The sequence below is a fragment of the Camelus dromedarius genome, chromosome 2, assembly GCF_036321535.1.
Source record: "Camelus dromedarius isolate mCamDro1 chromosome 2, mCamDro1.pat, whole genome shotgun sequence".
NCBI lineage: Eukaryota > Metazoa > Chordata > Mammalia > Artiodactyla > Camelidae > Camelus > Camelus dromedarius.
The window spans coordinates 14,808,982-14,928,436 of NC_087437.1; the positions used below are offsets into that span (position 1 = coordinate 14,808,982).

The 119,455-nt window shown below is 40.1% G+C and overlaps 2 protein-coding genes, 1 long non-coding RNA gene and 1 other non-coding gene across 5 annotated transcripts; 3 read left to right on the forward strand and 1 right to left on the reverse strand.

Moving 5' to 3' along the window:
- Nucleotides 1–1,973: 1,973 nt before the first annotated feature.
- On the reverse strand, nt 1,974–55,982 carry TOPBP1 (DNA topoisomerase II binding protein 1). 2 transcript variants are annotated; one of them, XM_010998573.3, is made up of 28 exons: nt 55,840–55,982; nt 55,117–55,207; nt 53,076–53,210; nt 51,430–51,573; nt 50,579–50,760; nt 49,169–49,365; nt 47,537–47,716; nt 46,629–46,798; nt 44,630–44,793; nt 44,230–44,480; nt 38,827–39,167; nt 37,992–38,164; nt 33,875–34,086; nt 32,336–32,622; nt 25,907–26,080; nt 25,707–25,816; nt 22,262–22,385; nt 21,515–21,661; nt 21,298–21,400; nt 19,806–19,998; nt 17,767–17,987; nt 16,748–16,917; nt 16,403–16,514; nt 13,878–14,041; nt 12,970–13,107; nt 7,130–7,219; nt 6,792–6,953; nt 1,974–2,720 (listed from the first exon to the last, which is right to left on the reverse strand). In XM_010998573.3, the coding sequence occupies exons 2-28, from the start codon at nt 55,198–55,200 to the stop codon at nt 2,577–2,579; spliced, it is 4,572 nt and encodes a 1,523-aa protein (XP_010996875.1). In that variant the 5' UTR covers nt 55,201–55,207; nt 55,840–55,982; the 3' UTR covers nt 1,974–2,576. The 2 variants fall into 2 exon arrangements, with proteins under 2 accessions (XP_010996875.1, XP_031292897.1); XM_031437037.2 differs by lacking the exon at nt 6,792–6,953.
- Nucleotides 35,080–35,152, forward strand: TRNAV-AAC (transfer RNA valine (anticodon AAC)). Its single transcript has one exon. It is a non-coding gene; the product is annotated as a tRNA-Val (tRNA).
- Nucleotides 55,983–56,102: 120 nt separating the features above from the next.
- Nucleotides 56,103–60,946, forward strand: LOC105104807 (uncharacterized). The gene is made up of 3 exons (XR_010383060.1): nt 56,103–56,836; nt 57,070–57,126; nt 60,668–60,946. It is a non-coding gene; the product is annotated as an uncharacterized LOC105104807 (long non-coding RNA).
- A 13,928-nt stretch (nt 60,947–74,874) lies between these two features.
- On the forward strand, nt 74,875–111,218 carry LOC105104810 (inhibitor of carbonic anhydrase). Its single transcript, XM_031437459.2, has 17 exons — nt 74,875–75,009; nt 80,550–80,722; nt 84,051–84,159; nt 84,994–85,152; nt 86,423–86,570; nt 87,556–87,611; nt 89,593–89,771; nt 91,103–91,274; nt 92,186–92,328; nt 94,560–94,650; nt 95,828–95,884; nt 97,012–97,167; nt 99,923–100,064; nt 107,871–107,935; nt 108,600–108,784; nt 110,055–110,241; nt 111,029–111,218. The coding sequence occupies exons 1-17, from the start codon at nt 74,967–74,969 to the stop codon at nt 111,061–111,063; spliced, it is 2,100 nt and encodes a 699-aa protein (XP_031293319.1). The 5' UTR covers nt 74,875–74,966; the 3' UTR covers nt 111,064–111,218.
- Nucleotides 111,219–119,455: the final 8,237 nt, after the last annotated feature.

A 119,455-nucleotide genomic window follows, 5' to 3' on the forward strand; every position in this document is an offset into this window, starting at 1 on the left:
CCTGAGTTTCTTTGACAAGCTGGTTATATGGGGTGTAAAAATGAATGGGCAGAGTATTTATTGGGGATGGAGGAGTTTGGGGTCATATTTCCTGATTTTCATCCCAGCTCCACCTTCCGGAAGGGAAGAGGGATTTTTTTGTTGTTGTTCTTATTTAGTCTTGTTTGGAAGTGTCATGGCATTGGTGCTTAATCTTATCTTATCTCCCAGGCTACTTTTATTGTAATAAGGGCATAACGAGCCAAAGGTTACATTCAGATACTGGAGATTCCCACCTTTTCTCACCTTTGTCTGCCTCTAGGACCCTGTCATCTCAAGATATATGGCTTCCTGTCAGTCTCAAAGTTGCTGCTTCTCTTTGTCTGCCCAAGGGCCTCTGTTGTTCACAAGATACATGGTTTCTTGCCACCTGGCCCATGCCCCCCTTCTCTGCTCGTGTCTAGCTGCCTGCCTGCTCTAACAAGAGCACTTCATACTGTCTTCTGCTTCTCATTGCATCACACCAGGAGGCATGTCTGGTGGTCTTGCGTGGTCAGTGAGGTCAGGCATCATCCGCTTGATCCATCAGTAGAACATTCCCCATTTGCTTAGACCTGTAATTTCATTCAGTTGTAAGATGGCTTGCTTCTGTCCTGTCCTCTGCACTTATTGCCTGGAATTATTCTAAAGCATTTTTCCTCAGCTGACAGGTCATCCTGAAATGCAGTTCATACTGACAGGAGAATTGCTTAATTCTCTCTTTTCGTTTATTAGTTTCCATTGCTTTAAAAGTTTTCTTCAACATTCTTTAATGGTTTGAAAAAGCCTCAACAAACATCTGTACCGTGGCTTTTCTTCCCATGAGTACCTCACACATTTAAAACACGTGATACTTTTAATCACAGAATCCCCAATGCTACACAAGCATGAGATGGCGCTGCCAAAAGGCTGCTCCTCCTCTTAGTAGAAAAACAGAGCTGAGGGTGTTGCTTGTTGACAGACCGAGATGGAAAAGTGGGGGTCAGCTCACTATGGCCCACTGCCTATTTTTGCACGGCTTTGAGCTAAGAATATTTTTACATTTTAAAGAATTGGAGGAAAAATGCCGCAGACCAGCCAATGAAGCTCAACACATTTACTCTCTGCGCTTCTACAGAGCGAGTTTGCCAACCCCTGACGTAAAGCAACATGTACGAAAGCACCTCCGAGTGAGAGGCTTCTCTGTGAAAAGGTAGGTTTGGGTTAGAGTGGTGGCTTGTGTCTTTCTGGGTGAGAAGTCACAGATCTGAGCTCTTTCTCACAGTTCTGGGGGCTAGAAGTCTAAGGTCGAAGTGCTGGCCGGGGCTTCTGGAAAGGCTCCCGACGCGCCGACAGCTGCTCGTGTCCTCACGCGGTGCTTCCTTCCCTGTGCCAGGAACTCCTGGTCTCTCCTTGTGACGTCACCTGTTCTGCCAAATTAGGACCCCACCCATAGGACCTCCTCTAACCGCAACCACCTCCTTGTGAGGTCCGCAGCTGTGAACTAGCTCAAAGCAGGACAGTCTGCAGGACAGGGGTACCCCTTCCTCTGTTTAGAGGAAAACATGATGACAACGTCAGCGGTTTGGTGTCCAGGTTAATCCATCACCATTTGAGTTTGCCTTTCAAAAACTCACTAGGAATTGAACAGTCTGCATCAAAATTACAGTCCTACCTTATCTGTCCCTTAAACAAAATGAGGTAGCTTTATATTTGGAAAATTATGGCAATGCACACAGTATTTGGTGGTTAGGTTTAGATTAATAAAGGCTAATGCAATTATGTAGTTCCTTATTTTTTTTTAACCCCCTAGAAACAATATTGCACATAAACAGCAAACACCAGAAACGTAACTAGAAATGTGCTTTTTAGGCTACGTTTTACAAATCTTTTATTGCTTCAATAAGAGAATAGATACCAGAATGTTTTATTTCTTTTTAAAAACTTATTTGAACTTATCTACTTTGAGTCACTACTTTATTCTTCATTGTTTTTATTTTCCAAGTTTTAGTGCCCAAACTTGGCAGACATCATAGAGAAGTTTGTACAAACATGCATATACATATATACACACACATTTAAGTTTAAAGCCTCAGTTCCTCATTAAACCTTGTGCTCAGGTTCCTGTTAAAAAGAGGTAAAATGGTGATGAGAAGATAGAAATCAGGGGAAAAAAAACGAATAAATCCCAATTGACAACTTCCTTGCTATGAATTAAAGCAGACATTGTAAGGCAAAATCCATCACCTTGCTAAAACGTCCACTAAGCTACAGACCCAGATACGTACAAGAAAATAAATAAACAAAGAGCCCCTTACACACGGCAAAGTGGTTTAACGGCACGCTAGCTGAGGGGCTGTGTTTTGTTGTTATTTCAGGTAACTTTCCATTCAGGGACAGTTAGTATTTCAGTGATTAAAGTTTCAGGTGTTAAAAACACACTTCAAGCAGGGCCACTGTTGTTACACTGAAGCCGAATCCTTCAGGTTCTTGCCTTTAAAGCACTGTACAAACCCATCACAGTAACATCCAGGGTACTAAATTAAAAACATTTAATGCTGGTAACTGAGTAAATGCGATCACTGCACTCTAGGTCGTTTGATTTTATTTTTCTCTGTGGGAGCTTTCCTCTTTTGTGAGGATCCAGGCCCAGGTTCCTTATTGTTCTGAAGAAGTGAGACAGCTTCTGGTAGACAATAATTTTCTACTTGAGGAGGGGATTCCTGTAAAAGGGAGAAAAGTTTTTTCAGATTTCAAACTGTTCATCAGGTTATAGATTCCTTTACTCTGCTTTATGACCAGAAAAACTTAAACATTTTTCTTTCAAGGTAGCAATTTAACACTTGTCACCTTTGGTGAACAGATCCTGTGTGACAAAATTTCAGCTTTTATAAAAAAAATAAGTTTTAAGCTCAGGCAGAGTGGGGCCAGCTCAGGTCTTAATGGTTTAATCTGTATAGATTAAATACTGAATATGGAAACTACAGTAAAATACAGTTAATAGTTATCATTTAAGTGTGAGAAGTTATGCTTAGTATAAATTTTTGAAAATTTTTACTTAATTTTTACAATAAACATGTGAGATAGGTTTTTTATTCTCCATTTCATTGATAAAAAAGGTTAAATAACACAATGTTACCTACCTAACAGGTGGCAAAGCCAGAATTCATACACTTCTCCACTTAAGTCTGAAACCTTTGCATTTTTCTTCCTTATAACCTTATTACCAACGTTGAAATAAGGACCTTTTCTCTTATTAAAAGTATAATAAAACTTAATCTTCTGGCAACATGGCAGACTACATAACATGAAAATGAATCACCACAAAATAATGGGTAGTTGCCTTTTGATTTAACTCTTCTACAGATAACAAGTATAAAGTCCAACCAAAATATATTAAAAGCAACTACTATAAGGTTTTGTAGAAGAAACAAAATCAGGCAAATACTTGAGGGGAGTTGACAGCTGGAAAGAGAGGAATGGAAGAGGGTGAATTCCTCTTTTCATTTTTTATGTCTTTCAGCCTGAGGAGAAGCCCCGCTGGGTCATGCTGACTGGCTAAAACTCTAATAGGAAACCTTGAAGAACCACAGGACAGAATGGCAACCAGAGCACTAGAGAATGACGTGGGAGATCCCAGAAAGTGGGAGGGCAGAACCCCAAACTCTGTGTTATAAATGCTGATCAAATCCTCGCTTGACGCTGAGTCATGTATGTGCAAAGCAACTCAGAGCAAAGCTCCAGGAACCAAGCGGAGGTTTGAGCTGCCACTCACGGCAGGAGCTCAGCCAAGTAAACTGCCAGCTAAACAGATGGCGTGGTACTCTTCAGAGGAACACCACAGAATCTAGTTTCTACAGCTGATTCCCAATGTGCAGGATACATCCAAAATTATTACACACATGAAGAAGCAGACTATGATCTACTCTCAGTAAAACAATCACCTCCAAAATGGAAATACTGAAAATTACAAACTGTTCATGAAAGGAATCAAAGACAACCCAAACAGAGATGAGCTGTGTTCAAGGACTGAAAGACTTAACACAGTAAAGATGTAAATCACTCAAACTGATTAATGCAATCCTATCGAAATCACAGCAAGGTGTTTTTTTAGACAAACAAGCTTATCTAAAAATTTACAAATAAAGGTACAGGCAAAAAAAAAAAATATATATAGAGAGAGAGGCCCTAGAATAGCAACAATATTGACAAAGAGGAATAAATAGGAAGGGATCACTACCCAGTATTAGGGCTTATTATATACATAGTGATTAAGACAGTCTTGCAGAAGGAAAGACACACACAGATCAGTGGAACATAACAGAGAATTCAGAAACAGACCCACACAAAATGCCCAACTGAATTTTGACAAACGTGCAAATGCAACTAAATGGAGGATACTTCTTTTAAGAAATGGTGCTGGAGCAACTGGACACGCCATAGCAATCAAACAAACAAACAAACAAAAAACCCTAACACCCACAACCCCAAATTTTGACCTAAACCTTACACTTTTTGTGAAAATTAGCTCAAAATGGATCATAGACATACAATGTAAAAACTATAAAACATTTTTAAAAACTGTTCTGCAAAAAGCCCTGATAAGAGGATAAAGGTAAATGGATAAATAGATAAGCCACAGACTGAGAGAAAATACGCACAAATACACATCCAACAGAGGACTGGCATCTGAAACACCTGTCAAGGCTCAATGGTAAAAAAAAAAAAACAATTAAATTAGAAAATGGGGCAAAAGACATGAACATTTATTTCAGTGAAGAGCGGATATAAACATGGCAAAGAAGCACACAAAAAGATGTTCACTTTGATTAGCCGTGAGGGAAATGCAAGTCAAAACCACAAGAGAGATCATTATACACCAACTGAAATGGCTAAAATGAAAAACAACTAAATGCTGATGAGGACAGAGAAACTGGATCCACTCATGGTAGGAATGTAGAAATATGACCACTCTGGAAACACGCACTTGGGCATTCATCCCGGTGCAGTGAAATCTTAACATTCACATATAAACTGTACACAAATGTTCACAGCAGCTTTAATCATAGCTCCAAGCTGGAAACAACCCAAATGTCCTTCAATAGGTTAACGATTAAACTAACTGTGGTACATCTGTACTGCTCAGCAATATATACACAGACCTTCATGACAGTGTATCGTTTTAAATTTCAGAAAACTGGGGACAAAAAGAACTTCCTACTAGTTTACAGTTACATATAAAGGATTATGAATCAAAATGGCTTTGGACTACTTAACAGCAATACTAGAAGCAAGGAGACAAGCAATCAAAAAGTCTAACAGAAAGCAGATTTCAACCTAGAATTTGATGCCAGGCCAAACTTCAGTCAAATGTGAGCACAGAAAAAAGAATTTTCACACATAGAAAGTCGTAAGCAATTTACCTCCCATGTGTTCTTTCTCAAGTTACTAGACAAGACCTCCATCAACATGAGAGAGTGTATCAGGATGACACGGGACTCAGAAACAGGAGACCCAACAGAGAAAAGAGACAAAGGATGATGAATGGAGCTCCTGGGATGACGGCAGTGCACAGAAGTAGACAAAGGGTGATCAACCAGATTGCACCAATGTGACCGAAGACACGCTGAAGGCCATCATCACCAAGATCCCTGCAGCCACCGCATCTAGTTTTTAACCTGAAGTGAGAACACGAGGGTGAGCCTATCTCAGAGTCTTACCTATGCCTGGTTTATCTTGGCCATGAATTTGACATGAAGCTGCTGCTCTCCCCTCCTGAGCCTACTGCCTCACCCTACAGGACTGTTCTGTTTTGACCTATTCACAGGAGCAAGGGACAGGCAATCATGAACTCAGATGCAGAAATACAGAGCAGCTCACTCCCCCTATACGTTTCTCCAGACATTTAGTACCTGACGCACTTTACAACCCTGAGAAAGGCAAGGACACGAATAACCAAAAGTCAGCCAGTGATTGCTTCTGGTGGGGAAGGAGGGAGACGCAAGCGGGGAGGAGCAGCGGGGGGCTCCTATGGGACTCTCAATCTTCTATTTCTTACCCTGGGCACTGGGATGACATTTTGCTGTTCTTTAACCAGGATGTATGTTCTACACACTCTTTTATATGTACAGGAAAAAATGACAGCACTTGTACAAACACTTAGCACTGCACAGTTTAGGTGACTATTCTGTAGTGGTTCTCATCTTAGATGCACCCGATCAGGAACTTCAGGAGGGATGAGGTACATACAGGAGGGTCCTCCACACTCCCCCAACCCCTGCCCTTTCCAAATGGGTAGAATTTTAAAACCTCACATGTCTTAACAAATTGAGATTTTTTAAGAAGTTATGTAGGTGTTCAAGGAGAGCTAGTACTGGCTAACTAATTCCTGGTCGGTATGAATCCCACTGCTTTAGGACAGAGGCTTCCTGTTGATGTTTCAGGCATTCCTTCTGTTAAACCCTGACCTGCTTCCAAACCCAAGCAGCAATGATCACAAAACAGGTGGGTTGTGGCTTCCCCCTATTTCTACACTATTCTGCTTCAAATCCTTTGTGGTAAGACATTTACAACCACATGCCATACTTTGCTGATTCCTGCTGGCATTTAGGCACTCTTGTGTCAGGAAGATTTTTCTTTGCCCACACAAATCACCCAACACAGGCCAATTCTGAACCGGAGTGTAGTGAGCCCTCCAGGGAGCAAACGCTTGAGGGTTTTGTTGTGTAGTTCTGTCTCTACGCAGAGAAGCACATCTTTGGTCATGAGGAGGTCAAGGATAGGATCCTACAAACCTGCATAAGATAATCAGCAATGTACTCTGTTTTCAAGCAATGCACGTTCTGGGCAGCAGCTTCTGCTATATTTACTCCTGAGTCACCTTGTTTCAGTTTATTAAAGTCAGAAAAGAGATGTGTAGCTTCTTTAAATAAAGATACAGAATGACCAGGTAGCACCTAAGGGAAAAACAAGAAGCATCACAATCTATCAGTTCCTGAAGTCGTCCAACTGTATAATCTATACGTGAGGATTACCATCTCACAAAACGCAGAAGAGAATCAAAAACTGATCACAGTAACCCTGGTTAGAAATAATCCTTATAAAAAATTCAGTAAGTTGATTTAATACAAACCTTTGCTCCTCCTGACTGAAGAAGGCGTTTGAATCCTGCTTCTCGGGACTGATCAACATGTAAAATAACCTTCCATCCACTAAATGCCCCCTACAAATAAACATAATCAGTGTTGAAATTATTTGGAAAATAAATGACAAAATAATACAAATAATACATTTCATCTGCAGACTTAGTTTTATGTCAATGAATAATCTTATAACCTTTACTTCTGAGGAACACAGTAACTGTTTTGATCAGAATACTTTGAAACACACAGCCATGGTGCACAGCACATAGTAGGTCATCAATAAATACTTGAAGAATGAAGGAAAATGATTTTATGGTTAGGTAACATTAAAGCAACTTGACATTTGTGTAGCCTTTTTTAGTATTTTTTTCTTACAATTAATCAAGAGTAGAGCCTAAATAACAGTAGATTAGATAGAATCTCCATTGTATTTCTCTTGAAAGTGCAAACTGGAAACATGAAAGAGAATCAAGGCTAAAAAGGACCTGGAGACAGCAGAGAACTCAGAATACAACACAAAAGACAATATAACTTGGGTTCTTAACCTTTTTGTGAGCCATGGACCCCTTCAGCAGTCTAGTGAAACCTATGGCTCTGTCCTCTAAGTAATTTTTTAAAAATAACAGTTTTATTGAGATGGAATTTCCATACCACATGAATTTTTTTAATGTTCAAAATGACGTATAAAGTATTACGAAGGAAACCATTTATTGAAAATTATCAAAATGTTTAAAAAATTATGACATAACAGATGTGCTTCTATATTAAACCCATCATAAGTCGAAAATATCATTTAGTCAAAAATGCATTTAATATACCTAACCTATCAAATACCATTGCTTAGAGCAGCCCAGCTTAAACCCGCTCAGAACACTTACATTAACCTATGGCTGGGCAAAATCATCGAACACAAAGCCTATTTTATAACAAAGGGCTGACTAGCTCATGTAATTTACTGAACGCCTTACTGAAAGGGAAAGCCAGAATGACTGTGAGTGTCCTGCGGCTCACTGCCGCTGCCCAGCGTCACGAGAGAGGGCTGTGCTGCGTGTCGCTAGCCTGGGAAAAGTTCAAAATCAAAATACAAGATTCAAAGTACGGTTTCTACTGAATGTGTACCACTTTTGCACCATCGTCAAGTTGAACCATCACAAGCTGGGGACATCTGTGTGTACTATAATTTTAAAGTAGTGATGAACAATGTTTCAAGATACTTACAACTGTTAACACAAGCAAAAATATCTGATTTCCATGGGGCAGAGTCACAGATCTTGTTAATAGTGTTGTGGTTTGTTGCCTCGACTTATAATGAAAGAAATGTGAACTTTCAATTAGAAGTTAGTAAAAATAAGGATGTATTTTTTTCTTTCTTGAATTTGATCTATAAACTTTGGGAGAGTCGGTGGACCTCAAGCTGAGAACCCCTGGAGATAGATGCTAAAGAGATTCTTTGGAAGAAATATAGTATGGGTCACATTTTACAGATATAAATGATTTTTAAAAGAACGACCAACATTATATATATATACCTTACTGTCGACCACAATTAGAAGAATTAGGAATTAACACTAAGCTGAATTTCGGATGCCCAAACTAAGTATATCAACCAAGGGATAAAAAATAGAATTATTATTTTGTCAAGCATATTTTCTTAAAAAAGTTTACAATTTGGAGAAGACTGCCAGTCAAGATGGCAGGACCATGAGCTCACCTCTCCTCACAACCACAACAAAACCACAACTGACTGCTAAACAACCATCAAAAAAAAAAAAAAAAAAAAAAAAAAAAAGACTGGAACCTAGCAAAAATGATCTTTTTCAACTGGAAACATAAAGGGAACCACAGTGGGACGGTAGGAGGTGTGTGCATGTGATATAATTGGGCCCCATACCCGCCAGGTGAGTGACCCACAAGCTGAAGAACAAGTTGCAAGGCCCTCCCACAGGAGTAAGAGTTGTGAGCCCCATCTCAGGCTCCCCAGGCCATGGTTCCACCATTGGGAGGAGGAGGAGACCCCAGGACATCTGGTTTTGAAGGCCAGTGGGGCTTAACTACAGGAGCCCCATGGGACTGGGGGAAACAGAGACTTCACTCTCTTGGGAAGCGTACACAGAATCTTGTGTGTGCCAGGTCCAAGGGCAGAGGCAGTAATTTCACAGGAACCTGGGCCAGGCCTGCCTGCTGGTTTTGGAGGGTCTCCTGGGGAGGTAGGAGATGGCTGTGCCTCACTCAGGGGACATAAAAACTGGTGGTGGACACTTCAGGAGTGTTCATATACACAAGCTTTCCTGGAGGCTGACATCTTGATTAGATCATCAGCAGGAAGGCCTAGCTCCATCCAACAGCCTGTAGGCTTAAGGGCTGGGAAGCCTCAGGCCAAACAACATACTGGGTGGGAACACAGCCCAACCTGTCAGCAGACTTCCTGAGCCACAAACACCTCTAGATATGGCCCTACCCACCAGAGGTTCAGGACCAAACTCTACCCAGCAGTGGGCAGTCACCAACTCCTCCTGCCAGAAAACCTGAATAAGCCTCTAGTCCAGCCTCACCCACAAGGGGCAGATACCAGAAATAAGAAAGCAACAATCCCAAAGCCTGTGGAAGGAATCCACAAACACAGGCCAGACTCTACACTGGGACCAGCTGGACCCTGGCCCTTGGGTGACAAGAGAGGAGTGTACTGATGGGACGCATAGGACCCCTCCCACAGAGAGCCACCTCTCCAAGGTCAAGAAACGTAACTAACCAACCTAAAAATACAAATAGAAAGACAGACAATATGAGGCCTCAGAGGAGTATCTCCCAGGCCAAGGCACAAGATAAAATCCAGAAGAAATAAATGATGAGGAGATAGGCAATTTATCTGAGAAAGAGTTTAAAGTAATGATGGCAAAGATGTTCAGAGAACTCAAGAGAAATACAGACGCACAGAGTGAAGTTTTTAGCAAAGAGCTGGAAAATATAAAGAATACCCAAACAGTGTTGAAGAATAAAACTGAAATGAAAAATACACTAGAAGGAACCAAGAATAGATTAAATGAGGCATAAGAATGGATCAGTGAGCTAGATTAGAGGAAATACTATTGCAGAACAGAAAAAAAGAAAAAAGGTTAAAGAAATGAGGATAGTTTAAGAGAACTCTGGGACAACATGAAGCAGTAATATTTGCATTATAGGGGTCCCAGAAAGAGGAAAGAGAAAGGACCTGAGAAAATTTTTGAAAAGATAACTGAAAACGTCTCCAACCTGGGAAAGGAAATGGTTACCCAAGTCCAGGAAGCACAGAGAGTTCTACACAGGATCAACTAAACAGGGGAACACACCAAGGCTCACAGTAATCAAACTGACAAAAATTAAGGATAAGGAGAAAATATTAAAATCAGCAAGAGAAAAGCAACAAATAACATACAAGGGAACTCCCATTAGGTTATCAGCTGATTTTTCAGTAGAAACTCTAGAGGCTGGAAGGGAGTGGCAAGATATATTTAAAGTGATAAAAGGGCAAAACTTACAACCAAGAATATTCTAGCCAGGAAGGCTCTCATTCAGATTTGATGGAAAAATCTAACGCTTCACAGATAAACAAAAGCTAAAAGAATTCAGTACCACCAAACCTGCTTTATAACAAATGTTAAAGGAACTTCTCTAGTCATCAAACCACAAGAAAAGAGAACATAAAGAAAAAAGAAAAAAGAAAAAAAAAAACCCACAAAAGATTGTTTTGGCAACTTGATGTCTTCTATGGTTCCATATAAATTTTGGAATTGCTTGTTCTAGCTCCGTGAAAATTGTCATGAGTATTTTGACTGGGGTTGCACTGGATCTGTGGATTGCTTTGGGTAGTACGGCCATTTTGATACTGTTGATTCTTCCAATCCAAAAGCACAAGAAATCTTTCCATTTCTTTGTATCATCTTCAATTTCCTTCATCAATGTTTTACAGTTTTCAGAGTATAGGTAACCTCCTTGGTTAAGTTTATTTCTAGGTATTTTGTTGTTTTTAATGCAATGGAAATGTTTATGCCAATGATAAAATTCTGATTTTTGGAGTGAAGGGCCACAAATATCCTTCTTTTCTATGGGGTAACAACTACAGGAATCCTGGGAATTGCTGCTAATATTGGGGCAGTCCTATCTCCCATCATCATGATCCTAATGATGTATTCTCCCCACCTGCCCTGGATCATCTATGGAGCCTTCCCCATCGTCAATGGTCTTGTTGGCCCACTCTTTCCTGAAACCAGGAATCAACCTCTGCTTGACTCCATCCAAGATGTGGAAAAGGAGAGAAGAGGTTCAAGAAAAGCAAAGCAGGAAGATACCTTCATAAAACTGAGAGTTTTAAGGAATTCCAGTAACTAACTGCTGATTCAAGAGCAAAATAAAAGAAAAAATGAGATAATGCCTAGAAACTGGGGAATTTTATAAAATAAATGCATGAACATATAGTGGAAAAACAGGAAAAAAAAAAAAAAAAAGGCCCAGCAGATTCAAGAAAAACTTTTACCTCTCCCTTGACTACCTATAAGAATTCAGATAGGGGACCTGGCCTAGAAAGAGCACGGCTACCAGAGACAGCTTTTTATGTGAAAGACCCATCTGTATGGCAGGGCAAACATCTAATTACCAAACATCTGCTCTTATCATCCTGTGAATCAGCCTTCTGCCCTCTGAAGCCTCAAGCTCCTATCCCATTCCTAGCTCAGGATGAGATGTAAGCCTCATCTGCCCAACTTACCCTTGGATCTCATTTTTTTTTTATGGTGCTCCCTTTAACAAAATTAAGTTTTGTTTTTCTCCTGTTAATCTGTCATATGTCAATTTGATTCTTAGACCGGCCAAAGAACCTAGAAGGGAATGAGGGAAAATTTTCACCCCTACAGCCTACTCTCCTGGGGTAAGTGAGAAGGGTTTAATGAAGAATGCTCCAAGACAAGGTTAAGGTAAACCAACAAGGAATGGCGCAGTATCATGGGGTGAGCTGAGAACTGAGTTCTGGGAGGGGTGCCCACACACAAAAGCCATCATCAATACAAGAATGCAGCTAATGAAAATCCACAAGGAGGGAGGGTGGCAGTCAGAATACATCATCCATCTCCCTCTACTGCCCCACTCCAACGTCCTGCTAGTGCTTCCCATCACCAGAAGGTAAGTGAGCCCAGTGATGTGGGCCACAGAGCAAGGCCAAGAAGGATGTGGAATAAACCCAGAGGGACAAACAGAGTAACCAATGCGATCATTCAAAAATTATGAGTGTATACAAAGATTTAACTACAAGGAGATCCATCACATCATTGTTTGTAAAAGCAAAAATATGGAAATGACCTAAATGTTACAAAGGGAAAAAAATTGTTATCCACATGAGGGCAGAGATGATCTTGCCCATTTTCGTATATAAACTGCAGCACCTGGAATAATGTCTTGCTTAGAAAATATTCCTTAAACATTAAAAATGCTAGTGTGGGGGTATGCTTATGGACATGGAAAGATGTTCGTAATTTAGTTTAAAAAAACAGGTTACAAAATAATGTGGTAATGATCCCATTTTGTTTGATAGCTAGCTACACAGATAGACGATGCAGGTTTGGAAAAACATACATGGAGATGGTCACAGTAATTAATGATGCTCTAAGGGAGGCTGTTTTGTTCTGTTTGATTTGTTTTTATGTTTCATTTTCTGATTTTGCTGTAATGAAAACAAATTGCCTTTAAAATAAGAAAATATAGCTTTTTTTCAGTTTTATTTATAAAAAAAAAATTTACAACCTGGAATAGTCATGACACTGAATACCATTCACACTACCTACATAATTATATGCATTAATACCTCGACAATGCCTGACTCGTGTCTTTGCTGGATTTTCTTCCTCCATCTCATTGCCGCAAGTGCTAGTTTTCGTTGCTGTGCGCTGATTCCAGTCAAAACATCAAGTATGGAACTACTTCCCCATTCATAGTCTTCTTCCTACAGAAGTAGCCCAACAAACTTTTGAGTTCCTACAATATATCCTGAAGGAGGCCACAATCTATGAGAGTTATAAAAGCTACACATTCAATTCCTATAAATAAAAAGACTACTGAGTAAGCATCAGTTTATGAGCATGGAGGAAATGTAGATTAATTTGGCTTCATGTAAGAGTCAAGTACATTGGTTTTAATTAGAAATCAGAAAATTATTGCATACTTTTCTAAGAAACACATTTAACTACATCTTAGCAACTGGTAATATTTAAGATCATTAGGCTTCACCTACTGCAAGATGAACTTCACAGAAGGACCTGGTGTCAGAGGAGATCTATATTAACAGCTTGATTACCTGTCTATAGAAGAGATCCCTAAGGGATCTTGATTGAAAACTTCAAAAACTACATGATAGATATTACTGTGAAAGTTAGTTAGGAACCAAAATATTTCAAGTCACTAGTTAGTATTTTATGGATTGGCAATAAAGATAAAAGCTTATGAGATAATCCTGAAATTTTCTAATGTTATTTCAATTAAAAAAAATCCATTCAAATTATAGTAAATAAAACTGATATAACTAAGAATCTGCATCTATGATCCTCAAATTTTTCTGCTTTAACTATTAACAGGAACCTTATAAAATTAGTATAATTTAATTGGTCATATCTGGTTATTTCAATTACATGAACAGTCACTATATGTACTGGAACCAATTATTAAGATGTTTACTTTTAAAGAAAAATCACCCTTCACATTAATTTGAATACACACCGGCACGAAGCGCCCAGCAGTCCTGCATGCTTCAAGGTAGGAGCGATGAAGCACCCATTTCCCAGCTGCCACTGAGCCTAAATACTTCTCGTTTCGAAGCGGATGTCCCACAACAATGTGTGTACAGCTGGGATCAAAGCACTGCTTCTCAATCACTAATCCACCTTAATTAGAGAAAAATTGGTACTTTATTGATTCTTAAATTTTTCCTCAGAAAAATGTATCTCAACTATTCATAGAAATTACTTATAAACAAAATGCCCCCAAAAACCCCAAAACCCTTGACTGACAATTATTTTCTTTACAAATTTTTTTAATAACATAATGTTTATTATGAAAATTTAAAACACAAAAGTAGATAAAACAGTAAAATGAATCTCCATACACTGGCTACCTAGGTTCTAAAATTATCAAAGTTTTGCCATCTTTACTTGAATCTAACCCCCTTTCCTGCTTAACCATTTTAAAGCAAATATAAGACATCATCTGACTCTACTCCTATGTATTCAGTATGCATCTCTAAAATATATGGAAATTTTCTTATACAGCTATAATGCCATTATCAGATCTATTATAGGTAACAAAAATTCCTTCCTATCTCAATAGTAAATCTTCACTTTCCTGCTTCTCTGCAATTGGTTTGTTACAATTAAGATATAAAAAGAAATAGACTACAAAGGCCACAAACTGCAGTTGGTCATTACACCTGTTAAGTCTCTCTCAACTACCTTAGCAAATTTCAAGCACTGAATATATATAACCAGGGAGATGGAGGTCAAAAGGAAGTATCTACAGCTAAAAGCAAAAGAGATTTTTTGTGAGTGGAAATAAGGTCAGTAGATCAACACAGACACTCGGGAGCAAAACACACACTAGGTAAACAGAGATGAAGGAGCAGGTGGGAGCTGAACCCTCCTCTCAGATATGTATGTATGAAGTCTGACTTTGAGGAAAGAAGGCATAAGGAAATATAAGCTTATGTAAAGCATGGCTTTTGGTTTATACTTTAGAGGTTAACCTGATTACTGGTTAGACAGAGCTGTATTAAGGACTTCCTAAGATTTCAACAAAACATTGGATCTCATGCTTTACAGAGGTCTCTGATGATAATAGCAGCCAAGACTTTCTGAGCACTTACTGCAAATATGCCAGGGACTAAAGAAAGTGCTCCAGATTATTAACTCATTTAATCCTCACAACTCTATGAAGGTATGTTACTGTTATTATCTGCAATTTACACATGAGGACGTAGGTAGAGTAACTCACCCAGGATCACAGTGACGAAAGGACAAGAAGGTAAAAATTCCATTATTAATATCAATATCTAATTCTATGTAACAAATTTATACTGTGATCCAGACAACATAATGGATTTATTTATGTACAGCAGTTGGGCAGCTGGCGATAGTTGCTTCATTTATACAATGAAGGGTTTCTTTGCATTCTAGTATCAAAAACCCTCTAGTCACAGACTCCCAGTTCCAGCAGTCTGTACCCATCTGCCTCTGCACTCTGTCCTCCTCTAGATAAGTCTCCGTTAGTTGCTACTACTCTTGCCAACAGTTTACAGAGATGGAACAAACTGTAGGAGACAGACATGCGAAAGCATTCCATTTTGGTGAGCTCTAGGTAAAGCTTAGCAATTCTAACTTATAGCTCCAACATAAAGTGTTCTATGTGAGTAAAGTTTCCATGAAACATAGCTTATCAAGAGTACAACTGTATCTAATAGAAACCTAAAAAAAAAAAGTATATCATGGTTCTCCACATACTTAAAAGGGTAGCACTAAATGATACTAAATCTTTCTTGATGACTCAGGGCCACTATTATAAAAAACCATTATTTCTTAATGTTTTCTATGTATAAAGCTATCACATTAAGTTCTCTTCCTATGATGTTCTTAACTCTATAGGGCTGCTCTGTCCAATACAGTAGCCTTTAGCCACGTATGGCTACCTAACACCTGAAGCACAGCCAGTCCAAACTGAGATATGCTAGAAGGGTAAAATAGATCCCAGATTTCAAAGACTCAGCAGGAAAAAAAGGTAAAATATCTCACTCTCTCACATATTTTATGCAAATTACATGCTGAATATATTTTGCATATACTAGGTTACATAAAATATGTTTAAAATTAATTTCACTTGTTTCTTTTTACTTTTAAACAGGTAGCTACTAGAAAGCTTCCAGTGACATATGTGGCTCATATTCCATTTCTACTGGACAGTGCTGCTCGGAGTGGCTTCCAGAATGGTGTCTGACGGAGCAGCACAAGAGATTCTCAAATCATAATAGTTGGTTTCAATCTAAAGCTTTAAATCCCATGACCCAGTGACTTTAGATTTAGATTAGAGCTTTATAAAATCAAAGTTCCAGTGCTGACTCAATGTACAGCCTTAGACAAGTTACCTGTCTTTTTAATCTCAATTTCTACAGCTTACAAATGATATCAATATCAGCCACATCTGACTTCCAAATAAGGTTAATATATGGGACATTTTTGACCTAAGGAAAATACTTGTACCTAGTTTTTCAATCAGATGACAATAATCGATACGTTCTTGAGGATTCAGAGATGACAGCTGAAATGTGTACTGTTTTTTTAAGTCTTCATTGGTCTCCTCTATCGTTATAATCTGGAATGGAAGAGTTTATTTTAGAAAAAATTAACGTAAAAAAAGTTATCAGGTATACAATTCTTTTATATTGACATTTTAGTCTTCTGAGTTATCAAATACAGAAATAACAAGAGAGTACAAAGAAATGTAGCTTTCAACATTTGATGAATCCTTGATATCATCAACAAATTCTGAACACAGCAAAACAGCAATATCCAAAAGCCTTATCACCATACTGAGGATAAACAAACCTCTTCTCTAGGGTGTGGAGCCACAGGCGGGTTGGCCAGAGGGAAGGCAATGCTGGGAGCCTGCGGTGTAGGGATCAAGTGGCTGTCTTTCATGGGAGTTTCCACTTCTTCAGCGATCGGGCGTTTTGCGGCTTCTTCAGTCACACACGCGTTTCCAGGATCACAGACAGCTGAGGGCAAAAAAAAAAAAAAAAATGCTGCTGTGTGATGTTACCCAAATATGACTAGGAACAAATTCTGGGAAATATTCTCATCTGTCTTAGCCAAGATACAGTTAAACATAAATTCTGGAATGTAAAAAGAACATGCAAAAGAAGTAGCCTATTTCTAGAGCTTATAAATAAGTGCAATTGATTAGCTTTAAAAGGGAAAATGGTGTTACCCATGGGCTTCTCTAGCCGTTTCTTTAAATACCACGCTTTCACTGGTAAAATGTAACCTAAATTTTAAAAATGAGAGCAATTCCACACTTGGAGAAAGCCAAAAGCAGAGATAAATCCATATATCTAGTGTAGAGGAAAAATCATGGGATGTGAAAGAGAAGGGAGGTAGGGGAGAGATGACCAAAAAGATGAAAGATAGGGAGCATTCTGCTTTCAAGGTAAAGCCCAAGGAAAGAAAAAACAGGGAATTCAGAGAAACTCATACAAATTCAATGAACAAATGTAGGTATGTGTTGGGTGAAATTTAGAAGAAGACTTAAAATGAAAACAAGGTGACTGGGAGAAAAACTAAGCATTAACTACACAAATGCAAAAAAGACTGGAAAAGGTCTGGGAAAAAAAATTCCTAATCTCGATCTCCAAATTTAAGAATGAAATACCTTTTTTCAATTTACTGATAAATTACCTCAATTTATAATTATTTTTCTGACTTTTAAAAGTTTAAATTAAATCAGAAACATCTGATTTTGAAGTTTTTCGTTTGTATGTACAATTCAGAGATCACAAGATGCTTATCTGTTTAAGAGGTCAACATGTACTTAATACAAACAAGTAAGTAGATTTCTTTCTCATTACCCTGTTCAGCAATTTTTGAATCATGTAAAGGCTCCTGGAAAGGAGAATCCTCCAACTGTTTGACGTCAACCTGAAGCTCAGAGTACTGTGTGGGACAACTAGGCCACTGCAAATTGCTGGCGAGCCTTGCTCTCTCCTCCCTGGCTGTAGGGTCGTCCCAAATGATCTGTTCATTTTGGGAGGGCTCTGTGTTGACATCAGGTACTGTCTGACGAGACTGCCTAAGAAATGAAAGTGACAGTTTTAACAAACAGCCATAGTAAAATCCACACTTGTAAATTCCCTAAGCTCGACTGTAAATTAGTGGTGCACTTTTACATGCCTCCCATCTAGCACACAATAAACACTTGAAAACATTTATTGAATAAATAAAGCTTGGGAAGTTTTTTCTTTTTAAAAATGTTTCTCCCAGAAACTTACCTGTTTTACTTAGAAAATAAAACACGTATTTTGACTAAATGTCCAAATATTTAAAATTTCAAAGGGGAAAGTTTACTGTCAAGAAAAATTTTTAAAAATTGTGGAATGACTGCTGAGTTTAAAAAGAGGATTGCTCTTAAACTTACAGTCACCAAAGGTGAAAAGTGGGGGAGGGATAAATTAGGAGCTTGGGATTAACAGATTTACACACTATTATATATAATAGTGATGTATATAAAATAGATGAACAACAATGTCCTAGTGTACAGAACAGGGAACTACATTCAGTACCCTGCAATAACCTATAATGATAAAGAGTAGGAAAAAGAATATACATATGTATAACTGAATCACTTTGCTGTACACCAGAAACTATCACAATACTGTAACTCAACTACATTTGAATTTAAAAAAAGGGGGGGATTTCTCTTAACCATATAGGGTTAGGGAAACATAGTAATGTTCGGAAACCTAGTGACTTTGTTTACCAGTCAGTAGTTGTATACTTACCACTTGAAATAACCATAAGTACACAGGAAGCACAATGTTTACAGGCTGCCTTAAAAGAAGGTCCTTGTGGCTACTGGTAATCAAACCTCCCAGAGTCCAATAGTGAGCTAGAGTGAAGTGTGTTTTATGGTGTAACTTTAACAACTCCACTGGGAAGTAAAGATAACCCCAAGTACTTTCCTTCAATGTATGTACTGAGTATTTCCATGTATATACACAATGGATTCTTAGTAAAAATAATCTGCCAAATCTGATGATATTCCCGGAGTTCATTTGCCTCAAATACAAGGAAGACAGCCTAAATACTCTCAGAGAATATTTACTTACTCTGACTTTGTACAAGATTTAGGCTCTCTCTAATGATAAAACATGATCTGAAGAATATTAAACAAAAAGCCGTTTTTGCTCAGTATTCAGATAAAGAACTGGCCTCATGAAAGATAGAGTTAAAGTAAGATAAATGCATAGTTCAATTAATCAGTTCAAGATATAAGTAGTATAACACTCATCACACAATCAGAGATTTTTCTATGAAATAAAAGATGAAGTTGATCGCCCCTCTCTCTCCCTCTTCGGAGACGGCCCACATTCTGTCTATGGAGGGTGTACTTACTTTTAATCTGAGCACCCAACCCACACCTCATGGCCTTTCTCTTGCCTTTCAATGTATCTCTCTGAATAAATCTACCTTCACTCAAAAAAAAAAAAAAAAAAAAATGAAGTTATGCTACTGAACTTAGTTAAGTCACAGCACACCAAGATCTGTAATCACTTTTCCTAGAAGATAGGAAAGAGAATACAAAATGCATGTAGTTCCAATAAGAAAGAACTGCTTGAATTTTTATATATTATGTATTTATTATTAATATTATTTAATACTAAGAACACAGGACTGTCCACGGAATCCACTTCAAACAAGGCAAACTGGATCTTAAAATCATTTCTTTCTCAGGGGAGGTAGTAAAATGTATTAATCATGCCTCACTGGAAGCAGGTGTTTCATATGGAACAAACCTCTGCTCCCTGTCCCCAAGTAAGAATTCTACAACTGCCTGGAACAAAGGAGGGAAGGAGGAAAAACTGTTCCGCCACCAGTGACCGGCGCATACCTCAGTGCCTCCAGGACTCGGCTTCGTCCGCTGCGGGCAGAGCGCGTGCTGTCAGGGGTTGAAGAGGCACTGTTACAACCACTTCTTGAAAGCGAAGCCCTCTGCCCTTGGGGTTTCACTATTGACGTTGCAGACATTATCTCCTGCAGCTGCTTTTGGAAGTTCTCTCTCATCTCCAAGGTCTGTGTCAGAGCTTGCAAACAAAAACACACCAATCAAGGTATGTTCTTCCTTTTTGTTACACTCATTCACATTAACTACTTTGTGTAGATTTGGCTGAACACAGATTTATTAACTTGACATTCACTGAATACTTGCTGTAGGCTACAGTAACGTACTAAGACTACAAAAACTGCAGAACGTGAAGGCAGCCCTCCCTATGAGGACTGCACAGCTTCGAAGACGCTCGGCTAAGACCTGCAGTTATCAAACTTTTGTAGAGTTCCCTGCCTGCTTTTCACCTTATCATGTTCTGTCTTACACCGTGAGGTACATTACAGTCGTTTTATGTATGTGATTTCCCCCTACGGTCCTCAAAACTACAGACCACAACATATTTATCTTTGGTTTCCCTATAGACTAAAAACTGAAGAAGGTACTAAATGAACATTTTTGGAATGAACAGAGTGGGACTAACTAAATAGGTAAGTCAAGATAGGGAGAGCTCTGCTAGGGCAGGAAAAATAAGGAAATTAGAAAATATTAATCCATTAAAAAGAGGACACTGATAGGTATAAGATTACACATTGCAGCACTCTTCATAACAGTAAAAAATTAGAAATAACCCACACGCCCATCAACAAGGGACTGGGTAAATGAAGGGGACCATTCATACTGTGAGTACCACACAGTGGCCAAAAAAGGGGAGAAGACTGAAGAAGCTCCTTATATACTAATATGACACTCCACGAGTTGAACTGTTAAATAAAAAGATCAAGATCAAGTATAAAACAGCATATATAGTAATCCACCACCTATGTATTTTTTAAAAAGTGGAGAAGGAGAAAACATATATGTTGATGACTGTGTATGCGTGAAACAGCTCTAGAAGGACCCATAGGAAAATAATATCAGAAGGGTGGGAGAAACTCTTCACACCTCCTTCCATATCTTTAAAACCATGTGAACTTATGTTAAAATATACTGTACATGCAATAAAACTTTCTGAAAACTATTGGAAAGAACTGAACCAAAGAACAAATTTTTGAAAAGAACTGCCAACCCCGCCTACTTTAACAGACTAGGGCTGTATCACACTAACTCTGCAAAACACCTGGTTCCACAAATTTCAAGTTTCACACTTAAATCACTTAAAGCTTTGCCAAGTATTACTTAAATAACTGGAACCTTAATTCAACCCTTAAATATATGCTTTAATTGTATTTAGCAACATAAAAAATAAGTTTACTCTTCCATCTGATACAAAGGAAGCATTCTATATGAAAGACAGGTATTTATAAAAAATTTGGGGGGGTAATTCAAAATATTTTACCTCCTTTACATTCATTCCTTCCATATCCATTTGATGTTGCTGATTCTTTATTATTGGTGGTCATACTGTCTACATCATTTTCTTCTAAAGGCAAATCATCTGGCTATTGAAGGAGAAAAATGAGAATTTCTCAAACCAAGCCTGGTATAAGGTTTCACAGCAATATATAATACATTCAGCTTAAAGCAGGGGTGAACGTGCCATCCACAGTATCTACCTCATCGTCCTTTGTTGTTGAGTCAGCTGAGAGCAGTCGATTATTACAGACTCTGCCATCTTGCACTGCACTGATATCCAAGCTCATTTTGGGGTTATAAGTATGTGGATAAAGAGATTCAGGAAGATGTTTATACTCTTGGGCACACTGCAATACAATGGTGTGCTTTAAAACAGGACTGAAAAAAAATCTTAGTGAACAAACGATGTTAAGTAGGATAAAGAAAACCAATACGTTATGTTCTAAGGTGGCAAAAGTTCACAAAATTAAAGCTTTGAAAAGCACCTGCCACTTAAAAAGTCCATCATACAAATAACAATTAAACTGTCTTCATTTTTCAGTGTCCTGGCCACTAAAGTATAAAATCTAATTCTATTTCTATGCTTTTGCCAACATATCAATCACACTCCAGGGAATATTCAGAAAGAAAAGAAAAGGAAAGAAGAAAAACATTTCTAAACTGCATTGGCATGCTAAACTAATTCTCCCCAAATTATTATAAAGTATTCTTTCATATCATTTTTAATTAGTGAAAAGAACTGGAGAATCAGAAAGAGCACCCGTTAAAGACTCTTTATGCATTTAAGGATTAAAGATCTTACATTTTGGATGCCAAAGAAATGAAATGTGCAATTTAACTAAGGTTATCAAACTTGTTTACATATAGAGAAATGGGTTTGTGACTTGAAATACTGTTTGTATACATTTTCAGTTAACATGGACAGGAGGGAAAAAAGTACTGCTTACTTCTAAAAGCCAGTGCTCTGAAACAACATGTATCCCTCTTTCTTTTACAGATTTATATTCTCGATTGGTGTCATTTGGTCGCCCTTGATAAATGAAATGAGTCACTGTCTCATCAAAACTCCACCTGAAACAACCAAATACAAAAAATTGAATAACTGAAGTATCTACGTTAGTTTAAGATCACTATTACTGTCTACTGTGACCTTCACAAAACTTTTAAGAACCAGAGTAAGCAAAAACATTACATGACAGGCTCCAATTTCACTGTCAAATTTTATACATATATCTCTAGGTATATAAACACTAGGAGATGTTTAGAAGGATATTCTTTAAAATATTACTTTCTTCTGTATTCTATTCTGAACTGTTTCAGTTTTCTCTTTTGTCGTATCACTTTATGGTAACAATAAATGTATTTCAAATTAATGAAATGGCAACGCACCCACTCTGCCTACCAGCTGTCGGCTGTCACTGTTCACTGTACATTTGCTCTGTGCCCCATAATAGACTATGTACTTTACACATGATTATTTCATCCATTCCTCACAACAATCCTAAAGCACTGGTATTATTTTATCCATTTAACAGATAAGAAAACTGAAGGACATGGTTAAAGCAACATGTTCGAGGATATTCAGTGAGTTAAGCGGTAGTGAAGTCAGTTTTGACTTCAAGACCCACACTCTTAGCTATTATATTGTGCTCCTGATTTCTTCCCATTTAATATTCCCTTGACCTAGGAAAATAATCTAAAAAAAGCAAGATGTGTCATCCTTCAAAAGATCAAGTAAAAACAAAGGAGAAAATAAAAATTGTATTTCTAAATATAATCAAAATAAATAGACATTTCTCTTTATGGATACAACATACTTTCCATTTCCTAAATAAGAAACATCTCTGAACTTTTTAAATAGCCAAGTTAAACAAATAAGGAGGAATATTTAAGAGGACTTTTCCTCCTAAATTATAAACATCTCTCTTTCCTATTGCCTGTGTACCCTTAAAAGCAGTAGTGAAAAATCCCTTGCTAACTGAATTGTTAGTCTTTCTAATAATTGTTTCTATTTCTCCTGTGAGGTAAAACAATAAAACTTAAATAAAGTATCAAGGTAATTCAGAAAAATAGAGGAATATTTTTTGCCTGAATCATTGTAGTTTACTACTATTCAACTCCACTATGAATACAGGAACTACGCGATTTAGTCCTCAGAGGTCTTTCAAGGACAGACTATGAATGGTTGTCAATATTAGATGTAGACAGATCAGGAGTTGGCAAATTTTTTCTTAAAAGGCTTTGCAGCACTATTCCTTTCACAACTATTCCACTCTCGTCCTGCTGTATGCAAGCAGCCATAGACAATATGAAAACAGGCATGACTGTGTTCTAATAAAACTTATCTGCGCAATCCTTGGTACAGATCAGTGCTTTCAGGAACTACTTTGGAAATCTGTGGTGTGATTGTGTTTGTATTTTGGGGGTGCTATTAGCATTCTGTAATGTCTAGGGCTGCTAGAAATTCTGGGCAACAGTCATACATACAAATATCCCTACATGATTTTCCTATGTTCCAAAAGAAATTCTCACAGGTTAAAAAAAAAGTTGTTTATAATTAGATGAGTCTAGAACCTGTTTTACATATAAAGACAGTTTATAAGTTTTGCAGTTTTAATATACACTAATATACCAGACATTCAAGTACTGAGTAATCGATGTAAGACTACTCTGCTTACTTTGAAACTTTGCCAAATGTGAAGAACTCTTGGTAAAATCATATTACAAACAGAAATGCTGCTCGTGGTATCTGAGTCTCCATATCTGTTTCAGCCTCATAGTTGTAGCATTTGAAGTGATCTTACATATGAATGCAAAAATATAAATACTCTGTTTTCCTCTACTGTTGTCAGGCACACACATTTACATACTAAATATACATTCTATTATTATGTGCCTTCTACTTTTATTTTTTTAATGATAAAAGTAGGTAAGTTATATTTATGAAATCCGTTTTAATAGAAAAAATGTCATATAAATATTTGCAATAGAAATGGAATGCTGCTTTGATATGTTGAGAAGATCTTGTCTAGATGTTGAAGGCAGAAGACAGCATCAGATGATCTCTTTAAAAGGACGTTCTGGTCCTAGCTTATGGAAGAGAACACCTGGGACATCCTCACTTGAGAACTGACTACCCCATGAGTGCAGAAATACTGAAACCTTTACATATTAAAAGAGTTCTTCTCTCTCGTTCATTACCAAGTCTCAGAAATCCACTTCAGGAATACATTTAATACAAACTCTAATGCAATTGGCCAGTTAAACCCTACTTAGGAATTTCAGCAACGTATTTTATTTTTATCCTGAGAGGACTGGCATTTTAAATCTTATAAAAACACAAGTCTTATATTTTTCTTTTAAGTCTCACATCAAATCCACATAGAAAAACAATATCCAAGGAAGCATTCAACTTTGACAAATATGTGTACCCTCATATGGCTATTGTGAGAATGAAATGAGATAATGCTTGGCTAATACTAATTGCTTAGCAACTGGTAATAAGTAATATAAATATAACATTAGGTAATTATGTAATATAATTATAGATAATGTTATAGAATAATACATAAATACAGATCATAGTTTAAAGTAAGAAAGCTTCACTCTTCTACAACAGATGAATTAAATACTAAGATGCTTATAATTGTCACAGATATATTTTATTTTTATATTCTCCTAATCTAATTTCTTTAGCATACAGAAAGATAACTGAATTATGATGAAGCTAATCATATTGCTCCAACTGTTTCTTATAAGACCAATCACTATGCTATGTATGAATGGCTGAAAACAAGTGATCAAGAAGGCTAGCACCACAGACAATGGAAAAGTACAGTCAGCTCAGGATTGGCTGGAATAGGCAAGCGTCTCTCAATGCCTGATACTGACGCCATTTGTGCTAGAGACCCAGCTCTGGCTTGGCTGTCAGAATGACAGCGGCTCTGAGAATATATGCTTCCAATGTAGTAAAAATGACAGAATTTAAAACATCCTCAAAAAAGACCATTTAAATTCAGGAGTGCTGCAGGACTTAGTACTATTCACAGAAGGGCTCTAATTTGAAAATCACTAAGGTTAAAAACATGCTTACTCTCAGACCCAAATGTATTACTAGACTGTAAACTCGCTAAAGACAAGGATTTTTAGTGGCACAAAATAGGGTCTCATATATTTGTTAAATATACCCTAAAAACACACATATAAGAGTGAATTGACATGGGAGAGAGTATTTTAAAAGGACGTAGTCAATTAAAAGTCAATTGGAGAGATTCTGTAGATAATATGACATAGTGAAAGCCAAAATAGTTTCTTTGTAGATCCTCACAACAGCTTAAGGTTTCCCTATAAATTTAGGCCATATCACCACCAAAGAGGAAAATGTGCAAATACCTGTAGTCAGCTCCTAGAGAGGCTGCAATCGCATTTAGTTCACTCTGCTTCTTACTGAGTTTCTTACTCACACACACAATCACCTTGTGAAGGGGCTTCGGAGCTTCTTCCTGCCCGTGGAAAAGAAAAGAAACAGATCAACCATTATAGGTTTAAATGTTTTATCTAAAACTCCCTTTTAATAAGAGATCTAATTCTACCTTCTCTGATTGGGCATCCTTTAGCTGAGGGCTGGCAGAAAGAGCGACAGCATTTCGAGAACTATTTGCCAAAGCAAGTTTCAGGTTTCTGACAATGACTTCTGAGAGCGGTGTACTCAGTTTCCTCTTCTGCTGGCTGGCACCTCCTGGAGTTTCCAAGGCTGCAAGTGCATCCTGTGTGTTTGGAGGGGGAGAGGGAGAGAGAGAGAGAGATAAGAAGGTGAAAGGAGAGAAAGAAGAAGAGGGGAGAGAAGGGAAGAGAGAGAGGTAAATAGATAAGGAAAGACAAAAAGGAGAGGTGAAGGGAGACGGGGGATAATCCTCAGTTAACTGGATTATAGCTTTATCCTCCTCTGGCCTTCCCCCAAACAACAAAAGGAATGAAATATTATCTGTACCTATACACAAAGAAGAAAAAAAATTTCATACTGTCCAGCAAACTGGTTCAGAGACTACCAAGCTTACATATTCAGCAGTGCTTACATTTGTCTCATCTTAAGAGTTGAAGTTGCAGTTAAAATAAATAACAACAACAACAACAAAAAAAACAAATAAGCAAACGAAAAACACAGAAGGAAAAAAGTAAGCAAGGCTGGATATAAGCAAGACATCAACTATAAGGAAGGTTCAATAGTCAGACTGAGCTGCGAATTGTGACAAATCTTCAAAGGCACAAAATATATTCCTGTTTCCAAGCCACCCAGAACCCCCTAAGAGTGGGGGCCACTGCTGTCCAGGGACCTGTGCTCATTCTCTTTCCGTCTGCATAGTATCCCATGTATTCTGTGCAGCAGAAGGTATTTAACCAGTGCTCAACTGATGAATATTCAAATTAACAGTCTTTTGCCAGTATAATGATGCTCTGCACAGGCAACAGCAAAAGTAACTATTTAAGCAAAACGTATACCAACATTGATATTCTCATGAGTAAGGCATCAGTGTTCCCCAACATGCTTGACAGAACAGTGAGTAACCAGATTTTTTTTTTGCCAACTTGATGGGTTAAAAAAATTATCTCCTTGCTTTAATTTTCCATCCTCTTAAACTGAATGAAATTAAACATCTTTACGTATGTATATTTCTATTTAACTTTTTTGTGACAGCTATCTCTTCCTATCCTTTCACCCATTTTCACAATGGGTTATTAGTCTTTTTTTAATATCCACTTTCATAAATACATTTGTATAAATTTTTATGTATCTATCACCACTGTGATATATACACATTTGTTCCCATTTTGTCAAATTTTTGCCATGGAGAAGTTTTTTTAAACAAATACTTTCACTGCACATTTATAAAATCTGCATAGTCAAATGTAAAGACTTTTTTTATGCTGTCAAATTCATATGGATCTTTTATTTCTTTTGGTATTATGTTATAGTTAGAAAGGCTTTCCTCTCACTGGAATTTTTCAAAAACAAATTCACTTTCTCATGGCCTGTTCTAGAATTTTTATGCCTTCATTTCTTGTATTTAAATACCTGATCCTCTGAAACTCATTCTGAGTAAGGTGTGAGGTTGCATCCTAACTTTTCTCAGATGGCTACCCAGCTGTCTGATTTGAATGCCATCTTTATCATATGACACTTCTTCTATATAGATAGAAGAATGGGGTGTAATCTTGTGCACTGATTTGATTATTCATGTGATAACAACACACTGCTTCAATTACTGCAGCTTTAGGAGATGTTTCAATAATTAGCAGGGCTAGTGCCTACCCTCAATTATTCTTCTCAGATTTCATATACCATTTCTGCTTGCATTGTTAACAGAATCTATACTACCTTTCTAGATCTTTATGATATTTAATCTTTTTTTGGCAAGAACATGGTAATTAAGGAATTTGCTAAAGTTTTTTTTAATTTCTCTGTAGCATTTAAAAGGATTCTTCATGTACTCCTAAACCACGTCTACCCACCTTCAGCATCTGTGCCGTGAACACTGCTTCCCTCCTGCTTCTTTCCTCCATTGAAACACTAGCTCCCAACCCCTCTCACCAATTCTTCCCCCTCATCTGCATCATCAAGTGGATCTCTACTGGATTAGTCCCATCGGCATACAGTTACTTCTTCCACCTTAAAAATGAAACAGCCTCCTTTGACTCTACTTTGCCCTACAGCTACCATCCCATTTCTTGGTTCCCCTTTATAGTAAGACTCCTCAAAGGCATTGTTTATATTCAATGTCTGGAACTCTTCTTACATTCCCATATGAACCCACACTGGCTTCCACCTCAACAATGTCATCATAATCCTTATAGTTAAGATCAACAGTCACCTCCACAATGCAAACTCCAGTGGTCAATTCTCTGTTTTCACCTTTCTTGATCTTTCAGCAGCATATGACACAGTTAACCACTCCTTCCTCGAATACTTTCTTAACTTGGCTTTTAAGGCTCCAAATGTGAGCCCCTCAGGGTGTTCCTTGGACCACTTCTGTCTTCTTCTCCTGCTCTCTTGGCATCTCTTTTCATATGGCTTTAAATATTATCAACAAACTCAGATCTCCAAATTTCTTTCTCTTGCCCAGACCATTCCTCAAACTTCAGGGTTTATGTGTAACTGCCTAAATGACAAAAGAACCTGGATGTCTAGCAGACATCTCAAACTTCATGTGTCCAAAATATGAATTCTTGAACTTTAGGCCCCAACGCATTCTGTTCAGTTCAGTTGACTGGCAGCTCCATTCCTCTAATCTCTCAGATCAAAAATTTTGAAGAAGGATCCAAATTCTTAAACATTTAAGAATTCACCAAATACTAGGGAAAACCGATGGAGAATGATCAATAACTAGACATACCCTTGTAAAACAATTAAACTTCAAAGATTAAAAAAAAAAATCCAGATAGCCTTCAAGCAAGAAAGATGAAATAACTTACAGATAACATAACTAGACTAGCCTGAGAATTTTCAAAAATAATACACATGAAAGCAAGGCAGCAGCAGAGAAGCATTTTCAGGAGACTCAAGGGAAAAAACACAAACCAAGAAAAGTACATTCAAACAATCTGCTGAAGAATCAAGGCCTTAGTAAAAGTCTTAAATGAGCAGAACTCATAAACCCCTGTACACATAAGCCCTTCCTGAGGAAACTACTAGAGGATAAATTTCATCCTACCAGAAGATGACAGGGAAGCTCCACAAAGGACAGACAGCGAGCATTTCGTACCTTTAAATGCAGAGTTAAGATTAAAATAAGGGTGAGGTCCAGGGGTTGAAGAATATATAAACATTTTATTTTCTGACAAAGTAGAAAAATGCAATTAAAAATAGTGGAAGAGAGAAAAGGGGGACACAGAGTAAGATTACTGACCATGATAGAAACAGTAAGTAGGGGTCAAGACATAATTTAAACTGACAAATAAAAGGTTAAAAGAGGAAGGGGGATTAAGGACACTATAAGAAATATTAATACAAAGGTAACCATGAGACTAAAATAAACAAACAAACCCTTTCCTAAATACTAAAAGGAAAAACAAAACCCAAAACAAAGAAAACACAATAAATGAAGAAACATAATAAACATATATAAAACATAATCACATAGCAATTACAACATAACATGTGCCAGAACTGAGACCAAATATAAGTCATATTAAATGTGAATGGGTTAAACTTGCCTAATTTAAAGAAAAAATTTCAAAATGGCTCAGAAAGCAAAACCCATCTCTACACTGTATAAAGGAGACCCACTTAAAACACAGCAATCTGAAAAGGCTAAAAATAAAGAAATGCACAGATAACTGAAAACAATGAGAGAGTAGGGACTTAAATCCTGATACAAAGTAGACTTCAAGCCAAAAAGCATTAAATGAGACAAAAGATACATTCCAATTTACATAACAGTTACGAATATCTGTGCCCTAAGTAACACAGTAAGTATCTTTTGAAAACAAAAACCACAGGAGATTCAAGGAGAAATAAAACATAGCAATATTAGGAAACTTGAAAATACCTGTTAGTATAAGAAGGGTTAAATGAACAAAAAGCAGGAAGAGAATATAAAAGATCTAACTAACATAATCAGCCAGATCTTTTGTTTAGATAGAGAAAAGCCTGATAGAGAATATACCTTCTTCTCCAGGAATCTCAAAAATCAAGGAATGTTCTCAAAAATTGATCATATATCAGGGTATGAAGACAAGATCAGTAAGTTCTGTGAAGTAGAATTATTACAAACACTGATCACAATGCAATAAAACTAGAAATTAAAATGAAACAAAGTCCTTCCACCTGGAAATTAATGAAAACTCTACATAGCTGAGTAAAGGGTATATGAGTATTCGTTGTACTATTTTTATTTTGCAACTTTTTCTAAGTCAGAAATTATTTCCAAGTAAAATATTTTTTTAAAAGTTATAATACCTCTTTGGCAAGGATGAGGCAACTGGGGGCTCAATACACTGCTGGTGGGAGTATAACCTGGTACAACCATTTGGACAGCTCGTCAGTCTCTACTGACCCAGCAATTTCACTTCTAGGTATATACCAAAAAGAAAGGCATGCACACATATTCCAAGAGACATGCACAAGAATGTTCACAGTTGCACAGCATGGATCTTATGCTTGTAAGAGCAAAATAGCAACCACCTAAGCGCCCGCCAATGGTAAACCAGATATGTAAACTGCATTATATCCACACAATGGATTATTATATAGTAATAGAATCAGTGAACTATAGTTACAGGCAGCAACACGGACAACTCTTCCAAATGAAGGTCGAACAAAAATAGACTCAAAAGAATATATGATTCTAGCTATTTGAAAAACAAGCATAATAAAGCTAGTGTTAGAAGTCAGGAGTGTCACCTTTGGGGAGGAAGGGGTGACAGGTAAGGGCATGAGGAAGGTTCTACAACATTGGCAATGATCCCTTTCCAAACATGTACTGTGGCTTCCCAACTGTTAACACTAATGTTTTATTTAGCAGCACATTTGTTGTACTTTTCTGATGTGAGTCAATTAAAAGTTAAGTTTAAATAAAGGGTGTTTTTTTTATTGTGAGGCCCAATATACATTCAATTTTGTGACCGATATGGACTCATGGCCCTTTTGTTTTCAGAAGAAAAATTCAATATACCATATTACATCAATTTGAATACTCACTGATTATAATAAGATGAAGTATTATTTTATATATCATCCTCCCAAGAAAAGAGAAAGAGAGAGAAACACTGCTAATTAAACTGTGACTCTAAACAATGATACATTTAAACATGTTTTATATCTTCACTGAGACCACTTCAGAACCATGAGCTTTCCACTGCAAGGTCTCTAAAGAATGGTCTCAATCACTGAAAATATTCCCACCACCTTCTTGCCTCCTAATGTTATTTCATTTACTTTTCAAAGAGTCTGTGAGCTATGAGACCTCAGACACCATCTAGATATGCGCCATGATTTTACAGATGGGGTAATGAAACCCAAACAGGTGGACTTGCCTTAAAAGCCTGCAAGAGGCAAAGCAGAGGCCTGATTCTAGATCCCAGTTCCCACCAGTGGTTTCCTCTATCTCTTAAGGCATAATGAACAGTGTTAGTCACACAAAATGTTACTTCAGTAGAAATTTCTTCAAAGATTAGCTTGGAGAAAATTGTCCCAAGTATCAATTTATATTTATTTTCTGAAGATGAACAGCCTGTAAACTTTTTAAAGTCTGCTCCAAAACATACTAGTAAAAATCATTAAGCTCTATGAGCAAAAGACCTCAACAGATGAATGTTACAATAATTTTGCAAAGGTTCATGGATAAAAAATCATAGATAATGGTTTGAACAGCCACTTGAAAGGCCAAAAGCTACTAAAGGAACAATGAAGAAAATTATTTTGGGGGAATAAAAGGAAACCATCTGAAAAGGCTGAATTAGTCCTGGATTTGTTAAAGAATTTTTCAGAAAGGGAGCCATACTCCAGGGCTCAGGAGATCAAAGAAAGCTGCACACTTAACTCATCTTTTTAAGGGAAATGATAGAAAAGTAAAGTGATAATAGGACATTTTCAGAAAGAGAGCACTGGGTGTACTCCTAGAATCAAAGCATAAGTAGCAATGTATTTATATTATTTTGTAGTTTATGAATTATTTCATCACACCATTTCATTGGATTCTTATGATAAGCCTGTAAGTTTTCAGAGTAAGTGATATTATCCTCATACAAAAGGAACTGATGTTCAGATATGTTAAATGATCTGTGAGTCATACTGTTAATGAGAGATCTAGGATTTGAACCCAGATGTACTGATTTCACACCATATACCTCTCTAGCTATTACCTCAAACCTGGGTATACACTGGGACCCAACACTACGAATCTACTCACTAACACCTCTGGAAAAGTTACTACTACAAACTTTAGAGACGATGGAGAATTCGCTGCTTTAACTGTATAAACTATAAAATTGTTAACTCCAGGACCATTCTCTATAAACCTTACCTTCACATCAAAGGAAGGCTTAAAGAGTTTGTCCTTGGACAGAAATTTTGATGGTGTATCCAGATGTAATGAGGGCTCCTTCTGAAGTGGCTGTCCCACTGCAGGGGAGACTGAAGCCTGTCCAGAGTGCTGTGAAATCACAGCATGGAAAGCTTTACTCTGAAAGCGGTTCATATCTAAAGGTGTAACAGCTGTTTTTCTGTGAGTTTCCAGGTGGGTGACAGGATGCTCTGGAGTATCTGGATTTAGATTCACCCCTTTTGTTGTTTCAGTTTCCAAACCTTGCTCTAGAGATTTAAAAGGAAAAGAAACAAATGTGAGCCACTAATGCCATCTTTCTGTCTCTAAAGAGGCACATGAGAAGTAATATTTTTATATCTTATTGTTAATTTTCATGTGACTTCTCAAGTACACTTTAAATCGACTTTCCAAGAAACAAACTGGATGATACATTAAAATATACGTTGAGTTAGACAAGCATATAACTGAACTGATTAATGAAATTAGATTTCCTGTTTCAACTTATTTCAACTTGAAATATTCTCAATAAACCTCAAAATTTGCCCCAAATTATATAAATAAATGTCATGTTAGTCAACAGCAGAGTAAAAAGAAAATTCCAATTACATACTCAGAGTTAACAACTACAGTCAAGCTTCTGGAGATTCCTTAATGAATTTTTAATATGACCTATAAACATTACTTTGCCTCAGTTGTAAAATTTCCAGTTTGTCTAGGTAAAAGTAATGATAGCTCTGATAGCTGTTCCCAAGCTATTGACTTGTCCCTGAAGTGTGCCCAGGGATGCCATCATCTTACAAGAGGGGCTACTGTGTCCTCCCACCCTGACTCCCACCTTTTTTTCAACACTTAACAGAAACACTTATTAGACAGGTGCCCCATGACAAGCCCAATGCCAGGCAATGGAAATCTATAACGCACAAGACACTCACACTCTTCACCTTTTCAGAGCATGTGGCTGAACATGGAAACATGAACGTAAACTAGATTGATAACATTAGGATAAGAGCTATAAAAGGGACAGGGTGTCATGGCAAGACAAAAGCCATACTTGGTGAGTCAAGACAATCTTTCCAGGGAAAGTGACATCAAAGCTGAGAATTGAAAGATAAGGAGGAACAGGCAAGCTTGAGGTGGACAAGAGAAAACATACAAAAGTCCAAAGATGAGGACTAGAGAGCACTTTAATTACACAGTGTGTCAGTGGGAGCCACAGAAGGAACAGTTAATGGGATCTAAGCTCACATCTTTAGACGTCAAACACTGAGACCCTAGGATGCTCCTATATTATTTTGTATCCTCTAGCTTTCAGGTAGTGCCTACACTCAAGAGTATGGATACAAATTAAACATTTGTGCTATGAACGCACATTTATTCCCTTCCCGTCATAATGAATGCCCAACATGGCTCACGTGAAAGGGGGAAATCAATGACTTTTCCTAATAACAAGCTTTAGTACATTCATATCCCAGAAATCGTCAAATTGAACAAAATAAAGAACAAAATGAAAATATTAACCTTCTTTATGTGAATTTTCAATCAGAAAATGGCTTTCATTTGCTCTCTTCCCCATTCTAGCAGTCTCCAATAGCCAAGCTATAGTGACTGCTGGCAATTTCCACTTCTTGGCAGCTTCATATTTAGAACCACCTGGTTCTTTCAATATAAGATGTGTACTGGCAAACATGCCTTTCTTTGCATTGGATTTGCGAACGAAGAATTCTTGAACCCTGGAAGTTATATTTAAAGAAAGCAAATGGTCATGTGCACAATTAGCCAGCAAAGTAAGAATGAAGTTTCTAATACAACAGTGTTGTTAGACTTCTAAGTATAAAAAAAAATCCTCACAGATTGAAAGTTGGTTCTAGTTCTTAAATCAATCCCCCTACAAATGCTTACTCTAGGATAAAAATGTACTGCTACAATTTATAAAAACATAAGCAAATTAAACTAGACTTTTAAGAAATAACCAGAAAAATTACCCACTCACCCTGCCTTTCCTTCCACAATGGGGCATCAAACAACCAGCAGAACAAGGGAAGTATATGAATAATATGTTATACCTTTCAGCCAACTACAATTTCTCTAAGCATTTTCACACATAATCTCATTCGATCCTGTCAATATTTGTGAGTTATCAATATTTTACAAATTATTGTAAAGATACAACCTGGGGAAATATACAGAAAAATTAAGTGACTATCTAAAGATCACAGAATATTAAAGAGAATATGGGGGCAGAAACAGAAGTCCATCACTTGAAATATAAATGTAATTTTCTTTTCTTCTATGATCTCTAGGCTTTAGGTTCTAGTTCCTCATTTTTAAGATTTGTTTAATCTCCCATGTTTTTCCTAGTACTTTTCATGGTTTCATTCTTCACATTTCACCCACTGAACAATTTGGTATTTATTTTGCTGGCTCTTAAGTATGGCTCCAACTTTACTGAATCCTATTTATTAAATAAACCATCTCTTCCTCAAGTTGATATATCACTTTTATCATATAGCAAATTCTTATTTGTATTTGGGTCTATTTCTAGACTTTTTAACTTGTTTATTGAACTTTCCGCTACTTATAGACACACTATTATTTAGTGAAATTTACAAAATATATTTAAATAACTACTCTATTTCAGAATTTTCATGACTTTCCTGCTTGCTAATATTTTCCCATGAATTTAAGAATGAGTTTGCTTATTGCCCTCTCTAAAAAATCTCTGGGGAGGGTGTAGCTCAGTGGTAGAGTGCATGCCTAACATGCATGAAGTCCTGGGTTCAATCCCCAGTACCTCCATCAAAAGTAAATAAATAAACCTAATTACCTCCCACCCCCCAAAAAAGGTGGGGGGGGTCTTAAAAATTTGCTGAGTAAATGAAAAACAAAGTACAATTTTTAAAAAGTACTTACTGATAGCAAGAGCACTGATGCATAACACAAAACAAAACAAACAAAAAAATTTCTTCAGCATTTTTATTGAGATCAAGTAAAATTTATACATTAATGCTAGGGATAACAGAAACTTCTTTATAATGTTTAGTCTTCCTATCCAAGAACATGTACATCTTTCTTACCATTCAAGTCTTATTTTGTTTCCCTCAATAGCATTTTACAAGTTTCAGTAGCTCTTCTAAGTTTCACTTTAAACTTATTCTTTTAATATTGAAGTATAGTTAGCATACATATTAGCTTCAGGTGTACAACACAGTGATTTGATATTTAAATACATTACAAAAATGATCAACACCATAAGCCAAGTGACCATCTGTCACTATACAAAGCTATTACAGCATTACTATTTTACTTATGCTGTATATTACACCCCCACGACTATTTTATAGCGGAAAGTTTATACCTCTTAATTCCCTTCACCTATTTTGCCCAACCCCCCATTCTGTTCCCCTCTGGTGACCAGCAGTTTGTTCTCTGCATCTATAAATCTATTTTTTAAAAATATTTATTTATTTATTTATTTATTTATTTATTTATTTATTTATTTATTTATTTATTTATTTATTTATTTATTTATTTTCGGGGGGGGGACCTACGTATACTTATTTTAATGGAGGTACCAGGGATTGAACCAGGACCTCGTTCATACTAGGCATGCATTCTACCACTGAGCTATACCCTCCCCCATTTCAGATCTGTTTTGTTTATTAATTTGTTTAGTTTTGTTTTAAGATTCCACATCATGTTGTTAGGTATTTTATTTTACCACAGATGTGGTAAAAGATTTTTGTTTTCCTTAGCTCTTCTAGCTGGCTGTGTATATGAAGGTCAGTGACTTCTGTATATTAATTTTCTGCATAAGCACTTTACTGAATTTTTCTGAGCACTGCGTTAGTTACACCCCTTAGAGTCTGCTGCCATATTTTTGTTATTTTCTACAATTCATTTTTTCTAAAAGCTTTTTATTAATTCAGTATAATTCAAATACAGAACACAGCAGAAAAGGAAATAATTTACTGAATTATCATAAGGGGAATATCCTTATATCCCCACCCATGTCAGAAGACAGAATCTTACCAGTCACTCCAGAACCTCTCCAACATGCCTCTTCTCAATAATAGCTCCTCTTCCCTCCCTTCCTAATAGTAGCCATTATTTGGATATTTATGGTAATCACTTCCTTACTTTTCTTTAGTTTTATCACAGTGCATACTTGAACATTTCATTTAACTTTTTGTGTCTTTTAGCTTGTAGGCTTCCTCTCCTCTTCCTGTTCCCTGTTATCTCTAGTAATACTTAACTTTCCTGCCTTTGGCCAGTGGAGGTCCTTTGGACGCAACGCTCCCTTAGTAGTTTTTGGTTAATATACTTGCTATCTGGTCTGACAAAATGTTCCAAATTCACTGGCACTCAGATCTAGACTTGACCATTTTTTTAAGCTTCAGTTTTTTTTAGTGGGAAATGGTATTTTGAGGTCACAATATGGGCACTGCAGTTGCTTGTTACTATTATATTGATAATGATTTCTAGGCTATGGTCTGTACTTTCTACTTTCATTTATTGAGGTTTTCTTTGTGGCCAATTTCTTTACAGGCCACAGGCATCTGAAAAGGTATGGTCACTGTTTCAGGAATAGATAGCTAACTGTGCTGTTTAAATACAAATCTGTTTTTCCTTCCTTGTTTCCTCTTTGACCTGTCATGAAGTAAAAGACGGGAATTAAAGTCTCCTACAAGTAATGTGTTTCTGCTGATTCCTCCTCGTATATCCTGTTGTTTTTGTTTCATGACAGTCATGCTCTACTGAGTGTGTGTGTGTGTGTGTGTGTGTGTGTGTATGTTGTGTATGTATACATAGTGTATATATAGAGAGAGTGTATATATATGTATTTTAACAATATATATATTACCTTTGGTACGACCAGCACTGTTTACTTATAGCGCTCTTCTTTTTCTCATTTAATGCCTTTTGATTTGACTCCAAACTTGTCTGGCATCTAACATTAAAATTGCAACCCCCTTCTTTCTTTTTATTTGCATTTACTTGACATACCTTTGCCCATCTTTTTTTCCCCCAAATATTCTGAATCACTTTGGCCTAGGTGTGTCTTTTGTTTAAAACCATTTTAAGTGTTGCTTCAAGATCTAATCTAAAAGAACCTTTCCTTTAATGTAAAAGTTTAGTTCATTTACATTTATTGATACAACAGTTTTCTACTTCCTTTAGCCACTATCTAATGTTCACTTAGGGGTTGGGCTAATTTGGATTTTGGAATTAACTTTAAAATTTATTTTCCTTCTCCCAAAGTATTCATTATTCCCACTTAACATCTGCATTGCAGAGAAACAATGAATGTATACTGAGAAAGAATAAATCATCCATATGGCACATGAAAGGGAGTAATGCTTATTTAGACAAGTAATATTCAATAACGGCCCGTGTATCAGCTTTAAATCTTCCTTTTCCTGGTAGGTAAGCATTAATGCCTACAGTCTTAACATTTGCCAGGCATCCGTCTAACAGCACTTTCCCCTCTCCCACTTTGAGCCATCATAGATAAATAATGAACTTCCCATAAATATTATGAAGACACCCAGCCAAATTCTAATCTGAATGCTCTTCTACAAGTCAAAGCAGATAGAAAGTACACCAAGACAGCAGGTGCACTAAAAATACTACATACCTTGCTCCAAGGCGATTTGCTAAGAATGTCAATGAATCTTTTTCTGCTCCTACACATTGGCTGAATGAAACAACACACTTCTCTAAAGGAGTCATTCCTGCCATTACTGGGACTGGCGTGAAGAGAGGATTTGACTTTGGATCAGTTAAAGTCTGATATTCTATACAAGTTACCTTTTAAAAACAAGAGAAACATTAACATCAACCTGAAATAAGCAACCAATGGTTAACACCGTTTCAGTTACAGTAGCAGTAACTTCAGTTTGGGTGAAAAGCAATTTTACTTTAATATAAACTTGTGTATGCTCATTCTCAACACATTTAAAATTATAATATTTAAAGATATATTTAAATCAATTCATTATACAGGATACTAAATATCATTGAATTTACTGAATATTGCTTTAAATTTAATTTCTTCCAATGTATTAGTTTATAATTTTTTTCTCTTAATTCTTGGAAAGTTAAAAAAAAAAACCAATGGTGAAATTATCCGTGATAAGCCAATAACATGGAATAGTACAAAAGTGAATGTTATGTTTTGGTTGTGAGAAAACAAGGAAAACTGAAATAGTGTGAGATGATGTGGAGTAACTTCCTGAGAAGGAACGTTGCTGGTATGGCCCTCCAATACAATAACCTTCATTTTACCAGGATTAGGACCAAGAAACTTGGGTATTTCACTATTTATAATTTTCTCTGCTAAAAGCAAAATCCAGACAGTGCTCAAATCCAAATACCAATTTACTGAAACTGAACTAAGAAATAAACATTAGCACTCTTAGCATTCAGATATTCTTCAATACTACATTTCAGGGGCTAGAGTGTTTTCTTACCAGCCAAGTATTGGTAACAACTTCTCCCACAGTCGCCTGTACTTCACACCCCAGCAGAGGAACCACAGCATAATCAGCAACAGTTCTGCTCTGAAGAGATACAACTTTTCCAGCATTTTCTCTTATGATAGTTGCAATACTAGTTTCATTTTCATTACTAAAACCCAAAACAAGGAAACTCCTTTGCCTAAATAAACCTTCAGTAATTGTAGAAGCATCAGGGAGGCAATGACTGACAGAAGACTGATTTTCTTCTTGCAGAGAAACATGAGTAGAATCATTACAGGGCTCAACATGAGTAGAATCATTAAAGGGCTCAGCTTCAGACTTCACAGCTTCAACTGGAATAGAAAAAGAAATGTTTTCTAACAGATAATTTATTCTATAAAGTTTATTCCCTAGTAAAGATATTAAGGTAACATGGAGCCTAAGAATTATGACCACACTTAAAAAACTAAAGCTTTATAAATATACAGTGAGGAAAGAATACAAACCCACCCCAACTTCTGGGTTACCAACAGTGTTGCCAATATTACCATCTTCCATTAGGAAGGATACAGCAATCATGTTTCTATTCTAAGTATACTGAGAGTATTAGAAACTCTAATTAGTTGAAAATTATGAAGCTCCAGTAACTCCAAGGGCCTGTCTTAGTTCCAAAACTGGTTTAAATAATTCACAGTAGAATTGAGAAAATATCATTAAGGAACAAAAAGAGGTAACAGGCATAAGCGGTCAAGCCCTTCACATGGAAATAACTGAATAAATGCAATAATAAGGGAATTATGGTTACTTCTCTTTCAAAAATTTCTAAAGTGTTTCATACCAAAATTGGAGCTATTTAGCTTCTATACAGATTTCTTATGAGAACAACTGATCAAGGATCCAATAAATAGTCTCTACTATTTCATTTTAGGATAAAGTTGGCTGACAAATGGGTAGAAGAAAAAAAAATTGCTGTTTTAAAACATAAATGTCAATAACAAAAGTGTAGTCCCTAATACACAATAAATATTGTGAAATCAATCCTAGAAGTTTAAGAGGTAAAAACTCAGTATTTTTTGAAAGCTTTAGTGCTGTCTTGTTGGAAGGTAACACCTTAATTGGCAGAGATTGGCAAACTACAGCCTAGGAGCCAAAGTGGGCTCCGTGTGTTAATGGCTTTTACATTTTTAAAAGGTTGCAAAAACAGAACAAAACAAAATAGAATATGTGACAGAGACAGAATATGGCTAGAAAAGCCTAAAATATTTACTGTCTAGCCTTTTATAAAAAAAAAAAGTTTGCCAAGCCCTACTTCATGGGATTCCAACCAGCCCGGAAGCTATTCAAGGATTCTTCACTTATTTATTTATACAAGCACTGTGGCTAAGTGCTTTACATGCATGTAATCAATGCTCCAGAAACTATGAGGCTATGTAAAACTGAAAAATTGTGCTCTACACTGGAATCTGACACAACATTGTAAAATGATTATAAATCAATAAAAAATGTCAACAAAAAAAAAAGAAAGAAAGAAAGAAAGAAAGAAACTATGAGGCTGATACTACTGGTGTATCTATACCCTTTCTTCCAAGAAGAAAGTCAGGCTTAAAGAGGTTATGTAACTAATCTAAGGTCATACAGTTATCAGGTGGCAGAAATGAAATAAAAACCAAAGTCTATCTGCCTCTAGGATCCACAGCATTATGTTACAGTGCCATCTTTTAATCTCTATCCTCATCTTCAACAGACATTAACATTTTAAACTAATTACTGCCATATATGTATTTAGACACATATACATACACACATATTTTAATTCCTACTTAATACAAGTATTTAAATTAATGTTACTGACACTGAAGAAGCAGTTTTGTCTAGAGCATTTACTGATCAGTAGGTCAGGAGACTCTTTGACCCTCAAGTTTCATACTATAAGAAATAAAGGATAATAGTATATTTAAAATTTATAGATATATTTGAGGATGAATAAGCTTAGATGGAAATAAAGGTGATATATTATACAACATTATGGAAAAAGTAGTTTTTAAAACAGCTATTTCTAGTATAAAATGTAAAAGCAAATTTCTTTTGCAATTACAAGGATTCACAATCACATCTAAGAGGGAAAAAAACCCACTTTGATGTCTGTATATTGGTGGTAAGATGGGAAGAAATCCAGTGAAATTTCAGACTACTACTAAAACCCTAAAGTTATTAAAGACTCAGACTAAATTAACATGTCTACAGAAGTTCTTTCCATTTATTTTAGCAATAAACCTCTTTTCAAATAGATGTCATTTGGACGCCTGACATTTTTTACAAGCCTATTATTAAAAAAGCTCTCTCAAATCAAAAGTAATTTTGCTTTAAGAAGTAACTGTAAAATACTTGATTACATTCTTTTAAGGTGCTTGCGAATTCACTGAGATTTACTGCCACTAAATCCTTTCAAAGTCAGTAGACCAGTAGCTGCTTTAGAAAGGAAGGTTTGAGAAACTAACTGCCTGCCTCCACCAAGTGCCCTTGCTGAAGGATAGTGCACAGAACTGCTTCCAGTCAACCTGTGGCTCCTTCATACCACAAAACCCTAAAAAATTAGGATGATCTCCTGATACGATACACTACTGAAGCATAAGCAAATGGTCTGACAAAAATCAGATTTTCAATACACGATGAACAGAAATAGTGTGGATTAAAAAAGGAATACTGACAGTTTCCTTCTAGGAATATGGTAGGTTAGACATTCAAAACCTTATCACTATAAAACACTTGAAAACAGAGGATGAAATATTAAAGACATCCTTACAAACGCATAGCTGAGTTTGCAAGAAAGCAAGGGAAATTCTCAAGGGCTAAAAATGAAGTAGTAGCATGAATCCAGAGCATTAAGTGACTACTGAAGCTAATGGTTACCCTGAATTTATTTTGGTAGTGATCCAGACCCTTGGAATTTAAGGATATCACACAAGGGGACAGGAGTCAAGTCAAGGTTTCAAACAAATTAGAGATGAGGTACAGGATACCCTGAGGAAACAAACTCAGAAACCCTAAAGGGAAGTGCCAATAGTAAAAATGTAGATCAAAACCAACCAATCACCACCACCACCACCAACAACAACAACAAATCCACCCTGCAAAAGGAGATGACAGGCACACTTGATTTTGGCTTTGAGTCAAAGGGGAAAACATCTCTTCTGGGAAAATTTATCATCATAGGTTGGTCCTCAAAGTAAGTTAGGGTACAGATTTACACAGGTATGATGGTCCAAGAAACATCCAGGCAATAAAGTAACTTAGAGGTCTCAAAAAAAGGAATGAAATTCTGACACATGCTAAAACATGGATGAACCTTAAAGGCATTATGCTAAGTGAAATAAGCCAGACACAAAAGAACAGATATTGTATGACTCCCACTTATATGAACTACCTAGAATAGCCAAATTCACAGGAACAGAAAACAAAATGGTAGTTGCCAGCGACTGGGTGAAGGGAGGAATAGGGAGTTATTGTTTAATGGCTGTAAAGTTTGATTTTGGGAAGACAAAAAAGTTCTGGGATGAATGGTAATGACGGTGGCACAACACTGTGACTATAATTAATACCACTGAATTGCACACCTAAAAATGGTTAAAATGATATATTGTTATGTATATTTTACCTTAATTAAAAAAATTCAATACCCAAAATGTTCTACAGAAAAGTTTAAAAATAAGACTTGAGATCAATATTGAAAATATTTCATTCTTATACACCGGCAAACAGATCAAAAATGTAATTTCAAGACATGACTACATAATATAGATAAAAAATAAGTTAAGAATAGTTGTTGTAACAAAGCATGTTTAGGATCTTATACAGTCATTACATTGTAATGGATAGGAAGATCTTTTCATTGTAAAGATGTCAATTTTGCTTCAAACTATAAATTCTATACAATTTCAACCAAATTCCCATGTTGATTTTGTTCAAATTGACAAACTAATTTTAAAAATTTGTATAGAATAGGTAAGCCACTTTTGTAAAGAAAATTAGAGTCTTTTTATCTCAGGTATCAAACCATATCACAAGGCATAATAACAAGATGGTTTATCAGTGTGGTATCTCAGTGCAACAGAATAAAAAGCCTCAACAGATTCCCACATAACATATTCTTAATAAATGACAGAGGCAGCAGTGCAAATTAGTGAAGAAAGGATAGCTTATTCAATAAAAAGTTTGAAAAAAAGTGATTATCCACATGGATAAGGTACAATTTGAACACTTATCATATACAAAAATTAACTCCATATGGATTAAAGATGTACATGTGATAAAATAAAATTTTAAGACTTCTGAAAAGTATATATACTTTATGACCTTAGGATAGGAAAACTTCTTACATAAGATAGAAAAGCACAAACCACAAAATAATAGATTGAAAAATTCAACTATCTTAAAATATTATGGCCAAATAACACTCAAAAAGATTCTCTACTTTACTAGCAATCAGTTATGAAATTAAAATCACAATGAGATCCTACTTTACATCCATCAAATTAACAAAAATTTCAAGCCTTACAAGAAATACTAAATGCTGAAAGAATGTGCAACAACAGGAATCCTTACTATTATTCTAGTATATAGTGGCAAACTATAACGAACACTTCAGAAAGCAGGGGTAGGGTATAGCTCAAGTGGTAGAACGTGTGCTTAGCATGCACGAGGTCCTGGGTTCAATCCCCAGTACCTCCTCAAAAAATAAATAAACCTAACTGCCTCCCCAACCCCACCAAAATTAAAATTAAAATTAAACAATACAATAATAAATAATTTTTTAAAGGCTCTCAGAAAGCAACATGAATTATATAAGAAAGTTGAAGATGCACATATCCTATCAATCAGCCATGTCCACACAATAAAAATGTCCCAGGTGGGAAAATAAATTATGTATGGTATATTTATAACTAGTTACTTGTATTGGATGAATCTCTCATGTTCCGGGCAATGCAGCAAAAGAGTACACGCTATATATCATTTATGTAAGTTAAAATATACACAAAATGGAACAGTGTATATATTACTTACAGCAATATACACATGCATTATATGCATTAAAGACCACAATAACCAAGTAAGACGCATTTGTTATAAGGTTAAAATAAAAGCTCAGGCTGTTATAAACTCACACAAACCAACTGATGCCTGTATATAAAACAGATCAAAGTTGAACAGGTGAGCTGGGGAGAGAAGAGGGGGTCAGAGGGTCCAGAACCCCTTAGTCTTGCCTGCTTAGAGAAAAAGTAACAAACATAAAACTTTAAGGGAAGCAAAAGGTTAGTTCAACTCAAGTTCTAGAACATCTGGCAGAAATCACTTACGTATGCATTCTGCTACTGAAATACTTCTTAAAGACTGTAAGCACTAATCACTCTTTCTTACCTACTGTTGGGTTATCATCCATGTATTGAGAGAGCAGATCTTCATCAGCTTGTTCATGCTTTTCATTAGGAGCAAAGTCTTTCTTAGAGAAGGTGCTGTTCTTTCTTTTTAAAAGGGCTGCTTTACTTTCAGGTTGATCTGAAACTGGAATTTCCACTGGCCGGTAGTTAGCATGGATATATGGCTCTTCAGGAAGCATATAACCTTTACTAAAACACTCTAGCAACCACTGTGCTCCCACCACATGAGGCCTACAAAAATAGTACATTGTTATATATTAGTTTAAACGATAAAGGCCATCATCCCACTTGCCACGCAGCTTCCATAATTGCAGGGACATGTAATTTTAAGAAAAATCATTACATAGTAAAAATTGCTTTGAATTAAAAACTGACAAAACCTGTGGGTTGATTTATCCCAAAACTGCTTCAATTCGTCATCATAATCTCCCACAATAACATGAGTTACATCTTCATTGAGCTGATTAAAACGAACTCCACCTCCACTGTTAATAAGCCTTCTTAGTTTATCTAGCTTTCGGCCACTAAAACCGCAAAGATATATCTGCAAAGAAAGAAAATACTTACTTTAGATTAATGCATTTAAAATGGTTTATTTCTCTACATAGAAACCAATTTATTAAAAATATACATCTAAACCCATTGTATGTAAATAAGACAATTCATGTACATTTTACCATATGTTAGGAGTTGGAGTACTTGCTGAAACTGATTTTTTAAGGATTCTTAATTTTTATTTTATCACTTCCTCACAATCTCAGAGCATTTTATCCTTTACAGTAGACACTTGATAGGTATTTTGAGGCTTTAAATAAAATAGAAGCCAGAATCAATTATCTTCTGAATATTAGTGCACAGAAATTTCTAAAATGCAGATAGCCTCTTAAATTGTAAAGATCTTTCTACCTATAAATTTTACAGTAATTATAGAAATAAACTGGAGTTAAATGTCTGAATTCAAAAAATCTAGGTTTAAATTTTGGTTTAGCTGCAAATGATTAACCATATGACCATGCCAAGATACTTAAGACACTTTAAACCAATTTTCTAATTTATAAATTGAGATATCTTTTCCAGAGTTGACTAAATAAGAAAATTTAAGTCAAAGAGCTGAGCATAATGCTTTGAGGATAATATGTATGCAGTAAGTTGTTTTTTACTATCAATATGTATATATTTAAGCCAATTTAATCAATAACAATCTTCTTTATTTTAATAACGTGTCTTTAAAAAATTTCTTAAGAATGACCATTCTGTTCCTAACTGCATTTATATCCCAAACTAAATAACCTTTATTACTAGAATATATTTTGGGGGGAGGGTATAGCTCAGTGGTAGAGCACAAGCTTAGCATGCATGACGTGGTGGGTTCAATCCCCAGAACCTCCCTTACAAATAAGTAAGTACCTAATTACTTCCCCCATCCCCCAAAAAACTAAAAGCTTAAAAAAATTCTATTAAAAAATTCAAAAAAAAATTTTAAAAAGGAAACAAAGACTATTTTTTAACAAAAATTAGAAATCATACACTTCCTATAAGTAAAGAATAATTAAGTCATATCCAGAATTAGTACTGTCTAGGATAAAAGATTATGCAACAGAATTTCTGTTCTGCCAGTAAACTAAGTTTTAAAAGTATAGAAAGAAGGTAATTTGTCCAGTTTCCTTAGGAATAAAAGAGGGTTAAATCTTTGCTACTCTTTGAGAATTAATGCATAGCCTATTGATTCTACAAGCAGGAATATATTAAGTATTCCGTTCTAGAAGACACATGTGATGTTTCCATCAAGGCACTATAAGATAGTTACTCAGACACACAAAAAATTAAATAGCCCAAGAGTTATTAAACAAAGCAGTGTGCCTAATACAGGCTAGGAATACAGGGTTTGGAGTAGATGGCTGGCTACTTAGTGTGAGACTCTGAACAAGAACTTTAATCCTCGAAGTCTTAGACTCAAGATGGTATCTGTTTTAGAGTTATTCATGGGAATTAAGTGGGATTATATACAACATATTAACAATATATATGAAATAATTAACAGTGTCTAGCATATTATAAACACCTAATAAATGATGGTATAAATAAAAATCCATTAAGTGGTTCAGAAACTAAATGCTCTCAAAACACAGTAGATGGAAAAATTATGAGCAGAGTTGAAAAGTGCTATGAACTTCAAAGGATGACAGATGGAGGTACATCCCAGGCAGAGAGACCCTAACAGCTAAAAGATGGACATGGCCTAATGAGAGCATCTGCTTAGCTAGAGTGGAGGGTTTACACAGCTAAGGCCAAGTCCAACTCTGAAGGGTCTTCAAAGTGAAACCAGAAGTACTAATGTATATTATCACTTACTGCATTTACTACATGTTAAAGACATACCCGACAACCATCCAATAAATCTTCAGGTGCTTGAAATGCACTGACATCCAGATTTTCCAGATTTTCAAAAGTAGGCTCCACTTTGCTATTAAGAACTGAATTATATATAGATTCATTTATGCAACTCGCATTGATGTTGGAAATATGGCTGACATCTGAAAGAGTACGACCTACATATTAAACAAGAGATGTATAAATTTATGAAGATAAAATAATTCTGATTACACATTTTCCTATAGATTAACTTTCCTTATACAAAAAGAGCTATAAACAGTTTCCAAATTAAGATTCAAATGCTTTTACTGAAAATGTTGGTGGCAAAGTATGAAAAGGGAAAATGAAATTAAGGTTCATATCTTATTTAAATGAAAATGTATTTAATACATTTCCCTAGTAGTGACTTGATTCCAATAAAAATCTGACGTTGCTGACTTTAAGGTCCAGGAAGCTTATATTTGAAAAAGATTTTATAACATTTACTAAATTGCTAACATGGTACCTCCAAGACAGAAAAGGTTTCAAATTTTATATGAATATAGATGATCTATAACAGTTGCAGTAAACTAACAAAGAAAACTTACTAATATTTGTATGCCAGTCAAGTTTTAAAAAATGAATTCCCTTATTTTTAGTCTTTACCTACTAGTATTCTTAATTTCTTTAATCATCTTCTACACTACATCAGGGTATAAAAGAAAGCATGCATTCATTATAAAAAGAAATATCAGGAGCTCTGGACTAATTTTTTAATACAATTTGGTTATTTTATTATACAATTATACCTGGAAGCACGGCAAGAAAAGATGAAATTCATTACTGTACCTCACTGATCCCCTTAACAAATAAATTCTTACATAGAAAACTGATTGTCTTAAAATGATTGTTTATTTAATCCTAAAGAGACTTACTATCAATTGTGTTGATCTGGCCAGTAGGAGTTGAAGTATCAGGCATACTCTTTGTTTCTGGTCTAGGCTCGGTCTTGTACATAGATTCATCCTGACAAAAACCTTTCTCAACACTGTCAAAAAACCACTGTGTGGTCACACAGTGTACATTCCATCTTTTGGCACATTCATATTTTTGACCTATTATGTTCATTGAGAGAGAGAGATACAAACCATTAAAATCTGTTTTTGCAGAAATACTCAAATTATGACAGGTTATGGAAAAAAACCCCACCTGAGACAAAATTAAAGTTACCAGCAATTATTCTTACTTTTAACCAATAGGCTATATAGTGTATGAGAAAGTAATATTTTAGGTTATTACCCAATTATATTTTCTATGTGTTGTGTAAACGCATATGCTATGTGAGGGAGTTTATCTTTTACTAAACTGCAGAGACAGAGGCAACTGTGGGGCAACTGAAATAATGTCAGACTTGACTGAGTATAGCCTCTATCACTTAAATTTTTTAAACCAGCTTCTTAGTCTGTAACGTGGGATAACTCACAGAATTATGTGGTTTTAGTAAGACTACATGAAACAACTGTGAAAAGTGTAAATGTCTGCAATATAAAAAATACCAACTTTCAATAGACTACTCCTACGTCAATACGATTCTATTTGAAGTCTAGGGTAGACAGGTGAATAGATAAATAAATCATATTTAAAAATGTATTTTCTTATTGCCTTAAAAAAACTTTTAATACAATGCATTCTGAAATAGTACGATAGAGAAATTGAGGTCAAATGTAGTAAACAATAACATGAAAAGGTTTTCCTTTTTTACATTCTTCAGAGCTAAGAGATGAACTGTCTTCAGATTCAGAAAACCAACAGCAGTTATCAACTTTACACACAATCATAATTGGCCATACCTGAAGTTCTGACTTAAGGACAATTATCAATTAACTTTAACTTTTTTTTTTCTAATTTTCTTACTTAGGTAGTTTTGTAAAACACAGTATAGATAAAAATAGAGATAAAAATATTAACAAAATTCTCATCTCATCAATTTTTACATATTTTAAGAGTACTGATAAAAAATATTTTCCAGAATAGGTATAAAGGTTATAGAACACCAAAATTAGTAACAATTTTAATTGCTGCTTCTTGGTAATGTAATTTTCTTCTTTTAATTGTCTCATGTTCTGCAAGGTGTTATCTTCAAGTTAAAACTTCTAGTTCGTTCAGCAAAGCTGATTCATTCAATTAAAAACTATGCCAAGACTTTAAAATTTATCATTAGAAAAAACCACAATTTAGCTACATTTACTAGCTTTTTTGTTATTCACCCAAATTTTTCATCTCTTAAGTATTTGGTAACATGTGGGGACTTAAAGCTCTGATAATAAATTTAGATAAAACATCACTGGAAATTTTTGTTTAATATTTATTCAATGACCTTGTAAACACTAGGATAGTCATGTAATTTTCCTACAGATTGTAAACCAAACTATCTTTGTAAGACTTTAGAGGAAAAAATATCATAGCAGATTTATGACATGTCACAAGTAAAAGCTATGCTATAAAGATTTTAAAATGTTCAATACTAGAGACAATCTTGCGTTCATCCATTTGGGAAACAATTTTACCTTTTGGTTCTTGCACAATGAGGTGTGTACATTCATTCATTTTTAATTGTCCCATGTATTGACCTCCATGCTTAACTGTGAGTCGCTGTACTGCTTTCCTGTCTAAGCCACATAAGCCAGTCACACAGATTATGCAACCAAGAAAAACAGGACACTTGAAGTCTTCCATGTTTATATCGGTATACCTAGCTATTTTTCTGGGGAAAACAAATGATAAAAAGGAAAAAAATCAACATATTTTATATACCAGATAGCTTAAAAATTTACTAGGAGAATAATGACAAACAATAGGAATATCATGAATGATTTCCTCATTTTTTAGCATTTTAATCATTTTTAAGAAAAGGAGAACTGACAAACACGCTTAGAATTATACTAATTGCTCATCTAGCTCAAATCATGTCTCTAATAAAAATTAATGTTTCAGATAGAGCCTCTCAAATAAAACTGTATTAAGGGAAAATATATATTTCATTAACTCTAAGTCCATGCTGGTCAAAGCAGTGCATTTTCCAAAATTTCTAAATTTCTAACACCCAAAGGTTCTTTGGTTGTCTACTAGAAAACAGATTTTTAATTCGTCCACTATACTATATAAATAATAAGCAATGATTTTTGTCAGAATACCAACAAAAATATAATTCTTTGCCATACTAGGCAGATGTGCTGATGAGACAGGCTAGGAATGAGGGTGCCAATGAGGAGACGTGTTTAGGATGTGCTGGGTGGTGTTGAAAGGAAGACTGGAAAAATGCCTATTTAATTCAAACAGTGGTACCTGGACTTTTTGGTTGTTAGTCTAATTTTAAAGGAAACTCAATTCTATCCTTTGAAATAGGCTCTAAGCTCCACAAAGGCACAGACGCTGTCCTGTTTTGCTCTCTACTTATACCTAATGCCTAGCTCACGCCAGGTACATAAAATAGGCTCAGTTAACATTTACTGAATGATCACATTTCAGTTAATGGCTTATGTATGTTTATATTCAACCTTACATATGCCCCTTTTGGGAGGGAACACAAATGCCAAAGCAGCTAAAATTTAAATTAACATACAGGCACAGCCTTGGAGGATAAGGCAACGTAACAGCTACACTTGCCACAATGATTTTCTCAACTATTTAATGAATGTTTACCACTGAAAACAATTTTATTATCAAAGCATTTCTTACCTTATAGCTAATGCTAAGCCCACAGCTCATTCTACCTATCAACTTGTACCATGATAATGACAGCTTGCAGATTATCTTTTTTTTCCATTGGAGGAAAGAATAATAATCTTATTTTTGCACCAAAATGGCAAATCCGAAGAGGATATCATGAAACCTCCCCTATGAAAACCAACAATATGTCAAAATGACTGAATGTATCATTTTTTCAAATCTAGAAAATGTCAAAATATCTTTCTTACTTCTCCTGTGACTTCTCCCAAAGTGTTTTTATCCAAGAAGGAAGCAAAATAGGTTTCTTTAGGTTCGCAGCGACTAGGTATTTTTTGCTACCAACTTCTCCTGCAATAAGGTGAGTTACTGATATGTTAAGGTCTCTGTATACACGTCCACCCATCATTTGTACATATTTATGAACTTCTTCCTGTAGCCCCAAAAGAAAATATATTATTAACACTGAAGCAAACAATCTCTTCCAGTTTTTTATACAATATCCCATAAAAATCTTTTGCTGTTGTTAGCTTGAATGCACAAACATTTCTCACCACTATAAAGTTAAATAATAAACAAAATTACTTTTTGGAAGATAAATGTAAAGTATAAATGTTAGATTACCTTTATACACATTATTTTCCTATATTTATCTTTTTCAACTCCATGAATTTATTTAACTATGTTGCTTCTATAGTAAACAATATATTTTAATATACACATAATTAAAAAATATAAATTATATATATAATATATAAAAACATGTATGTTATATATAACTCTCAGAATCCTTTTTTAAAAGATTAACCAATGGTGGAAAAAATGTGACTGAAAAACAAACTCATCAATTATGCAGAAAAAAATGAGTTTCCTTTTTTAAATCAAAACAAAAAACTTCTATTAGCCAGTTTTCAATGAAAGATTTCACTGTATTTAATTTATTTAAAAATTTAAAAAAATACACTGTCATCCTGACTTTGTTGTTAAGTCATGAATACCAAGTGCAAGGTCTTTCCAAGTAGCCCCTGCACAGAGAAAAATTAAGTGTGGGAAAATATATATGAAGAGAGAGAGAGATCATGACATTCCTCTCAACACCTACCCTTCTGTCTTTTTCCAAGCTTGTACAAGATATGGTTACATCAGACATAACCATATTATAAACTGGATGCTCAGCTCTTGGGACACATCGCTGGTGGTGCATACAAAACATGACTACTTGAGGACCAACAATTCTGCAGCCAAGCTACAAAAAAAAAAAAGTTTAAATAAGTAGGAAAAGCCCTCCAGTCTTATAAAATTACATTTTGTAATATTTACCAATTCTTTATAGAAGTTAATGACCATGGGGAAAAAACCACCAAATTGTAACAAGAAAAACAAAAATGAAGACCATTATATAATTCCTCACACATAACACATGTTAACATACACACCCAAGCAAACCAAACAATGTAGGCTATCAAAAGAAATAAGCTCCAAAAGCCACACTTACTTAAAACTGGCATTAAGCTGCCATTAAATCTCTGAAACAAACACAATTTTAATGACAGGTGATATGAATAATAAATTTATGCTGTAATAATTAGGAAATCTCTACATTTACTTTTCAAATGAAGCACCCAGCCAATGAAGCAGTTTAAAATTATAACAGCCCAAATAATCCTCCTCTAAAATACCTATTGTATTACCAAAAAAAGTATAATCCTAGGCATTTTCTACATTAAAAAAAGAATATTTTGTCCACAACTTAATGTCTTCCCAAGGAAGACCCACAATGACTTCTCCTAAGATACTGCAGGTTACTCAAAAAATGACCTTTCATTTTCATTGATAATTGAGAAAGGTGACAGTCTTGCTTGACATCAGCACATCCAAGCCAGACTAAAAGCCTACAGTTGCCAAAGTCACCAAAGCATGACTAATTTAAAAATCTACAGGGGAAGTGACTGTTGCTATCTTTTTGGTCAGTCATAAGAAAAGTGAGATTTTGATGCTATTGATTCTATCTGACAAGCCAGTGTTATTTGCAAAAGGAGGGTGAGACCAGCAATGCTTCTGGCAAAGGTGGGCACAGACCTTCCGTATACTGCACAGACAGTACTGCATCTACCTACTCTTCTATGTTTTCTTCTCCTTCAAACAAGAATCACTTCTTTGTAATCTGAATGGAATTACAGCCAGTTTACTTTTATTTCAATGCTTCTCTCTTGTCCAGACACCAAAAAAGTAATGAGTCAGTAGACTCTAGAATCAACAGAAAGAAATAAGATGGCTCATTGGTATATTAGCAATGCTCATCCCCGAAATGATTCCTTTCAGCATATAATTTTTCAGACCCTATACAAGGTACACGTACTAAAATTCAAGTGCACATAGGTAAGACAGTAAGTAACCAAGCATTATGTTGAAGTCTTTTCCTATTCTTTATTATTTTTCCTTGATATTTCTTGTAATCAAACTGAATGTAAGTATAGTAGAACTTCATCAATAAAATGCTTCATTACTATTGGGTTAACTTACACTCAATGAAGCTAAATTCCCTGAAATATAAAAATTGCATATTAACCAAAGACTACTGTAACATGATTAACCTTTAAAAATACTATTCTGGGCTTCCAAAACCAAAAGATTTCCTGTATTCATAATTTGCAAAATATTTCATGATCAGTAAAGAACTTATGTTCACTGAAACAAAAACAAACCAAAATAACAGGCCACTGAAGGAATACACTAAAGTGAGCAAACCTTTCTGAGATGATCAAAGACAATGCCACTAAAAGGGTCACAGATATAAAGTGATCTATCATTCTCCTTTATCTTCAATGCCTCTTCTTCTGTAATAATCTGAAGATATTCTTCTGACTGGAACTCTTTTATTGACTGAAAGAAAAAATGAAATAATGCATCTAAAATTATTTACCTGTATTTATGTCCTATGAACTCCATCTTCAAAGTCCATCTCAAATCCAGCCCTTATCCTATTGAAAGCAACTGTCATCTCTCACTAGACCTCTGCAGAAATCTCCAAAGTGGTTCCTTCTCCATCCCTTGTCCTAACTCTGTTCTCTACACAGAGTTAATCTTTTCAACAATACAAATCAGGCCATGTCACTCTGCTCAAAACCTCCCATAGCTTTTGACCACTCAGAATAAAATCCAAATTTCTTACAGTGGCCTACAAGACCACAGGGTCTGGCCCCTGCCTGTCTCCAGCACTTACCTTCTACCTCTCATCCCTTTGGCTCACTCTCCTCTAGCCACTCCTGTTTTCTTGCTAGGCCTGAACAAGCTAAACATGATCTCAATTAGATGCTTTGTCTTGTTCCTGCTGCCTGGAACACTCTTCTCCCAGGACTTCCCCTGACTTGATCTCTCACTTCAATCAGATCTGCTCAATGTCACCTCCTCAGAGATGCCTTTCCTGATCATACTTTCTAAAATACTTTTTCTCTATCCCTCTAATGTATTTTATGAAGAAAAATAACATTGATATCACATATAGCTATAGTTTTTGTCTCTCTCCCTTATAAGAATGAAAGTTTCATGATCTATCTTGTTTGCCAACATATCCTGGCTCCCAGTAAGCACTCAAATATTTTCTGAGCAAATGTTGGAAGTCCTATGTTAAATACTTAGTGATCCTTTCAAAACCATTAACTCAGATCACGTTACTCCTCTGATTAAAACCCTCCACTGGCTCATCATCTCACTGGAAGAAAAAGCTGAAGTCCTTACAATGGCCCACAAGGCCCACATGACCTCTCTACTCTCCTCTCTGAAGCACACCTTAACCTTCTTCCTCCATCCCTTGCTCACTACACCACAGCCACACTCGTGTTGGATAGACAATGTAAGCACTTTCCCAGGGGCCTGTGTATGATTGTCCCCTCTGTCTTGAAAACTTCCCTAGATATCTGCATTGCTCATTATCTCATCTGCTCCAAGAGTACTCAAATATTGTCTTCTCCGTAAAGTCTACCCTGATCACATTCTACTTAAAATAAATTGTAATTTTCCCTTCTCTATCTAAAATACTCTCCTTTAACCTGTTTTGCTTTTCTCTTCCCACAGCACTTAGCACTTTTAACATACTATACAGTTTACTCATTTACATGTCTGATTAATGCCTATTTCCTCCTGCTAGAACTTAGAATGTAAGTTCTAAGAAAGTATAGATCTTTGCCTGCTCTGATCACTGATGTATCCCAAGTACTAGAATACCGCTTATCAGACGATTTACTGAAGGAGTGAACCTTCAAAGAAAAACCTGCTACAACAGTGTTTCTTAAACTTTAATGTGCAAAGGATCTTGTTAAAAAGCAGATTCTAATTGGTAATTCTGAGCTGGGACCCAACTTTCAGGCCATGGTGATGCTGCTGGGGTCTGTGAGTAGCAAGGCTCTACGCTACCCCTATATTCTCCCATAATACACTGTACATAATGAAACTTTAAACAATTAACAAAAGTAATGAAGGGTAACAAATACAGGACCAACTCAAATTTTTCAACACACAAAGGTCTATGAGTAATAGACAAAACAACTTAATTTCCAAGAACAGCTGGTCCACCACTTTCAATAGAAATGTTATTAAGATTGCAAGCCTCTGCCAATACATAATATGTCAATTTAAAAATGTGTAACAATGATATCTCTCCTAATGTAGACTACAGTAAAACTATTAAGAAAATTAAATAACTGCGTAAGACATATAAGGCCAAATAAATCAAGAGCACCAAAACAAGAAAATTCACAGCATCAAACAAGACGTTTTCAAGAATTCTTACCTCAAGAGCTTTAAAAAAACATTCGGAATTGTCTGACGACTTTAAAAACTTCACAAAAAACGGTTCTTTGTCATTTTTGGACATTTTTGAACTGGCAAAATAAAGGAACCATTAATAAGAGCAAAAACGCATTACATATGAAGTTAAATGTTTAAAGCAACTATTTTTCTGCACAGGTAAGAACGCCTATGAACAAACATTCTGGTCTTGCCCGTGAATTCGTCCATTACAGTTTGTAAACACCAGAAGGTGGGCAAAGTCAAGGAAAAAGATGACAACACCAATCTTTGCAAATCAGAGGACGAAATTAAGGTCGCTAAATTGAATACATCGAGGGCCTATGCTCTGAGGCTCTAAGTCCCCTAGGCCTATGGACATTCAATTGCACTTAGCTCAAGGATGCTCAGAACGAAAAGGTCCCTGTGGGTATCCGTGGACCCCGCTTATTCAGCTCTCAGTAAACAGACTTTAAATATAAACAGGAAAATCAGCGAGCAAAGTCATGCCTCCTAAAAGGTCGGACGCTCTTGCTCCCCTGGTCCCAGGCAAAGGCCCGGCTCTCCATCCAGCCGCAGCCACGTCCTCTCTCACGTCTAAGTCCCACCCGCTGGTCCGGGAGCCGTTTACAGGGTTGAGAAACCTCGGCCCCGAAGGCCAGAGGCGGCGTCGCGACTCCCTGGAGGGTGGGGCTGGAGCTGCGTCCTCTCTACAAGCCTCACTCACCTCGGTGGAGCCTGGGAGTCTCCCGGCTGTGAGTCGGGGGGCGCGCGGCCCGAGGGACGGCGGCTGGGGTCGGGCGCCAGCCCGGCGCACACCCGCCGCACCCGGCGGCGCCCCCGGCCCCGAAGTAGGCTCAGACCCGGAAATTGCCGAACCCCGAACCGACTTTCGCGCCAACCGCGCGGACGTGCCCGCCTCTTCCGGCGGAAGTGACGCCGTGGTAGCTGCGGGAGAGGGCGGAGTTGTCCACTTGCTGTGGAGCGGTGCCCGCGGGAATGGAGTGGTGCAGCCGGCCGTGGCGTCCCGGGAAGGCTAGGGCTAGAGCCTCTGGGTTTATGGCTTGTAAGGGCGGACCTGGGCTCTGTTGGGAGTTCGACAAGCGCCCATGGCTAGAAGAGGCCCTAACACATCCAAAAAATAAAGTCAGGGAAAAGAGAGATTCCTCAATAAATATTTTACAACGAGAAACTATATTATCATTCAAAACAGCTCTGTGAGGCAAATGGTGGTATCTCCATTTTACAGATGTAAAAACTGACGCTTAGAGAAATTAAACGATGTGTTTAAGGTCTCAGTGAGTGTTAGTATTAAGACAGCATCCAAGTCTTTTTGACTCCAAGGGCTGGCGGACTGGATTCTTTTTCCTCCAATAAAGAACGAACGTGCTCACCTGCTCACCAGCTACCACAGCCAAGAGATCTAAGGAGAAGAAAGATGTCAGGGTGACGCGAAAGAGTTCTTTCCCAAGGTCTTCAGTGGTTCCCCTGCCCCAAACCTTTTCAGTGAGCATCCCATTTTCCTGCTGTGTAACACCACGAGTGTTGGGCATATTCTAGGATGGAACCTAATGTTCAAATAACAAAAATCAGGGAGAGGAAGTAAAGAAGAACTACAGAATCTTGGCTTGTTGACGGCCAATGACAAACTGCTGCGTTCACATTTCTCCTCATTTTATTCTTGACTACTGAGGTTAAGAAGATTATGACTCTGCTTGAGTAATGTAAGTTTATTTTTTTATTTTTTTTTATTGAAGTATAGTCAGAAACAATGTGTCAATTTCTGGTGTACAACATAATGTCTCAGTCGTACATATATATACATATATCCATTTTCATATTCTTTTTCATTAAAGGTTAAGTAATGTGAGAGTTTAATCCTCTGTGCCTTGATTGTTTTTCTTTTTCTTTTTCTTTTTCTTTTTCTTTTTCTTTTTCTTTTTCTTTTTCTTTTTAGAGTCTCAATATGGCAAAGAACAGCTTGGATCTAAGTGTGTAAACACACCCACGGAAGGTGAGTCAGAATCAGTGACACTGTGGCTTAAAGGTAAAGGCCTCTTGTCGGGGAGAGGGTGAGGAAAACCTTACACATAAACGAAAGTTACTAGAGATGTGAAACAAAAAGAAGATCCTGCCACCAAGTTCATTGTGAGGAGGTAAGTCTGTGGTGAGCTGTGTAATAATAATTACTAATTCTTGGGTCCTTCACAGTCGATAGAGGACTCCTGCTTGCACGTTCCTGCTCACTCTGCTCAGCAGTCTTCTAGCATGTGGCATCGTTGTCTGTGCCACATAGATGGGAAAGTGAGGCTCAGGGACTGTGTAACTTGCCCAGGGCCACACAGCCAGGAAGTGGCGGCACCTGGGCTTGAGCAGAGGTCGCATGACTGGAAACCCAGTGCCCCTGCTGAGCCCCCAGGGTGCTCCCCGGCACGTGCTGCCACCCGTCTCTGCACGGAGGTCAGCACGGCAGGCAGGAGCCTGCCCCTGACTTGCCTGGTGCCATGTGGAAGCCTCACGGGAGGAGGAGAGTCGTAGGTGCTGCTAAAGAAGAGGAGGGAAATGATATCAACCCTTTAGCTTTTAGTGACTGGCTTTAAAAAGCAGGGAGTCGACCTCATCTGTAAAATAGGAGACCAGATGAGAGGGTCTCCCGTTTGTGTCTCTACATGGGCAGAGACGGTCTGTGTCTGTCTCCGAGGTACCTAGTCTGGGGCATTAGCTGGAGCACTGGTTCTCTACCTGCTGTGGTGCAGGGACCAGGAGCATCAGCATCACCTGAGAACTTGTAGAAATGAACATTCTTGAGCTCAACCCCACATCTACTGAGTCCATTGATCTGAGTTTAACAAGCCCCTCAGACTGGCTCTGATGCATGTTACTTTGCCTGAATAGCAGTTCCTTAGTAAAGGATGAAAGTCGTTATATGGGTTTTGGTCCATGAAGATTTTGTTGAAAATGGGGAATCGTTGTGATGTGCCCTCAGGAAGCTGCCTCCGAAGTTGGGGTCTGGGGATTAACTTTCCCCTCCCCTCCCTGGCATTCAGGGCCACCCCTCTGTTTCTTTGACACTTCTGTCACCTAGGGCCAGACACTCCAGACCCTGCTTGGAGTAAGTTTAAAGGGAACTTTATCTGTTTGTAGAATAAGAAAATACAGGAAACAAATAAGACAAAATAGTTACTTTTAAAATACGAATGGTAGGAATATGAGTAGTTCTTGTTATATTTTGCTACATAGATAAGATTTCTGAAAACCAAAAAATAAGCTAAAAATAGGTTTTTTTCCAGGGATTGAGTTTTACATTTGTTTCCAGTGCTGTATGCAAAGAAATGTGTAAAAATAAGGGGATATATAATTTTTGAAATGAGATTAGTAATGATCTTTATTGCTACAGAAATAGTCTTTGTAGTGGCAAAATATTTAATGAAACTGTTGTCTTCAGTACCTGGAAGGTAGGAGGGTAATGGGAAAGGAGACCTCAGTAGGCCTACTGGGTCTGCTGAAATGTAGGGAAGAGCAGGTAAAATAGAATGTCAGCAACATGTGTTGGTTGCTTTGGCTACTCAGAAGAATTGGCTTGCTTGCACACAAAAAATAAAAGGGAATTAAAAAATTCAAACCTGTGGGGTTTTGCAAGATTAGAAAAGCTGACTACATCAAGGCCCCCAAAACAAGAGATAAACCTTTGCACAGCAAACGTCCATTACAACCCATCCATGTGGAAATGATCTTGTAAAGAGTTTGGTCCTCCCATCCAAGCTGGGTAGGCACTATCAATTGAGAGAGAGTCTTGAAAATGAGTCCAGGAGAGAACGGTGGGTGTGGCTACTACTGTAGGGGAACAGCTCTGCCGTGGCTTCCTGACGACCCTGCACACACCCATATAGGCAAAGGTTGGAGTTGCAGCACATCTGAGCCCCAGCCAAACACCCTGTGATTCTGCTGGAATATGAGAGGATGGAGGCCACCTCCCAACCGTCTTCCTGGCTCCTCTAGGAGGCTGTCATCAGATAGTTTTCATCACCTCCCAGATTCTGCTGAGGTGTGGGGCTTCCTGCACCACTCCCCCCAGAACAGAGCTGCAGAGTATAAAAGCACTTAGCTGCCATCTAGATTTGGCTCCCCAGCCATGGGGTTTCCCACAACTCAAGTTGTAGTCACCAGCCCCTTTTCTTTGGTGTCATCCTTTTTGGTGTGTGGGAGATGGTACTTTTGGCTTCTTTTTTTTTTTTTTTTTTTGCTATCTATGGAAGTAACAAGTGATCTAAATCTAAAAGTGTCTCATGTATCTTCTCACCATCAGGCCTTGGCCTTGTCTTTTATGTGTGAAGTAGAAGACCACCACATGAAACTGACTGGGAGCAAAAAGATCTGAAGGTGACTAAGGTTGTGAGATCATTGTTTTGTAAAGAAAACCAGAAATCTGGAGTGTTCGAACTTTGATACAGTCTTCAAGCTTGCATAGTAGGAAGTGGGTGAAAAGTCATACAGCCCCCGAGGAGCACAGACTCCTCAGTAGCCCATCCAGACCTGGCTAGAGAAGGGAGTGGAAAAGTAGGTCCTCCCAGAGGGGGCTGCCAGGACCTTGGAGAGCAATGAGCGAAGGAACTACTTTCAGAGAGCAGAGGAACCACCCCACCTGATTAATTCACATGCCTGCCCAGTAGGACTTCAAAGCTGATACTGACCAGGAGTAGCTCCCGGTCTCCACCCCTCCCCTTTATGAAATGGAGTTTTATTGTTGTTATTCTGTCCCTGCTCCACCACTGTATGTTACGTATGCGATTGTACAGAGGTGAGGGGTGGGCAGCTGCTGGTCTTTTTAGTCCATATGTCACTGGACCGTGTGGTGGATTCTGGCAGAGACCATGGAGCAGACCCTTAGTATCCCATACGTATCCGTCAACCTCACCCCTCACAGGCACACTGGGAAACTTCCAACTGCCAGAACCTGTGTTTTTTTTTTTTTTTTTTTTGCATGCAGGCATTCTCTGACACCAGGAGTCTGCTTTGCCACCTGCACAGAAGGCAGGGAGGCAGGGGATTTATGGCCCATGGGAAAAACTCTCAATGACTGGCAGGAGTTGGTGTATGAAGGCTCTTGTTTGCCAGCCCCTTGGTTGGGATATTCTACCCTGGTTCCCAGAGTTTCCCCAGTGGAATTAAGCCCCAGGCTCCATAGTGGTAACTGACTTGTCCATACATCCTTTGGATGCCTTCTTATCTCTGTCTTACTTCCCATTCTCTAACCTGTGTTTCTATACTTACCAAATAAAACATTTGAAAAGTCTTGTCTAAAAGTGTGTTTTCTGGAGGAACTGAAACTAAGATAAAAGACCCAAGACATGTGCCTCTCCCTCATAGTATATGTTGTTGCTGGGGAAAAAAAAAAAATTGCCCAGCTAGGGATTCCGGTTCCTATCCTGTTTGCATCTAGGTGGGGTCAAGTGACTGAGCTATACCCAATGTAATAAAAGTAGAAGTGATGTTTATCACTTCCAAGCTTGGTCCACGCAAACCTCTTACACTGCCTCCCACACTTCTATTTCTAGATGTCAACGTGTATGTTGGCAGTCTCGGAAACCACACGTTGAAAATGACGGAGCAAAAATCACAGCCTGGAGTGTGCTGTGGTCCCGAAGAGGGTCCCTCCTTGGTGCGGACTGGGGAGCAGCCGGGGTCTGGGAAGGTCAGCCAGCCCCCCAACCCCACAGGTCTGATGTCTCCACTTCCACCCACAGGCCTTACTGCTCTGTTTACAGTGACCTGCCCCAGGCCCCTCCCCTAGAGGGCATGGGGTTTCAGAGGTCCACCCTCTGGGTCAGTGGTTATTTGATTTGATTTTTTTTTCTTTTTTTTTTTTCCTCTTTAAACTTATAATCTGGCTTCCCCCCCCCCACTTCAATTCCTGTGATTTTTTTTTAACATTTTTTATTGATTTATAATCATTTTACAATGTTGGGTCAAATTCCAGTGTTCAGCACAATTTTTCAGTTATTCATGGACATATACACACTCATTGTCACCTTTTTTTCTCTGTGAGTTATCATAACATTTTGTGTATATTTCCCTGTGCTATACAGTGTAGTCTATTCTACAATTTTGAAATCCCAGTCTATCCCTTCCCACCCTCCACCCCCCTCATAACCACAAGTCTGTATTCTCTGTCTGTGAGTCTATTTCTGTCCTTTATTTACGCTTTGTTTTTGTTTGTTTGTTTTTGTTTTTGTTTTTTAGATTCCACATATGAGCGATCTCATATGGTATTTTTCTTTCTCTTTCTGGCTTACTTCACTTAGAATGACATTCTCCAGGAGCATCCATGTTGCTACAAATGGCATTATGTTGTCGGTTTTTATGGCTGAGTAGTATTCCATTGTATAAATATACCACATCTTCTTTATCCAGTCACCAGTTGATGGACATTTAGGCTGTTTCCATGTTTTGGCTATTGTAAATAGTGCTGCTATGAACATTGGGGTGCAGGTGTCATCCTGAAGTAGATTTCCTTCTGGATACAAGCCCAGGAGTGGGATTCCTGGGTCATATGGTAAGTTTATTCCTAGTCTTTTGAGGAATCTCCACACTGTTTTCCATAGTGGCTGCACCAAACTGCATTCCCACCAGCAGTGTAGGAGGGTTCCCCTTTCTCCACAGCCTCTCCAGCATTTGTCATTTGTGGATTTTTGAATGACGGCCACTCTGACTGGTGTGAGGTGATACCTCACTGTAGTTTTGATTTGCATTTCTCTGATAATTAGTGATATTGAGCATTTTTTCATGTGCTTTTTGATCATTTGTATGTCTTCCTTGGAGAATTGCTTGTTTAGGTCTTCTGCCCATTTTTGGATTGGGTTGTTTATTTTTTTCTTATTGAGTCGTATGAGCTGCTTATATATTCTGGAGATCAAGCCTTTGTTGGTTTCACTTGCAAAAATTTTCTCCCATTCCATAGGTTTTCTTCTTGTTTTATTTCTGGTTTCCTTTGCTGTGCAGAAGCTTGTAAGTTTCATTAGGTCCCATTTGTTTATTCTTGCTTTTATTTCTTCTAGGAGAAAATTTTTGAGATGTATGTCAGATAATGTTTTGCCTATGTTTTCCTCTAGGAGGTTTATTGTATCTTGTCTTATGTTTAAGTCTTTAATCCATTTTGAGTTGATTTTTGTATATGGTGTAAGGGAGTGTTCTAGCTTCATTGTTTTACATGCTGCTGTCCAGTTTTCCCAACACCATTTGCTGAAGAGACTGTCTTTATTCCAATGTATATTCTTGCCTCCTTTGTCAAAGATGAGTTGATCAGAAGTTTGTGGGTTCATTTCTGGGCTCTCTATTCTGTTCCATTGGTCTATATGTCTGTTTTGGTACCAATACCATGCTGTCTTGATGACTGTAGCTCTATAGTATTGTCTGAAGTCTGGGAGAGTTATTCCTCCAGCCTCTTTCTTTCTCTTCAGTAATGCTTTGGCAATTCTAGGTCTTTGATGGTTCCATATGAATTTTATTATGATTTTTTCTAGTTCTGTGAAATATGTCCTGGGCAATTCCTGTGATTTATGACAATAAAGTTTGCCATTATTTAAAAAAAATTCTCTCAGCCTGGATGTCTGAATAACTGACCAGAGCTATGAAGGTGAACTCCCCACCACTGCCTCTCCAGCAAATCACCACCACTGCTGTCGACTGGGCATTATATTTGCAAGAAGCCAACCTCTGTTAGGTTAAACTGTTGAGATTAGGGGTTTTGTGACAGCAACCAGTAGCAACCTAGTCAATTCTGAAGTCAACAGGGTTTAAACAAATGTGTTGCCACTTCAGAAGGTAGTCTTGGTTATCACAGAGGCCCTTGGAAAAAGGAGAGAGTGAAATTGCTCCAGAGGCCACAGTGGGGAGGGCTGCCTAGCTTGAATGCTGGTTCTAACGTGTACTGCCTGTCTGACCTCGGGCAAGTTCCTCAACCTCTCTGTGCCTCATTTTCTTCCTGTATGAAATGGAGATGACGAGAGCATCTCCCTCTTAGGGTTACTATAAATTAATATTTGGAAAGCACTTAGCTCAGTGCCTGGCACATCATTAATGATAAATTTACAAATTCCTGATTTTCCAAAATTCATCATGAAGTCTTTGAATTGTTTCCTACGGTAAAATCTTCTAAATTGCTCTGCTATTTATTGTGAGAGATTGTGCCCAAGCAACAGAGATGGCTCTAGCATGTGGGTGCCCTCCCTTTGCAGTATGACTCTGCCCTGGTACATAGGAAGTTTCCAGACTTTGCTCCGCAGAGGTCAGAAGGCACCTTGGCCTGTTGGATTTAGGCTGTTAGCTTTAGGTAGATCATCAACCTTAGGAGCAATGTTCACCTCTTGATCCTATTTGACTTTTGTCCACAGGCTTACAGAGATGATTGCTCAATCCACTTTTGAGACAATTCTTTATGTGCATTTATTCATCTATTTGATAACTTTTTGAGCCTTATATTATACCAGGCACTATTTTCCAACCTAGGATTAGCATGTTGAACAAGAAAAATGCGGTCTCTGCTCTCACAGATACCTATTTCCTTTCATAGGTATGAATAAATGAAGAATTAGAGCAATTATAAGTGAGCCTAATAACTTGTGAAATTCATTCATTCAGTAACAATATGCTACAGTCTTGAAAAATAAAGATTAACAATGAGAAGCTAACATAGTCCTCACTTGTGCTTCTGTGATGGTGTGAAGTAGCTTGTGTAGGAACTGTGCTCGTATTGAATACATCTAGATGTCAATAAAGCACCGGAAAACATCTACTTAAGAGCATTAGAGATTAGAGGTGCCAGATTTCTGGAAAAGGGAGGGGGTGACCCAGAGAGGTGAGATAGCATTCCGCAACCACATTTCCCTGGGGGAATTTGCCACTTCTGGGCACAGGGCAAGAGATATCTGGCTTTGCCTGAGCAAAAGGCCACTACTAGCAGAGCTTTGGCAATGTCAGGGCTGGAAAAACAGAATTGGAGGCCAGATCCCAATAAGAAGGGAGGTGCAGAGAGCTAAGCCTGACAAAAGACCAATTTTCCCCTTAAGATATTTGGCACAATTTGAAGCTTCATGGAATGGGAGGCAAAAATTAATTCCACACCTTAGAGAGGTCCCAGAGACTATGCTGGGTGTGTTCGTCTCCTGTTGCTTCTGTAAAAAGCACCACAAATTTAGTGGCTTAAAGCAAATTTATTATCTTACAGTTCTGTAGCCTGTAGGTCTGAAGTTTGAAATGGATCTCATTGGGCTAAACTCAAGGTGTCAGCAGGGTTGTGCACTCCTTTCTGAAGTCTCCACAGGAGAATCCATTTTCTTGCCTTTCCCTGCTTTAGAGCTGCTCACATTTCTTAGCTCGTGGCCCTACCCCCTTTCATCTTCAAAGCCAGCAAGTGTAGTCTTTCTTATATTGCCTCACTCAGACACACTTCTCCTTCCCTCTTCCACATTAAAAGACCCTTGTGATTACACTGACCCACCCATATAATTTAGGACCATCTCTTTATCCCCAAACTACCTGATTAACAACTTTAATTCCACCTGCAACCTTAATCCTCCCCTGCCATGTAACGTAACATATTCACTGTTCATGGGATTAAGACATGGGCATCTTTGGGGGAAGGGCCATTTTTTTGCCCACCACCCCAGGCTTTCAGTGAGAGAATATAGGAACCTGTCAAAACTGCAAATTAGTCTTGATTCAGCCAAATCTAGATTGGATGAAAGTGACTAGTCCCCATTGTATCTTCTTAGGAGAATAGAAGAGTGAACACACTCTGGAAATGACGATATGTCATCTGGAGCCTCTACGAAATACCATATACAATATCCAGTTGTTTAAGCAAAAATTAAAAGGCGTGCCAGGAGAACTATATGTCCAAAAAACTAATAGAAAAGCACACAATATGAATACATCTGCAAATAATCCAGATGCTGCACTAGCAGACAGACAAGGACCTTTAAAAACTATGATTATTAGGGCCAAGAGAATAGAGTAAAATGTGGTAAAAATAGAGAAAAAGATGGTCAAAATAGTGTAAAAGGTGGAGAATTTCACTGGAGAACTGAAATCTATGAAGAAGAAATGAAATGGAAATTTTAGCAGTGAAAAAGGCAGTAATTCCACTACAGATGCAAGAAAAAGTGTCTCTGTACTTTGTCTGATTGTGGCAGCCAAGATTGAATGGGGGAATACAGGAATTATGAAACCATGGAAAGAGAATTTCTGCAACTCAGAAATAACATTGTAAATAGCAAAGGAGTCTGTTTTACTCCAAAAAAATTTTTACATGAAAAAGGCAATAATTAATGTTAATTTCTCATTAAATGGATTTAGCAATACAATAGATGCAGAGAAAAGGGGATTAGTAAAGCATAGAACAGGTTAATATAAAATACCCAAACTAGAGCAGAGGGAAAAGATGGAAATACAGAAAAAAAAAAAAAGCATAATACATCTGTGTATGTTTAAAAGATTCACACACATACAATTAAAATCACAGAAGTAGAGTCAACAGAGAATAGGCAGAAGGAATATTTAAACAAACAGTGGCAGAGAATTTTCCAAAAATGATGAAAAACAGCCCACACATTCACAGTTAGGGTAAAATCACACTTAGTCATACCATGGTCAAACCAAAGAACATAAGGAAGATAAAAGGAATGTTTTAAAAGCAGCCAGAGGAGAAAAACAGGTTACTATCAAAGGAGCAAAGGAGCAACTGACTTCAGTTGACTTCTCAACAGAAACTATGGACGGAAGAACACAATACAGTGTCACTATTAAAGTCATGGAAGAAAGTAACAGGGTAGAATATTATAATCAATGGGAAAAAAGAAAACCCCTATGCAACTATTAGTTAAAAACCCTTAAGACCCTGAGAAAAGTCTTTGCCAGAAAATTTGCACTTAGGGAAAGAAATTCTTAAGATAGAATAAAAATGATCCCAGATAGAAACATAGAAATTGAGGAAGGAGTTGGGGGGAGGGTGTAGCTCAGGGACAGAGTGCATGCTTAGCATACACTAGGTCCTGGGTTCAGTCCTGCTAACTGAAAACTGGCACTTGCCATCTGCCTCTACAAGGATTGGATCATGTTGGCACTTGCCATCTAACCCTGCTTGGATTAAATCACAAGCCGCTGTAGCTGCCGACCTCCAACACTCCCTGAAAGGAATTCAGGAATGACACACTCTGTGCTCTGGGAAAATTGACTGAACAGGCCTTAAATAATTAGATATTATCAGGAGAAGATTTCATAAGCCCAAATTCTTGCATCTCTTCATACCTAGAAAAGCACTAAAATCATTAACAGTGCCTTCTGCTCCCTGTGACTTGCAGCAGCCTCTGCCGAAACATGTACTTGACTGCACGTACCTACCCTTCACTGAAATCGGATATAATACTGAGTTTCCCCAGGCCTCTTTGGAACAGTTCCTCATAGCTATCTGAGTTGTTGTCTCCCGGGCTATGGTCCTCGATTTGCCCCGAATAAAACTTAACCCACAACTCTCACGTTGCGTGATTTTATTTCAGTTGACAATCCCCAGTATCACCACTAAAAATAAATTAAAAAAAAAAAAAAACCTAATTACACCCCCAGAAAAAGAACAGAAAAAAAGAAAAAGAAAACAAAAGAAAACAAAAAGAAATTGAGGAAGGCGTGAAGAGCAATGAAGAGAGTAAATATGTGGTTAGATATAGACAGATACTGACTTAATAAACAATAATATTTTATGACATTCTAAACTATAAATGTAATTAAAAATGCATAACAATAACACGAGACAGAAGATAGTAAATGAACTTTTTATAAAGCCCCTACCACTAACAAAGAAGTTGTAGCAGTGATAACTTTCCTTACAATGTAAGTCAAGAGTGTGTGTGTTGTAATCTATTGTGTACTCACTAAAAAAAAAGAGAAAAATAACATGTAACTAACAAGTTAATAGAGAGAAAAGAATAAACTAATTTTTAAAAAATGACTAATCTAAAAGAAGGCAGGAAAAGAGAGGAAAGGAAACATAAAACAGGTTAGCCAAATAGAAAAAAATAATAAGGTGGTAGATAACACCCAAATAATCAGTAATTACGTTCAATGTCAACAAACTATATATGCCAATTAAAAGTCTAGATTGTCAGATGGAACTTTTAAAATACATGTTGCTTATGAAAGACACACTTGAAATATAAGGGCACAGAAACACTGAGCACAAAAGGATGAAAAAACATGCATACAGTGGGGAGGGTATATAGCTCAGGGTTAGAGCGCGTGCCTAGCATGCACAAGGTCCTAAGTTCAATGCCCAGTACCTCCACTGAAAATAAGTAAAAACCTAATTACCTCCCCCCAAATTAAAAACAATAAAAAATGCATACAACAATCAAAAGAAAGCTGGTGTAACTATATCCATGTTAGACAAGAATCTAAGGCACGAAACATCACTAGAGATAAAGAGGCATTTCATAATGATCATAATTATAAAGGGACTAACCTACAGGTAAGAGATCACAATCCCCAAAACTCAAATATGTGTGCACTCAAAAATATAATTTTAAAATATATAAAGCAAAAATTGACAGAATTAAAAGAAGAAATAGACAAATCCACAATCACAGTGGGGAACTTTAATACATCTTTCTCCAGTACTAATAGAAAAATTGGATAAAAATTCAAAGATAGAACTGAACAACACAATTTGCAATTTATATACACATATACATTTATGTAGGTACTTTATATATTATACATAAATATTACATATTTTATACATACACACAAATAGTACACTTTACCCAACAACCACAGAATACTCATTATTTTTAAATGCACACTAAACTACAAAAAGTAACTGTATGCTGGACCAGCAAACAATCTTCAACACATTTCAAAAGGCTGAAATTATTCAGAGCATGATACTTTAACATACTGGAACTAAGCTAGACATAAGTAATAAAAGATTAGCAGGAAGTTGCAAATGCAGGAGATCAAGTAGTACATTTCTAAATAAACTATAAGTCAAATAAGCTATCACAATGAAAATTAGAATATATTTTGAATTAGAACATATATTTAAATATTTTGGGGATAATCATAAAGATATATCAAGAAAAGGAGTGTTTTTAGGGAAATTTGTCACCTTTGATCCCTATATTAGAGTAGAAGAGAGGCTGAAGGTCAATGATCTTAACTCCCTTTTATAAAAACTAGGGGAAAAAAAAAACCAAAACCCAAAGAAAGTCAAGAGAGTAAAAATCAATGAAATAAGAAGTGAATCTGCAATTGAGAAAATCAACAAAGCCGAAATTTGGCCCTTGAAGATGAATAAAACAGATAAAACCCTGGCAATGCTAATCAAGAAAAAAAAGAAAACCTAAATTTCAGGAATGAAAAAGAAAGTTATAGCAAGGATTCTCTATACATGAAAATGTATAGGAGCTTCCAGGTCTGTGAACACTTTCACGTGCTGAGGGTGGTGCGCTCCAGGTGTTCCTCAGGGGCAGACGGTCCTGTACGCAGGACCCTTCCAGACTTCACCAATGAACCTCTTCATCTGGCTTTTCATCTATATCCTTTATAATATCCTTTATAATAAACTAGTAAACATTAAAAATGAACAATATTATCCTTATATTGTGAACAACTTTACATCAATAAATTTGAAATTTAGATGAAATGGACAAATTCATTGAAAAACAAAATGTACCAATTCTGAAACTTGAAGAATCAGAAAATCTGAACACTCGTCTAGCTGTTAAAGAAATTTAATCTTGAATTGAAAACCTTTCCATTAATAAAACTCTAGACATGGGTGACTTTACTGGTGAAGACTTCCAAACATTTAATAAGAAAATAACACTACTTTTAGATGTCTTCCAAGGAATAAGAAAAGGGACAACATTTCCCACTTTGCATAACCTTAAAACCAAACTTACAGGGAAATTGAAATAGAGAAAAAATGAAGAATAAATTGTCTCATGAAAAAAGATGAGATAGATGCAAAAAATCACAAAGAAAATATTAGAATTTCACTGTCAGCAATATATTAAAAGCATTATACGTAACAACCAAGTGAGGTTTATTCCAGGAATCTTTTAGTGGTTTAACATTTAAAAATCAATAAGAGTAGTTCTCCACATTAACATAAAAAGGAGGCATAATCATATGATTATGTCAGTAAGTATAGGAAAAATACTTGATAAAAATTCAACACCCATTCATGATTTAAAAAAAAAAAGGCAACCAGGAGGAAGAGAGCTTCATTAATCTAAACACCTAAATAATATTGAAAACAAAACAAAACAAAACACTAGCATTTTACCTAATGGTGAATTACTGAAAACTTTTCTCTGCTATCACCAATTCTATGCAGTGATGTACTGGAAGTTCTAGTCAGTGCAGTAAATCAAGAAAGAGAAATAAAATTATAAGAACTGAAAAAGAGCAAACAAAAAAACATTAATTCACACAAAAATAAGGATATACACAGAAAATCCAAAAGAAACTATTATAATTATATAATTTTTTATTGTGCAATTTCAATAGTTATTTGAGGACTCTTGGTTTAGAGTCAGTCTTCACAGCCATTTCAACTGCCTAGTTTAAACAAAAAGCAACGATCTAATTATGTCTATACATTTAATGATACGTCTTCAAACATCAAAGCACTAAATGCACTGGTGATTCATGTTATAATTTTTAAATGTTTTAAAACTATACAGATATTATACTATCTTATGATTAATAAGATAATTTAATAAGGTCACTGATTCGAGGTCAATATACAAAAACCAATTGTTTTTACACATACCAGCAAGAAACAAATGGAAAATGAGTTAAAATAATGATGCCATTATAATAGCACCAAAGAGCAGTTGGTATCTAGGAACAAATCTAGTAAGGATGTGCAAGACCTTTAAACTGAACACTATAATAAAATATTATCAAGAGAAGACCTAGTAAAGAAGAGCTAAATAATTGGAAGGATATACCATATTCATGCATTGCAAGGCATAAAATTGTCAAGATGTCAGGACCCTCTAAACTAATCAATATTTTGAATAGTTCCACACTCCTAACTCACTGAAGACAGTGAGTTCCAGTCAAATCTCTGTAGGTATTTTTATTTTCCCCGAAACTGAGATGTCAACTTAAAAATGTACATGGAATTGCAGAAGCTAAAACAACCACCACAATAAGCAAACAAACCAAGCCCATCTTGAAGGACAAATGGGAGGACTTAACTATGAAATATGAAATATGAAGATATAAAGTTACAGAGATTAAAACAATGAGTTATAAGTGGAAGAATTGATATATAGATCAGTAGACCAGAATGAAGTGTCCAGAAACACATAGACAGTTACCTGATTTTTGATAACGTTTATACTAAAGTGCAGTAAGGAAAGAATTATCTTTCTAGTAAATGATGCTGGGTCAACTGGGCATATAAATGAGAGGGGAAAGCTTCTATCTCACACCATTCACAAATAGAGTTCCAAAAGAATTTAGGCCACGCTTCTCAGCCTTATCTTCTGTGACATCATGCTAGCTCACCAAGTCATTCAGTTTATAGGTGTAGTTAGATAGTACAGATTAGAGAGTTTATAAACCATTTATTAAAATTCCAGGAGATCTAATGAGTAAATATTTGGGGCAAAAAAATGTCATGTTAAGAAAAGCCACCCCATTCACCTTGCTTGAACCCTGCAATTAAACCTTTCTCTGCTAAAAAAAAAAAAAAAGAATCAATTCCAGATAGATTCCAGTGCTAAATGTGAGGGGTAAAACTATAAATCTCCTAAAACATAAGAGACTATTTTCATGAACTTGGTATAGGCAAAGATTTCTTAAACAGTTGACAAAAAAAGTGCTAAACATAAAGGAAAATGTTGAAATTGGACTCAGAAATATTTAAAATTTCTGTTTATTCAAAGACATCATCAAGAGTGAAAGACAAGCTACAAACGGAAGAAGGTATTTGAAGCACTTGTGTCCAATAAAGTTCTCATACCTAGAATTTAAAAAGAACTCCTACAATGCAAGAAAAAATTGCCAAATAATCCAATAAAAATAGGCATATCACATTGTGCTGTACACCAGAAATTGACACATTGTAATTGACTGTACTTCAATTAAAAAAGAGGAAAAAAAAATCATCATACCACAAAAGAAGATATCTGAATTGCCAATAAACATGTGAAAAAGTATTCAACTTTACCAGTCAGCAGTCATCAAAACTGTAATGAGTATCATATGCTCCAGGAGAGCTAAAATTAAACAGTCAGCCCAAACCAAGTGTGGACAAGGATGTGGGACAACTGAAACTTTTATGCACTGTTAGGAGTGGGAGGAAAGTGGAAATTGAAAACTTCTTTAAGAACAGTTTGGCAGCAGGATTTTTTTTATATATTTTTTTTGTAGGGGGGAGGTAATTAAGTTTTTATTTTACTATTTATTTACTTATTTTAATGGAGATGCTAGGGATTGAACCCAGGACCTTGTGCGTGCTAGGCATGCACTTTCCCACTGAGCTATAGCCACTCCCCTCCTGCCCTAGCAGCAGTTTCTAAAGCTGAACATAGGCATATGCTGTGATCTAGAAATTGTTCCCTTTTGTATAGAATCAACAGAAACGCATACACATGTCACCAACAGATATGTACAAGATTTTTTCACAGCAGTAATTACTTCATAATAGCCTCAAATTGAAAAAAAAAACACCAAATGTCCATCAATAGTCATTGATATATTCACCATTGGAATACTACACAGCAGCGAGCATGAACAAATTACAATATGTGAAACAGCATGGTCGACTTTCACAAATATTATTTTTAGACAAAGAACCAAGACAGAAAACAGTGTTTACATTATTATTCCATTTGCATAAAATACAAAAACAGGTGAAACTCAACTACAGTGTTCAAAATCAGAATAATGGGTACTTTTGATCACTGGTGACTCTAAGAGGAAGGAGGGGGCTTCTAGGGTGCTGGCAATATTCCCTTTCTCTGAGTGTGGGTTACATGGGTGTGTTCATGGTATGTCAATCCACTGGCCGTACACTTGATTTGTACACTTTCTATATGTAAGTTCAATAAAAGTTTCACTTTAAAACTATACATATTCCCTTTTCTCTAGATTAAAAAGAGGAAATGCTATTTTCATTATTGAAATTCTAAAGGTCAAAGGATTCCTCGAGTGGAAGGAGAGGTGGAAGTTGCTGAGAGTCTGACTCAGAGTCTCTGGCCTGTTAGTGTCTTCAGCATGGGTGGGTGCAGCAGGTGGTCTTCAGGACAATGTCCCCATCACAGTAGACCCAGAGTAAGGGTTTACCCCTTAGTAGTCTCTGAGGCAAACCCCATGCCGGAGACCCCCTGATGAGTGTCTCACCAAGGGCAGGACTTGTTCATCCTTTCCTGTGGGATGATGTTCAGGAGGGATTGCTGGTCTAAAGATTGCTTTAGTCTCTGACTAGAAATATGCTAGCTATTTCCAGCTCACAAGGAGATGGGGTGTGGTCATCACGGACCCTGCCAGCCTCTCTGCTCAGCACGGATCCCGGGTAAACTGAGGCCCTTAAGCCTTTCTCAGTGTGCTCCACCTGGCCTCACTCCAAAGTCCAGAGGATCACCTCAGAAGCTGACCAGATGTGAAAGTTCCCCTCCTCACTCCACCCTGTCATCTGGCACATAGAGAGGGATAATGTATGTTTCCTGAGTTGAAAACTCAACTCAGTTGGCTGGAGGTGGTGTGAAAGGGAAGAGGAATCTCCCCCACTGGTTGTCCAAGGATGGTGATGTCTGCAAGATGCAGAAGGAAGTGGATACTGTTTAATCTGAGGTGTGTGTTTGTGTGTATGTATGTGTATTTCAGGGAAATGGAGGAGAGGCCAGGTTTGTGTATCATAGTCTCGTGCTCTCAACTTTGTGACTTCCGTGATTTACAGCCTCTTCTCACTCCCAGGACTATCTCTGGCCTCAGTGGAGGGCAGGGTTAGTCTCTGGCAGAGGGAAGAACTTTTCATAGTCTTGGTAGGAGCTGAAACAAACAACAGTATTTCCTTAACAAAGATTCACCCTTTGCACACAAGGAGAGTGGGCAGAATAAGAGCTATGGTGGGCTAAAATAATAAGGCAGACTGTTTAAATTCAATTGTAATACATTCTTACATTCTTAAGGCCAAATGCCGAGGCTGCTTTATTAGACGAGTCTTGGTTTGCAGTTTGAATTATTATATTGCCAGTCCCAAAACTTCATTTGATAGAAAGCCTATTTAAAATGTATTCAGGGCAGACGACTTGAACAAGAGGGCATCTAAATAGCCAATAAGCATATAGAAAGGTGCTCAACCTCATAAGTCATCAGAGAAACTCAAAATTATAGTGCAAAACCACCAACACTCCCAGGAAAACAGCAAAAACGTGGAACAATCAAACTCTCCTACTTTTAAAGTGGGAGTAAAAATTGGTTCAACCGCTGGGGGAAACTGGCCGTATCTATCAGAGTTGAACATGTACCTACTTTATAAGCAAGCAATTACTCTTCCTGGAAAATAAAATACCCTGCAGAAATACATACATATGTGCAGGAAAAGACGTGTGCCAGAATGTTCACAGTAGCACTCACAATAAGAGCCCAAACTGGAAACTACTGTCATTAACAGGAAAGATAAATAGCATGTCCTGCAGACACAGTATGGGGTCATATGCAACACCAACATTGCCTGAAGGCCAACTATACACAGCAACATAGATGAATCTTACAAATATAGGCTCAAGTGAAAGAAGACAGATTTGTACATATTGTGTGATTCAATATCTATGTTAAAAAAAATCAGCAGAATTAGTCAATGTTGCTAGAAGTCAAGATAATGAATGTCTTTGTGGGGAGATGGAAGGTAACTGGAAGACGGGCATCCCAGCTCTGTTAACGTTGTTTCTTGATGTGGGTACTTTTTATACACACATGTGCTCATTTGGTGATAATTCATTAAATTGTATTCTCAGGATATGTGAAGTTTTATGTATGTTTATTATACTCCAAGAATAAGTTCTTAAAACTCTATCTAAATTCAGAAGATTTCCCCCAGGCAGAGGTCACAGACTTCAGGGAGACTGGGCTGCGGGCTGCGGGCTGCGGGCTGCGGGCTGCAGGGGTGGGTAGAAGCCACCCTCTCGGTTTAGCGCTTCGCCTGACCTCAGCATGCTGCAGAAGGTTGCAGGGGACCGTGTCACGGAGGTGGGGGCCCGGAGAGTTTGCAGGAGGGACTCGGAGTGGATAACTGAGCTGCTTTCGGAGGAGGAGTCTGAGGATCCCTGAAAATTGTGTTTAAAACGTAGTGTATACGTGTGCACATGCTTTCCTGGGGAAAGGGTCCACCGTTTTCACCTTGCCGACCTCCCCTCAGTCCCGAGGAGTCTGTGTTCAGTACATCTAAGAGTTGCTTGTCTACATGAATGTCTGGGGGGATCAGGGAACCTACCTTCTAGTAACTAACCTGGGGCCCAGGCGGTCACTCTGGTCTCCGGTCTCAGTTTCTCTCTCTGTGGAGTAAGGCAGTCAGCCCAGCGGGCTCCTGGGTTGCTGCGGCTGGTACCTCCGGGGTGCGCACCCCTGGCCCGCGAGCGGAGATCCAGCTCAGGGCGCTGGGCATAGGGAGCAGCCGCGGGTGGGCGGGCAAGTGGCCCGGGGGAGGAGTGGGGGTGTGGCGAGCGCGATCCACCGGGAAGGGAGGGCGAACCCTTGGGAGGAGGCGGAGCCGCCCCGTCGCGGGCAGGTAAAACTGGCCGAGGTCCTGGAAGCCGGGTGGCTGTCGTGTGCCCGCAGCGGAGAATGAGGCTCGCCATCTGTGTCCTGCTGTGCGCGGGGTCGCTGGGTGAGTACGCACGGGGAGCCGGGTGGGGGCCGGCCCTCCAGGTTAGGGACAGGATGCTAGCCAAGGGTCAGCCATCGCAGGATACTGCACTGCCTGATCTAAGAGACCTCAAAGCAGCCCAGCGCCTGGCTGGCCGCAAAGTGCCTTCCGCCTGCCGCGGCATCCTTGCACCTGACAAACTTTCGCCCTTGCAGAAACCGGTAGCCTAGAGCAGGGGTTCACAAACTAGAACCAGCCGGCCAAATTCCGCCTGCTGCCTGTCGTACAGCCCGATGAGCTAAGAATGGTTTGTACATCTTTATATGGATGAAAGAGAATAAAAAAGACTAGTTGACACACGAAAATTGCATGAAATTCGAATGTCAGCATAGATAAATAGAATTTTTTTTGCAACAGCATCATGCTGATTCAGGTAAGCATTGTCCATGGCTGCTTTCAGGCTTTAAGCGCAGGGTTAAGTAATTGCCACAGAGATTGTGTGTGTCCTACAAATCTAGTAATTGACCAGCTAGTCCGTTACAGAAAAAGTTCATGACCCCTAGCCTAGAGGTTGTTGAACCAGTTCACAGCGGAGGAAACAAGGTCAAGGAGAATTCCAGGGCTCATGGATTATTACTAAGAAGGGGAAGGGGGCACACGGCATGTCAGGTATGTAACTAAAAAGATCTTTTCTGCTCTAAACTGTACAATGCTTCCCATCCCTACCACAAACCAGGGAAGTGAGGGAATACAGGGGAGAAACAATCAGCCTAGAATGGGATCCACCCACCACTCAGTGCCGTGTGACTCTGGGTGATCCCTTGCCCCCTCTGAGCTAATTTCCTCAGTTCTGTAGAAATTGCTTTTTCACAACAAATACGCAGTTGTTGTGAAAGTGAAATGAGGTTAGGTACCTAAGGACACAGCTCTAAATACAGGTGAGTTATCACTAGAAAAAAATCCTGCACATAAACATGAGGGGCCCCTTCCTGTGTTGGGGATCAGCAGAGCTCTTGGCTGGGTAGCTGTAAGGAAGACAATGGTGAAAAGTTACCGAGATGCAGGAGGACAGTCCTCCCTGGCTTAACAACTGGGTTTGTCCAGCCCTGGCTTAGGCAAGTCTCAGGCTGTCAAAGCATTTCTGGGATAGGGCATCTATCATGGGGGAAGGGGTAGCCTAGGCAGGGCAGAAGGAGAAGGCAGGAAGGGCGAGGAGTGCTTGTGGTGGACCCTCCCTGGCCCAGTGCTGCCACCTAGGGCTACACAGGGAGCTGGCCTGGGGCTGGGGCAGGCTGGCAAGGTAGCTATAGCTGTGGTCCCGCTACCTCACAGGAAATCCAAAGTACAGCCCCCTTGGTCTCTCCCTCATTGTTCCTGAACAGGGCTTGTGGTGTTTGTTCTTCCTCCATCCCCTCTCTTGGCAGTGTCAGATACTGACCAAAAGTTCATTTTCCCAGTCAATTCTGTGTTTACAAACCAGAGGCAGGAGCTGCCTCTCCCCCAGCATTGCCCCCCACCCCCAACATTGGCTGCTGGACAAGGCTGCAGTCCAGGACGTGCCTTCTTCAAAGCTCAGTGTTCTCTGCCAACAAAAACTTTTCTGGTGGCAAATGACAGATATGCAACCAAACTAGTTTAAACTCAAAAGGCCAAAGGAGAGGGAATGGTTATTAGTAGGCCTTGCAAGAGCCAAGAATCAGGGGCTCAGAACATCCTCCACCTTAGCCGCCACCTACTTTCTCTGCCTCTTGCTCTTCTGGGGAAGAGATTTCTCCATGTAGTGAACATGTGGCCATCAGCAGCTTTTCCCTTCCAGGATCCGATTGAAATATTCACTATGGGCTCTGATTGCCCATATATATGTGTGTGTGTGTTATATATATATATATACGTATGTATGTGTATATATATATATGTATATACGTATGTATGTATATATAAAGTATATATATATATAACACACACACACATATATATACCTTATCTTTTTAAGTTTTTATTTAAAAAAATTTTAGTGGCGGTCCTGGGGATTGAACCCAGGACCCCGTGCATGCTAAGCTTGCCCTCTACAGCACTGAGCGATACCCTCCCCACAATCGCCCCTTCTTGAAATCCTCCCACTGTCAGGTGGAGTTATTGATGGCTGGCTTCGTTTAGGTTACTTTACTCCACCGACCCTTATCTTGCTTGCACACACTCTCGTTCTTTGTCTTTTTAAAATCATTTTTATTGATGTATAACTTACATATAATAAAATGCCCTCCTTTAAGTATACATACAGTTCAGTGAATTTTGACAAATATATCTACCCATGTAACTACTGCCACAATCACGATATAGAACATTACCATCACTCCCAATCTGTTCCCTACCCCTTCCCAGTCATTCCCATTTTTTCCCCACTTTTGGTAAGTTTTGCCTTTTCTAGGACTTCACATAAATGGAATCATACAGTACATAGTCTTTTGTGTCTGGATTTTTTTTCACTCAGCATAATTGTCTAGGGGTTCATCCACATTGTTGTGGTATCAAAGTTGACTCCTTTTTATTGCTGAGTGGTATGCTGTGGTGTGGCTTTACCACAGTTTGTTATCTATGCATTTGTTAGTGGATGTTGAGGTTGACTGCAGTTTGGGCGTTTTACGACTAAAGCTGCTATGAATGTTAGTGTACAAGTCTTTGGGTGGGCATATGTTTTCATTTCTTTTGAATAAACATCTGAGAGTGGTATCCTGGGTCAAAATGGTAAGTGTATGTTTACCTTGTTAAGAAAATGTCAAACTTTTCTGAGTAGTTGTACCATTTTACATTCCCACCAGCAATATGAGAATTTCAGATGCTGGACATCCTGCCAACACTTGGTGTTGTCAGTATGTTCACATTTAGCCATTCTAGTAGGTGTGTTGTGGCATCTCACTATGGTTTTAAATTGCATTTCTCTGATGAGTAATAATATTGAACATTTTTTCCTGTTTTTATTGGCCACTTGTATATCTTCTTTAATAAAGTATCTGTTCAAATATTTCAATATTTTTTCAATTGGATTATTTGACTTATTATTGAGTTTAAAAAGCCCTTTATTTATTCTGGATACAAGCCCTTGGTCAAATAGATGTATTACAATTGTTTTCTTCAAGTTTGTAGCTTAATTTTCCATTTTCCAAAAGATATATTTTGAAGAGCAGCTGTTTTACATTTCAATCAGGTTCACCTACCTATTTTTATTTTTTTTGTTTTTATGTTTTGTGTCCTCTCTAAAAATGGAATTGGCTATCCCTAAAGTCTCAATATTTTCCTCTCTGTTTTACTTTAGAAGTTTTAGAGCCTCAGTTTTTATGTTTTAGTCTACGGTACATTTTTAGTTAATTTTTATATATGGTGTAAAGTAAGAGTTGAGATTTACTTTTCTCATGGGGATATCCAGTTATTCTAGGACTTGTTTTTGAAAAGAATATCCTTTCGCCTCCTGAATTACCTTGGCAGCTTTGTTGAAAATGTACTGACCTTTATGTGGGTCAATTTCTAGACTCTGTGTTCTGTTTCATTGAGCTCTGTGTCTCTTCTTGTGCCAATAGCACTCTGCCTTGGTTACTGTCAGTTTGTAGTAAGTTTTGAAGGTAGTATAAATCTTACAATTCTATTGTTGTTTAGTTCCCTGTTTTCGTACCATGTGTTTGTCAAGACTTTAGCTTTTCCTCAACAATGTAAACGTCATTCACCCTATTTTATACTCACACTTCTAAAATACATGGGAAGTGCCAAAGCTACAATCGTAATCATCTGAACATAAGCACAGGTGACTGAAAATGCAGACTTTCCAAAACGCTTTCCCAGTAAGTGCTTACCTTTGAGAAAGGAAAAAAAAAAAACTGCAATTGTATACAGTAGCTCTTTGGTATAGGATTCTCTCTGAGGAAATTTATCTCCTGCCCCATTCCTTTTGATATTTCTTGCTTACAGATAGTTCAAAGGCAGTACAGATTTTGGAGTCAAATAGAGCTGAGTGTTTCAAATATTAGCTTCATCTCTCATTATTTGATGCCTCTGACAGTTTTTTGTTGTTGTTTGCTTTTTTTGTTTAGTCTCATCTACAAAATTGGAACACCAATATTCAACTGGCAGAACACTTGTGGACGTTAGAAGAGGGCCATGTACCTCGCCCACTCCCTGACATGCGAGGCCTCCTCAAAAATCACTAGTTGAGATTTGCAGATACTAACTACTATATATAAAATAGATAAACAACAAGTTTATACTGTACAGCACAGGGAACTTTATTCAGTATCTGTAGTAACTTATAATGAAAAAGAATAGAGGCACGGGGAACTATATTTACTATCTTATAGTAACTGAAAGAGAATATGAAAACAAATATATGTATGTTCCTATTAAAAACAAGAAAGAAAAAGAATATGAAAGTGAACATACGTAGGTACATGTATGACTGAACTATTGTGCCGTACACCTGAAATTGACACAACAGTGTAGACTGACTGTACTTCAAATTAAAAAAAAAAAAAGAAAAAAAATTGCTGGCTGTTAATGCTGTCACCTTCACCTTCTAGATTTCATCTAAGATAACATTTTGCTCAAATACCCTAGATTTGTAAGCAGCATGTTGCCTTTGTAATATTCTCGACACTAGTTACTGCAGCTTAAAGCACCAGTGAAATAAACAGCCTCTGATTTTAATGCCTGGGCAGTTATCACCATGGAAGGTTAGAGTATCCAATGTCAAGATAAAGACTAAGTCACTAGGCCCACAGCTTCCTTCTCATAATGTTTTTTTTTTTCTTTAGAGGTAAATTCACTAACATAAAATTAATCATTTAAAAGAGTACAATTCGGTGGTATTTAGTACAGTCACAGTGTTAGGTAACTACCACCTCTATCTAATTCCAATGCAATTTCATCTCCCCAAGAGAAAACCCAGTACCCATAAGCAGTCAGTACCCATCCTCCTGTCCCCCAGCCCCTGGCCACCACCAAGTTTCTTTTTGTCTCTATGGATTTACCTATTACAGATACTTCTTATAAATGGAATCATATAACGTGTGGCCTTTTATGTCTGACTTCTTTTGTTTAACGTAATATTTTCAAGCCTTACCAATGTTGTAGCATGTAGCAGTACTTTATTCTTTTTATGGTAGAATACATTTCGTTGTACAGACATATTATATTTTGTTTGTCAGTTCATCCACTGATGTATATTTGGGTTGTTTCCACCTTTTTTGACTGTGGTGAATAGTGCTGCTGTGAATATTTGTATATATGTATTGGAGTACCTGTTTTTGATTCTTTTGGATCTATACTTAGGAGTAGAATTTCTGGGTCATATGGTAATTCTATATTTAGCTTTTGGGGGATGCTTTTAGCTTTTTTTCTCCACAGGGAAAGGTACAATCAGAGAAATGGGACCTGAGAATTTATGTGAGCCAGGCAGCCAATCCAATTTTTGTCTACCCCTCTCAGCCAACCCTGGACCTTGTCTTTAACTTCTTCTTCCAGCAGAGAAAGGTGGGTGCGGTGGGTCCCTTACACTCCTGCCCTCTCTCCCCCAGGGCTGTGTTTGGCTGTTTTTGAGAAAACTGTGAGATGGTGCGTTGTCTCAAGTTCTGAGTCCGAGAAGTGCTCCCATTTCCGTGGTGTTACGAGCAAACTCATTCCATTGGAAGGTGCTCATATCACCTGTATAAAGAGAGACTCTTACCTTGCCTGCCTCAGGGCCATTGAGGTAAGTCACTGCTGCCTAGAGAGAATGGAAGGAAATCAATACTTTCTTCTTTTTCTGCACATGTTATTGTTTATGGCTTCAGAACAATTTTCTCCCCACAGGAACTAGACCGTGCTTTAGAGGAGAAAGAAATAAGCTAGAGACCTGAAAGTACAGAGAGCGGGTGTAGACAAAAACATAGGTGTTCAACATTCATTAGTAGTGAAAACAACAATAATAATAATTAAACAACTGGTAGAGGAGGACTCAGTGAAAATGCCCATGGTAAAGCAGAGCCAGACCTGCACTGGAAGGGAAATCTACAAATACTGAGAAACAAACAAGAAGCTCTAGTATCACTATTATTACTTAATACTGTTTTTGGAATTTCCCAGTAATGCAGTAAGATATAAAATGCCTATGAGTCGGAAACAAACAAAATACCAATATTTTCCAGACAATTTCATGCTTAGAAAGTACAGTGGAATCAAGAGAGATGTTTATTAGTGAAAAAATTAGTTTGGTAAAGGATAAATATATCACAATTAATGTTATTTTCGTATATGAACAATCACTAGTTGGACAAAAATAGCCCCAAATTGTGATCTCATTTACATTAAAAATGATATACAGGAAAATGTTTCAGGAAAAAAAAATCACATGAGAGATCTGCAAGATTGTCATGAATATAAAACAAAAGTCTGGGGCAAGTGAAAAATATTTATTAACAAATTAAAACATATGCCATATTCCTAGATAGGAAGACTAAACATCATATATTTGCATAGTCTTCCAAAATTAATTCCTAAAATTAACATAATTTTCATCAAAAATATATTATAATTTTAAAAGTTATTAAAATAGTTTTTAAATTCTTAAGAAAATGCATGGATGAGAATATAAAATAGTATGAAAAATAAAATTGCCAGGGGAGTGACTGAGGCCTGCCTGGAACTATAACATACTGATTGATTGAATGATTGATTTTAATGGAGGTACTGGGTATTGAACTCGGGACCTCATGCATGCTAAGCACACACTCTACCACTGACTTATACACCTCCTCTCATAACGTATTCAAATAAATGTTACAAAGAACAGCGTCCTTGGACAGATGGAGCAAACTTAGATGTCTTGGATGTTTGGAAATCCGTCCATCTCTCTAATTATCTACAAGATATGATGTAGATGGAGACTATGATAAATGTCCAACCTTAGGGCCCTTGAGCCTGAGGTTTAATTTTATGTAAGACATGTGGATTTAGACAGGTATGTAAGATAAGGCAATCTTTCTAAACCAATGGTTGAGAAAGGATTTTTTAGTTGGACAAGGTAGCCATTTAGAAATAAAATCAAGTGAGATTTTTAATCCATTTACCAAAATGAATTCCTAGTTTGACTCAAGTTTACTAATATAGATGGATATAACAAGATAAATCACAAAATTAGGCAACTTTGGAGATGGAAAAATTTTAAATCTCTGAAAAAAAAAATTTTTAAAGCCCTAAGCATACAGAAAAATATATACACATCAGCTATGACAAAACAGCATAGTGTAAAAGCTATATAAAGATGTTTAAATTTATAAGAATAACAAGCTATAAACAAACTACTCACAGAAATTGCAACTAATAGATGATATAAACAAGGAAGGAAAAATGTTCATCCTTTTTAATAATCGAAGAGATGCAAATTAATCCATCCTTAAAGTCACAGTTTATAATTAGTTATGTAATAATATTTCTTAAATGATAGTGTTTCTTTCTGGTAGTTTTGGATAAAATTGGTATGAATTTCTCTTGGCACTGTAAGTTAGAAATTTCGACATCATTTCTGGGAGACACTTTGGAAGTATTCAGTAAAGGTCATAAAGAGGCATACAAACTTTGATTTAAGTATTTTTCTCTAATTCATTCCAATATGTACATGTATGTGTGCACATGTATGGAGAGAATTGATTTGTTACAGGAATCTGACCTTATGCAACTGTGGGAGCTGGTTAAGCAGCCTCTGTAAGACTGTTGTCTTTGCATCTGATAGTGGAACTGGAGGAAGACATAGTCAGGAGGGAAGATGTATATAAAGCAGGGTAGAGTGAGAACCAGAGCCAGAGCCCCTGGGGATGGACTGAAACCCATGTCAATTCTTGTTGCTTCTGACCTTGATGGTGCTCACGAGGCCTTGTGGTCTTCTTGTCCTTTTACCTTTATACTAAATCCCTCCTTTTCTTAAGTTGGTTTCTGATATATGCATCTAATAGGGTACTAACTTTATATAAATACATACACATATATGAATAACTATTGTAAAATATGCATGAGAAAAAATGGGATGGGAAAAGAGAAGCAAATATATAGAAACAATATTAAATTTATAAAAAGCTAAATTACTTTAAATGTCAGTTAATACATGAATAAAAAGCATTATTTACAATAGTCAAGATATGGAAGCAACCTAAGTGGCCATCAGTATGAATGAATAAAGGAGCAATGGTGTATATATACAACAGAATATTACTCAGCCATAAAAATGAAATCTTGCCATTTGTGACAACAATGACAAACCTTGAAGGTATTATGCTAAGTGAAATAACTCAGACAGAGAAAGACAAATACTGTATGATTTCACTGATATGTGGGATCTAAAAAACAAAACAAATGAACAAATAGAACAGAACAGAAACAGAGTCATAGATACAGAGAACAAACAGGTGGTTGCCAGAGGGGAGGCAGATAGGAGGAAGAAAGAAATAGGTGAAGGAGATTAGGAGGTACAAACTTCTAGCTGCAAAAAACAAACAAACAAAAGTTTTCCGTGATGGTGAGGGAAATGATCCACCCTCATTTTTTAGAAGAGGCTGTGAGTTTACTGCTTCTCACAGGAAGGAAGGAAACCTTAGCTGACAGATCCTTGGAGAGGGAATCCAGATTCAAGAGTGCAAAACATGACTTCTTATGGATGGAAATATTCTATAGTTCATTCACTCACTTATCCAGAGGCATTTATTGAACATCTACTTGCAGTAGCTGCTAGGATTCAAGAGGCTAAACCCACACAGCAGTAATATCCCCGCCTTGGCAGAGCTTGCATTCCAAAGGGGAGAACAAGCAATAAACGAAAAAGGTTTGTCAGGTGGTTGATAAAGGCTCAGGAGAAAAACAGAAGGCTTCCAGCATTTGCAAGGTGGTAGCTTAAAGAGCGTGGTTGGGGAAAGGCTCACTGAGAAAGCTTTCGAGCCTACACGAGGGAGGCGGAGGAGGTCTGAGCCATGCAGGTATCTATGTGGCAAGTGTCCCCAGCAGAGGGTTAGGTGAGGGGCTACATTCACGTCTGGTCTCTTCTCTTTCAGGCAAAACAGGCAGATGCTGTGACCGTCGAAGGCAGTTTGCTGATTCAGGAAGGCCTGGCCACCTATAACCTGAAGCCCATTGTGGCAGAATTCTATGGGTCAAAAGATGGTGCGTCCTCCGTGGGGACCCAGGTCTCTGTTCTGACACAGCAGCCACGGGTGGAGGCAGGGGCTTTGTCAGCATTATACTTGCAGGGAACAAAGTTGCTGGAGCTCTCTGGAACGTGAGAGGCTGTCCCCTCCGCTGACCCATGGAGGCTGGGATCTTGGTTCTCCCTGGGAAGCTGTGAACATTATACATCCTGATGGGAAAGCCGCTGGTGCTGCTGATTGAGAGGCGGACGCACTCTCCAGAGTCCACCACCCACCCAGTGGAGTTGCACCAATGGGAGGCCCGTCTTCAGAGACACACAGGCCCGACAGCCTCTTCCCTGTGCCAAGTGCCCCTCAGGTGCCATAGAACATCGGCCTGTGAATGTTGCGAGGAGAGGTTTTGGAGAGTCAAAGAATGGGGTTTTGCCTCCTGCCATACTTGTCCATGAGTGTCACCAGTGTGTGTGAGCATACCCTGCTTCCAGCTGAGCCCAACTTGCAGGGCCCTGGCAGAATCCTGGGGGTGGCCCAGGTACCTTCACCTTCGTGTCTGGGCTGCAGATAGAGAAGCAGAGAAGGGAGAAAAGTCCTTGGGGAGAAACAGTAACAGCAGAATGACCAGGAGCTGCAGGCTCTGTAATGACTGATGTGAAAAAGGATTAAAGTTTATTGCCTTAAAAAGGAACAGTTTTCTTTCTCCTGTCGAGTAAAGGCCATTCCCTTTCCTTTTATGCCCACTTACCAGGAGATGTTGCAGGTCCTAGTATCTCCCCAAATTCCTCATTGTACACACAGTCGGTGCAATGATGTGGCCTCTTCCTTTGGTCCTTCTTTCTCTGCTCCTTTGCAGATCCACAGACCCACCATTATGTCGTAGCTGTGGTGAAGAAGGGCAGCAACCTCCAGCTGGGCCAGCTGCAAGGCAGGAAGACCTGCCACACGGGCCTGGGATGGTCTGCTGGGTGGAACACCCTCATTAGGGGATCTCCCTCTGACTCCCTGGAAGCAGGTAAGCTGGCCGGGCGGGGTGCCTTCTGTCTCCTACTCCAGTTGCCCACATGGATTGTACTGGAGCCTTACCATCACCGTCAGGTGTACACCTTTCATAAGCTCCAACATGGGGTGAGGACAGCCTGCTGTAAACGTGCTCCTGGCTGGGTCTGCTGCACCCGTGACCCTCGGGGACTGCCAGCTGAGTTTTTCCTTCTCTCAGCAGAGATGCCCCTGTCTCTAGGCACCTGACAACCCCCCATTCACAGTAATCCCAGTTTGGCTTGACCAGGGCAATCGTGGCGACGCAGAGGGGAAACTCCTTTCCAGCTGCCCAGGAAAGCTCACTAGGGATGAGCGCCGCGCCGCCCGCAGTTGGGCCTCAGTGCCCTGGGTGGGGGCTTGGAATGAAGGCGAGAGGGGATGAGCAGACAGAGCTATGCTTTTTGTGTACTCCAGTCTCTTGTTCCGTTATGATGAGCCAAGGTGAGCCTGGGGTGCCTTTACAGCCCCTGAAAGTTGACAGCCAACTTTTCTGCACTCTGCAAAAGCGTGTCTTTCTGAGCCCTGCCAGCCTTGCTGCATCCATGTTTCTCCTGGGTTAGGGGCTGCTGGGGTTAGGGGGTGCTGCAGCCTGGCCACAGCTCTGGCCAGGTTTGCCCTTTCTTGGGGGTCCCGCTTGGCTCCAGTATCAGACATTGCTGGACATCTGTCTGGGTGGTCATGAGGCGGCTGTTGGCAGCCCCTCACCCCCACCAGGTAAGCTATCTCCCAACCCCTGCCCATAAATTCTAGAAGAAGGATCCCGTGAGCCACGCAGGCCCCGGATCGGAAGAGCAGAGGGGTGGGTGAGACCCTGTCCTGAGACTGGGGCTACTGGGGGTTCCTGCGAGTTTAAAGTTCTGTCTGCCCCCGCCCCCCCCCGCCCCAGGGCCTCCGTATTGCTGATTTGACCAGGTGGGTGGCTGGGATGGCAACTTGGTTCAGTGTAGTTCGCAGTTCTCGGGTCCTGCAGTGGACAGGCTGGGAAACACCTCGTGGGCTAGAGCCCTTGGCCCATGGTGACTGCGATGCCCGAACCCACAGGGACCTGGGCCACCTGTGCCCTCGGGCCCAGGCACTGTCCACCGCCACTACACAGTGGCTTCCCCAGGACAGTCCTGCAGCATGTGCAGACTCCTGGGCTCTCACACAGGGCCGCTCACGCACACGTGCACACACACACCCAGAGGCCCCCAGGGGCCATGCCGGCTCACGCCCTGAGGTCCTTCTGTCTCTGTGTTGAGCAGCAATGTCCAATTTCTTCGAGGCCAGCTGCATGCCCTGTATGAATCAGACAGCTTTCCCCAAGCTGTGTCAACTTTGTGCGGGGAAAGGGACGGACAAGTGCGCCTGCAACTCCGACGAACCGTACTTTGGCTACTCAGGTGCCTTCAGGTGAGTGGGACCCCTTGCTCCTCCTCCTCACTTGATGGTGGGGAAACTAAGGCCAGGGAGTGAACAGGGCCTGCCCTAGACACTAGAGCATCACCGTGAAGCCCAGGGTCCTGAGTGCCTCCCACAGCCTACCCTCACTCCTGACCAGCCTAAGGAGCAGCCTTGTGTTGGGGAGCCCCCTTGTTTCCCCAGAGTCCAGGGTCTGGGCCAGGGAGGTCCTTGGATCCACCAACACAGGCTTGGGTTCCTGGCCCGGCCAAAGGCCAGGACCTCCCCCGGCCCTTTTTTCTCCCTGAGCATCTCCCGGTGTCAGGGTTTCCCCCCTTCCCCCCTTCCTCTAAGCCCCCTACAAGCAGGCACCTCTTTATAGTCCACACATTGTAAGAGAAATAGCTCCCGCTCCGAGCCACAGCAAAGCTGGCCAGGAGTCCAAGGCTATCTAGAGTGGTTGTCCTCTATGTAAAAGACTTTAAATCTTTATGTTTTAAAAATCTGAATAGATAAACAACAAGGACCTACTGTGTAGCACAGGGAACTATATTCAGTATCTTGTAATAACCTATAACAGAAAAGTATCTGAAAAACAATATATGTGTGTGTAGGTATAACTGAATCACTTTGCTGTACACCTGAAACTAACACAACATTGTGAATCAAGCATACTTCAATTTAAAAAAAAAATCTGTTGCTTTAGGCTGCCTTTGAAGAGGGAGGTGAGGTCCCTCTTTGACACCGTCCCTCCCCAGAGTAGCCTGGGATGTGCCTTATGGGGCTCCTGCCTGCTTCAGACCTGGGCTTGGCTCTGGGGTTTCAAAGACCCTTCAGACAGGGCCATCGCCTCTGTGAGGACAGACGGAAGCGCGGGAAACTGTGGGCGAAGTCCTTTGTGCCGGTGGCCAGGGCAGAGCCTCCGTGGGGGGCTACGAGGGGAGGGGCGAGGCTGTGTTGTGGGCAGTGGCCTGACTACAGCTGTCCTGTCCCTCAGGTGTCTGCAGGACGGTGCGGGGGACGTGAGCTTCGTGAGGCACATGACTGTGTTCGGTAAGGGCTGTGCGCCACGCCCCGGCCAGGGGACCTGGTTCTCTCCCCAGAGTTTCCTTATGTCTAGAGATGGTGATGGCAAGATCTTTAATGAAATAGGAGAGTTTCTGTCTAAAAAGCGTTTCTGTTATTCGTACTTTGTTTAGTGCTCAGTTTGTTCAGTCTGTAAATCTACTAAACAAATTTTGTGAACATTTAAACATTACTCACCACCAGTTTTCATAATCAAATTCTTAGTTACTGAAACACCAATTTCAGATCTAATCACATTCTCCTGAATGCTTCATTATAAACAGCTCCTAAATGCTTTAATCCCCTTAAGCAAATAATTATAATGATTTCAGAACTTATTAGCACAACTACAATGAAATCTGTTGCAAAAGCTTTACTACCTTAGACAAAAATGTATTTCTTCATTTCTATATTTAAAAAAAAAACAAACTTTCTAGTGTTCTGGGCAATTTATCAGAAACAAAATAGTATTTAAGGAATATTTGGTTACGGATTCTGGATTTTATAACCAATTAAATTTCTATCAGATGCAGAACACACTTTTATCATTTAAGATGTTTAAAAAAAAAAGGATGTGTATTCTATTTTAGGTTCACTTTTAAAATCAGCGTCTGCTACCTCAAGGAGAATTCTGAATCCTCACCTTTTCCATGGGCTGCGTTCCCCCCAGCCTGGTGTCTTTCCCTGACATGAAATAGAAACGGAGCGTCCTTTGTTCCCGGTTCAGCCATTCACAATTCACTGTCCCTCATTATTACACACTGACCTGGTTTGTTAGCATTTTGGCACTTGATGTATGTCTTATTATCAGGGATTTTAATTAGTGAGGTCATCTATGGGTTTCGTCTCCCAGAATCAACTGTTCCAAATAATTGCCACTGTCATTCCCTCGGGCTGCTCAAGGCAGCCCAGTGATGCCAGTGGATAGAGTCTTCCAACACTCCCCCCCCAAGCATTGAAAACATCCTCGCTTTCTGAAAACAACCAATTGTCCCAGACCATCCCGATTTCCCTTTGCAGAAAGTCACGTGTCCACTATTCTAACAGATCCCTTACTGCCTTTTAGGAGATGTTTACAAGAGACTATCCACTGGGCTTTAGGGGTGAGAAGGAGTGTTGGTGGTGGGGCTGTTACCCCAAAAGGGAAAAAGAAAAGACCCCAGTTCTTGTCATAACTGAAAGATAAGATTACAGACAGGAGACGGTGCATTGTGTAGCAAAGGATTTTAAAGGATTTATTAGCAAAGAGAAAGTACAGCTCCAAGAATAGGAGGTGGGCTGATCCAAGGGCAGATGGCAGGGGTCTTTGGTCTCCTGTCTTATACGCTCACTTAGAGGTGGTCTCTTGATTGATTGACAGCTCTTGCCCCTGGAACGTGCAGTCATGTTTGTCCCCTTTGTGCATGTCCTTACCCATGATGCACACAGAAAATCCTATGAGGCGGGGGCCTACGCCACAATAGCATTATATTAAAATGAGCACTGGGTTGTGTCCGCTAATGAGCAGTTGTGGCTGTTGGGTTCTAACCGGTTTCTTGCTGGTGCTCATTTAGAAGAAGTAAAGCCCCTTTATGCTGGAGGCGGGCGTAATGCCATCTTCTGGACCATCTGCCTTCTCCTCCACTTATCTGCCCAGTGCCCCCACTTATCTAACTACCTAACAGGGCCACAGAACCCACTTTGCAGGGCGTGAGAGGAAGGAAGGAAGGATAGATGCCAGGGGTGACCTGGCATTGGGGAACTGGCTGACCGACGGGACCGCGCTTCTGGCCAAGTGGAGCACTTACAGGCACGTGGAAGTCATCTAAGTTTCGGGTGGCTGACGTGTCATCCCAGGCAGGAGTGGCTCCATCTTGGGCCCAGAAAGTTATTTCAGCAAATCCCCAAATAGTTTGTGATTCGGGGAGGAGCAGGGACCAGGGCTTGTGGCTCTGCCTGCAGCTGGCTCATCTGGGCTTCCGTCCCCCAGAGAACCTGGCTAACAAGGCTGACAGGGACCAGTATGAGCTGCTCTGCAGGGACAACACCCGGAAGCCTGTGGACGAATACAAGGAGTGCCACCTGGTGCGGGTCCCTTCCCACGCCGTCGTGGCCCGCAGTGTGGGTGGCAAGGAGGACTTGATCTGGGAGCTTCTCAACCAGGCCCAGGTAACCCACCCATTGCCCGCTCCTCCTGCTCAGGGGCCCCTGCTTGGATTTGGGGCACTTCCCTTCATTCCTTCTAGCCTTCTGGAAGTCCTGGGTGTTGGACACAGCAGGACCCAGGCCACAAGTCCTCCACTTCACCAACAAGCACTCAGTCTGGATGCAGGAAAGGCTGCAGTGGCCACGAAACTTCCCTTGTTTGGCGTCATCCACATGGTGGCCCAAAGACTTGACAGAAGCCCCTTGTTGCCCCATTTTATTCTTCTCAGTCCTAAAGGGGCCCTCAGGATGCAGCACAGATGTCCTTCCTCCAGGAGCTGTTCCGCCAATCCCACTGACAGGGCACCCTCAGCGGCCGTGAGCATTCTCTGTCCTGCGCTGGCTGCCCTCTCTCACAGCCAGCCCCCATCTGTCACCACCCCGTCTCTGTCAGTGCCCTCTGCTCAGCACTGGACGTTCAGAGATGGACTAGACAAAAAGACCTGCCCTTGGGCCCCTCACAGAATGTACAACGAGCACATTGTGCACACAAATCATCCCCAGAGGGCACAACCTTGGGGGCGTGGATTGTGTCCTTTGAAAAGGACAGAGGGACTGATTTGCAGACTGTCTCTGGGAAGGTTCCTGGGCCCAGAGAGTAAGATGTGTGCACCCCAAGGAAGTGTGGGGGTATGCCAGAGAACGTAGCAGGTGACATTTCGTGCTGAGCCCCTGCAAAAGCAAAGAGCAGACAGACATTGCAAAAAGCGTGTGGATGGGTGCTATGGGGAGGTACAGTCAGGAATGGGTTTGGGCCAGGTGGCAGGAGTTATAAGCCAAGAGCCCTTCGTTTTTGGGGGGGTCAGAAAGGGGAAGGAACTGCTTGAAGTCCTTCAATGGCAGGCCTAGGGTGGCAAACTCCTGACCTCCAGGCTTAAAGGTCCTGGATCACCAGCTGCTTCAGGATGAAGCCTGCTGGAGCCACTTGGGGCAAAATCAGGCGGCCAGCGGTGAGGCTGCCGTCACTGACTGCCCCATGGGAAAGCGGCACAGGAGAGGGACAGCTGCCTGGCCCATGGCCCATCACCCTTTGTGCAGCCCTGGGGGGCAACCCCTGGCAGTTTCCCTGAGGCTGCCCAAGGTGGACAAGCTGGGATCTGAGTCAAGCGTTCCCTGGAGAAGACTCGGGAACCTCGTGAGCCACAGGGGCTGCGGAGGGCCTCGGTCACGGCCTTCACTCTCAGCGCTCGTATTTCCCTCCCTTTCTGTTTTCCTTGTCTGCTTTGGCGTTTGTCTGCCCTTTACCTCTCTATACCAGCCTCCTCCTGTCACCGTTTCTTTTATCCTTTGAACAGGAACATTTTGGAAAAGACAAGACAACAGGATTCCAGCTCTTCCACTCTCCTCATGGAAAGGACCTGCTGTTCACAGACGCCACCCAGGGGTTGTTAAGAGTCCCACCTAAGATGGACACCAAGCTGTACCTGGGATATGAGTATGTTGCTGCCATTGAGCGTCTAAGGAGAGGTGGGTAAGGTCCTGGGAGGGACCTGGAGAGCTTGGCAGGGGCAGGGTGGGGGCCCAGGGGGCTTTCCCGGTGTCTGCAAGCCTCGCTGGAGGGGCCCGAGGGTGCTACCAACTGTGCTGGGCTCCTGTGGGGCTTTTCTGCTGAGCTGGGAAGAGGTCTCAATAATGGGATCAAAACGGGTTTGGAAGACCCACAGATTACAGGCAACTTGAGGTCATGATGGTCCTGGCGCCTTTGGATTAACCAGGATTGTCCCACCTGGCAGTAGGACTGTTTGCTGGGGAAAACAGGCCATCCTAAACTGAAACGGGAACACGGCCTCTGCCAAGGTCAGGAGCAGAGCTAGAATTTCAGGTTCTAATCCAGCTCCTACTTTCCTTTGGATCCCAATGGTTCATGGTTCATTTCTTCCTTCCTTATTTTTCCCCCCTTTATTTAGTTAGCCAGTAGTTACTGAACATCTACCCAAACCTCTGGGTTAAACGTGTGCATACTTGGAGAGCAAAGACTGGGTGAGGGGGAGAGCAAGCAGGCCCACCCAGAACAGATGGCACTGACTTCTGACTGGGGGACACTCTCTGGATGGGAGAACCCTGTCCTGTGAGAGAAAACCCCAGAAGGCCCTGCGCTGGGCTGGGGCTCAGAGAAGCCTCCCCCCGGGGAGCTGATGTCTGATTTGGGGAGGTACGGAGGGGGGCTGTTGCTCTGTCTTCACTGCTTTTTCTGGGAACCAATTTCCTCATGTCTCCTGGGAGGTGATGAGTGGGAATGAGCTGCAACATGGGCACAAGACATGCCAAGCCTGTCAGCGAGGGCCCATGGGATAGCCACTCTGAAGCCAGGGGCGCTAACCCCCTAGTCCCATCTCGGGGCTTCCTTTGGATCTCTGGCTCTTCTCCACCATTTCTAGGTGCAGAAGACCCCCAGAGGGTGATGTGGTGCGCAGTGAGCCAGCACGAGAAGGCCAAGTGTGACGAGTGGAGCGCCCTGAGCGGTGGCATCTTGAGGTGCACAGTGGAGGAGACCACTGAGGACTGCATTGCCGCCATCGTGGTAGGCAGGGCCGGGCTTTCGCAGCTGGGCTTGGACACCCGGGCACACGGCGCTTCTGCTGAGTCAGGTTGAAGGCTCCCTTCCTGAGTGTCTCCCCATCAGCCTTGAGCATGAGACATACCTATTATGTGCTGCCCCCAACTCTCCAAAGCTCCCCTCCCCGCTGTACCCACAGGTCCCTCCAGCTTGAACGTACAGAGCAGCCCAGGACCCAGACTCCTTAAGAGTTCAGCTCTGCAGGCGGGAGGGTATAGCTCAGTGGCAGAGCACATGCTTAGTGTGCACAAGGTTCTAGGTTCAGTCCCCAGTACCTCGATTAAAAAAATACATAAATAAATAAACCTAAATCCACCCCTCCACATAAAAAAAAAGAGCTCAGCTCTGCAGTCCAGGGAGCTCTGAGGGTCTTGCCTTGGAAGTGGGGTAGTCAGGGCCCCTGTGGATTGTGAAAGCAAATCAATCTTTTCAGTCCTCTGGGCAAGTAAGTTTTTTTTTTTTTTTTCTGGTGATAAAGATCTTACACTCTGGAAGAGAAATGAAAAATAAATAATACTCACAACTTCATCACTCAAAAATTAGCACCACATAATTTCTGACTTATGGTATGGCATTGGTTATTAACTGTCCATTTCTCTATGAGCAGACAATATTTTTGAGATTAGAAAAAAATAAATTTATAAATAAAAGGCTGAAAAACTGACAAACTTAGGAGACACTACAGTTTTTCTTAAGAAGTTCATAATTTTGGTAAACCTTCCTGGGACCAACTCATAATATTAAGATCTTGCAATGTATACAGTCTCCTAAATTTGTCAATTATCAGAATTAAATAAATTTGAATGCTTGTAACATTGCCTGGCCTATAATAAAAAGTCAGTGAATGTTAGCAATTATTATTGTTTCAATTCTTGAGCACAGCTGGTGCACTTCTTAGCTAATGAAGCATTCATTTAAAATATGTTTTTAATGGCTGCATAGTAGTCCACCAAGTATTTCTGCCTCAATTTATTTAGCCAATTTCTAAATATCTGCATTTGAATTATTTCCAAATCCTTTGCCATTATAGATAATATGGGGTTGAAGATTTTTGCCTTAAATCCATCAATATTTCTGAGTGTACCTTTAATATTAATGACAGTCAATATATCTGGAGTTACTTTAAGTGCCACGCATGTGTATGAACTCTTAACTTGTATTAACTCTTTTAATCCTCATGATCAGCCTATGAGGCAGATTTTTCACTCATTTTATGGGTGGAAAAAAAAACGTACATAGAATTGTATTTAGGGATGTGTCCTTTGGAGCAGTCAGATCCCGGAGGCTGTTACATTGTGATTATGGGCAGAAGCTAAGGAATTAAACTACCTAAGTTTAAGTCTTAGTGGCTGTCTATTGGACAAATTACTTAACCTCTCTCTGCTTCAGTTTACTAATGTCTGAAAGGGGGAGAATTATAGTGCCTACCTTGCTGGGTTTTGTGAGGAATACACCTGTAATCACTGTAATCACTAAAGTGTTTAGAAAAGGACCTGGTACACAGTAAGGGCTTGGTAAGTTTTTGCTTCTATAGTTACTACTGTATTTTATTTTATTTTATTTTATTTTATTTTATTTTATTTTATTTTATTTTATTACCATGACTACTGTTTTAAGACAGTTTTCTGGAAGGGCAGTGAACAGGTGAAGAGCAGAGAGTGTGTCTGTGTGTTTTCTTCTTGATCACCTCATCTGTGACCGTAGGTACACATATTTTGTTAAGCTGTTGGAAAAGTTTATTGATTAAAATTATACGTTAATTTTAATAAATTATTTGAGTAGTGTGCTAATGGGGTTATAGGAACAGAATTAAACTCTGCCATATAGAAGAAAACGTGTTGCATAGAAACAGATTAAATACATACCCTGAGTCAGACCATGTGGATTGTGGAGTGAGTGGCAATGGTCACAAAGAAAGTGCGGAGCGAGCGTGCCCGGTACTCAGAATGGGTCCCATGAGAGGACACAGAGACATCCAGGGAGCATGACCTGGGTTGGGTGTTTGCTCCTGGGTGAACAGGCTAAAGGCGTGACCAGGTTTCTAAACCCTGTGTTTATGTGGTACAAGCTTAGGGTAATCCACCATCTGGTTTATCAAAGGACATGGGACAGGAAGCCAACGAGGTGGAAACCTCTGAGGGTGAGACAGCGTAACAGCCTCACTGTTGTGCTGTTGATTTATTTCTTAACTTCAGAAAGGAGAAGCTGATGCCATGACCTTGGATGGAGGCTTTGTCTACATCGCGGGCAAGTGTGGTCTGGTGCCTGTCCTGGCAGAGAACTACTGTACGTCGGGGGAAGGGTCTCTGTGTTTTCTTCCCTCCGGGCTACGTGGACATGGAAAGATGAGGAAATGATTTAGTTCAGTGTTGAGATAACAGTAACTATTGTTGGAGCAAAGGGAGCTAGTAGATTACATCTAACTTCCCCAGAGTCAGAACCAATTAAGATATAGAGGCAGGAGTTAGGCAGAAAGAAATCAGAATAACACCTTTATTACTGAAAGGGTGATGCTGGAGGGCGTGGCATAGAGCTGGCCACAGGGCTCGGCAAATTGTCCTTGAGTTAGAGGGCCCATCAGTTCAGGAGGACAGACCTGCTGGCTGGCCCCCTGGCTGAGGGCAGAAGAAAACACATTCTGTCACAGGTGAGACAGTGGAAACCACCCTATGAGCCACAGGTGCCTAGATCCTTTTGCCAAATTTGCTAATCCCAAATTAACTCACTCAGCTGCACTGGGACACTGAAGCATGGGGCCACAAGGTCCTGGTCTTTAGTGGGGATCCATCCACCTGGAGAAATAAAGCCCCCCCCCTCCAGAAAAAGCATTTCACCAGTATCATTTGTTGAACCCCCCATCTGCTTGGCAGTGAGGGAGAAACCACGCTTTGTCCTTCAAAGCAAAACAACTTTGTGAAGTTGAACATAGTGAACATAGTGGGATCCCCATTTTACAGGTGTGAAAACTAAGGCTTGGGGGAAGTTGAGTGATGTGTCTCAGGTAGAATAAAGGCTGCATCCAGGTCTTTCTGACCGCGTGGGCTGGATCCCTCTCCTCCAACACAGCAAGACTCTAACGATTGCCTCCCAGCCCAGAGCTCTGAAGGGAAGAGTGTCAGGATGACTAGAACCAAACAGCAAATGCGACAGGACCTCTGGCAAGGCCGTCAGTGGCTTCTGCTCTCCCCCTCAACCCCTTCAACGAACATCCCATTTTCCTTGTCTGTAGCTCCCCGAGTGTTGAGCAGATTCTGGGATGGAACCTAATGTTCAAATAACAAAGATCATGGGGAGGAGGTAAAGTAGGCCTGCAGAATCTTGGCTTGTTGGCGGCCAATGACAAACTGCTGAGTGAGCGTTTCTCCTCATTTTAATCCTATTGAGATTGAGAATTATGACTCTGGCTTGAGTAATGTGAGCGTTTAATGCCCTGTACCTCAGTTGTTTTTCTTTTTCTTTTTAGTGTCTCATGATGGCAAAGAGCAGTTTGGATCTAAGTGTGTAAACACACCCACGGAAGGTGAGTCAGAATCAGTGACACTGTGGCTTAAAGGTAAAGGCCTGTTGTCCGGGAGAGGATGAGGAAAGCTTTACAAATAAACAAAAGTTACTAGAGATGTGAAATAAAAGAAGACCCTGCCACCGAGTTCATTGTGAGGAGCTAAGTCTGTGGTGAGCTGTGTGATAATAATTACTAATTCTCAGGTCCTCCACAGTCGACAGAGGACTCCTGCTTGCACGTTCCTGCTCACTCTGCTCAGCATCCTCTGGCATGTGGCATCGTTGTCCGTGTCACATAGATGGGAAAGTGAGGCTCAGGGACTGTGGGACTTGCCCAGGGCCACACCGCCGGGAAGTGGCGGCACCTGGGCTTGAGTAGAGGCCGCGTGACTGGAAACCCTGTGCCCCTGCTGAGCTCCCAGGGTGCTCCCCGGCACGTGCTGCCACCCGTCTCTGCACGGAGGTCAGCACGGCGGGCAGAAGCCTGCCCCTGGCTTGCCCAGGGCCATGTGGAGGCCTCACGGGGGTAGGGGAGTCATAGATGCGGGTATTATTGCAAACCTAGAAAATCAAAGACAACTTTAAGAAGTCATTAAAGCTCTTTCTGTTCAACAGAAATAATGCAAACAGATGCACACTCCTACGTACAAAGATTTGTTTAGAGAAGTGGTTTGTAATAGGGGAAGTGGGTCACAACATAAATGCTCACCAGCGGGGGATTATAAAATACCATACTTCCAGACAGAGGGACGTAACTTAGCTTCAACTAATAAATAGAATAAGATAGCTGCATCTACTTCTAAGGAATCAACAAGCTGTCTACAACGTATCATTGAGGAAGAACAAGGCAACTGGCAGAAAAGAATGTAGAGGAGGATTCCATTGAACAAGTCCGAAGTGTGTGCATAAATATTTGTGAGTGTATGTATGCAGACATGCCTGGAGAGCATTAGAGTCAGTCTGTTTGGCCCAGTACCTAACCGTGATGTATACTGGGAGGATCTCCTGCTCAAGCAAGGCGAGGGCCTCGAGCTGTCCCCCTCCCCTGGGCAAACGGCAGGTGGGGGAGAGCTGCAGCGGCCCCGGGGTACATTTTTGGAGGGCCCTGGAGGACTTGAAATTGCACGTTGATGTCTCCATTGCAAGGTTACTACGTTGTGGCCGTGGTCAAGAAGTCAGATGCCGACCTCACCTGGAACTCTCTGCAAGGGAAGAAGTCCTGCCATGGCGCAGTTGGCACTTCTGCAGGCTGGCACGTCCCCATGGGTTTCATACACAACCAGACTGGGTCCTGTAAACTCGGTGAGTGTGCTCTGGGCGGCGGGGTGGCAGCCCCTCCCTGGGGCCTGTGCCGGGATAGGGGAGAACTTCAGATCAAGGAACGGCATGAATGGGTGGTGTGGTCCAGGGCTGGACAGACAAGTGGGCGGCTTCACATCTCCTTAGCCAGACTCCCCTTTCACATCTCCTGCCCCCCCCTTGCTTCTGAGGGGCGTGGCTTGGCCCAAAGGGCAGATCTCAGGGAAATATCCTACTCTTTGTGTCTTTCATCTGACTCGGGGAAGGAGCCTGGGTTGCAATGCAAGAGCGGGGTGTAGGTGTGCACATGCGGGGGGTGTGTGTGCCTGTGTTGTTTTCCCATGTAAACTGAATTGGCTGCTTTCTTAATTGAAAACTTTAGACCAGTGAATCTTCATCTCTCATTTTCATCCTCCTCTTAAATTTTCACGTCAGTCATTTCAGCAACACTCTTGCCAATACTTAACAGGCTCCTGCCCCCCTGATGTCCTTAGCCATCTGACAGATCCCAGCCCTGCATGAACCCCATCACTGCCATCTCAGCCCTCTGCACTTAGCAGCTGAACATAGCTGGAGGATGTCACAGCGCAGAGCAGTTCGTTCCATGGAAATGCTCCAGCTGCTGGCCTCAGGGGGCCCCGGAGCTCAGGAGCACCCCCACCGTTTCTCTGCTCCACACCCCACACTTCTGAATAATTATCCTAACATCCTAACTGTCCACACACCTCCACCCCACACCCACCTACCACCCTTTCTCAGCAGATGATCTCATCTGCACCTGCAAGGGACAACTGAAAGTCAAAAAGTTTCCCGTCAACACCCCACCAGCCAAAGCTTGAGGGCTCTGCTGGCCGCATCTGCTCAGCCTCCCCCCACAACCAGCCAGCCCTCCCACCAGCACCTGGTGTGGGCCCCTGCCTTGTGCCCCTCCCCAGACCCTCACCCTTGGTGACTGCTACTTCTTCCTCTGATAGAGCCAACAATTTCTTTCAACATGTAAACGCATCCAGTATCTTTGATCTGTAAAAATCCTCCCGCTCCCAACATTCCCCTCCAGCCTACTCCTCCCCTTTAAGGCCAGACCTCTTCGAAGCCCGGTCTGAGCCACTCACCTCCTGCTCACGGCTGCTCTCCCCGCCCTTGGGCTCCACAGCATCATTCTACACAGAGAGGTCTGCTCAAGGCCATGGGGACCTCTGTGTTGCTCAACCTGTTCCTCCATGACCTCTCCTTCTTCAAATCACCTTAATCCACAATCTCCTGGCTCTTGTGAAAACACACTGCTACCCTTTTCCTCCTATCCCTACAAAGTCCCCCTTCCCCAACCTGGTTAATAAATATTTGAGTTGCTTAAAGCAACTTCTCCTTTACTCTAAATCCAACCCCCAAGCACTCACATCCATGCCTCTAGCCTTGATTACCATCTAAACAAATATTATCTGTGCAAAGCTAGGCACATAGCGAGCACTAGATAAATGTTTGCTGCTGTCACAATTATTAATGTTGTGTCTGTAAGTTGATAACTGTCAAGTTTTCCTCCCTAGCACAGATCTCTCCTTGACCTCCAGACCTGTATATATCGAGCTGCCTGCTTGACACTGTGTAGTCGGATAGCACAAAGGCACATGAAGCTCAGCCTGTACAAAATGGAATGTGTCATCTCCGTAGGGCTACCTAGCTTGGAGGAGGCCCCCACAGTCCAGCCACAGGCATAGCTGGAAACCAAGCTGTCATCCTCCACACGCCCGTCCATCGCCAGTGATGCCAGCTTCTCCTCCCTCTACCTGGCCCCTCCCCTTTGTGCTGCTCTGGTCCAAGCTGCCCTCACATCCCCTGGACTCCTGCCTGCTGCCTGCACCCCAATCTTCCCCGGCTCACCCCACTGCTAGACCCCTGGGCCAGCTTTGTCTAAAGCCCTTCAGAGGCTTCCCATTTCTGTATGGATAAAGAACAGATGTACACAAAGGTGCAAAACCGGACCCGGACTCCTCTCACTCACTGGGCCTCTGGGTGGGCCAGGCCCAATGGCCTCCATTAAGCTCTCTGTGCTGTTTGCCCCACTCCCCCGAAACCCTCGCCCTAGGCCTTTGCAGAAGCTGCTCCCTGTCTGGAAAGCTTGTCCCTTCACCATTCACTTGAGTAATTCCTATTTATTCTTTATCTGACTCCCCTGTCTACACCGCGTTCCTTTATCTGTAGCCTTGGAACCGTGTTCTTTTCCCCAGAGCACAGTGGAGACACACGAATTCACTGGTGTGGTTACTTGAGTTGAGACTGTTGCCCGGGGGCTTGGGGTCCAGGAGGGTGGCGCCTGTAAGGTTTCCTCACCACGGTGCCCCGGGCACAAGGCTTGGTGGCTAGGCCTCTCCGGCCACTTTCTGGCCTTTCAGTCATGGTGGCCGACCTTGAGAAGGACAAGGGCAGCACAGGTCAGGAAGCACGCGGGACAGGTGCAGCCAGCCAGGACTTCCAATTCTGTCCTCTCTCTTAGTGTTAAATCTGTGTCCACCCTTCCACGCCACTGCCCCGTGCCAGGACTTCTGTGAGTTCACAGACCCTTGTCCCAGCTTCAGCCAGTCCCCCTTTACTTTGCTCCAGCTGCAACTTTTTTTTATTCCATAAGATTTTTGTTTCTAATAATATGGTATTAAATACCTGAATGTGTCTTTATATCACTCAGGCAATTTTAGGGACAGAATCTGAGTCTTTCTTGCCAACACAGGCTACAAAAGCTGACCTCCTGTGTCCTCCTGTGCAGATAAATTCTTCAGTCAAAGCTGTGCCCCTGGGTCTGATCCAGAGTCCAGCCTCTGTGCTCTTTGCAGCGGTCACAGTAAGTCAGCCCACAGGTGTGCTCCCAACAGCCAGGAGGGGTACTACGGCTCCAGTGGGGCACTCAGGTGAGTAGCGTCCGTCCATCCCCTTCCACTTGGGCCCCAGCCCAGTGAACTTCTTATCCTCTCAGCTCTTTCATCATCCCGCTGTCTGGGTGCTACATTTAGGAGGAGCCAGAGTTAGGGAACAGACGGAGCTGCAGGTTCCAGGTGGCCCCGAGGACTGGAACTCTGGGGCAGAGCCAGCTGACCTAGGGCGCCTGGGGAGAGGCAAGAATGACGGACGCAGGGTCTCAACCCCGCTTCTATCTTTGATCCTTTCTTTTGTGTGTCTGTGAACAGGTCACAGGATCTTTCAGAGACTCAGTTTAAAATAAAAGGAAGAGGGATAAATTTGGGAGTTTGAGATTTGCAAACAATAGCCACTATATATAAAAATAGATAAAAAAACAAATTCCTTTTGTATCGCACAGGGAACTATAGTCACTATCTTGTAATAACCGTTAATGAAAAAGAATATGGAAACGAATATATGTTATGTATATGCATGACTGGGGCACTGTGCTGCACACCAGAAACTGACACATTGTAACTGACTATACTTCAATTAAAAAAAAAATAAAAAGAAGGACACTGCACACGTGCTTCTTACACCCAGTGGATGAGTACAGTTTAAGAACAGATATTTCTGGGCTCCTTCATCCATTCCAGAAATATTTATTGAGCACCTAGTATGTGGCAGGCATTGTTCTAGGCAGAGGGGTTATAGCAGCAATGGGACACACATCTCCTACAACTCCCTGAGTCTCGTGGGGACAGTAGGATAAAAGTCATAAAGGACAATCACTTCCAAACTGTGATAAAGTGCTACGGAGGTAACAAAGGGTGGGCAGTGACTCAAGGACAATCTTAGCAAAGGTGACTAGGGAAGGCCTCAGTATCAGAGGGGCCATGTGAACTGAGGGTTAAGTACTGAGAGGGCATCAGGACTGAGAAAATTGGGAGAAGAGCAATCCAGGAGGAAGGACCAGAGAGGACAAAGGCAGGGGCTGGGACAGATCATGCTGTGTTTGAGGCCTGAGAGGTGGACATGGGAAGAGGGGACAGTGAGTGGGCAGTGTGGACACTTTGAGGCACTAGGGCGTGTTGTGTGGATTTGGGCTGTGTGGCTATGGTGTGGAGATGGCGTGAGCCTCTAGAAATGACCCTTCTATTCATCACACTACCAAACTACCTCGTCCTGTCCTCTCCAGTTTTGTCCCCTTCATAAGCCATACATCAGTGACCTATTTCACAGATCCTGCTACCACAGTATTGCTGAACATTAAACCTAGGCTAAAATAGTTTAACTTTACATTGGGAGGTGCATTGATATTAGGATCAATGGCCCCATTTTAGTATGATTATGATAGCGTCACAGAGGACCTAGAATGCCATCCTCAGAGTTTTGTCCTGAACCACGACTTCCCCTCTTTCCAAAATGAAGGTGAATGATCTTAGCTCCGAACGTCTTATTCTCCCCATCACTTCCTGCCTGCCTCTCTCTCCCTCTAGCTTCCTGACTCAACAGCCCTTCACTCCCACTGACCTGTGATCTGTTGGTCCTGCAGACTCTTCCCTGTTCTCACCCCACTTCCTGTCCTCCCCCTCCATACCCAGCACACGTTCCACAGCGAACCGTGATAATTACCCCGCTGTGCACATCTTCAGATGCCTATCCCCTCCCCCGGCTGAGCCCCGACCTGGGTTAGGTCCAGCCTCCCACTACTCAGCGCTGACACTTCCAGCTGACAGGCCTCCCTGTGAAGTAGTGAGAACCCAACTCAGATGAGCCCTCTGTCTCTAGTCCACTTGTTACCCCAAAAGGTAAAGACCCCGATTCTTGTCATACACGGAAGACAAGTTTACAGTCAGGACATGGTTCGTTGTGTAGCGAAAGGTTTTAAACGATTTATTTAAAAAGAAGGGAAAAGTACGCCCCAAGAATGGGAGACGAGCTGATTCAAAGGAGGAAAAAGCCACGGTTCTTGTCTCTCTTTTCTCTCATGCCCTTGCTTAGAGGTGGTCTCTTGATTGATTGACAGCTCTTGTCCCTGGAGTGCTGAGTCACGTTTGGCCCCTTTGCGCATGTCCTTACCCATGGTGTACACAGAAACACCCATGGCAGGGGGCCTAAACCTCATTGTTAATTATAATACAACGAACATTGGGTTGTATCTGGTTAATTCCTTTCTGCTACCGTGCAGTCGTGGCTGTGGGGTTCTAACCAGTTTCTTGCCACTCATTTATAAGAAGTAAAGCCCCTTTATGCTGGAGGCGGGTATAATGCCATCATCTGGACCACAGTCCCTCTCTTCCATTTGTCTGCCCAGTGCCCCCACTTATCTCGCTACCTAACACAGTCACCAGCCTCCTCTCCTGGAAGACCATTCCAAACTCTTTCCTCTCCTCAGTCCTCCAAAACTTCTTCCTCCATCTGTCACACCATTGTTTCCTATTTCACCTGAGAAAATGGAAGCAACCAAAAGAGGATGTCCCACCAAAAAGAGAAAGAAAAATGCCATATGATATTGCTTATATGTGGAATCTAAAAAAAAAAAAAGGACACAAACAAATTTATCTACAAAACAGAAACAGACTCAGACATAGAGAACAAACTTATGGTTACCAGGAGTAAAGGGGGTGGGAAGGGGTAAATTGGGAGTTTGAAAATTGCACCCCTTGGGGAGTGATGGAGCTGTTAGCTATCTTGATTGTGGAGGTGGTGTCACTGGTGTTACACGTCTATCAAAATTCATCAAAGTGTACATCTGAAATACGTGTATTTTACTGTATAGGAACCATACCACAATAAAGATGTTAAAAAAAACAACAGTGACAAAAAAGAGGATGTCCCACTGCTACGTCTGCCCCTGTGCTGGCCTCTGTGCCCATCGACACTGCCCTCTGTCCTCTTATTCGGGAAGAGCAGGCTGCCTCCTGGCTGAGCCCAGTCCTGCACCTGCACTAGTCGCCTCCCCTCCAGTTCGTTTGAGGGCATGGCCCCAGTACTTCCCTCTCTCTCCGGCATCCTCACATCTCATTCTCTCCAGGATGGTTTCCATCAGCATACAAACATGCTGCTATCTGTTCATCTCAAACATAAAGAAATAGGTAAAACATCTCTTGATCTCACTTTCCAGCAACTTCCCAAGTTGCTTCTTCTCTTTACAATTCCTCGAAGCAGTGTGTTTTCACATCCTTGCTCATTTCAGTTTTTCTCCTTTCAATCTCCCTAAAACCCAGTTTGAGAATCTGTTCACCTCCCCCACCCCAACCAGTGGAGCTGGTTTTATTACTGTATTTAAATTACCTACAGAAAACCTTCCTCCTCACTGTTGGCACGTGGGGAGTCTGCTCCCAACACACCTCCCCCTTGGTACACCACCACCTGCCACGCAGAGGAAACTGCACTTTTAAATCACTAGTGGCCTCGATGTTGCTAAATAAATCCAAAGATCAGATCATTGGTACCACCCATCACTTCCTCCTCTTGCATACATTTTCTTCCTGCGCTTCAGGACACCACACTCTCTTGGATTCCCTCCTCTCTGTCCTGTTACTGCGTCTCAGTCTCTTTGCTGGTTCTGCCTTGTTCCCCAGCCTCTACCTGTCAGCGTGTCTCAGGGCTTCATCCTTGGTTTTCTCTTTTCATGCCCACACCTGGGTGGTTTTATCTAGTTTTGATCCATCTATATGCTGACAATTCCCAAATTTACATTCCTGTTCAGCCATCTCTTCAAATCTCCAGGTGGAATGCCAGAGTCATATATCCAACTGCCTCCTGGGCATCTCCACTTGGATTTCTAATCAGCATCTCAAATTTAAATGTCCCAAACTGAGCTTCTGAAATTTCACACACTCCTACCCAAACCAGTACCTCCTGTCATCTTCCCCATCTCAGTTAAAGGCAACTCCATTTTTCCTTTTGGAAAAAGCCAAAACCTTGGGGTGCGTATGTTATGTGTCTACTCTTTCTCTCAGACTCTGTATCTGGGTCATCATCAAATCATGTTGGCCTGCAGAGGGTAGCCAGAATTGACCTCATCACCTTTCTCCACTGTTACCACCTTGATCCAAACTACCATCATATCTCCCCAGATTGTAGCCCCGCTAACAGGTTTGTGTCATCTGTCCTATTCCTCCCCAAGCCACAGTCTATTCTGAACACATTAGCAAGAGTGATTCTGTTAAAATATAAGTCAGAGCATCATATTTCTCTGCTTAAATCCCCCCAGTGATTTCCCATATTACTTAGAGTAAAAGCCAAGGTCCTTCTTTGACCTGTATGGCCCCTTTGTGATCTGGGAAGGCGCTGTATGACCTAATTTCCTACCTTTCCCCTTGCTCTCTCTGCTCCAGGCATCTTGGCATCCCAGCTGTTCCTTGAAGATATCAGGCATGCTCCTGCCTCAGGGCCTTTGCACTTGCTCTTACCCCCATCTGGAGTGCTCTTCCTTCTCATATCATCATGGCTAGGTCCCTCATCAACTTTAGAATTTTTCAGGGATTTCTTTCCTGGCCACTCTGTAATTTTACACACACACATGCACACACACACACCCCCTCACCAATGTTTCATATCCACCTGTCTTGCTTTATGTTTTCTTTAGCTCTTTTCACTCTCTGGAAAACTATACATCTTCTCAATTTATCTTGATTAATACCTTTTTTCTTTAATAAAATGAATAAGGGCTTTGGTTGCAAGTGAAAAAAACCTCACGTGAACCAACTTAATCCAAGGGGATGTTTTAACAGGTGTGTGGGAGCCCCCCCCCCCCCGAGGACCCAGCCAAGATGCTTTAAGGCAAGAGTCACCAGGTAAAATTCAGGCCATCCAGTTAAATTAGAATTCCAGATAAACGATGAATGAGTTTTTAGCATAAGGGGACACACTCTGCTTCCCCTGTCTCTCTTCTTTCTGCACATCTGCCTCACTTCTCTTTTCCTACATGGTGGGTTTCTGTTTCTCAGTCTACATGGAGGAAAAAGTCTGTGACCAGCAGTCCCGATATTGTTCCAGCTCCTCAGTTATAAAGAAGCAGTCAAACACAGACCATAATGTCCCGGCCCCCAGGAAACGGGATTGTCAGCCAAGTTCAGGTGAAACTTCCTGCTTGTCCAGCTCATGCAGTGAAGTTGCATTGTTAACGTCTAGCTTCCTCCACTGTGATCAGGTGAATTGAAGGGAATGTGGAGGGGGAGTCAGTTCTCAAAAAAGTATGAAAATTTGGTAGACCAAATAAGAACCAAAAATTTATAAATAAAATTCTACAGAGGCAATTTTGTTTTCCTAGATATAAAAAATCACATTATAACAATTATCTTCTTCATATGTTGTTATGACAATTAAATTTTACGACAGCCATCACAGTAAGTGCTCAATAAATGTTGGCTGCTAATATTATTTTCTTTCTTATGTTCAGTTCCTACATAAAGCTTAGTATGTAAAATCTAAAAAAAAAAAATCACATTTTAATACTATATAGTATTGTGATACTGTGATCAGTCCGGGCTGGTTTATGTGAATGACAAATCAATCAATGGAAAAGAAACACCTTCCAATACAAACCCATGGACAGACTAGATTTGGTCTATAGCAAAGATGAAATTTCGTATCACTGGGAAAGGATGAACTTGAGAGATCAAGTAAAACGAGGACGGCGCACTGGCCCCTGCATCTGGTGACTCCGGCAGGAACCGATTCAATAGTGAGTCAGTCCCATAAGATGACTGGCAAGGGTCAGAGAGGGTTGTGTGCAGGGGTGCTGATGGTTAGTGCTATGATCTTTTTAGGTGCTTGGATGAGTCGAGGAGAGAGGCCCATGGCTGAGGGCAGTGTGAGACCAAGGCAGGGCTTATTGTTTGTTTGTTTTAAAAAGAAGTGTGCATGTGGATGGAAAGAGCACAGTGCAAAGGGTTATAAAGGACAGAGGATAACTACAGTGGGAAGTGCCTGAGGGGGGCAGGGTGGGATGCAGGGCACCTGGGGAGGAGGCCTTCCCCCCTCCTTTGTACCTGGAGGGCAGGAGAAGAGTGCTGGAGACTTGGGCTGCAGGATGTGGCAGAAGGATGCTGAAATGAGCCCATGTGATGATTTCTGTGTTTCCTCTGGGATGCGGGCGCACACGTCAGAGTGAAGGTTGGGAAGGGTATGTGGAGAGACAGGTTTGCGGGAAGTGGGAAAACGTTTTGAAGTCACTGCTCTATGGAGCAGGGAGGGGAGTGTCTCAGCAGTGGTCTCACACTTGAGCACCAATCAGAATCTCCCAGAGGCCTTGTTAAGACAGAGATTCTGTACCCCACCCCCAGAGTTCCTGAGCCAGTAGTAGGTCTGGGGTGGGAGCTGAGAATGTGCATTTTTTTTAATTCTTTTTTTTTTTTATTGAAGTGTAGTCGATTTCCAATGTTAGTATCATGGGTACAGCAAAGCAACTTAGTAGAATATACATTTCTAGCGAGTTCCCCACGGTGCTGATGCTGGAAGTCCAGCCTACGCTTTGAGAACCACGGGTCTGGAATAGAGCAGGAACCACAAGAATGCCCAGGTGACGTTAATGATCGGGAAGGTCAGGTCTGCCTTACTGCTGAGGTGCAGACACACCTGAGGCAGGTGATCATGCTCATTCAGGACTGAGAGTCTTTGGATGGGGGAGTAAAGCAAAGAAATAGGGCAAGTCTATGTAGGAAGATTGATTGGGAGTAATTGATCCTAGCTGAGAATAGAGAGACCTGAAGACTGGAGAGACAACTGGAGAGGTGCTCCTGAAAATTAATGATTAATATCAATTTCGAACTGACTGAATATCACAAAACTGATTTCTCAGTGTGCTCAACATTTCCCATAAAGAATATACCTTAGATTCCACATGAGTGTATCATATGGTATTATATTCTTCTCCTTCTGGCTTACTTCACTTAGAATGATGATCTCCAGGTCTATCCATGTTGCTGCAAATGGCATTATTTTATTCCTTTTTATGGCTGAGTAGATTTTCAAATATTAACTAGTGTATATAAATAGACAAACAACAAGTTTCTTCTGTATAGCCCAGGTAACTATATTCAATATCTTGTAGTAACCTATAATGAAAAAGAATATGAAAATGAATATATGTATGTATATGTATGACTGAGACAGTATGCTATATACTGGAAATTGACACATTGTAAGCTGACTGTACTTGAACAACACAAATGCACCTTAAACACAGAGAAACTTTTTTGGGGGGATTACGTGTGGACAGATACCTAGTGATGTACGTTAACGTGTATTAAGGCTGAGTAGCTGTATGTGTGTGATGACTCCTTCAGAATCACATCTTCCATGCTGATTTTAATCTCTGATGTGAGTTTCTATCTAACTGAGAATCATCCTTGAATATCTCTGTTTTTTGTTTGTTTGCTTTGTTTTGGGGTGGGACGGAGGTTATTAGGTTTACTTATTTATTTACTTTTTTTAGAGAGGATACATGGGGACTGAACCCAGGACCTCATGCATGCTGAGCATGTGCTCTACCATTTGAGCTGTACCCTCTCCCCAGTATCCCTGTTAACACGAGAGCACGAGCATCTCCTGTGGAGAAATTGATCTGCATTTAAAATAAGGAAGCAAACAGTGGGTATCTACAGTAGAAACAAAACAAGCAGATTTCTTTTCCTATTACATTTCCCCTCGAGTTCCCAGGGACAGCCAGGCACGACAGTTGTGTGTGGGGGAGTAAGCGGTCCGTGTCAGACATGCCGAGTGGCCCGGGGAGAGGGGACGCGAGCCTCCCGCTCTCCCTCCCACTCCTGTCGGCCCTCCTTGCTGACCTGACCCTCGCCGTGCAGGTGTTTGGTGGAGAAGGGAGACGTGGCCTTTGTGAAGCACTCCACGGTCCTGCAGAACACTGACGGTGAGTGCCGGCGCTGCCCCATCCTCCCTCGGAAACCTCCGAGTCTGTCCTGGAAAATCACTCCCCAGGTGGCAACGGGGGAAGTTTATTAGCCCCATCAGACTCCAGTGACTTTGGTCCTAATGTCTTTTATTTAGGGAATGAGAAAATTCTTACATCTGGTCAGACTGGGCAGGGTTGGTTATCACATTGGCCTTGAACCCAACCAACAGATACACGGAGGCCACTGTCCATATGAGCACGTTTGCTCTCTTGATTTTAGGCATTCTGTATATTCTGGATACCAGTTTTTGTCAGCTGTATGTATTGCAAATATCTCATCCCTCTCTGAAAAGGCATGTCTTTTCACTTTCTTAATGATGTCTTTTGAAGAACATTCTTAATTTTAAAATAGTTCAATTGCTCAGTCTTTTCCTTTCCAGCTAGTGCTTTTCAGGCCTGTTGAAGAAATCTTTGCCTTCAACGGGACTGAAAAAGCACTAACCAAAAAGGTTATGAGTTTATGAGTTTATGAATGTTTCTCTTCTGTTTTGTTCTAAAAGCTTTATTGTTTCATTTGTCTCCGTAATTCTCCCAGACACTGGTGTTCGGTCACATGCACCCAGTGAGGGTACTTTGACCACAGCCATCAGCTTTGGCCCATCCGCCTCCTCTTTCTCCCCAGGAAAGAACCCCGAGGCCTGGGCAAAGGGTCTGAAGAAGGAGGACTTTCAACTGCTGTGTCTTGATGGCACCAGAAAGCCTGTGACTGAGGCCCAGAACTGCCACCTGGCCATAGTCCCAAGTCATGCTGTGGTCTCAAGGAAAGATAAGGCAGATTTTGTCCGCAGAATGCTATTCAACCAACAGGTATGTGCCTTCAGTCCTCATCCTCCAAATACTCAGTTCACTTGCAAAGTTGCACACACACACACACCCCCCACCAAGCCCGGCCACATGTGCTCTCTCCCTGGGCAGGGGGCCTTCCTCCCTGAGTGGGGGTCCTGCGTCTGCTGAAAGTGGAAGGCTGGTGGCTGTGTTCACTTCTTGCTCTGGGGCTGTCTAGAATATCACAGAAGACTGGAAGAGTCTCAGACACGTAGGCATCACCACGCCTCCCTGAGACTCGCTCGGATCTCTGAGCAGAGCCAGGGTACCTCTTGGGCTTGTTCTGTCACAGGAGTAAGGGAGTTGGCTCAATCCCTTCACACTAGGCTGGGCGCATGCGAGAAAGGCAGAACGGAGGGTCCTCTGCCTGACCTAGGGAGGGTCCCAGTGTGTTTCCTGAACTGGCCAGGCTGAGCACTGTTTTGGGCTTCATGAAAGTTGAAGAGCCAACATTTGGGCAGCTTCTGACCTCTGCAGGCAGCCTTCAAGGGCTGATTGTATGGAATAGAGGCTGCCTGGATCAGATGATCTCAGGGAAAACCCAAAGGCTCTTCTGCATTTCACACTAGCACACCCCGTTCCTGGAGGAGCCCCAAATGAGGAATCCATATCTTAGCATATGCGCACATCTCGGTTAAAGAATGATGACCCAGTGAGAGCTGGCAAAACAGGAAGCACTTGGTCGTGGACTTTTGAAGGGGTGGGGCCCACACAGGGCGAGCTGCCACCTTGGTACAAGGGAAGTGGACGAAAGAAGAGAGGGGAGAGGCAGGAAGAGACGGCAGTGGTCAGTGCCTGGGGCGGATCCAGGGAATAGAAGAGGCAAAGTAGCGAGGGGTGCACACAGCAGGGAGACCTGCAAGCACGACCAAGAGAGCTGAAAGCATCCGGCAGTGGTGGATGGATAGTGATACGGCGGCAAACGTGGTGCTCTTTCTATGTAGCCATCACTTTACACAGATCATCTCACTAATTCGTGTAATTATCTCCATTTACAAATGGGTAAACTGAGGCTCACTGAGCTCAGTCAAGAATTTTCCTAAAGTCATACGACAGGAAAAGCTCGGGCCAGGATTTGAACCCAGAGGCCATGCTTCTGGCCATTTGACTACAGTGCCTCGTACATGTCGCTGTGTCCCAGGTTTCCCAGGGACTCAGGGCAGCCCAGCAGGCTCAGGGCTTCTGAGGCAGAGCACACAACCCCATGCTGCCCGGGGCCGCTGGTCACTCACTGTCTGTCTGTCTGATCCAGGAGCTCTTTGGAAGAAATGGGTTTGAATACAGGATGTTCCAGCTGTTCAAGTCCCCAAACAAGGACCTGCTCTTCAGTGATGACACGGAATGTTTGGCTAAACTTCAGGACAAAACAACTTATCAAAAATACTTAGGGCCAGAGTATCTTCAGGTTATTGCTAACATGAGACAGTGCTTACCCTCCGGTGAGTAGAATAAATAGAGGAGCAATAAAGTCGGGGTCCAGTAAGCATGTTTGTATTAAGGATGACCTGTGCCAAGTCCTGGGCCAGTATGAATAGGAACACAAGGATTTGGAGGGCTTGCTCCTGGCTTACCAAGCATGCAACTCAATTAGGCAACAGAATAGGACTACCTGGAAAAAAGCCAAGTTGTCTGAAGAAGACAGAGTACAACAGAACTTGAGATCATCTGGGAATTGAACTTGCTAACATATGTATTTCTATTTTTCGGCTGAGAGAATGAAAATGTATGCGTGTGAGCACTTCGGTATAGGGAGAAGGCTGGAAAGGACAGATAAATACCACTCATAAAGGACCAACTTTCAAAGATTTTAGGTAAAATGTATAAATAATATTAATAGAAACAAAGCATTGCTAGCATTAAGTAGGCCATTTCTACATATGCACACTAAGTAGGTCGTTCCTCTCTATTTCTGTACATGATAGAAACAGCATAGCTGCCTCAAAAGGAAATAAGTTGGAGAAATAAAATTAGAGCTGAAAAAACCAAATTATTGTGAGTGTGCCTGAAACTTTGTTAAATTATATCATGCATTAGAGATGATGAGAGAGGAGGAAAGGAAAACAGATGTTTAAGGTTAGCACTGACATCAGTTAGTGGGGGAAGAGAGAGAGAGTTTTAAAAAAAATCTTTATTATCTACCATTTACTTTTAGAAAATAGGAACAGAATTGTGTTTAATAAGCACAGGCAGTACCTGATGGTCTTCCTCTTATGTTTCATCTCACAGAACTTCTGGATGCCTGCACATTCCATGGAAATTAAAAACTGCTCAAAGTGGCAACCACTGAGATGCTCAGAACCCGTGGATGTGGTGGGACCACATTCTCACTCATCTGTGTGGCGGGCCTGTGTTAATGTCAGTTATCTTTATAATTATGTACTGTAACTGATGCAAAAATTAAAATGAACGAAAATTATTGTATCTTCTCAGAAAACTTCATGAAATGTTCTCAGATTTGAGGGTGGGAGAACTGTTTCTTTATACTAGAATTGCGCTTCTGAATGGAATATCTACTAAATTACATCTTTTCTTAAGCCCCCTATAAGACGAGCTCAACTTCCCTCCCTATTCTTTAATTATTTTACCCAAGAGTGGACTCACTTAAATAGAATTTAAGCAATAAATCTGATGAGAGTCTGAGTGGTTGGTGATTACAAGTGTGCAAAAAAAAAAAAAAAAAGTCATCAATGTGTGCCGTATCAAGGACTTACACAGTGAAAACAAAGGATAAGGGATGAGTTTATGTATGTTAAAAATATATCTGAGCAGTTAAAATTCATAATGTCAAGTGGAATCAAAATCCTGATCAGATTAATTGAAAAATATTAAAATTACTGCAGGAATCCAATCCTACTACCCTTTTACAGTCAGCTTCCTGATTTACACTCGTTTAAGTCAGTTTCTTTTCAGAGATTTTGCCATCACTGTTATTACTGTGATCCCAGCCGATGGTGGAGACTCAGTAAATGCTGCCTGGGGACCTAAGTTATAGGTTGTTAAGTGTCGGTTTTGTGAGTGTGGACTTCTGCTTCTGCCTGTGGAAGATTAACCACTATAGGATTTGCCCTCTTTCCATAAACAACTGAAAAACTGGAAAAAATAATATGAAACAAATGTTTTCAAACATTGGACGATAACAGTGCAGGACTTTGATCCTTGAAAGAAGGAAAAGAGAAGATGTAAACAGAATGATAACTCCACTTTTAGCCTAGAGGAAATCTCCAGATCACCACAAAGGGAGCATAAACACAAGACAGCCCATCACACTGAGATGAAGAAACAGGGATAGGAATTTGGGGACTGGAATTTGTACACAGAAGAGATCTGTATCGGGGTCTCCTTGAATCTTTGGCAAAATGCTGATCTGCCTGTGTGTAGAATGAAACTGAAGTCCATCAGGCTAGGCAAAGATAACTGTGAGAGACCCATAAGCTGAACAATGCTCAGGGCTCCCACGGGGCCAGGAATCATTCACGTTCCTACCAAGTCAGGTGAAGAGACCTCAGCGAACACCTAGCTTTTCACTGAAGGCATCTGGGGCTGAAATAATTGTAGACTAAGGGCTGCTCTAAAACGGCCCTTACTGAGAGTGACACTAACCCTGGTGGGATCAACTGGATCCGCAAGTCACTTGACTGCCTTCTAAAACAAACCTCAGTACTCACTAAAGGAAGACAACAAAATCCAAATATTCAACAGTGTAGCATACATAGTATCCAGCATCAAATGAAAAATTACCAGATGGGCAGAGATGCACAAAATGTGACTCAGAGTCATAAGGAAAACAAACAAATAGAAACATACCTAGAAACCACAAAGATAATGGTATTCAGACAACATTTAAACAGTTGTTACAAACAGGTCCGAGGATTTAAATGAAAACATGAACATAACAAAGAAAAAAGTGTAAGGTTTAAAAAAAAAAAAACAATGGGGTTGGGTGGTAGAGCACCTGCTTAGCCTGCATGAGGTCCTTGGTTCAATCCCCAGTGCCTCCATTAAAAAATAAATTAAAAACCTAATTACCTCCAAAAAAAAAAAAAAAGAACCAATGAAAATCTAAAGTGGCAAAATTTTCGTTTCAAGGAATTTGTCTGTTTCACTTAAATTGTCTATTTTTGCCATAAAATTATTCAAAATATTTCTTTATTCTTCTTTTAATATTTATAGGATGTGTAGTGATATCTCTTCTTCCATTTTCATACTGGTCATTTGTGTTTTCTTGCTTCTTGTTTTTGATCAGTCTAGCTGTAGCTTTATCAATTTTCTTGTACTTTTCTTAGAGTGAATTTTTGGCTTTATAAAAATTTTCATTATTGTTTATTTTCTATTTCATTTTCTGCTCTTAATCTTATTTCCTTTCTTCTACTTATTTTTCATTTAATTTTCTTTTTCTTAGATTCTTAAGGTACAAGCTTAGATCAATATTTAGAACATTTTACTCTAATATGGACATTTAAAATAATAATTTTCCCTTTAAGCACTACTTTAGCTGCATCCCACAAATTTTGATATGCTTATTTTCATTATCACTGAGGTAAAATCTTTCTAATTTTTTCAAAGATTTCTTCTTTAATCTGTTGATTATTTAAAAGCTATTTTAATTTCTAAATATGTCGTGATTTTCCAGATATGATTTTGTAATTGATTTCTAATTTAATTTTTTTGTGGGTAGAGGATATATATTCTGTATAACTTTAATCCCATTAAATTTATTGAGAGTTTGGGTTTTTTAGGTTTTTTTTTCCCCCAGCACATGGCCTATCTTGGTGGATGTTCTACATATACTTGAAAAGAATAGGTATTCTTAATTGTTTGGTGTAGTTCGCTACTAAGCAGTATAGTTCTATAAGTACCAATTAGGTCAAGCTGGCTAAAGTTATTGTTCAAATCCTCTGCTTGACTCATTTCCTGTCTACTTTTTACATTAATTACTGAGAGAAGAGGATTGAACTCTCCAACTGCAAGTATGGATTTGCTCATTTCTCCCCCAGTTTGATCAGATTTTGCTTTCTATATGTGGAGGCTTTGTTGGGTACATACACGTTTAAGATGTTAGGCTTTCTTGATGAATTGACTCCCTTATCATTTTGAAATGTCCCCAGGTGTCCCGGAAATACTTCTTCTCTTTAAGTCTATTTCACTGGCTATTAATATGTCCACTCTGCCTTTCTTATGATAGTTTGTATTTGGTGTATTGTTTTCCATTCTTTTAATTTTAATCTATTTCTTTATATTAAGGAGGGTTTCTTATAAAGAGCATATAGTTCAGTTCTTTTTTCATTCAGTGTGACATTCTCTTCCTTTTTAAATGATGCATTTAGTTCATTTATATGTCATGTGATTGTTCATATTTGTTTTCTATCTATCTCATCTGTTCTTTGTTCCTTGCTTCCTCTTTTCTGCCTCCTATTGGATTAATTGAATAGTTTCTAGTATTTTATTTTATCTTCTCTATTGGCTTATTAGCTATTCTTAAATTTTTCAATGTCTTCTCTGAGTTTTATAATCTCAATCTTTAGCTTAATACTAGCATCAAATAATGCTATATCACTTTGTGATACATAAGATCCTATATAGTACAGCTCCACTTTCCCCAGTGATGTGCGGATAAACATTTAACAACTAGATCTTCAAGTTAAAAAAGGCCTTGATTTGTATCATTTGCTAGTTTCATGGAGTAAATACTCTGGCCATGGATGATCTCAAGCTACCAAAGGGACATCAACAAGTTCAGAGTTGAGAAGAGATACACACAGCTTTTGCGAGTCGACACAAGTTAGCTGCACTACCCACTGATATCCCTCTTCTGTCTTTTGTGCTCTCATTACCATACGTTCCACTGCTACATATGTTAGAAACTCCACGATGTATTTTTATTATTTTTTACATCCTGCCATCTATTATCTTTTAAAGAAATTTAAAAATGAAAAACAAAAATCTTTAAAATTTACCCACATCTTTACTGTTTGTGGCTCTCTCCACATTTCTGTGTAGGTTACAGAGTTTAGATATTTTGTGGGTACCTCTTTCTGGCATGCTTTCCTTGTCTGTAGGGATGTTATTTTTCTCCTGATTTATTATTTTTTGTAATAACTTTGTATAGTAATTGACCATGGTACTGTCTATTACTCAATTCAAGGTGCAGTTTGAGCTTTTAGAACAAGGCTATTTTCAGGAAAGAGTTTCTTACTTTACAGAGACCCCTCTTCTGTTGTTTTGTGATTTATTCAAAAACATAGTAGCTTGCTTTCTTGGGTTTCTTGGTTTTATTCCTTTGTCTGCTTTGGTCTAAACCTTTTTTTTTTTTTTTTTTTTTACTTCATCCTCCTTGTTCCTTTCCTACACAAAGTTGACTCCACTTCCACCAATGTCTCTTGCACCAAATTGCTACAGATCATTTAGGTCCTCCTTGGGAAAGGTGTCTTCACGTCCAGTCCTAGGTTATCTCCCTGCAGGATGCCCCTAGGGAGCTACAGGCTTATGCTTGACACTGGGGCTTCTAGGCAGACTCTCTTCTAGAGTTTGACCTGCTACAGAGTTCTCAGGTTCTGCTGCCCAAAACCTCAGAGACTGTTGCCTCTGATGGACTTGAGTTTCTGCCACCAGTTTCCCCACCAGGAGAGCCACCCTTGCAGTCTTGAGTGGCACAGACCCGAGGCAGAAGCCTGAAGTTCCTGGTCCACCAAGAACTTTTCCCCGGCACTAGAAAAGAGCCATCAAGTACCCTACCTTCACTTCCTCCCAATTCTAAGACTTAGAAAGAAGACTAAGGTAGATCATTAATGTTTAGTATTTCAACATGTTGGGGGTACTAATGCGCCCCTTTGAGGATTAATAAAATCCTGAGACTCTCACCCTAGTAACACACACACACACACATGCACCCCTTGATGTACAATTTTTGTGTATTCATAGCTCCAGCCCAGTGATTCTTCTGCAAGCTCACATCACCCTCCCCTGGGGTGAAGGAGTTTAGATTAAGGAGCTACTTAATCCATTTTCAGGTCAATGCTACCCTCTGGGGCTAATAAGTCTTGTTGCATATATAGACACATTTCATATATTTATGTAAAAGGCCTATCTGCAGAACATTTAGGGCAACTAAAAGGGTAAGATAATTCAACTGCAGAAACCAAGAGTGGACACCAATTGACCACAAATCTGTGTAGGTCAGAGGTTTACTTTGGAACAGCTGAGAAGCGAGGTGGACTTTGCTAGACTTTTTCCATGGCGAGCCGGGACATCAATGGCGTTTGCCATTGGGACGGTAGAGGAAACTGTGACCTGTTTGTTTTACCCCAAGAGCACTAGACTCTGCTCAGCTTAACCAGCCCCTCCTCATGGGCCCACCGGAAGATCCCGGGACTTGGATTCTCTTGGCAAAAGAGCAATGGGAAGTGAAATCCCTAAATGATCTTAGAAGACAATGTGAATGATACCTTCCAAGAAAGCGTGTCACAGGGTGGTGGGGATAGCTCAGGATGCTGAGCCCGAAGTCCTAGTTCTAGCTTTGTCTACTTTGCTGAGCACCCTACCAGTTATGTCCTCTGGCTGGGCTTCAGTTTTTCTGTCTGTAAAATGAGATCATTGTGCTAGATGCTCTTGCAGGGTGTGTTTTGCTCAAGGGCCCGCTAGCAATGGAAGAGGCCATAAAGAAATTATGTGGGGCCACTTCATTCATTCACTGGGCTGGCCGTTCTGTAATAATGATAGTCACTGCCATCTGTTGGTGACTGCTACCTGTCAGGCAGGACTAGCCCTTTAATAGCACTGTGAGTAATCTTCAAAATGACCTGAGGAGGTAGGTAACCATATTCCTATTACTAAAGAGAAAGCAGATGCTAGGAATAGATTAGTAAGTTGTCCAGCATCATGTAGCTTCTAAGTGGCCTACGATTCAAACCCAGGAGTCTCTGACTCCAATTTCATACGCTTTTTATTCCACAGATCGTGCAAGACAACACCCAGTATCTGTCCTCAAGAATGGACAGGTGAATAAAAGGCATGCACAGTATGCAGAGGCCTGAGGGACCTCTGGACAGATATTCCATCCTGGGACAGATGCCGCCTGTTTCACAATTTTGCCTGAAATCAACCCAGCCATGGGGCTCTAAACTGTGCCCCTGGCCCTGACATCTAACCCCTCCCCATCTTTGCCATAAATGTCCAAGTGACCTGCAAAGAGCATGCCCGAGAAGACCAAATTCTCCTGCATGCCTGCCTTTGATCAGGGACTTTCATTTATTTACACACGACAGTTTCCAGAGTCCACTCAGCTTCAGGGTCAGTGGCTTCTGTACCTATTTGCCTAGAGGCCAGCTGCAGCTGGGTTAGGTTGAACATTATACTGATAAGGAAAGGGTTTTCTTAGGAGGTTCTTTTGCTTGCAGAATGGAAATCTCTGGCTTTCGAAACAAGGACAAATAGGCTCTAGTCTGTCCCATTACATTCTAGAAGAATGACTGAGTTGAGGGAAAGGAGCCCAGAGGTTTGTTTAATGGTGAAAAATGCTGACCATCCTCTGTTCAGTTATTCCTCATTCTGCCCACGATCCTGCTCAGCCCTTCACAGTATACTGTGTGACTGTGGAGACAGGTAAAAAGCTCCCCTTTCTTTTCCTTTTCCCTGCTTTGTTCTCTTTCCTTCCCTTTTTTGTTCTTTTCTTCAGTTAAAAAATAGTTATTTGTTCTCCTCCTTTTCCTTGAGGTGGCCAGAGGCAGTGGAGCCTGAGAGACTGGGGCCAAGGGCAGCTGGAGGATCAGGAGATTGATTATACACAGAGGAAGGGAGCAAATAGTTAAAGATACTGAGAATATTGGGATCCAGCTTTCTCACTGCCAGAGAGAAGGGAGTTGCAAATATGAGGAGAAAGAAAACTAGATTTGCTGTGGTGTTCAGCTGGAATCGGAGGAATCGGTGTGAACTCATGGTTGGAGAAAGAGACGGAAATGGATAGAGGTGTGTGTTATTATGGAGATCTGTGTCAATATCTATATATCTGTCTCTTGGGAGGTCCTACTGTCAGTTTATCTCCAAAGCAGTGACCACACCTAGCACCCACGTTTTGGTTCCCAAATACGATTCTGTGCTAAAAGGATAAAGTGTCTTAGAGAAATGAGATTCCAGAAACAGAGATTACAAGAGCTGAGATAGAGACACTATGAGGTAAGCCTGAATGTCTTATTTTACCAAAAAGTGAAGTGCTTAAAAAATTATCGGGCTTGTGAAAAATAGCAGGCTCGAGCCTGAAGGGCCACAACAATCTGATCATCAAAATAAGGGAAGAGGAGGATTCCTGGAAGATGGCAGAGTATAAAGCACCAAGAATTTGTCTTCCCACCCAGACAATAATTACAGCAGTTGAATCTGTTTAATATAAGTATTTTTGAACTTTGGAGTCTATTAAAAGCTTCCAACTTCTAGGCGAAGGCTTAAAGGGTAAATTGCCATTAATTGCAGTCAATCTCAGTTCTTAGCTTGGCAGTGGCTACCCATCCCCCTCCTCCCTGCCTCATGTCAGGTAGCTGCGCGTGTATTCCAGGAGCAGCTTGCACATAGCTTGTGAATCCAGGGTGGGCAATAAGGATTCTGTCGTGCAAATATTGGGGATCTGTGTTACGGTCATTGATTGCTGCTTCTGAACATGGAAGTGCAGATACAGAGGAGGGAAGTCATTGTTATTGCCCCTCCCCTCTTTGTTGCAAGACCTTCCTCCTCCAAGAGACTTCCAGAGGATTTAAAGGACTGACACCTTTTTATCCTCTCCACCCCCTTCATTTTTCTGTCTTTCTCCCTTTTGAGAGCCAGACCTTTAAGACTAGGGTATTCAAAAGCAAGTACATATTCAGAAGAAATTAGAAAGTCATGTGCATACCCAGGGGAAGGAACAGGATCAAAAATATATCAAAAGACCTTAAGTTTGTATTTCAGGCTGATCCTTGGCACAGAGATAGCCTACAGCAATAAAAACAAAACAAAACAAGACAAAACTGTAAACCCTGAGGAAGAAGGAGAATCTGATTTTCAGAGTTACTATATTGTTAGATTCAAATCTCCAGTTTTCACAACAACAACACAAACACAAAGAATACAAAGAAATAGTACGGCCCATTCAATGGGAGGAAAAAAACAAAACAGGAACTAGTCCTGGAAAAGACCTCTTGATGGATCTACTGGACAACAACTTTAAAATGACTGTTTTAAAAATGTTCAAAGAACTAAAAGGAGATGTGGAAAAGGTGGGGAAAAAAAGATGTATAAACAAAATGGAAATATCAATAATGAGATAGAAAATATAAAAAGAGAAACCTTAAAGAAATTCTGAAGCTAAAAAGTACAATAACTAAAATAAAAATTCAATAGAGGGGACTCAAAGGCATATTTCAACAAGCAGAAGAATCAGTGCACTGAAAGATGGGACAATTAGAATGATTGAGTCTGAGGAATAAAAAGGAAAACATGGAGAAAAAGTGAACAAAGAATAAGGGAACTATGAGTCACCATAATGCAGAATAACATATGCATTGTGGGAGTCCCAGAAGGACAAGAGAAAGGAGTGGAGAGAATATCTGAGGAAATAATGGTCAAAAGTTTCCTTGATTTGATGAAATATATATATTTTATTTATTTATAAATATATATAAATATTTA

Coding starts and splice junctions, on each gene's coding strand:
- LOC105104810 (XM_031437459.2), top strand. CDS start 74,967: ATGAGGCTCGCCATCTGTGTCCTGCTGTGCGCGGGGTCGCTGG. Junction 85,153..86,422: donor CTCTGACTCCCTGGAAGCAG/GTAAGCTGGCCG, acceptor TGTGTTGAGCAG/CAATGTCCAATTTCTTCGAG. Junction 91,275..92,185: donor CATTGAGCGTCTAAGGAGAG/GTGGGTAAGGTC, acceptor CACCATTTCTAG/GTGCAGAAGACCCCCAGAGG.
- TOPBP1 (XM_010998573.3), bottom strand. CDS start 55,200: ATGTCCAAAAATGACAAAGAACCGTTTTTTGTGAAGTTTTTAAAGTCG. Junction 51,574..53,075: donor TCTTTGATCATCTCAGAAAG/GTTTGCTCACTT, acceptor TTTTTTTTGTAG/CTTGGCTGCAGAATTGTTGG. Junction 16,515..16,747: donor CTCCACACCCTAGAGAAGAG/GTTTGTTTATCC, acceptor CTTCCATTCCAG/ATTATAACGATAGAGGAGAC.